At 42.6% G+C, this 144,179-nt stretch overlaps 2 protein-coding genes and 1 long non-coding RNA gene across 7 annotated transcripts in view; 2 read left to right on the forward strand and 1 right to left on the reverse strand.

The window, feature by feature from the left end:
* Nucleotides 1–5,174, forward strand: part of ZBTB2 (zinc finger and BTB domain containing 2) — a 22,176-nt gene extending 17,002 nt beyond the window's left edge. For both annotated transcript variants that reach the window (XM_032407658.1, XM_032407659.1), the window contains one exon: nt 3,758–5,174. In XM_032407658.1, coding sequence (XP_032263549.1) covers nt 3,758–5,129 — 1,372 coding nt within the window. In that variant the 3' untranslated portion in view covers nt 5,130–5,174. The remainder of the gene's footprint in view (nt 1–3,757) is intronic.
* Nucleotides 5,175–15,575: 10,401 nt separating this feature from the next.
* Nucleotides 15,576–108,876, reverse strand: AKAP12 (A-kinase anchoring protein 12). Of its 4 annotated transcripts, none has more exons than XM_032407655.1 (5): nt 108,784–108,876; nt 108,103–108,444; nt 56,131–56,245; nt 17,332–22,312; nt 15,576–16,658 (listed from the first exon to the last, which is right to left on the reverse strand). In XM_032407655.1, exons 2-4 carry the CDS (start codon nt 108,262–108,264, stop codon nt 17,340–17,342), a joined length of 5,250 nt encoding a protein of 1,749 aa, XP_032263546.1. In that variant the 5' UTR covers nt 108,265–108,444; nt 108,784–108,876; the 3' UTR covers nt 15,576–16,658; nt 17,332–17,339. The 4 variants fall into 4 exon arrangements, with proteins under 4 accessions (XP_032263546.1, XP_032263545.1, XP_032263547.1 ...); XM_032407654.1 differs by having other exon boundaries at nt 108,756–108,856; XM_032407656.1 differs by lacking the exons at nt 108,103–108,444; nt 108,784–108,876 and adding an exon at nt 81,801–82,150.
* LOC116634410 lies at nt 40,555–64,278 on the forward strand. Its single transcript, XR_004299964.1, has 3 exons — nt 40,555–40,605; nt 44,986–45,051; nt 63,894–64,278. It is a non-coding gene; the product is annotated as an uncharacterized LOC116634410 (long non-coding RNA).
* Nucleotides 108,877–144,179: the final 35,303 nt, after the last annotated feature.

Raw genomic sequence — 144,179 nt, forward strand, 5'->3', positions numbered from 1 at the left:
CCCCACAGTGATCCAAAGCCATCTCTTCCTCTCTCACATTTCACAGCAAGATCAGCACATTTTCCCTGTGTTGTTCTCGGTGGACTTATCTCCCCTCCTCATTTGTAAGTTTCCTGAGGGCAGAGACCGGGTTGGACCAAGCTTTGTGGACGCCCCAGTGTATAGGTCAGGTATTTGTACATAACTTAAGCCACTTGTTAAGTGTCTGGAGGAGCAGAATGGGTGAAGAAGAGGAATAATGGCAAGCAGAGGTTGCTTTGTCTTGCGACACTAAGGCTGTTCCCTTTTACCTCATTGTCAGAGACTGACTTAGAAGTTTCAACACAATGAGTTAACTTGTCTTGAAAGCGGGAAGATTTTCATTTTGAGGAGTAAAAGAATACAGTTTAATGAATTTTAAATAGATGCAAGAAACTTAAGTGGAGAGCAGTTAAATGCCTTTGTAAAAAGGAAATGTGGTTATCTGTGTAGATCGGAGTCCCAAGTGTTACTGGGCTGGAGGCAGCCCGCGCCATTTCTCTTTGAGACAAAGCAGATCCGGGGCAAAGGCCAGGGGCAGGCTTTTCAACCAGCGCCTTTTTTGCAAGGCACTGTGAACTGCCACCTGATGACCCAAAAGGTGGGCTGAGAATACAGTGTTTTCACACTTGGTTTGAGTGTTTTTTCTGTAGTACCCACTAGATGTCTCTGTCTCGTGTGCAGCGCACTAAGTGGTTAAGCTTTAAACCTTGTAGGGCTGCAAACACAGAGCTCCCCGAACTGCAGAGAGGCAGGTTTGGCTCAGCACAACCTTCTGAATGAGGTCGAACGTTGTTTAAAATTAATTATTTCCCCAGTTCTTTAAGCCACTCTTTGAGATTCTAGCGAAGGAAAGAGTAAAAATGCAAATTACTGCAAAAGTTTGTACGAAGGGCTTGTGGCAGTGCTGAAACCGTATTTTTCCTGTACAAGTGTTGTCTCAAGCAGACACCTACAAATCAAAGCATGCAGGTGTAATTTTCTTGTGGAGAGCTATGTCCTTCCAGAAGGACTTGGAAATGACCAAAGTCCGGCCCATAGTGAGCAGAGAGGTCTAGCTGCCTGGGAGGGAAAGCAGTCAAGGATGGAAATTGCTGGAATGTGACCTAAGGAACTTTTTTAAATAACTTTTTTTAAAGTGTTTCTATGTGTATATGGGTGCATGTGTTCTTCCGCTTTAAGAAAAAAAAAAAATTAAAATCAAGAAATCAAGATAATTGGTTTCTGGGAACCTCCCAGGGCCCTAGGCGCTGGCCTTAAATCCGAGAGACTCGCTGCCTCCCTTTCCCTGGTGGTTTCTCACCAGCCCCGTGGGTCCCTTCGGAATCCTCCTCCCTCCAGCCTGGCGGGGTCTCCCAGCCCCATGTATTCTTTGCCTTCGGAGATTGCACACAGTTCTTTAAAACCTGAGCTCTGTCTGCTCAGTCACCACCCATCACTGGCAGGGACAGAGGACAACCTGTACAATAACAAATGAGGGAAAATCATAAAACTTATGACAAAATTTTGATGGGAAGGGGCCCTGCTTGGTACTTACTGCTCACAGATGCTAAAAAACACAGCCCTCCTTGGGATTTTCGGCCCTTCTCTTCTCTTTCTGGGAGGCAGAGGGGGGCTCACTGTCCCTTCTGCCTAGAGGAACATTCCCTCCCAGCAGAACAAAGGCGCCCTGTGATCTCCTGGGAGTACTTCGTATCTCTGAAGGCCTATGGTTTCCCAGTTCTCTGATTTGGAGGTGATTGTTTACATGATTAAAGTATTCTTCACCACACATGATCCCTGAAGCTTTGTTTTGAATATTGAACTTCCCTAGAGCCCCTTAAATGCATTCTGGTGTACACAGAGTATTATTGGCACTCACCCTGTGCTTGAAGGGAAGACCACCTGTAATTGCATTCCTATTTAAAGGAATATAAAGAGAGGACTGTAAAAAGATTCCAAAGGAAGATGAGTGATCTGTCTTTTTAAAAAATAGAGTCACAGAAGCTCTGTTCTTTCTGCCATCAAAGTGCTGCTAGTTTTTATGCATAATCTTTATTCTTTGACTTCCATACTTCGTAGGCAGACATTTTTCACATGATTATTTGTATGCAGTCATCTTGAAATACACACACATTGATGGCAAGACAGGAATTAGTCAAATCTGTTCTGTCACAAATGCTATTAAAGTCACTCTTTTAAAAAATAGAATAAAATGTTAAATTTGGAAGAGCAAGGTATACTGTTACTTTTTTAGCATATCGGAAAATATTTATCGATAAGATAAACAGCAAAAGGAGACAAAAAGAGTTGTAATAGTAAGAAGTGGTATAATCAAAAATGATTATAAATTCTAAGAACCTAATTAAATAACTGATCCATTTTAAAAAATGATTATACATTCTAAAGGCATTCAAGGAAGCTGTCTTTGAAACTGCATTGTCTGTAGATATATTCACTCAGTGGACGATAGCACATAACTCATACTATATAGATACAGTCATTGCTTTCTAATGATGCATTAGAATTTCTGTCATTAGTGATGGTTTAGGAAGAATTCTTTGGGACTTCTTGATTAAAGCTGCTTGATCAGAATGATGTTTCTGGAATGAGGCAGACACTAGCGTCTAAAAGTTAGAAAATCAGCTGCTTTAGGTGCCTCAGATAAATCACTTGACTTTTGGGGATCTCAGTTTCCAGATCTGTCAAATGGGAACAATCCAGATCTGCCTTAACTACTACACAGGATCATTTTCATGCTCTAAACAATTTTGGCGTCATGGGTTTGGAATGAGAGCGAGATTTAAATCCCTCTTACGAATTCTGATACTCAGCAAGGCATGAATCTCTTTGAGCCTCAATCCCTCATCTGTAAAATGAGAATTAATGGCAATTTAATGAGGTCATGGCTGTAAAGGCCCGCTGTAGTTCTGTTGATGGTGGTGGTATTTACATTGTCCTGGAACCGCTTTTTAATGCAGTCTAGCAATACTGGGAAGGTGATCTGACCGCATTAGAGCTAGAATGTTCCTCCATACCTTCCTGCAGGAGATAGATCAGAGAGTTCAGAGCACCAACAGAATTAGGTTTTATTTTTCTCTCACTTTTGTCTTGTGGCTCTTAGCGCTTGTTCATACTAGTCCAGCCGCCCCCCCACCCTCCCACCCCTCCTACCCCCGTGTCATTTTACAAATGAAGAAGCTTTCTCATCAGGTAGATTGTTTGATTTGCCTTAAAAGATCTCCTGCTGAGCTCCGGATGGCATTGGATCAATAGAAAATCATAGACTTTTAGCCAAAGATCTGCCAGGTCAACGGTTCTTAACCATGACTGGGTCACAGGCCGCTTTCAGACTGATAAGCAATAGATTCTCTGCACAAAACACAAAATTTTTTTTATAGAACTCTTGCAGTTCTATCTAAAAATACAAGATGATAGAATTTCACGTAGACTATGAGGAGAAAAACTGCTTCAAGAGTCTAGGAGTTACGATGTCATATTTGCTTAATATGAACCTTTTCCTTCTCGGTCCTTGAAAATATATTTATTGTATCTCTCTGTTCTTAATACAGTTAACTTACATAGGTTCCAGTTATCTCCCCTGAGTATTCCATTTCACGAAACACAAACAGTAAGAAACAGGAAATGCTCTTGTTTCATTTGCCTTTAAAAAGTGGTCCATTTTTTTCTTCAGTGGTCATGTTCTCATCGGAGACATGGGTTGACGTTTACTTACAGATTGTTCACTTGTTTCTTCCAGTGAGTGTGTCCGTTTGAAACCAACTGACATACAGCCAGATATTTTCAGCTATCTCTTACATTTGATGTACACTGGCAAGATGGCACCTCAACTGATTGATCCCGTTCGATTAGAGCAGGGGATCAAGTTTCTGCACGCCTACCCACTGATCCAGGAAGCCAGCCTGGCCAGCCAAGGAGCTTTTTCTCATCCCGACCAAGTCTTCCCCCTGGCCTCTTCCCTGTATGGCATTCAGATTGCAGATCACCAGTTGAGACAAGCCACCAAGCTCGCCTCCGCCCCTGAGAAGCTCGGGCGGGAACCCCGGCCACAGCCGCCCAGGATGAGCCAGGAGCAGGTGCCTGAGGCCTCCCAGCTCTCGCAGCTGACTTCAAACCTGGCCCAGGTGACTCGGACGCACCTGACTCCCTCGGACCCCCTGCAGACCTCACTGTCTCCAGAACTCGTTTCCACTCCTGTGCCCCCCCCTCCCCCCGGGGAGGAGACCAATCTGGAAGCCTCCTCCTCGGACGAGCAGCCGGCACCCCTCACCATAGCCCACGTCAAGCCGAGCATCATGAAGAGGAACGGGAGCTTCCCGAAGTACTACGCCTGCCACCTGTGCGGCCGGCGCTTCACGCTGCGGAGCAGTTTGCGGGAACACCTCCAGATCCACACGGGGGTCCCGTTCACGGCCGGCCAGCCGGGAGAAAGCCGGGCGCCCCTGTCTCTTTGCAGCAACGCGGCCGACCTGGGGAAGGACGCCATGGAGGTGCCCGAGGCCGGGATGGTCAGTGACAGTGAGCTGCCGCACATCTCCGACTCCCCCATCATCGACGGGCAGCAGCACTCGGAGACGCCGCCGCCCTCCGACATCGCGGACATCGACAACCTGGAGCAGGCCGACCAAGAGCGCGAGGTCAAGCGGCGCAAGTACGAGTGCACCATCTGCGGCCGCAAGTTCATCCAGAAGAGCCACTGGCGGGAGCACATGTACATACACACCGGCAAGCCCTTCAAGTGCAGCACGTGTGACAAGAGCTTCTGCAGGGCCAACCAGGCTGCCCGGCACGTGTGCCTCAATCAGAGCATCGACACCTACACCATGGTGGACAAACAGACTCTGGAGCTCTGCACGTTTGAGGAGGGCAGTCAGATGGACAACATGTTGGTCCAGACCAACAAACCCTACAAATGCAACTTGTGTGACAAAACATTCTCGACTCCCAATGAGGTGGTTAAACATTCGTGCCAAAACCAGAACTCGGACGTTTTTGCCCTGGACGAGGGGCGGTCCATTCTCCTGGGCAGCGGGGACTCCGAAGTCACGGAACCTGACCACCCGGTGTTAGCTTCCATCAAAAAGGAACAGGAAACAGTGTTGTTAGACTGAATGTGACTTTCCTTTTTAAAAACTGTCATTTTTACAGAGACTGTCTCCTCTCTCTTTCTCCGCCCGCCCCCCCACCCCCCAATTCAGAACTGTAGTTCTCCATGGCATGATACAAACAGGTCCCCGGCCCCTCTGTCCTCCCCGCCCCCTCCCTGTCCCCAGCCCTTCCTCCGCAAAGGCTTTGTGCATTATAAACCTGGAACATATTTACTTCGAGTCAGGGGACATTGGAAAGATAATGGTCAGTAGTACTTATAAACTCAAATAGATTTTGAGACGTTTTAGATTATTTAAAAGCCTACTTGGAACTAATGAAGGGTATATAACAAAACAAAACAAAACAACTAGAATGCGATTTGGTAAGCTAAAATTATGACTTTCCCTGGGTAATAAGTCTTCCTTCTCAGAAAATGGCAGAAAATACAGCATGCTTCTTAGAGATACCGTTGGGCTCTGTACTATGCAAAATCTAGAAGGTGTGGGGAAACTTGAAACCCAAGCAAATGTTCTTAGTATTTATCCTCCAGGTCTTATTTCAGAATGCATCCTTTGAGATTATGTCCAGTCAAGAAAAATCATTCGTTAAGAAATCTACTTGAACAAAACACAAAAGAGAAAAAGTAATAATGTGATGGCAATCTTAATTTTTGGATAAAACATGACAAAGCTGTGAGTTTGTGTGTTTGTAAGAGAAAATGTGTGGATATTTGCGATAAACAGGTGTATTAACGCACATGCCTTATCAAATTGCTGGCTTCTTTCAAAGTTGAACAAGAACAAAATTCTCTGTTTTAGTTTCTGATAAATCTGTTGGTTGTTTTCAAAATCAGATTTGAAAGTACTATTCTATAGATTGTCTTTCTGAATAGAAAACGACATGCCATTCCAGCAGCTGCCGGTGTTAAATTTGTTTTAGCACCCGACTGGCTGCTTTAAATCAGTGTACGTATGCAGGAAAGTGCATCTCAGAGGGGAGGTTGTGAGCAGAGCATGTAGTAACTTTAATGACTTTAAACGTTAATGCTGATAGTTTACTGGCAACATTCATTGAAGCATCAAAAATGGCAGAGAAAAATCAGGACAAAAAAACCTAATTGCTGTTTGGGGAAAAAACTTGATTTTGATGTTTCATCTCCACCTTTTTTTTTTTTTTCTTTAAACACCTGAAATTTTCCTCCATTGGCCTGAAAGCAGTAAAACGTGTCCATTAATCTTTCCTTGGGCCAGTAACAGAATGGTCTGACAGGACAAAACAGGAGCCAGAAATAAGGACTGAAGGGAAAAGGGAAGAACAGTTCTTAGCTGTGCTGTACGTATATGTTTAAAACTGAATATCCCGTCATCCTGTTTCATGTATAGTTGAGTTCTCAGATTTGTAAGTTTTTATACATACTTTCATTGAATAAACATTTAATTAAATGGGTATTTTATTGTATCTGCATATTACTCTGTCTACCCAAAAAGATGCCAGGAGGGGGACGTGGCCTGAGGAGGCATCTCTTTGCTGTACCCCTCCTTCTGTCTGCAGAACTTGGGGCGGGCGGGTCCCCTCACTTGAGTCTCATTTTCCACATCTGTACAATGAAGACCGCGGTAACCGCTGGATCGTCAGATTGGGGGAATCAAATGAGGAATCTGTAGGAAGGTGCTATGGACAGTCCAAGCTTGGCCGGGAAGAGATCGGGAGGTCATCCTACCCAACTTTGTTTTACGAGGAAGAAAAGGTGTTTACCTAAAAATGACACAAAGTCGTGCTACATAAACCTAGACTCTTGAGTAGTGAGAGGTTTCCACCGATTTCATCTTTTTTGTAAAACTATATTCACTGAATCTCCCAATTTAAATGAGAGTCTTGTGCCAAATTAACTTCTCTGAGTATCTGGGGAAGGGAAATCCAGGCATGTCCCCGCTGCCCTCCACAGCACTCCCGGCAGCTATGAAGGGACCTGGGTCACGGCCAGAGGCTCTTAAAGAGCAGAAAGTCATGGGAATCACGAGGGATCTGGTGGGTGAGGAGAGAGGGTGAGGCTAAGATGCCAGCCACAATTTGGTGGAGGGGGGAGGGCGGGAAATTGTGTGGTCAGCTACTCATTATGGGTGGTCCAGGGGCTCTTACCGTTAGCTTGTGGTTACCTCCTCTGGTGACAGACCTGCCAGTCCTCCATACCCTAGGATGCTCGCTGGCTGTTTAATCACAAGAGGCTATAAATTTAACCATTCCTTCTTAATTTTTGATGGTCCCAATTTAAACAAGCTTTGGAAATTTCAGTTGATGGTGGGATCAGTCTGAACACCTAAGCTTCATCATTAATTGGCGTTGTCACTCTCCATGTTTTAGCCCTTATTAACACCACTGCTCCTACCACTTTTCCATTCATAGGGAAAACAATGAAAAGTGACTCATTTGTTCAACAGATACAGCTAAAAAAGTTTGTAAAATACTGTAGGATTTTACTTTACCATGGGAAATACGGCTGTAATGGGAAGAAAGCCTTGCCATCAAAAGGTATTTGTTAATTATTCCCCAATAAAACTGGAAAATATATACATGTATATATAAAGTTGCTTTGGATAGTGATATAAGAATGGAGAGTGGAGTGGACCCCAAACATCCTCCTTTTTAAAGTCACAGGGCGGCACCTGGCCGGCTCAGTCAGTGGAGCATGTGACCGCTGATCTCGGGGTTGTAAGTTCGAGCCCCATGTTGGGTGTAGAGATTACTTAAAAATAAAATCTTAAAAAAAAAAAAGTCACAGAAACCAGCCACTATTGTTATTTGTAATTTCCCTCCCAAGAAAGGGAAAGAGCTGAGGCATGCAGAATGAGCCCTTCAGTTCAAAATGTCAGGCCTTGGTCACGCATTTCAGGTAAAACACTGAATTGCTATGTTTAAAAAGATCGAGGGCGCCTGGGTGGCTCAGTTGGTTAAGCGACTGCCTTCGGCTCAGGTCATGATCCTGGAGTCCCGGTATCGAGTCCCGCATCGGGCTCCCTGCTCAGCGGGGAGTCTGCTTCTCCCTCTGACCCTCCCCCGTCTCATACTGTATCTTATTCTCTCTCTCAAATAAATAAATAAAATCTTTAAAAAAAAAAAAAAAGATCGAGGCACTTAGGAGGATGGTCGGGGAGGATGGTGTGGGGGTGGTGTGGGAGGAGTACTTTCTATGACTTGACTGGGAATTTTGGTGGGGGACGGGGAGCCCTCTTCACTCATTCACTAGTAAGGAATGTTGAGACAAACTTACTTGTATGGAGAGTAGTTTATTGGAACGGAATGGAACTTGTTCTTGAGGTTGACTGCATTTTTTAGGACAATTTTCAAAGTCCTCAAAATACTTAAATTGCATTTTGCTTTGCTTTAGTTCTCCATTTTAGTCTGGAACAAATTATTGCTATCCATCATTGGCAAGTAAGCAAGATTTAGGCTTAGAAATCTTTGGGTAAATAAAAAACTAATTATCTTAAGATATAGGTCAACTAATCTGCCTCTTCTAGAGCTAGCTCCTTAAACACAACTGGAAGAACATCAACTAAACCGTTAACAGCTCTCTAAATAAAAAAGTAGACTCAGAATCTTTAATGTGAAAAAAATGGACCAGGATGAAATGATATTCTGTGGTTTCATTCTCCTTAGACCAAAATAATTCTGAACATAAAACACGGTTATTCTTGACCCAAGTTTGTGCTATTCTCTGGGAAATACATAATCACCTGCCCTGCCTAATTTCCTGGCCCTTATGAACATCGCTCCCTGTGAGGAAGCCATTGTCAAGGGAAGGGCTGAGTGGGGGAACGTGAGATCCTCAACTGGGTGTCTGTGTGCTAGGTGCTTTCATTTACTCCCAATCATCCAGGCAGGCATGTGTCCATTTTTATAAATGAGGAAATTGAGGCCCAAAGAAATTAAATAACCTCTCTGAGGTTATCCAGCCAAATAGAGACAGCCAGGATTTAAAACCCCATGTGGCTCCCTCAAAAAGCAATGCTCTTTCTACTCCCCCGGGGATGTTCTACACCCAACAGGCACCTTTGACCAGCCCTTGGCAATCGACAAGTCCTGTATTGTTGTAATTGACAAGCCTTTGATTCAGCAAAAGCAAGAAGTACAAGGCATGGATGGCTTTCCTTGCTCATCTGACCTACTTTTTTGTATTTGGTTAGGTTTGTCCAAATTATATTAAGAGGGGGGAAAAAAGATATTTTCCCAAACGTGCAAACACTTCTAAGGGCTAGAAGCAATTGCTGGGGAGAGGTGCCAGGCACAGGGAAAGGAGAGTTTTTTCACCTGTTAACCTATTTGTTCTGCTATTGAGGCAATTAACTTAAATCCGTTCTAAAACCTTATATTACAGCAGTGGTCCTACAACAAGCACATCAGAATCTCCTGGAGGGCTTGATAAAACAGACTTTCAGCCCGGCAGAGTATGTGATTCAGTCCGTCTAGGGTCAGGCCCAAGAATTTGCATGTCTAATAGGTTCCCAGATGAGATGACGATGATGATGATGATACTGGGAGCCACATTTTTTTAAAAAAGATTTTTATTTGAGAGAGAGCACGAGCAGGGGGAGAGAAAGAAGTAGACTCCCCACTGAGCAGGGAGTCCGACGCTGGGCTCTATCCCACGACCCGGCATCGTGACCTGAGCCAAAGGCAGATGCTTAACCAACTGAGCCACCCAGATGCCCCCAGGAGCCACATTTTGAGAACCACAGCATTACTTTATCATTTCTGCTATATTACTGTCCTTTCCTGGTTCTCCTTGCGTCTCAGAATTGCAATAACCAGGGGAGCTAATAAGGGGCCAGACAGGGACCCGTGACGTTTCTAGCATTCTGCTTTCTTCGAAGCAAAGTGCTCCTTAATGAGATATATGCTCGTACACATTGGTACAGGAGCCCTTAGAAGAAACGGGCTTTATTCTAAACCTCCCTCTTCTCATTCTAAATGCCCCTGTAACCTGTGAGCACAGAAAAGAATGAAGGTGAAGTAATCAAATACCCTAAGTAGTTTTCAGGGAAGCCACCTAGTTTCCTCCTTGGTAAAAGTAGCAGGGATCTGTCTGAGGACACAAAATGGCATTAGGTGGTTGACGAAGGCCACACAACCCCTTAGAGGTAAGTACACAGCCCCCATTTCCTACGCCAGGGCCCTTCTGCTACCATCACACTACCTGGGAAACCCTTCCTAGCTGTGAGGCGTTTCAATGTATTTCTATAATTTTTTTTGTCAGCCAAAGAAAAGGAACTCAAGAATCTCATCTTTGCAGTTAGGTAGTGAGGCCCATAAGTAGACAAATGTGGGAGAGAACCGGGAGGCTGCATGTCACAGCGTCCAGAGGAACCTGGGACTGACCCAGGCCACTGCAGGCTTGGTCCCTCCCACAGGCCCACCACCCCACGTAGCGTGTCTCTCCTGTCAAGTCTCCCCGGGGAGAGGTGCAGCAGGCCACAGAAGCTGAACAGGCAACAGGGAGGAAAGAAAAGAAATGCAGATGACACAGAGTGGATGTTTCATGTCTAAAAAAGAGCGCGTCTGAATAAGGTGTATCTTCATAACGTTTTAGGAAGATCAGTGTCATTATTCTGAATCTACCAAAACCTTCAAGGAGAGGTGGTCACCAGCAGTCATGACGTTGGCTCCGGTGACAGTTTTATTTAAATTTCTCTTTCTGGGGCGCCTGGGTGGCTCAGTTGGTTGAGCGACTGCCTTCGGCTCAGGTCATGATCCTGGAGTCCCTGGATCGAGTCCCGCATCGGGCTCCCTGCTCGGCAGGGAGTCTGCTTCTCCCTCTGACCCTCCCCCCTCTCATGTGCTTGCTCTCTCGCATTCTGTCTCTCTCAAATAAATAAATAAAAAATCTTTAAAAAAAAAAAAATAAAAAAATAAATTTCTCTTTCTGTTCTAATTACTAATGTGAATGCATCGTGGTGCATTTTGCTTTCTAGTTCCTAAAGCACGTTCCCAACAGGAAAATCTTGTGAAGCACGTAGTTGTAAGTTCTGAAATGACACTGCTAAAGTGTAAGGAGCTAAAGCCTCCTCTCTCTCAGTCACCCGACCGAAGTTTGTGTGTGAGATTTCAAGACATATTGCCAAGATCCCTGTAGGTTATTTCCCCTCTCTGGGTCTCCCAGGACATAGAACAGAAGAGCCATTGCTGTTCCGTTGGTCTCAACTCTTTTGAGACCCACATATCCAGCTGCTGATCCTGCATTTGCCCTTGGAGAGCTCATGGGCCTCTCTAATTGAACATTCCCAAACTGATGATTATCCCCTGGCCCCACCCATGACAGGGCTCGGCTCCATATGCAGGCTGATAACCCAGAAACTTCCTTCTTCACCCCACATAGTTCCCATGGCAGATAATGAGGTGCCATGCCCTGTTGATTCTACCCTCCCTAAATCTCTAGATCTCATGCACAGCTCGCCAGCCAAACAGCCACTACTTTAATGTCGGCCATGATCAACTCCTGCCTGGATTATTATACTCACGTTTGCTGGTCCTCCTCCCAACCTCCAGTCTTCAAATCTCTAGAAGCTGGAAGCAATTCTCCAGATGCATTACATTTTTTTTTTTTTTTTTTTTTTTTTTGAAGATTTATTTGAGAGAGCGCGAGCGAGCACGAGTGGTGGGAGGGGTAGGTGGAGAAGCAGATTCCCCTGAGCAGGGAGCCTGACATGGTGTGAGGATCCATCCCAGGACCTCCAGATCATGGCCTGAGTCAAAGGCAGAAGCTTAACCAACTGAGCCACCCAGGCACCCCTGAGATGCATGACATTTTAGGTAGAAACTCCTTTCTTATGAAGGGCTGTCCTGGGCCTTGCAGGATGACAAAGCCCCAGGGCCTCAACACATTTAAATTCCAGGAACACCCTTCCTTACCACTGAAACCAAAACCACTACGAGGGAATAGAGTACAACAGCACCACAACCCCCTAACACCACAACTCCTAACACTTCCTTGGGAATCACTAACACACAAGGATATCGCTTCACTTCCCTGCTAAGTTATTTTAATGATTTATAGCAAATCTCACTCCCTAAAATGGCCCACTGGCCGACTCTGCAATATTATTTCTATAAAGTCTTTCAAAAGAACACAAGTTATGTTCAGGTTTCAAGTTCTAGAGGAAACCGCACCTGGTTTTCCAGGTATCAAGTGAGCTCCTGAAGCTAACAGGGATGAGTAGAATCAAGCACAATGTGGTTTTTTAAATTAACCTAATTTATAGTATTGCCTCTGTGCTAGTTAATTATACCAAGTTATTTGGAATTAGAATAAAAGGTTCAGTTAGAGGTAGGCTTTAGTACTCAATATCCTGTCATGGGAAAATAGCATGTTCAGTCCTATTTCCTTTGTTTAGGAAATGCTATTCTATCTCTGGTCTCCAAATATGAGTGTTATGGTGAAGCTGCTCTTTTTTAAGATTTATTCATTTGAGAGCGAGAGAGAGTGAGCAAGAGCAACGGGGTGGGGAGGGGTAAAAGGAGAGGGAAAAGCAGACTCCCCACTGAGCAGGGAGCCAGCCCAATGTGGGCTCGATCTCAGGACCCTGGGATCATGACCTGAGCCCAAGAGAGATGCTTAATGGAGTAAGCCACCTAGGAGCCGCTGAAGCTGCTCTTAAGAAGTTAATGTAAAACTTGTGTTAAAATTTTCAATGTCAACAAGCAATGGAAGAACATGCAAAGCTTTGAGATCACCTCACTCGTAACTGGAGGTAGGGCACTGGAACACTGTCTTACTTATAGAGATCTAAAAAGTAGGGTTGATTTCTAAGCTGTGACAGCATTAAAAAAAAGTCATGACTATCTTCACCACCATGCCATCCCCAAGTCCTGGTCACCTCAACCAAAACCTTCAAATTTAAAAACAAAACAAAAACCCTCAAGTGACTTAAAAGCTGGTGGGTTTTTGTTTTTGTTCTTTTCTTTTTAAAAGATTTTATTTATTTGACAGAGGGGGAGAAAGAGCACAAGCAGCGGATGCGGCAGGGAGAGGGAGAAGCAGGCTCCCTGTTGAGCAGAGAGCCTGAAATGGGGCTTGATCCCAGGACCCTGGGACCATGACCCGAGCCCAAGGCAGACACCCAAACAACTGAGCCACCCAGGTGCCCCATTAAAAGCTGGTGGTTTAAATCTCAGTTTTCTCATACATAAAACTAGAACCCAGATCCCCAGAGCATTTCCAGTGACACAGGTGGAGATGGTAAGGAATTTGGTGGGGGGGAGAAATCTGCATTTACACAAGAATTATGCCAGGATGTCCAGCAGCAGATCCATTTCCAGAATCACATTAGAAATGAACAGTCACATAGACTTGAAGTTACAGGACTCTGGTTGTGTGTTCAGCTTCCATCCTATCACCATCTGGGACTCCTGGGGCTGGGTCCATTTCCTTCCTTATAGAGCTGGGTGAAGGGTTTCTAACTCTGGTTCTAGTTACTGGTTGGGATTTCAGAGGAGATCTGTGTGACTATCCAAAAACTGCATTTTGGGGAGTTTGAGGTCAGCCAGAGGCTTAATGAGATTCTAATTAAAGGGCTCTTGGCCTCCAAAAGGTTAAGAATCACTGATAGTTTTTTGTGCATTGTACACTGTCCCAGGTACATTCCAAATTCCCATGATGCTCCATGGAAAATGTTGCAAAGGATGGGTAAGTAATTAAAAGAAGAAGTTAAATGTGTGATGACTATCACACCAGTAGAGAAAAGCAATCAAAACCGAATTAAGGTGAAATTACAGAAAGAAAATCCATGGCATTTAATTAGGTTGCATTTTATTTAGATAAATGAAAATTTGCCCCCAAACAGAACTAGTAATCAAATATTGTCTCAGGTTAAAAGGAAACTGCTATGTTTGAAGCTTACACTGAAAGCTAACATTTCCAGCCCTTGACTATTTGTAGCTCCAAACACCAAAGGAAAATACTGGAACACAGGATTCGTGACAGAGAGAGGCAACTCATGTGTACCATTAGCAAAATAACCTGAGGGGGAACATTTTATATTCCTCCATTACAAGAAGTGGTGAGAGTTTACAAGTCTTGCATCGCGTTCTAGTGTACATGGTTCCACAGTAATGCCAGAAATAGCAAAATATAGGCACTTGCTCCAAATTCTGCAGTTTACATTTGGTTATTATGTACTTCATAAATTAACAGCAGCTTCAGAATTATAATACAGAATTCTATCTCATGCTACTGTTAATAGTATTTCCTCCGGTTAATGAAAGTGTTGCTTGACAGACAGGTACAGAGCTCGTACAGAGGTAATCCGGGGCACATCCGGAGAGGAGTATGGAAAGCACAGTCATTGCTGGAAAACCACTTGCCAGGGCCAGAATGGCTTGGCCACAGGTGGTCCGAGAACAGCAAACACAAACAGAACGGAGTGGGGGGGGACGGGATTTAAAAAAAAAAAAAATCGTTTACCACTTGACTACATGAATCTTTAATCGGTTCAAAGCGAAGCTTCCTCTTGCCACAGAGACGAAGTTAGTGTTTGGACCTATCAGGAGCCCCTTACAAGTTGCCCTCATTTACAGGGCCTCTTGGCCGATCTTTAAAAATTGACACCAGCACTTGGATTTTTTTTTTTTTTTTTTTTTTTGAGTCTCAAGTTGGCAAAAGATATTTAGATCAGAGGGCTTTTTTTTTTTTAATTTGGGGATTTTGAAGTTTAATAATCATGAAGCTCGGATGACTATTATATAGGAGACTAACTCCTAGAAGGATGTTAAACATTTACCAACTATGAGGCCATACACTGTTATCTGAGCTGTCTCTCTAATATGGCCCTTTTTTTGGTCATCAGGTTTGTTGATCTAGGATCAACTACTTTCTGATTCTAACAGCCTGTTTTCCGTCTGCTAAACTAGTCTTTCTAGAACATCTAGAATGCTTTAAAATCATTAACTAGCAGTCGTAATTTCAGTTTGCAAACTGAAGTTCGGAGTTTGAGTGCAATTTAAGATGCCTCTGTGGCCAAGCTATTTCTATGTGCGAAAAAGTGGGACACTACGTAGGTAATCGTGGCCAAAGTCTGACAAAGTCTTTTACATACTGGCATAAATCAGAAATCATTTTGACATTTAAAAAAAATTCCCAAATCACCTGATGGACAAGGCATCTTTACTATTAAGCCTTCTTAAAAATTTCTTTCTAGATATTTCTCGTTGTTTAAAACCAAAAACAATAAAAGAAAATTGACCTTTTCAAGAAAACACCACCAGATGGTAGCACTCTATCAGTCCTGTCAGTCTGCAAAGCTCCTGGGTCATCTTCGCTCATGCCTCTCTGCTGGGAGCTCCTCGGAACAGTACCTCAAGCCGATATCCACAGGTGACACTAGGTAGTGACCACACTGGAAACTTCTACCTCATCTGCTTTTAGGACTCAGGAAACATGCCCCAGGCTTCCTAGTATCTAATAAAACCAGCAAATCTAAGTGAAGCAAATATTTTATTTAAATCAGTTGTCAAATCACAGTTTATCCAAATGAACATAATGCAACACTGTCCTTCAAAGAGTGGGCATAAATATGGCACAGACGCAATCCAGGACCTATCCAGATACCATTTGTCAAGAACCTGACTTTACTTCATGCTGCGTGTGAATGTCGTCCAGCACAGAAGAGTAGAATCAAAACCTTGAAACAGCCGATTGTTTTCTTGGTAAGATGAAAAACATTTCTCACTACTTTGCCTCGGGCTTTAAGCACATTCATCTCTCCAAACAGCCTCAACAATTCAAAGAAAAGGCTTAAAGTTAATCTGCTACTGAAAAAAAACTCCCTTCCAACCCCCACTGGGCTAGAAAGAAAAATTTCACAGTAACAATGGAACATTCTGTATGTCCCCCCCCCACCCAAAAAAAAGCTTTTTATTTTTAGCACACCGTGCATAATGGGAAAGTGCCCAATTTTAGAGTGGTAGGAAACACGGACCCTACTCCTTAGTGGATTTTAAAGTACAAACTATAGCTTCTGATCAGGAATGTTGTCTCTAGGAGGCTGTTTTCACAGGTTACAGCTGAGGCTTAGAGCTTCCCAAGGCTTGACCACGGCTGCACACCCCACCACGTCCTGTGCAATACAAAAGGAATGTACCATACTGCACATTTCCTTAATCGTTAAGAAAAAAAAATATACAATAGATACGGAAGGAGGGTTACTTAAAACATACATATAAATACATAAAGGAGGATACTCCAGTTTGAGAAGCAGAACTAGGTTTGGCCAACTCCAGTTCCGGGTTAAGAATTTAGGACCTTAAGTCAGAAACATTGTAATATGGTATCAAGGGAAAGTGAGGGGGTGGCCCTGCGAAGAGGAAGTGTTAAATGGTTCTAGTTCCCGATGCAGCCTCAGGATTGTCAGGGTGCTCCAGAAAGGAGGTCAGTCAAGGGGCCTGTTCTTCGGTTCTGAGTCTGAAAAACACTGGGCTCGAGTCTCGTCAGCAGCGTCCGTCCATCTCCTCCTACTGCTGCTCGTCTTCACATTCTGGTCTTGCAAACCCGTGCGCTGGACCTGTAGGAGGAAGGAAGGACCGAAAGTCAATCAAGTGTCTCCTCCTCCCTCGTTCAGTGCAGGAGCAGTGGAAGCCCTCAGAGCAGAATGCCGCCCCTGAGAAAGCGAGGGGGTCAGGGCCCACGGCAGCTCAGGCTGGGCCACCCCACAACTCGGGGCCTGGGGCTCCGCAGCACCAACATTTGGGCCCATCACACGCACTGGGAGATTTTTAAATGCCTATCACTACTGATGGGGGCTGGGATTTTTTTTCCTAGAAAGCTATCAACTAAAATTTCAAGCTGTAGGAGGATATCAACTTACTATGGACTTCTTGTTATTAAGAAAAATTCAGTAAACTGGCTAGTATGGTGCTGGGAGTACAACATGTTTCTTATGCCTTCAAGCCAAACACACACATGCACCCTTGTGCCCATGCACATGCCCCTTCATTTGCTCTGAAAGCGGGCACATAGGGGTAAAATGAGCTCATTGTTTTCATGACACCAGTTAAGACTGAATGACAGGTCAGTGAGGGAAAAAAAGGAACCTAGATCTTGATTATTCTTTCCGCAACTAAACGTTCTGCATAAAGTCATAATGATTCAAATTCCTGCTTCCCTAATGACAAATTTGCCATCACATGGCAAGAAAGAGGAAAAGATTGTTTTAGGAGAAAAGGAAGCTTGCTTACGTGATGTTTTAGGATCCTGTGGGTTCTGATTTTGCCGGTTCTCCCTCCTGTTTCTGAGTGTCGTCCTGTGTTTGGGTTTTGATCTCTTCTTCTGACTCGCTGTGGACTTTTCCTTCCTGAAATTCTACTTCCTGGCCACCTTCCTTCTCTTTCGGTGTTGGTCCATCTGTGTCCGGGGACTCTTTGCCTAAGCCTCCTGGGGCCCCAGCATCTTCCAGGGCTGAGTGCTGGTTCTCAGGCTCATCAACAGCATCACCTTTTTCATCTTCTTGGGATTCAGGGAGGGACTCCTCTATCCTTTCTTCTAACCCGGCACGATCACCATCTTCTAAAACAGACTCGGTCCCGGTTGTTTGTTCCTTTTCCTCAGATGGGAGAACTGCCTCTTCAAGCTGCTGGTCATCTACGCTGGAACGTTCTACCTCAACACTTGTGACCTTTGCTGAAGCTTCACTCACAGCTTCGGCAATGTCAGAATGGGTCTGTTCCACGGTGGTTAGTGTGGATTCTTCTTTGGCTCGTGTTCCATCTTGAGCCTGAAGCTCTTCTTCAGTCTCGGTGTGCGCTCTCACCTCCTGGGTGTCCGAGATCATTGGCTGAGCCTGTGTCTGGAAATCAGCGGCTGCTTCTTCCGTGCTTACTAACTGGCCAACAACTGTCTGGATCACATTCTGTACAAGTTTACTGCTCTCAGTCTCAAGTTTCGAAATCTCATTTTCAGGCTCTAGATCTTCCTTTCTTGTTTCGCTCCCTTGGACTTCCTGACACGTGGCCGGCCCGTCCTCTTCATGTGAGGACAGGCTCTGGAGGGTGGTTTCATCTTCCAGATCAGCACTGACGCCTCCATCAGGAGCAGCCGCTACGGTCACCGGGATGGACTCTGGCTGAGCCTCAGTCTCTGTGGGCACCTCGACGTCCCCTGGCCGGGCAGTCAAGGCTTCTTCATCTTTTTCAGAGGATTCTTCTTCTGGAATGGACTGTGCATCTGCAGATTCCAGAGTTTCAGTGGTTTCTAAAATCTCGACAGTTTGTCCTAAGACCTTCTCCTCCACTGCTGCAGCCGTTAGAGTAAAGGGCGCCTCCGAGCTCTGGACGTGAACTTCCGTGCACACTGCTTCCTCCTGCACTAGCTGGGGAGAACTTTCTTCCCAAGCGGTAACCTCCTTTTCCCCGCCGATGACGGCCACACTCTCTGTCTGCACCAGCTGCTTACTAAGCTCATCAGATGTGGTCACAGCTGGTTTTTGCTCAAGTTCCTCTTCGGTGGCTTGAGTTGGCTTTGCTTCCATTTCCTCCCTCTCTCCTTGAGCTTCCATCTCTCTCTCCACTGGCTCGGGAGATGGTGTAGGGCTCTGGACTTCAATACCGTCATCCTTTTGAAATTCAGGTTCTCTAGTAGCTTCCTCTTTCAGGGCAACTTCACTTGTCGCTTCCTGACTGCTGGTTGTTTCGGGGTCTGCAGACACATCGGGGCCTTCGAGAAGCGGTTTCTCTTGGCTCTCCCTGTCGGTGAATTGGTCTTCCTCTTGAATCGCGTCCGTCTTTGAAAGAATGGGTACAGTTTCCACTGGTATCTCTTTGTCCGGATGTTCTAGAACCTCTTCCATTTCTGAATGTCCTTTATTTTCTTCTTGGGATGGAAAACTAGCAGGTGCTGGAGGCACCTGTTCGGGTGCAGGAACTGCCTCTGCTTCTGGGACCTGGGACGGTGTACCTGAAGCAACCTCAGTATCTTCGTGCCTCTCCGGGATCTGCTCTTGCTGTGTTACATGGAGAGCTTCAAGATCTGCTACTGGGGTGCTTCCGTTGGTCTCACTGTCTGTAAGGGTTTCAGCTGAGTCAGGAGCAATAGCCTGTCCCAGGATCAATTCTGATTTTACCCCAACCAAGGTTTCAGCTTGACAAGTGGTTCTAAGCTCACTGGACTCTACACTGTCTGTGACTGGAGGAACCTTCTCAAAGCTTTCTGGGGTGGCCTGCAGGACTACTTCCCCTTGTGTCAAAGTCTCAGCTTTAGCTTCTTGTGCACGTACTTCCAACACTCCATCTGTCTCTTTCTTCAGGTCTAGCCCTTGAGAATCCTCTTCCGCTTCTTCCACCTTCTCTGGTATTTTGGCTTCTACTTCCCGCACTGTCTGAATTGTGTCTTCTGGCAGCAGTGATTCTTCTCGAACTTTTTCCGCAACTGCCTGCAGGACCTCTTGAGTCCGCCTCTCTTGGTCTTCCAGGTCTGGTACACCGCCTTCCACCTCCTGAACGGGTGTTGCTTCCTCTGTGGTGTCTGCTGGAGAGTCAGTGAGCTGAGAAACAGCTGAAACCATGTCGGCGGTCTCTTCAGCACCAGATGCTTCTGCTGCTTCTTCAGCACAAAATGCCTCTGCACCTTCTGCAGCTGTCACGGCTTCCCAAGTTAATTCCGCCTCACTCACGACTGTGTCATCAATGGCCTCTTGACCCTCTGGCAGAGTTTTGGTAACAGTGGAGGTTTCCTCTGCAAGGACTTCTTCAAATACCTCCCCAGTTAGGGGTTTGGCTTCATCTTCTGTTTCCTCAAGAGGTTCTGTCACCGAAGCAGATATCCAAGATGGCGACCTCTCTTCAACACTGGAAACAGCCCTTGCCCCGTCAAGGACAGTCGCCGTCACCCCATGAACAAGATTCGTACTGAGCTCCTCTGACACAGAAACAGCTACCTCCTGCTCAGCCTTCTCCTCACTTTTTTGGGCTTGCTGTGCTTCGGTTTTCTCCCGTTCCACTGCATCATACTCGGACAGAGGTACCACGGCCGGGACATCAGAATCATCTTCGTTGACCTCTGCTGGCCCTGCATCTTCAACAGTGGCTTGTTCTGCTTTCCCATCTGACCTTTTCTTCCTTCGTCCGGGAATGAATTTCTTAATGGAGACCCAAGACTCCTCTTTTCCAGGCTCAACATCTGACGCTGAATGTTCTGTACCAGACCCAGGTACAGAGTCTTCACTTTTCTCTTCCAGTTTGGACTTGGATTTTTTTCTTGGAGTGACTAATCTTTTAAAGGACTCCCAGGTGGAAACTCCCTCCCCTTCGGTGGGGCTTCCAGCTTGCTCAGGTGAGGAGCTTCCTGGCCCTTGATCATGTTCCTGGGAACTGGCAAGGGCACTGTCTGGTCCTGTGTCTTTGTCTCTTCCTGCATCATCTGGTTTCTGGCTGTCTCCTCCCATTGTTTTCAGTTCCCCTTCATCATCAGATGATGATGCTTTTCTTGCTCTTTTCTTGGATGACCCCACACAAATTAAAGCTTCCCAAGATACTGAAGTATCAACTTTGCGCTTGGGTTCTTCTGGCTTCTGCTCTTCTCCATTTCCTTTGGCTTCCTCCTGCATCTCAGAGGCCGCACTCTCCGTGGAAGACAAGGTGGCACTCTTGACTTTATCCAATTCATCTTCTTTATCACTTTCAGAAAGCCTTCTGACCCGTTTCTTGGGCGTCACCATCTTTTTGAAAGATGCCCAGGGAGTAACACCTTCTCTCTTCTTCTCCCCATCAGAAATAGTTCCTTCCTCGGCTTCCCCCTCCTGGTGTGCGTCCGCGATGCCCTTCTCTAGACACGTAATCTCCTCTGGTTCCTCAGGGGACGAAGCCGAGCTCTCGCCCTTCTGTTCGTCTGTGCTGTCTGGAGACTCCGCCGCAGCTTGATGGTGCTCCCCCAGCTCTTCATCCCCTCCTTCCCTTTTCCCTTTCTGTTTCTTTCCAGAAAGCTTTTTTAAGCCAGTGCTAGTAAAAAGTTTCTTTAAAGGGCTTCCTTGCACTTTCATTCTCTCTTGTGAGGACAGCACGTCCACCTCACTCACGGCGCCCTCGGGGTGTGCAGAGGGCGCTTTGTCCTCGGGGCTCAGGTCGGTTGGCTGGGCGTGGTCCCCTCCCGGGGCGCACACTTCTTTCATCTTCCCCAGCTCCTCAGCAGGTTCGGCTTTCTCGAGCTCGGCCTGCGTCTCCACCCCCTTTTCATCCGGCAAGGGCTCTACTGTTTCTTCTCCCTCCGCCTTCTCCTCTTCTGTCTTGGTCTCTGGCATGCTAACGTGGACATCGGCAACAATCTCTACTTTATCATCAAACACTTCTGTTGCTAAGGGGGCAGGTTTCTCTTTGGGGGGTGCCAGCGCTTGGTCTTCAGAGGGCAGCTCGACTTTTTCATATTCCACTGACAGTCTGGCAGCGTTAACACTCTCGGTGATCTCCTGTGGGTGCGCTTGCTCAGGAGCATCCACTTTCTCAGAGGCGGCGTCTGTCTTTTCCTGTTCTTGCGTGTCTACTTTTTCTGGCTCTGGGTCCTTTTTCTTCTCTGAAGCCTCCAGCTTCTCCTCCTTAGGCTTCCTGAAACTGGTCTTTTTTCTCCAGCCAGCCCACCCTTGAGTGAAGAATTTTTTGAAGGGTGATGCTGTTTCACTGGCCACCGGACTAGTTGGAGAGTCTGGAGATTTGGTAGGTTCTTTCTGTTTTTCTTCCCCTTCCTCTTGGTGTTCCTCTGCTGCTTGACCAGACTCAGCCTGAAGAGCAATCTCTGTGTTGCTTTGCTCACGCGTAAGGGTTTCTTGGGGTTTCTCTGTGGATTGTTTTAGTTCACTTTCTTTGGCTGTTGCTTCTCCGGTCTCCTGGCTGGGCTCCTGGTGGTCACCAGCCCCGTCTGCTGCTCCCGCTCCTTCACCTTCATCTTTTTTGACAGTGAGTAGCTGCACAGTGTCAGACTTCTCGGTCTTATCCTTTTTTACAGTGAATTTAAAGCCAACAAACTTAAACACCTTCTTAAATCCAACATCATTAGCCTGGGACTCAGTAGGTTGTATCAGCTCTTCTAAATTGCTTTCTGAAGAAGGAATCTGGTCGATGATTTCAGGCATTTCCTCCTGCCCATCCTTTGCCATGTCTTGAACAACCACGGAGCCAGCAGCCGTCGCTTTATCTGAGGCTCTTTCACTCACATCTTCAGACTCTCTCTGTCCAACTATTAACAGAAAAAGGAGAGCGGTGGAGAAGAATAAAATTATTACAGTTCAGAAAAATTACATATGTAAAAACCATAACCAAGTAATACTTTCTTTAATGTCAGGCAATTTCATGATAGGGTAACAGTCTTCTCAGGATTTGTAAATCTCAGTCCATGAGGCAGTGTCTACTTCTTTCAAATGACCTTTAAAAATTCAGGTTTAAAGATACTACTCTGCTCCTTCTGTTCCCTGTGAAGGAAAAGTTAATACGCTCAAGTACCAGCATACTAGTTACATGTAAGTAGCTGCAACATCACTAAACTGGGGCAAGCAGATGGTGTAGGTTCTGCTGCAACGGAAAATGGAATCAATCATCACACCTGTGATCCAGAATCCAACCCGTTTTAGAGAAATAAGCTAACTAACAACAAAAGAATCTAGACAAATCTAAAGGAGGGGCATTCCACGTGACAACTAGCTGGCAGTCTCTTTAACAAGTCCCAAAAAACGGACCGGAGCTGCATGGGGAAATTCCGGACCGGGGTAGGGAAAGTACAAGGAACAATTCATCCTGACAGATAGGAGGTGCTCAGAAGTGTAACACAGAATCTTGAAGAATTGTTATGTTGTACAACTGAAACTAATGTAATGTTGTAGGTGAACTATACTCAAATAAAAAATACAAAATAAAAAAAAAGGTGGTGCTCAAAAGCTGAGAGAGGAGTATCAGAGGGAGACAGGAGGTCAGCTTGAAGCGGCCTCCTGCTGGACAAACACTGAAGCATAAGAAGAATGACGACAAGGATGGGGTTACAAAACACTGAACAAAAAAAGAATCCATGGATCAAGAGTGATACTAAGAAAGTAACCAGGGAACAGGGAATACTTCTTCATAAAAAGTGCCAATCAATAAATTTAGATATAATTTCCACTTTGATCTATAGTCACTCATTAGAATTTCAAAATTCTACTGCATCAAGATTCACATCATTCAGGACAAGAGTTAACAAAAATGTTTCTTTTATAGCCGCTTACATATACACTCCTCCCAGACCATGGTAAACAGCTGTTCAGCTGTGAAAATGTGGAACATTATGGTCTTTGAAGATGTATTTTTGTCATTCATCAAGTACGATCCACTTACATGAAATAACTTAAGTGGATTTTCTTTTATAGTTATTTGGGGAAGAGAAAGCCATGTTTTAGTTCAGTTCGTCAGTAGGATCAATTGAACTGGACTTTTTCAATTGCTTAGAAAAGTAAAAAATCATTTCTCATTATGTTCAACATAAAATAATATACAACACTGTTTCATGGCAAGTGTGGTTATGAGAAGTTTTACTGTTTTGAATGTGGCTGTGACTGAATAAATGTGGAACTAGTCATATCACCATTAAAACCAGCCATTCAGAACCAAACCAAACAAAAAAAGACAGGAGTTAGGGGAGAAGTTTTTATATAGAAAGGACTGGAACGCAGAGCAAGGAAGTTGTCTGATTTGCGATAACTTAAATGGTCATCTTATTTGAAAAAACTTAGTTGTCTGTTTGTCATCAGATTAAGAAAACTGCTCTTTACCAGTATCTTTGTAGTAACTCATTCAGTCAAAAATCCAGAAATGCTAAAACCATTGGGTGAAAAGTTCTCAGGAAACCTACCGTTTTAGAGTATGGACACACAGATCAAAAGGAAAACCTTCCTTTACAGTGGAGAAATCTGGCACGTACTGCCTTAAACATCCCCAATAATAGAATAAAACTATCATTGTGCTTTCTGATGTGAGGCACTGAGAAGGCCAATAAATCACTTATAGTACTCCTGCCAAAAGTGCTTAACTAACTGTGAGGAAACAATCAGGTAAATCAATGAAGGATATTCAGTACAGCAACTAGCTTGGCTGGATATGTCAATGTCATAATGGACAAAAATCAAACAAAAACCCAAGTAGACTGTCTGCAAGTAACTTTCAAATAGTTTAAGGAGAGAGACTGAGGGTAGGGGTGGGCAGGAGAGAGACTGTGCTAGAATCTCAATAACTGGTGAATTAGGTCAAGGGTATATGACTGTATTTGTCTATAGTTTTGAAATTTAAAAAATCATTGAGGGTTTAAACAAGCAAATCAATGAGATTTAACAAAGGGAGGGAGATACTGTGCTAAATTAATAAATTTAAGAAGCATAACAATAAGACATACTGGGCATATGCGGTCCCAGATTTGGTTATTAGTTAGGGCAAACTAGTCAAAGGACACTTTCCGCTTTTTTTGGGAAAATGTGAGTGATTATGATTTAGGATTAGATGAGATGAACTCTTCCTAAGAGAAAAGAGTTGAAATTTGACTTAAAGAAAAGAAGGTTACCAAACAGTATATACAGTATGATTCCATTTTGGTTTACCCCCCCCCCCACCCTTCCCCACCCCCTGGCACAAACACACCCCTCACATGATCTCTGGGGGATAGACTGTGATTTTTTTTTTAAATATTTTTAAAGATTTATTTATTTCAGAGAGAGAGTAAGTGAGCACAAGTGGGCAGAAGGGGAGAGGGAGAGGGAATGATCTCAAGCAGACTCCCCACAGAGCATGGAGCCCAATGCAAGGCTCAATCCCACCACCCCGAGACCAGGACCTGAGCCAAAATCAAGAGTTGGATGCCCAACCAACTGAGCCACCCAGACGCCCCTGTGATATTTTAGTCTTGCTTCTATAAATTTTCTAATTTTCTCTAAGTCAATTAAAATGATCACAGAAAAGGTCTTAATACAATTATAATTATATACTTAATACCCACAGCATAAAATGAAGCTTAATAATTATAAATAGTATCCATACCAATACTTAGAATGTATCCATAAATATATGAAATACAGATATATCTGGAAATACATATACAACGTGATCCTCATGGACTCTCGCAGTCAGCTTGAGATTCTCGCTCCCTCTCCCTTTGCCCCTCCCCCGGCTCAATCGCGCGCTCTCTCTCTCCCCAATAAATAATTTGAAATATTTTTGTTAATTTCCCCAATCATAAAAGTACATTCATGAAAAAAACTTTCCCCAAACCTTTTTAATGTAACACAAGAGATGTGACTTTTTTAAAAAGATTTTTATTTATTTGATGGAGCAGGGGCGGAGAGAGAGCACAAGCAGGGGGAGCGGCAGGGAGAGGGAGAAACAGGCTCCCAGCTGAGCAGAGAGACCAACGTGGGCCTCCATCCCAGGACCCTGGGATCATGACCTGAACCCAAGGCAGACACTTAACCGACTGAGCCACCCAGGCGCCCAGAGACGTGACTTTTTTTTAAAAGGTGTACAATACCATTGAAACTAACTAGAGAAAAAAGTCAAACCCCAATAATAAACTCCATGCTAGTACAATTTTACTAAAAATGTACACAAATATTGTGGCGCCTGGGTGGCTCAGTTGGTTTAGCAGCTGCCTTCGCCTGTGTGCTCTCTCTCTGTGTTAAATAAATAAATAAAATCTTCTTTAAAAAATGTACACAAATATAAATTAAATTTCCTGCTGGCAAGCATGAGAGAAAAACAAACACTCATTAACTAACCTTTCTAAAATTCACTGCAAAATGCAGAGACATTTTGCTAACATAGTGGGAGAAAACAGGTGTCAAACACATCATTTTCCTCCCCCTTTTCCCTCCATGCTCCCAAATCTGTTTCAATCTGAAACACTTTTTCTTAAATTCCAGGATGACTGGAGGAATGTTTACAGTCACAACGAGAGAGACAAAAACAAACAGCCGCCAACTGGCCGAACAAAACGGCTACTGACAGCTCCAGCTAGCCTTCCAAAACTGAGACCGTCTCTTTAGTACAGCACGGTATATGGGCTGAACACATTTCCGTAAAGAGGGACATAGGATCACAAGAAAAAACAGGTTAAATCCTAACTGGTCAACCCACCGGTCTGCAGTCTCTATTGCCCTAAGTAATCCTAGGAGCCAGAGTGGCCCTCCAAGCCCACCCGCCCGCCGCGTCCCCCCGCGGACCGCCGCTGGGGGGCGCGCTACTCACAGCAAAGGTTACTCCACCAGGGCATCACGCGCCGCCAGCCGGCAGAGAAGCGCTACAGGGGCCGGGGAGCCCCAAGCTGCTTCTCCCAGCTGCCCCATCGCGGAATGGGCACTGGTGCCGCGGACGAGGGTGCCCCCTGGGGGCCACCGCGTGCGTCACAGAGGGCACAGCCTCCTCGTGGCCCAGGGGCCCAGTGCTCTGGCCTCACAAGTCTGCAAGGAAAGCGCCCCGGGGGTCCTGTGCATCGCGCCAATGGGTCTCTTCAAACGTAAGCACACCCAATGTCTGAAAATCATCATGGCTAAATGACTGCCAAACCGCTAGACCTCAATACTGTTGGATTCCTGAGCTGCGTCTCTGATCTACGCTATTCGGTGGTAAACTCCAAAATCGCAATGCATAGCGATGGCCCAAGGGATAGCGGGATCCTGCACATGGCGTGGTTTGCTTGGTTGTAAGAACTTTAATTTCTTGAGTTTATGAACAAGAACTGTGTACCTCGTGCACGTTCCCATTACAGCGCTCACTTAAGAGTCACAATGCCTTAGGGCTTGAAGGAAGAATTCACCTTGTCCTTCCAACTGGGGAATAAACGGACTTCAGATACGGTTATGTGGTTATTGCAAAATGGTACAACCACTTTCGAAGACAGTTTGGCAGTTTTTCCACAAAACTAAACATTTTCTTACCATGATACAGCAACCCTGCTCCTTGGTACTTAACCCAAATGAGCTGAAAACATGTCTACACAAAAACCTGCATATGGATATTTAGAGCTATGTTTATAGCTTTAGTCATATTGCACACACTTGGAAGCAACCAAGATGTTCATTATATGAATGGATGAATGAATAAACTATGGTACATCCAGAAAATATAACATTATTCAGCGCTAAAAAGAAACGAGCTAGCAAAGCCATGAAAAGATATGTAAGAACCTTAAATGCATTATCACTGAGTGAAAGAAGCCTGTCTGAAAAAGTTACACACTGTATGATTCCAACAATATGACATTCTGGAAAATGCAAAACTAGAGACAATTAAAAAAAAAAAAAATCAGTACTGCCAAGGGTTGGGGGAGTAAAGAATGAACAGACCACCTAAGATTTTATGGCAGCAAAACTACAGTTATCCCTCGAACAACATGGGTTTGAACCATGTGGGGCTCCTTATACATGGATTTTTTTCAGTAAATACAGCACAATACTGTAAATGTATTTTCTCTTATGATTTCGTTAATAGCATTTTCTTTTTCTAGCTTACTTTATTATAAGAACAGAGTGGATCATATATATAACATGTAAAATGTTAATCAACTATTTATATTCTCAGTAAACCTTCTAGTCAACAGCAGGCTAATAGTAGGTAAGTTTTGCGGGAGTCAAACCTTGTATTTGGATTTTCAACTAGTAGGCCCCTAACTCCATGATGTTCAAGGGTCAACTATACATTATGATACTCTAAGGGTAGAGACATATGATTATTATATCATTTTTTCAAAATCCACAGAATGTACAACACCAAGAGTGAACCCCAATATCAACTATGGACTTCAGGTGATGGTATGTCCATGTAGCTTCATCAGTTATGACAAATGTACCACTCTGGTGTGAGATTTGATAGTAGGAGACACTATGCATGTGTGTGTGTGGGGGGGGGACAGGGCGCATATAGGAACTCTGTACTTTCCACTCATTTTTGCTATGAACCTAAACTGCTCTAAAAAACAGTCTATTCGATGGACTCTGAAAAACAAACTGAGGGTTCTAGAGGGGAGGGGGGTGGGAGGATGGGTTAGCCTGGTGATGGGTATTAAAGAGGGCACGTTCTGCATGGAGCACTGGGTGTTATGCACAATGAATCATGGAACACTACATTTAAAACTAATGATGTAATGTTGGTGTAATGTATGGTGATTAACATAACAATAAAAAATAGTCTATTTTCCTAAAATGGTCACAAGACTTGGCCAGTGTCATAGTAGGGGTGTGGCATCTCTGGTGGGCCAAAGGCTGGAGGGGGAGCATTAAACAGGAACAAAACAAAGTTTGTCTTTTTAAAAGAAAAATTAATTCCATATACTTTCAAAGTGCTAAAATTAAAATGCTTTATTTTCCATAAATTACATTTTATAATTTGTAATTGCCATTTATGACAAGAAAAAGTATTGAGACATGTCAACTCCTATTCTTAGATGGAAAAACTGCTATTATGTCTGATGTAAACAGCACTTTAAATTCTATTTCAGTATAAAAAAGCTGTTTTTGATGGTTATAGTCATGCTCTTAAAAAAAAAGAAAGAACAGGTATATCCTACTCACCCACTCACAGATGGTCAAAAGATCGCTCGACCATTACTTTGCAACCATTACAGTAAAAACTGGATAAGGCAAGAATCTATGGGTGCTAAGTGGGGGGATGGGAGAGAGAGTGGGCAGGATATTTACATGCTTACTAGTTGTAAGGGTGGGGAAACCAGGCAAAAACTTAACATCAACCTCCATTAGGGCCAGATGCACACTGTGTGTAAAACTTTCACAAGGATACAGCAGCATCTGTGGCTACGAATGCATAACCTACAGTGAAAAAGGAAGAAATAAACACAAAGGAATGCAGTGGAAATGGGGAGAGGAGAGCTAAATGCTTCAAACATGTCAGTGTCTTAAGAGACAAAGACTACAGAAATGTTCCAGATTAAAGAAGCTAAAGAATGTAACACATAATACCTGATCCACGGATGTATCTCACAATGCCAGGTAAGAAATGCTAAAATGGACATTGTTAAATTAGCTGACAAAATTGGAATAAGGATGACAGATTCTATACAATTATTGTAATGATTAAATATAGGACACTGATACTGTATTATGGTTATAAAAGAGAATATATCTCTTCTTAGGACAGACACGCTTAACTATTTATGAATAAATGATGTGGATAACTTATCCTCAAAAGCTTCAGACAAATTTCTATCTCCTGCCTATGTAAGAGATAACAAGAACCTGTATGCTGGTTTGTTTTGTTTTCCAACAAATAATGAAACAAATGAAGTACAAGGCTAACAATACATGAATCTAGATAAATGGTATATAGCTGTTTCTTATACGTTTTTTATTTTTGCAACTTTCTCTAAGTTCAAAGTTACTGTTTTAAAAAAAATCACCCAGGGATGTGCGAAATAGATAAAGGTGATTAAGAGGTACAAAATTCCAGTTATACAATAATCATGGAGATTAAAAGTACATCACAGGGAATCTATGGTGATAGATGGTGACTACACCATCATGGTGAGCAGTAAGTAATGTACAGAGTTGTTGAATCACTATGTTGTACGCCTGCAACTAATATAACATCGTAGTTATACTTCAATTAAAAAACACTCAGAAGAATAAACAGGTGCAAATAACTAATAAAAATACAGAAAACAATGAAAGTGGAGAGGGTAGTGGTTGTAGAAGACACTGGATCTTAACCTCACATCATAGACCATAATATGTATTATCAATGTATTGTTTTTTTAGATTTTTATTTATTTATTTATTTATTTATTTGACAGGGAGACAGCGAGAGAGGGAACACAAGCAGGGGGGAGTGGGAGAGGGAGAAGCAGGCTTCCTGCTGAGCAGGGAGCCCGATGCGGGGCTCGATCTCAGGACCCTGGGATCATGACCTGAGCCGAAGGCAGACGCTTAACGACTGAGCCACCCAGGCGCCCCTGTTTTATCAATGTATTAATAGAAAAACTACTCTCTCCCAAATTCAGGGAGGGGGGAAATTAAAAGAACAGAAGTTCTGGAGACAGATTTTGTTTAAATTTCAGCTGCACCACATCTAGCACTGGGCCCTCCGGCCAATTTCCTGAGGTTTCTGTTCTTAGTGTCTTCGCCTAAAACATAGGTCACCTTTAGGACTTCCTGCTAAGGCTTGTCAGGAGGAAGTATCACTTGGTTGTAAGATAAAACAAAAACTCTATAATGGTTTTTTTCTTCATTGTCTTCTTCAGAATGGAACTACTTATATTTTAATTAATTTTTTTACCAATTCCAAAATGATCTATATAAATTGCAGGAGATTTTCAAATTCGGAAAATTGGGAATGACATGCATACAGTGTCCAGAGATTAGTAACTGAGAATGTTTTCTTCTGGCTAAGTTATTCAATAGTTTTTGAAATTGTGATATAATGGCCACAAAATTTATTTTTACGTCCTCCTATTGGTAAATAATTTCTTGGTCCAATTTTTCATCATTACGCTCTACAATAAACATTCAGGCATATAAATCACTGCCCAAACCCCTGAGCAAGTGTTTGAACAGAAGAGGGCAGTATTGAACAGTTTTCAACTCCGCCAGGCTGGGAAGCCTTGCAAATTTCCTAGACCTGGGCCAGAAAACAACGCAAAAACCTACCAATCCATAAAGCTTAGGTGCCTTTTCAAATTCTCCATAGTTGAATGCCATATTCTACCTATGTGTACCTCTTTGACTCCCAACATAGATACTAAGGAAAAAAACGGGGCACAGACATCTTGAGTTGGCTCCCTCCCTCCCCTGTTCTTTATTTGCACTCCGTGAGGATCTAGACCCTTTACCCCATTTTGGACCAAGTGTGGGTCAAACAGGACTGCAGCCCTTCTTTTTGTGTTGCACTCCGTCCCCTGCTTTTCCAGGCCAGCAGTATGCAGTACGTTTCCCAGGTGCTTGGCAGAAAGGGGAGATCTCCAGAAAAGACCACCCTCATTCCCGTCCGTGTTCTAGTTTGTGGTTAGCAGAAACCTTTTTCCAGGCATTTTTAGGTGCTGTCTGCATGCTGGTTCTGAATGAGTTAAAGATCATAGCCTGATGAGCAAACCTGCTGGCCCGGTTTGGCAGGGTTGCTGCTGCGAGTGGAGCAGCAGGTAAGAGACACAGGAGGCTGGTGATAATAATACCTTCCAGGAAAGGCCCGGTGTTCACCTCCCCAGATTCGCACAGGAGAATCCATTCACAACCAGACTCAGAAAAGTTTCATTAATAAATTTACCTCCTCGGGGCGCCTGGGTGGCTCAGTTGGTTAAGCGACTGCCTTCGGCTCAGGTCATGATCCTGGAGTCCCAGGATCGAGTCCCGCATCGGGCTCCCTGCTCAGTGGGGAGTCTGCTTCTCCCTCTCCCGCTCCCCCCTCTTGTGCTCTCTCTCTCTCTCTCTCTCTCTCTCAAATAAATAAATAAAATCTAAAAAAAATAAAAATAAAAATAAATAAATAAATAAATTTACCTCCTCTGCTATAGTTTTCAACACAACAGCTCCCTCTAGTATTATCTGCCTTAGATTTGTCGGATTGAATAGGAAGAGGACAATCAAAAGGCTTGATCATCTAAGCATCACTGATTCGGGGATAAACTTTCTTGGTACCCAGAAAGTCCTTCCCCAGAAACAACTGATTTTAGAGTAGGCCTTTCTGACACAACATGTAAGTATCACTCATGGGGGATTTAGAATGATCCAAATTATCCACTTTGAAGAACACTGCTATCAATCCAGCAAGATTCCCAAATGCCCATAAAGTCCAAACACAGTGCTCATTTACCCACTGCTGTGGTGACTGGGCTAGACACTCCACATTCTCGCCCGGAGTCAAAGACAACAGAAGGCTTGGGAAGGGAGCCGGTCTGCTTTATCAACAGGAAAAGCCTCTAGGAGATAGAGTTGGCAGATGCTGGTCCCCTCCACACCCCAAAGCCATTTAAAAGACTACAGTCCTTACCTTGGTCCACACACTCATGAGCCCCACACTTCCCACCATGTTGCCTGGGACATGGTTTTGCTGACATATTTTCCCACCTCACCATCAGTGTAAACAACATCATAGAATTCTTGCTTCTCAAATAAACAGTATTACAGAAACCATGCGTTTCTATTTCCCTTTTCTGGGAGAAGACTCTAATCATATGCCTGTGTGAGAATATATGAAAAGTATTTTTAATGATGTCTCAAGACCAAAACTTGAAAATGGTATAGAAATCCCACTTTGGTAGAGAATCATTAAAGCTTTTAGGTGTTACTTTCTAGTAAACTCTGTTTAATCTCCGGATAAATGTCCAGTTACTCAATCCCAATTTATGAAATCAATCACGAGATCTCTAAGGTGCATGGGCAAATTTACATTTTCCTTATGAAACTGTCATCATCCGCCTACTTCCCAAGTTTCAAAAGGCGCATGATCCCCACCCCACCCCCAAAGTCCAAGTACCCTCACGGAAGCTGTGCTCCTCACAGACACCCCACCTCCAAACTCCACAAATGCAGTAAACAGTTGCAGGTCCAAAACCTACAGGGTCTGTTCTCACTCTTCCAAATACTTAAGAGATTAAGACATAAAAAGTACAACTTGTTTCTTCTACTGTGAGATGTTTAAAAGAAAAAAAGACAAGAAATATGTCATATTATATACTGCGAAATTTTAATGCTTTTATCCAAATGTAGCTCTCAAAGTCCGTGGCACGACGACAGTCGTTTTTGTCAAAGAAAAAGTGCAATATTGCAAAAGCTACAACATTACTTTTTTAAGTTTAATGTAACCAGCACGCTCTGTTCTGCAGGCACATCAGGCCTGCTTGCTGCTGACATCTGGATCTGGTTAACTTTCTCCTATGATCTGCAGCATTGTCCTGGATTTTGTCCAGAAATTCTCTACATTCTAAGTCCATCCCTTATATCCTACCCACCCAATGCCCCATGTTGTCATGCTCATTAACCACAAAACCTCGAAGGGGAGATGTTAAACCAGGATTAAAACTCAGAGAAGCAGAAGCCGTGTAGGAGGGGTACAGGTGACGGTCCCCGTTTGTCCCGGCCTCAGCAGGGATGCTGAATGGTCCCTTGTACATCTGGCAGGCGTACAAAAACGGGGGCACCACCAGGGCCATAGTAAGACCCTTTACAAGGTACTCTACAGCTGTGCTTCTTAGTGGCTGAGAAAGATGACAACTCAAGGGACGCCTGGCTGGCTCAGTCATTAAGCGTCTGCCTTCGGCTCAGGTCATGATCCCAGGCTTCTGGGATCAAGCCCCACATCGGGCTCCCTGCTCAGCGGGAAGCCTGCTTCTCCCTCTGCCTCTGCCTCTCTCTCTCTCTCTCTCTCTCTCTGACTCTCATGAATAAATAAATAAAACATTTAAAAAAAAAAATAAAAATAAATAAATAAAAGGGGTTAAAAATAATAAAATAAAATAAATAAAAGGGCGTTAAACACCCACTTTGTGCAGGATTATTGTACGGAATAATGAGAATGGGCACTCAGTAGGTGGTAGTTATTACTCTAGCAGGTGTGAGGGTACTCATTTCAATGTCTCACAAGTCTCTACAACTAACCAGCCTCCTTGGCAGACAGAAGCAGCCACGCGGAGGATATATATATATATTTTTTTTTATCTTGTCAAAAGACCTGCATAGAGAAAGGCAATATAAATCATCTAGAACTTGCATGACCGTTAGAGGACTCTTACAAAGAGTAATTCCCCATGATACTCCACAGTTAGTCTCAGTAATGTGAATTAGAAAAAACAGGGTACATATTTTCAAAGTGTCTTTCAAAATCCAATAGGCATTTTTTTCTGGCATACCATTAACAGGTTGGTGGGGGAGACGACACCTCCATCATCCTATGTGATCACTTATGTTCTAGTTTTTTTTTGTTTTCGTTTTTAATTTATTTAAGTAATCTCCACACCCAGCATGGGGCTCGAACTCAGGACCCGGAGATCAAGAGTTGCATGCTATTCCGACTGAGACAGCCAAGTGCTCGTGCCTTTTTTTTTTTTTTTTTAAGATTTATTTATTTATTTGTCAGAGAGAGAGATCATGTAGCAGGGGGTGCAGCAGAGGGAGAGGGAGAAGCAGGCTCCCTGCCCACCAGGGAGCCCGAATCGGGGCTCAATCCCAGGACCGTGGGATCATGACCTGAGCCAAAGGCTGATGCTCAACCAACTGAGCCCCCCAAGGTGCCTCCTATTTTCCAGTTTGTAAGCTAAGTATTACTCATGTGATGTGAGATTAAGATGTCAAGAAAGACCAAGTGTGTATGAGAATATGCCATCATTTCATAATTCAAGTTCTGCTGCCTTCATTTCACTGGTCGGGGGGGAGTGGGGTGGGGTGTAACAGTCCTGTAAGTGACAGCATTTCCTTACTTTCAGAAAAGGAAACTCGTTCTGAAGTACAAAAATATTATCAGTCTCATCCCTTCCTGTTCACTGTGAAATTTAAATGCTCCAAGCATAACGTAACACCGAAGAGGACTAGAGTAACTCTCTTCCACATTATTTAGATGAGTAATCTGATATTTAATTAATATTTAATGCCATTTTAAAAAGCCTGTGTTGCTTTTCAAGATTCTGACCAACTAAAGACTGGTCATTGTAAATCTTCCTTATCAGGATAACTTACAGAGGGGGAAAAAATGACAGTTCAAACTCCCTTGGTCCACGACAAAATGGTTATTTGCTGTTAAAAAGAATTTCTGTGCACCTACTTATTACTAGGGAAAAGTACCAAATTTTGTCCATCCTCCATACCAGCATTGTAATGGAAGAGAAACTCAGAAAGCAACAGATCTAGTTAACTTGAAATTGCCTGAAAAATGAGACCATCCTTCCAACTGTTGCCATTCGTCAGTCCGTTGGGATGATCTGAATCAATTTTTGAAAGCCCTCCAAATACCCCAAGTTTATTAACTCTTAATTACTTCGAAAAAGAAACACCTTTCTTTCCCATAAGAAACTCAGCATGTGATAAAGCAATCAGGGAATGAATATAAGAAAGATCACGCTATACACAAAAAGCACCCAGAAGAAAGTTATAATCATAGAAGACCCACCCCTAGCCGTGACACCCCACAAACCACACTCTCAGGCTGCCCCTCCCAGGGTTTGGCATGGCTATGTTTCATTCAGAGAAAAGGTAATGATCTGGAAAAAATGAAACATTTTGGTTTTATTTTATTTTGTACGATCTATTTAATAAGAGATTCTAGGTATCTCGTAAACATTCCTGCTATACAAATGGTAGAAAGGCTTATGGCATTAATGTGAGGAAGGAAATCTCAAAGTAAACAAGCTAATCTATAGGAAGTGAGAGATATTTTTAGTTTTGCTAAACTTTCACATTCATTTAAAATTCCACAGAAGAACCAGGCTTTGCAGAAGCCATTTTATTGAGAAAAATGTGAAGTCTAGAAATTCTACACAGCATTTTTAAGAAAGACGTAGATCTGATGAGCAGTGATCTCAAACAATTAGAAAAGAGCAGGTCTTGGAAATCTAAATTAGCCAATGGGCGTTTATGCTTGAGTGGTACAGGGAGAGAGGAGAAAACAGGCAGGCAAGTTCCTAGGGATTCAGACTACAGCAAAATTGCATAAACGATCAAATATCAAGTTAGAAGAGCTGTCGGGGCTTTCTACAACTCATTTGCTAGATGTGCGAATTAAATATTACAATTCATACTTACAGCCAGATTTCTAGCGTGTTTTAAAAACATACATTTTTACTATTAGTGCCTAAATGTGGTTACCTGCTAGCCATCAATTTTACACCAGGTATTCGTTAAAACCACCATTTAAACCAGAGCTAACATCTTAGTCCCCTAAATCATCATGCGCACCTTCACTGAAAGTTTCTAATAAGCAGGTCAAAATGCCAAATATCCTAATTTTGCAAAAACAGGAATTTACTTTTTTAGGACTACAACCAGTGATTAGGCTTTCACAACCTATTTGCAAATTCATCCCAATCTAACACGTTTCTGCCCCCCTCCCCAAGCGCCCCAAATACATTCAAGGTCTCCCCTAAGTACAGTCTCAGGAAGATTCCTGCGTAGGCAGAAGGAAAACGCTGGGCGTGTTGGGTTCTTACTGAGCCAAAGAGAATGCTCTTCTGATTGGAAAGTCAGCAAACACAGAAATGAATGCCAATCAGTGTGTTCAGCCACGGACTTCGAAGCTCTCTCCACCCAAATGCAGGTTCCAGGGAAGGAAGCATTTGTTTCACCTGCCACGGAGGGGGAACACAACAGCCTGGCTCCTGCCTTACCTGTGATTGTGATGATCCCCAGCATATTTAATAGCACACCTCCAGATGACAAGAGCAGCTGGTCCTCGCCCTCCTTCGGCGGTTGGCTGACGCAGCACGGGATCTTGCCAACCCCGTGCAGTCTGGCTGCGATCAGAAAGAAGTGCGCGCCAAGCCACCCCCAGAGGATTAGGGAGAATTAAAAGTGCCTTCGGAGCCGCCGCAAAAAGAGGCAGAACGAGACCGAGGATGCATTTCCCCGGCTAATTATAGGAGAACCCACCCCCCACCCCCGCCCCCTGCGCGCCCGGACCTGGCACCGCGCGCGAGTCATGTGTTTCATTTTAAAGAAGAGGAGCCCTCCCTGGAGCTGGTCTCCGCTAATGGTCAGTGAGGCTCTGCAGAGACCCAGGGAGGGTTTCAGAGTTGCTGGGATGAATAACCCAGAGTCAGCAACATTTTATCTCAACTGTTACTTCATTCCTGGCACGGATGTACTCTTGCGTCTCAGCTTCTAGCTTTACTTAAAGCAAATATCGGCACAGATACATCCTACGACCATTGTTTTTATACCGCGCTCTGTATCCTTGTTTGTGTAAAGGCTGATGAGGTGCAAAACACGGTTCGCTTTTTAGCACCTACAGGATTTTACATTTTCACCACCTGTTGGACACACACGGGCTGCACTGAGCTGAGGGATGGCAGCTGATCTCCGTTGTCCCATTATTTCAAGTCCTTGAGAAGGGTGTTACAAGGCAAACTTTGTGTCTTCAACGCTGAATTAAGGCAACTTGTAAAAAGCCCAAATAGTGGAGCAGTAGGTTTGGGGTTTTTTTGTTTGTTTTGTTTTTTGTTTGTTTAATGGTACAAGTTAACTAAATTTTTAGATCAAACTAGGCCATATTCCAAAATCTAGACACTATCGAATCTCTAATATTCAAGCACACGGCATGGAAATCAGTCAGGACCCATATCAAACACTCACAAAATTTCAGACAGCATTGAATTCTCAAATTCTTTCTTCGTGAAACTTTAGAATGTTCCATATAAAGACACAAGGTAGGTAGGTGATAAACAAGTCTTACAATTTTGGCATGCTTTTGTATGTCAATGTTCTGTGAGGGTAAGTCCACTGAGGCCCCCTGGCTTCCTCCCCCTTTCATCCTCCTCCCTATTTATCACTTCATGCCTTGCCTGCCTCACCTCATTACCACGGGCTCTTCCCCTAAGCAAACAAAAGAAAGGTTTTACCACTGCTCTTCCCTTCAGACGGAGAAGCTCAGATCTTATTCATTACTGCTTAGGGGGGCAGAGAGCCCTGGGGTGGACCAGAGTGGGCGCAGTAAAGAGACGGGTGGGAGAGAAGTATCAAGAAACAGCTGAGCACGGGGATGCTGGCTGGCACCTAGTTGCTCCTTCTGGCCACCAGGAGGCGCAACGCACCAGGGTCAGGCAAAAATGAGCAAAGTTAAGGAGGCAGCGTAGCTAGTAATCAGACCGGGTTACAAAAACCAGCTTCAGCCTCTCTGTTGACCCGGCTTCCCTCTTCTATTCCAGAGAACACCCAGCCAGGTGGTAGATGCCCCAGGGAACGGAGTGATGAGCTCCCTGTCCTGACACCTGTGATCTGATTCCCAGGGCAAACCACATCCTAACCTTTCATCTTCCCTAGAGGACTCTTAACTGGGGTTCACAAATTGCCTCAATTATACTGAGAGGCTGGCGTGTGTGAAATACTGCTGGTGGAATGGTCCCTCTGTAGTCCACACAGCTAAGTGGTCTGCATTTCTCCCCTCCCCCCACATACGCCCCAGCCCCGGGCCTGGGGAGTCCTCGCTATACACATCATGGATAAAAGAGCCTCTGGAGGCCACACAGGTGGGCCACATTACATGACTGGTCTACAGCCTTCCCAAGCACGTCTATCAGCCCAGTGTGTCCCCAGGTTCAGCCCACACCCGTTCCCTGAACTGTCCCAGGAGCCCCCAGCTACCTCAGGGATCTGGGGTCTCAGTTGTGCCTCATTTCTCGGCACCAGCTGTTGGGGACAATACATGGCCATCATCTGGTGCCACCTCTGAAATACCCCTGTTCCACTTATGGGCACGTTTGTCAGTTCTGACCTTGCTTAACTGTGCTACCAGGTCCTTTCCTTCCTATAAGCCTAAGATCTAACAAAACCACAAGCAACAGCTGCTCCACTGGGCTGGACTGGGAGAAACGTCACTAGTTACCAATTTAAGGCCCCAAGTAAACATTTACAAAGATAAACGTATTGCTGTGTGATTCTGTTTAAACTTTTTTTCTTTTTAGGACATGGTAAAGACACCGACACATCTAATCTGGCATTCCTAAAGAAGGAGTTAAAACCACAAGGCAGAGCAAGAGATCATCTGGTGGCAAGTAGCTGACTCTCTCAGCAGATAGTTCTCCTTGGATGTCCACCTCTGAGAGTAAGCAAGGACAGGGCTGCCGCCTCTGTGTGTCTGCATTTACGAAGAGAAGTCATCCACGAGTGAGTTCTGTCTAGCTACAAGCTCAGAGTACAGAGCAAGAGACCAGGAGAAGGGAAGGGAAGGGAAGGACAGGGATGATAACTGAAATGAGAACGAGAACTACTATATTTGAGGCTTATGAATATGAATGACAGCTTAATGGCTTTGTAACAAATAACTCCATTAAAAATTGGGCAAAAGATCTAAGTAGACATTTCTCTAAAGTACATACACATGGGGCACCTGGGTGGCTCAGTTGGTTGAGCGACTGCCTTCAGCTCAGGTCATGATCCTAGAGTCCCGTGATCGAGTCCCACATCGGGCTCTCTGCTCAGCAGGGAGTCTGCTTTCCCTCTGACCCTCCCCCCTCTCATGTGCTCTCTCTCTCATTCCCTCTCTCAAAAAAATAAATAAAATCTTTAAAAAAAAAAAATAAAGTACATACACAAATGGCCGATGAACACATGAAAAGACACTCAACATCATTAGCCATCAGGAAAATGCAAATCAAAACCACAGTGAGATACCATTTCACACCCGCTAGGATGGCGATAATCAAAAAGATGGACAGTAACAGGGAATCGAGAAATCAGAACCTTCTTTAGTGGAGATGTAAAACGGTGCAGCTGCTTTGGAAAACAGTCTGGCAATTCCTCAAAATGTTAAACATAGAGCTACCATATGACTCAGCAATTCTACCCCTAGATATATAGCCAAGAGAAATGAAAACCCGCATCCATGCAAAAATCTGTACAGGAATGCTGATAACAGTATTCATTATTCATAGTAGCCCAAAACTAGAAACAACCTGAATATCCATCAACTGATGCATAGAAAACAAAATTAGGTATATCTGCAAAGGAGAAAGTTATTCAGTAATAAAAAAGAATTAGGGGCACCTGGGTGGCTCAGTCGTTAAGCGTCTGCCTTCGGGCTCAGGTCATGATCCCAGGGTCCTAGGATCGAGCCCCGCATCGGGCTCCCTGCTCGGCGAGAAGCCTGCTTCTCCCTCTCCCACTCCCCCTGCTTGTGTTCCCTCTCCCACTGTGTCTCTGTCAAATAAATAAATAAAATCTTAAAAAAAAAAAAAAAGAATTAAGTATACATGCCATAACATGGATGAGCAACTAAAACATTGCTAAGCGAAAGAAACTCGTCACCCAAGAGCACATATTGAAATTTTTTTCTAAGATTTATTATTTTGAGAGAGAGAGAGAGAGAGAAAAGGAGCAGGAAGGACAGGGAGAAGAAGAGAGAATCTCAAGCAGACTTGGGGCTCGATCTCACAACCAGGAGATCAGGACCTGAGCTAAAACCAAGAGTCAGACGCTTAACCGACTGCACCACCCTGGTGCTCCTTGAAATATTTAATTCCACTTATAGGAAATGTCCACAAAAATTGGACTAGTGGTTGCCTAGAACCAGAGGTGGGGAGAGGTAGAGATTTTGAGAGGTGGGGAGAGAGGGACTGACTGCTAACAGGTTTGGGGGTTAAGAGAGGATCAAAATGTTCTAAAATTCATTGGGGTGATGGTGGTACAATTTTGTGAATATACTACAAACCACTGCAAGGTATACTTTCAATGGGCCAATTGAAATATATGAATTATATCTCATTAAAGCTTTTTTTTTTTTTTTAAAGGAATTTTACATTAATTCTGAAGACTCCAGGGGCCCATTGGAGGCTTTGGAGCAGAGCTGACACGTAATTTGAACTGTGATATTAAAAAGGTAACGGAGGGGCACCTGGGTGGCTCAGTTGATTAAGCGACTGCCTTCGGCTCAGGTCATGATCCTGGAGTCCCGGGATCGAGTCCCGCGTCGGGCTCCCTGCTCAGCAGGGAGTCTGCTTCTCCCTCTGACCCTCCCCCCTCTCATGTGCTCTCTCTCATTCTCTCTCTCTCAAATAAATAAATAAAATCTTTAAAAAAATAAAAAATAAAAAAAATTAAAAAAAAATAAAAAGGTAACAGGGCAGTAATGCCAAGGAGGAGGATACATGGCAAGGTAGGACGGGCAAGGCGTCAAAAGTCATGCGCTGATGGGAAGATGTCCGAGGCCAGGGGGAAGACAGCTGTAGTTGTGCAAATCTATGAGATCATCCGAAGGGAATGATGGATGCAAAATAAGAAAGGTCTGGAACCCGGAGGAAGAGGAAATTTGAAAAAGGATGGGATACGGACAGAGACTAGAGGCAATCAGGAGGAAGTGGCATCAGAAGTCAAAGGTGGAGAGGATTAAAGGTGGAAAAGGTGGTCAGCAGTTTGGTGCATCACACAAAGCAGGGACACAGGAACTCGAAGAGGCCTCGGTCTGGAGGGTGGGAGAACCCGCAGACAAATAACCACCATAAAGATGAGTGCTTTACTCTCTTTCCTGAGAGGGAGGCGACAGGGGCCCGTAAACCAGTTCCCTAACTGCCTGCCTCCAAGGGGGCTTGAGTATTAAACCCAGATATGAGAACTGGGGAAATGCGGAAATGGACACCAAACCCAGGCCTCCGCACCGTTTCACTGCCTTTCCAAGGTGGCATCAACTTGGAGGAAAAGCAACCAAAAATCCGCGAGGTCTCTTCCTCTGGCAAGAAGAGAGCAGGTGAAATCTAAGGGAGCGTCTTCACCACTGTGACTCCTTTACAAGGCTTCAAGGGACGCCTGGGTGGCTCTGTCGGTTAAATGTCTGCCTTCGGCTCAGGTCATGATCCCAGGGTCCTGGGATGGAGTCCTGGAGTCCCACATTGGGCTCCCTGCTCAGCAGGGAGTCTGCTTCTTCCTCTCCCTCTGCCCCTGTCCCGCTCGTGTGCACTTTCTCTCTCTCTCTCTCAAATGAAATCTTTAAAAAAATATATATTTAAAAGAATAAAAAGCTTCAAGATAATCTAAGGGTGAGCTCAAAGCTGCCCAAAGAGATGAACACAGACACTGTCTCAATGACATGGGCAAGTCATGTACAGAATGGGTAGGTTCTCCTGGGCTCTGCCCCCATGACAAATACCAGCTCATCGAATTTTATGGTCCCGTTGAGTTGGACATGTTTATATAGACATGGTTATTCTAACTCAAAGTCCTCAAGACAAATAATGTGAATAGTTCCTCAAAGGGACTGTCGTAATAACAGAAAAGCTAAAAGGGGATTTAAAAATCACTTCACAATACAGTTTAAAACAAAGCAAGGGGAAAATATTTAAAAACTCAATACAAACAATAAAAATGACATAATTTAAGTATTATTTCTCCCCTTATTGAGTCCATATTGTTACATTCTTTGATTTGGCAATTCTGTTTCTGTGAAATATACCAAATGAGAGGCAGAGATTTATGTATGAGAATATTTATTTCTTGGGGTGTACAATATTTGAAGAGCCTAAGTGTTCCACTAGTAGGAAAATGGTGTCTCTAACCCCTTCAGTGGAATATTTGGCAAAAACAACATCTTTGAAGCAGTTAATGACAAGGAAAATGGTTACATGGATATAGAAGTCCACCTTTGTTCAGGGTAAAAAGCATGATACAAACTATATATTGAATCTAATCCCAATTCTGCTTTTTAAAATGCATATATGTACATTAGGCTGAGGAAGAAGGCCCAGAAAAAAAAATAACAAAAGCCAAACATAGTGGAATTATGGGCAATCTCTATCTCAATATTGTCCTTTTATTTTTTTTAAGGTAGGCTCCACACGGGACTTGAACTCACAACCCTGAGGTCAAGACCTGAGCTGAGATCAAGAGTCTGATGTTTTACCAACTGAGCCACCCAGGTGCCCCAATATTTTCCTACATTTTACAAATCTTTCACAGCATTGTTACTTTTATGGTTAGAATGCAAGCACATTGGACACCTGGCTTTGGGTTGGACAGGGTGGGGTCCAGCACTACCAGACCTTGAACCCCAGAGCAATGCCTCTGATATTCTATAAAACTGCACAGTGGTCCAAAATCTCATGATCTTCAACTCTCTAATCACTGGAACATAGAAATTAGCAAACTGAAAGGAGATTAAAGTTTAAGTGTAATCTTTTAAAAATTATGAAATAAGAAAAACTTCCAAATCTGGTCAGGTACATGAATAAATAGGAATCAATTCTTTCCTGAGTGCCTTGTGTTCAAATCCTCCATTCATCTTAAGTCTGAACACCCCTGTCTTTGATATTGTCAAGAGGATACCAAAGTCTGAAAAGCTAGCTTCTAGTTCTGACTCTGTTGGCTATATGGCGAGGGCAAAATATTGAAGTTTCTGATGGGAGAATAAATATATCACCCACAGGAATGTTATTCTGAGGTGCAAATGAAAGTTAACACTAGCACTACTGAGTATATTCTAGAAGCAGAATAAATGTTAGCTATTAGCTCACTTTAAACCATGCACTTCTCAACAGGGGTGATAAAGAAAACTGGTTTCATGATGGGGAGGCTATGTTGTGTATGAAGCATAGATAGACAGATAGATAGATAGATAGACAGATAGATAGATAGATAGATAGATGATAGATAAACTGATATACATCTGTGTTATTCAAATGTTATGGGGGGGTGCTAGGAAAATATCGAAGAAGATTCCTTACTGGGGCGATAATGGAAAAAAAGGTTGAGAAATACTACTTTCAATATAGATAAGCCTCATTTTGAAGAATCCTTTGAAAAATATTTCTGGAAAGACAAGAATGCCCCTTTGTCATCAATTTTTCAGAAATGCATCCTAAGAAGAGAAGTATCCTCTTGTGTAATCACTATGATCATCTTTTCCTCACTTTACCAGAAGAGAAAGAAAGGATCTTAATTTGCCTGAATTCTTAACGAAAAGGAGTCAGGGAGTTGGGGTGGGGTGGGAGAAGAAGCCAAAGGTAGACTCAAACAATGGCGGCGATCGGCCCAGCGCCTTCCACATCTGTCTTCCTGAATCATGGTGTGAACCCCCAAGCAAGCCACATACACAACTTCAAGTATTAGAGTAGCCACATGAATATGAGTAAAAAAAAAATTGAGGTTAATTTTATTATGCTTTATTTAACCCAATATTAACATAATGTTAGGGCAACATGGACTCAGTATAAAAAATGATTAATGAAAATATTTTATTATATGTAATATATTATTACAATCTTTTTGTTGCACTAAGTCTTTGAAACCCAGGATGTATCTTATTCACAAAGCACACCTCAAATAGGATTAGCAGAATTTCAAGTGCTAAATAGTGACATGTGGCCAGAGAACAGCTCTGAAACTTCAAACCTAACTGAACGTTCCCCCTCCTTTTTGTCTTTTTCTTTCTTTTTTTTAAAGTAGGCTCCATGCCCAACATGGGGCTTGAACTCACGACCCTGAGATCATGACTCGCAAGCTCTACTCTGAGCCAGCCAGATGCCCGGAATGTTCCCCTCTTTCTGCCACTTCGCAAATGACAATCCTATCCCTGCTTTAATTTCCTAGCCTTCTAGATAGAAATTACCAAGATACCCAATCACAGAATCGCCCACACTACCTCAGTGTCCAGTTTAGAGTTGACCCTTCCACTCTCCTAGAATTCTCCAGCATAAGCCCAAATCCTATAATAAGGTCCTCCCACCTCCCCATTACGGGGGCTCCCATGCAGGAATCCTCCATCGGTTTAGCACCTAAATAAACCTAACTTAGTTGGACTACAGATGAGTTCTTGGTGGCCTCTACATGGCAAGGAATAAAATTCCCATTGACTGATTTAATTGGTACACCTGTCTTTTCCATTGTCTCTTAATTTGTTAATATATTTGAATTAATATGTTTAAATATATTATTTTTTCCACCAACTTTTATAGTACTCATATACAACAATAAAGTGCTTTAAATGATTTTTACTTAAAAGGTCATCCTATGAGTATATTTAGATCGGCTTGAAAAATAATTACAAAGCAAAAGTCGACACTTGCAGAAGAAATATATTTAAGCTATAGTCACATGAATTACAATTTACTTGCAAACATGAATTACAATTTACTTGCAAAGATGACTTTTTCTACAAATCTAGAGGGTGATAGTTAAAAGCATATAATTTTTTAAAAGTCAATGTAAAATTTACTGTCGAGATAAAGAGTAAATTCTGCATGACAGCATATTTATCTTTTACTCCCTCCAGAAGACATACTCATGGATCATCAAGACTGAATGGATAACACTCCACGGTCAGAGAAAAACAGAAAAGGTAAGAAATTTTCAGTGGCAACTGGTTCGAGCACCTCAACAAACCTGCATCCTAGACTAACAGTGGAGAAAGTGACTCCATTTATGCTATAGAAATCTCCAAAAGCCTCAGTGGACCTAAAGCAAGTAGATTTAGGTTAAAAGACCCAAGACATGGATGAATGGATGAACAAAATGTTATATATACAAACAATGGATTACTCCTCGGCCTAACAATGGATAGAAATCCTGTCACATTATTACAACTCAGCCAAACCCTCAAGACATGAAACAATGAAATAAGCCATTCACAGAAGGGTAGATCCCTCCTATATGAGGTAGGAGATGACAGGAGTGAAACTGGTCTCCAGGCCAGGGAAGTGGGAGGTGGGGGGAGCAGAGATTCAAAGACACCAAGCGCACCATCATGAAAAACAAGAGGAGTTTATGCACCCCACTCCCAGACTCTCTCCCTCACTAGGCTCCAGAAATGAGCCCAAACACTCCCAGGAAACAAGAGTGTTCTTGGGGGAATCTGACCAGCCCAAGAAAAGACATGTTAAGATCGATCAGATCACCATCCAGGAATGGCCACGTTGCCCCAGTAACACAAATCCCAACCAACTTTTATTTATTATTATTATTTATTTATTTTAGAGAGTGGGAAAGGAGAGAGAGAGAGCAAACACGAGCAGGGGAGTGGAGCAGAGGGAAAGGGAAACAGAGAATCTTAAGCAGCCTGTATGCCCAGAGTGAAGTCTGATTCGGGGCTTGATCTCATGACCCTGAGATCGTGACCTGAGCCAAAATCCAGAGCCAGACGCTTAACTGACTGAACCACCCAGGTGCGCGCCCCCCCCCAATTTTTAAATATGACAAACCAGCTCCCAAATCAGATATGTAACGAAAACACCTATTAGGAAAGACAAAAAAGCAATTTGGAAGAGACAGAGGCAATGCAGAGAAAGAAAACTTCAAATCAATCCTCAGAAAGATAATGCAGCCAAGGGAAAAAACAGGATACTTCAACAGTGAATGTTTAGAAAAAAAACTCAGTTCTTAGAAATTAAAAATAAGATAACAAAACGAAATCTAGTCTTTAGGATATTTTCCCAGAAAATAGAGCCAAATACAAAAAGATAAATAATAGAGAAAAAAAGTTTTAAAGAGGGCCCTTCTCAAAGGTCTAAAATCTGAGTAATAGTAATTCCAAAAAGAGAACAAAGAAAAAGAGGGGAATGGATGAAATAATTTCCCAGAAGTGAAGGGTTTCTCGACTTAAAGAACCCAGCGTGTGATAAATGGAATCACAAGGAGATCCATCACTAAGATTTTCAGAACATTTTTAGGACAGAAAGGACACTATTAAGCCATCCGAGGGATTAAAAGGCAGGTCAGCATCAGATTCTGACAGTGATACGTGTCTCAAGACGACACAGAAAATCCTAATGCATTTGAGTAATGAATGGAAAAATTAACACAACTGGTAGGTGTTTAAGGCCAAAATTTGACACACACGAGGAAAATGTTGCTCTTTTGTAAAAAGTTCATTCACTGAGCTTAGAAAATGCGGCCACTGACTGAGGGCTCGGCAGGAAGCTACTAATGTGGAAACTAAAGCATCCTCCATTTATTTGTGACAGGCAATTATCTGCAAAGTGGAGATTATCCTACTCTGATCTTTAACTACTGGATCCCATTATGTAGGCTGTGTGCCGAGGATCCTGATGAGTGAATACCAAGAGAGCGACTGTAATTCCAACATAAGAAATAACGTATCAAAGTATATTGACATTTTCTTCACGCTACTTGGCTTTGGCTCATTTAGCAACATCCTTGATAAGGAGACACTCCTTTATATGCTTCTCCATCAATGTACTTATCTCCTCTCTAAGCCATTCCTTCAGTACATAATACTTGGTGGAAAGCCAACTACGTTCTCACGTGCTATAAAGAGTTGGAGAAATTAAACAATTCGTAAAAGGCGGGAATATTGAAATTGAAACCCAGTTATGCTTGGCAGGCTTCCAGCAAGCACATTCATACTCAAAATATATAATAAGCCCCGGGCATTTCTCTTTAAATGGGAGACGGCTTATTTTCTCTGGCAATGTTTTGCCTAGAGAAGAAAAGATTAAAGGAAAAGACAGGATAAATGTTTCCAAATACTTAAAGGGCCACCATGTGGAAAAGGGAGGTGAGTTTGTTCTATACGGTTCCAGAAGGCAGCACAGCTGGGGGGAGGCATGTTCTCCCTGAGGTGGAGTAACGGGTTTCCTGTTATGGAGAAACTCCCTAAATCTGTGTTTGAGCAGAAGAGCCTCCAGAATGGGGGCCAGAGCCGGGTCTAGACCACCTCTAAGTCCCCTTCCACCGAAGCCACTAAACCGGACTTTGCAGTTCTGTCAATCATGCAGACAGGTGTTCCGGGCTGAACTGTGGCCTCTCCAAATTCAGATGTTGAAGGCCCTAACCCCCAGCACATCAGAGTGTGCTTGTATTCAGAGGGGATCAAGTTAAAGAGACCGTTATGGTGGGTTGGGTCAAATCCAACCTGACAGGTATCTTTATTTTCTTTTTCTTTCTTTCTTTTTAAGATTCTATTTATTTATTTATTTGACAGAGAGAGAGAGTACAAGCAGGGGGAGCAGCAAAGGGAGAAGGAGAAGCAGGCTCCCCACCGAGCAGGGAGCCTGACTCAGGGCTCAATCCCAGGACCCCGGGATCATGACCTGAGCCAAAGGCAGACACCCAGATATCTGAGCCACCCAGGCGCCCCCCCCTTCTTTTAAATGACAGGTATCCTTAAAAGAGGAGATTGAGACACACAGATGCCAGTGGTATGCACATATACGGGAATGACCGGACACAGTCAACAGGTGGCCATCCCAAGCCAAGGAGAGGCCTCAGAGAAAGTACACCTGCTGACACGTTGAACTTGGGACTCTGCAGCCTCCAGAATTGGGAAGAAATAAATATCTATTGTATAAGCCACCTGTTCTGTGGTATTTTATTATGGCAGCTCTAGCAAACTAATACAGCAGGGTGACCGCCCTGTGCTTTGTTTGTCATTCTAAACACTGCAGGCTCAGACATGTGAAAGTAACCAGTCCATTCAATTAATCACATCTTGCCTATAACTAGTCACACTGTCCTGACACGTCAACTACAAAAGCAGTTCGTAAAAATTCAAACTGTGGAAAAGCTACATTCAAAAAAAAATAAAAATAAAAAAATAATCAGCTGAGATACTTTGAAACTAATGATTTTGGGGGAAATATACCTTTTATGAAGACTTATACTACTCTAAATAAATGACGAGTGAGGAAAAAGAAGAGAAAAAAAGAAAAAAATTCAACGTGTGGTACTCAGGAAAAAGACTCAACTGATAGGCTAAAAATATGGCAGAATTTAAACCCAGAGACTACATCCTCTGTAAGTTACCTAAGCACCATTATTTATATAACATAGGGACCTTGTGCTCTAGAACATACCATTGCTGGAACCATTTGGGGGTTGCTACATTAGGTGAAACTAGATTTTTTTTAAAAATTTATTATCTTACCCAACCTGGGGCTCAAACTCATGACCCTGAAATCAAGAGTCCCATGCTCCTCCAATTGAGCCAGCCAGGTGAACCTAAATTGGAACTGTTTTAAGGATGAGTCAGTCTAAGATCTAAAGGACTGTCAAATAAATGCAATAGCTAAAAAAATTTAATGTTTCCATTATGGCTTAGTCACAATTAAAGAACCAGTAACCTTAGACCACTTCAGTCCCTCCAAGGAAAGGGTCTGAAGCTTGGTACATAACGCAGACCAGCCTATAGACCATCTCACCCACGTGCCTTCTCACGTGGGCCAGAACACTCACCCTGCTCAGTGGACTGGGAAAGCCTCGAAACTATAGCTACTTATAGGTGAGTCTTCGAAGTAACTCAAGGTTGAATGACAGTCTTCAGGGCAAAAAGAAATGTCAGATGCTTTTACCAATAGCTGTCACTAAATGGGACCCATAACCAATCTTATTACATAATTTCAATCTCCCATACAGGGGGAGAGCTATGTTACCTTGTAGCCACATTTATGAAACTACTTAGCTTTCTTTCTTACCTAAATGATATCTACTGAGACATTCTTGAATAAATTTTCCCTCTTGAACTTTTCATTAAATTAAAACTTCAAATCTAGAAGATGATTTTTTCTAAAGACTTTTTTATTTTTAAGTAATCTCTACACCAAACACGGGACTCACACTTACAACCCCGAGATCAAGAGTCGCATGCTCCACCCACTGAGGCAGCCAGGCACCCCAAATCTAGAAGATGACTTCTGAGATCAGACTAGAAAGAAAAAGTGTTTTCACAAAAAGGCATAATGAAATTACCATGTAGATTCTCACCTGCCCAAGGTCACTGGGGTGTCTTCAACAGCTAACCCATCATTAGCATCATAGTGCTAACCCACTAGCAATACTGATGTTACTCAGTCCCAGAATTTCAGAGATGACTGAGGATGCTCATTGTACAAATGAAAACTGATGGTCAGCGAGATAAAGGGATAGATTCAATTCAAGGGCACACAAAGAAATAGTGACTAGAGCAGCCTTACCCGTGGTTTTGTCCCTTAGAATGAACTAAAAGGGACGGAGGACCAGAAGTCCTTGTTTCCTCATACCCCCACCATTTATCAAGTTAGAAGGAAAAATAAAGGTTCTTTGGACTGCCAGACTTGAATATAGTTCGAGGGAGAAATTCTTCTCTGTATAGGTTAGCTGTTAATTACTCAAAAATAAATCTGTTTCTTTAAAGATGAAAGCAGTAGTTATTTGTTACCAGAAATTTGTCAATGACATAAGTAATTTCAGAGAGGAATGCTACAAACATTCCCGCTGGAGGAATGAATAAAAACCGGTTCCCAGAAACTGCGAAGTACGGTACTCCTGCCGATGTTCAAGGGTTATTTTGTGAGTGTTTCCCCTAGTTTTCAAAACATTACAAAACAGGATACAGCTTGAGAACATGTCATGCAATAATATTGTATTCGAAAAACCAAAGCGGGGGTGGGGGGGGCTCTTTGTGGTTTGAGCACTCACACTGGATAGCATTCCTGAGCAGGCAGGGTCTGACCTCACCTTTCCGGGCAACACCTGCATAACGTACCGTAAGCACCTGTGACAGCACAGCATGGTGTGCGGAGAAGGATCCAGCTTTCAGAGCGCTAATGCACCAAAGGAAAGGGGGCGGGGGGGGCGGGTAAAATCTACAAAGCTGTGGTATTTATGCGCAGCAAATGATACAAAGGTGAAAAGCCAACAGATGCCCTTCTCCTATGAGCAGAAAGGTCATATTGTTAACTCCAGCTCTTCATTTATGTAAGTATTTCTTAAGCACTTACTAGGTGTCGGACACAAGGTTTAGCCTCGGGGGACTCAGCATGGAAGCATCTGACAGACCTCCCACGTCAGCCCAAGAAATCTCTGCCCTCGTGGTTCCTATATTTTAGCAGAGCTGGAGATAAGAGACAGACATGAATGACGCCGCGTGTTGACAAACGATGTGGGAAAAAAATAAAGGAGGAATGGAGGGTAGTCATCTGGGCAACAGGCATGTATGTTTTCATGAGAATAAAATAACAAGGTACCAATTATGTCACCAATTAAAATAGAGAAGCGATTGAATCGTGGATTTCTTCACAGCTGAAGAGAGCAGCCTCTCACAGAAGAACATGGATTGGGGGCGGGGGGAGGTCATCTTCTAACAGAGACATGGAAAGGATCTTAAGTACTCACTGTCCAGATAAAGGTATTAGATGATCAAAAAGCGACAAACTACTAGTCACTCCAGAATGGATTTTCTGTAAGGTAACAAGGTCCACAGGGAGTGTTGCGATCATTTGGCAGTAAATAACCTTTTGGTCTTTCCATATCCCAAAGGCACTAAACACCAGAATCTGGTAGGTTTCAAACAGCAAATTTAATAAAAGCTAAGACAGTGACATTAAGCACAATGAGGAAAATGAAATTCTCCCATAATGTTGCAAATGAAGCTTCTAGATAGCTGAGCAAGGCATACTCCATTTTTGTTACTGTATCTGGGGGATAGTATCCAGATGTAGAAAAAGTAGAATCCTGCAGAATGTAAGAAACACATTCTCTAAAAGACTTCTGTTTTAAGTGACAACATTTGGGGGTTTTCCTGTTTTTAAATTTTTCTTGGGATCTGAGAGGGTTTTTCCCAGGATTGCCTCCCATTTGCAGTAGTGACCCTCCTCACCATTTTTTAAAAAGATTTATTTATTTTTTTGTTTTTTTTAAGAGAGAGAGAGAAAGAGAGAGTGGGGGTGGGGCAAAGGGAGAGGGAGAGAGAGAATCTCAAGCAGACTTCCTGCTGGGAACGGGGAGTCCCATGTAAGGCTTGATCTCAGGACCCTGAGAACATGACCTGAGCCAAAATCAAAAGTTGGACGCTTAACGGACAGAGCCACCCAGGCGCCCTCCTCCTCACCATTCTGATCAGCATAACAAAGCCTATCTGCCTGGTTAGCTGACTGCTACCTTTATTTTTATTTTTTTTTATTTTTTTTAAGATTTTATTTATTTATTTGAGAGAGAGAGTGAGAGAGAGAAAGAGCACAAGAGGGGGGAGTGGGAGAGGGAGAAGCAGACTCCCCGCTGAGCAGGGAGCCCGATGCGGGACTCGATCCAGGGACTCCAGGATCATGACCCGAGCCGAAGGCAGTCGCTTAACCAACTGAGCCACCCAGGCGCCCCTGACTGCTACCTTTAATGCAGTTGGCCCCAGAGTGGCAAATGCCAAGGGTAGAGCACCACAACCACTCCATTGCTGCTGCGGTAAATGTCCTCACACTCTGGGTATGCAAATTATATAAAGCACATGCGAACAAAAATTTAAAAACCAAGGAAATGACTCTTGTTTGTTCATACAAACAGTATGACCTAGGGAGATCAGGAATCATGGTGTTCACCTGCTTTATAACGTCTGCTGTATCTACTCTGCAGAAAGGCAAATCTCAAAAAGAAACAAACTGCCTTGTAAATGATAAATTCAAATTATTAAGATCGGAGACAATCACTTGTGTATTTGCATTGCACATGGCAGAGTTGAGTAGGCACTTTAATAAAAAAATATATTATCCAGGGGCGCCTGGGTGGCTCAGTCGGTTAAGCGTCTGCCTTCAGCTCAGGTCATGATCTCAGGGTCCTGGGATCCAGCTCCCACCAGGCTCCCTGCTCAGCGGGGAGTCTGCTTCTCCCTCTCCCACTCCCCCTGCTTGTATGCGCTCTATCTCTCTCTGTCTGTCGAATAAATAAATAAATAAATAAAACCTTTAAAAATATATAGTATCCAAATAAAGAAGGTCTTAAATTTTTTTATTTGGTAATATTGAATTTTCCCATCTGTTTGGGGGAAAAATGCATACAACAGATACTAAAGTTAAATTTTTTTATTAATCTGAGTTTTTAATTTGCAAAAGTTTTAAATATAAAATTGGAACTGGATCCACATGTAATGTTTTAAAAATCATTTGTGTTGAGGCATTTAACTCATAGAAAATCCAGGGGCCACAGACTGTAGAAAAATGACAGGATCGAGGGGGCTTTTTTTAAGCCTTTCAACAAAAGCAGACTTTCCACAAAACTAATGGCACTTGCATGACCCCTGTGAATGCTGAAAATAGCATGGCATGAAAGAACTTTCGAGTTGGGAAAAGGCTGCTGTTGGACAGAAGCAGTTTTAATAAACGGTAAATCACCTTTAAAAATTCAGAAGGACAAAATCTCCGAGGCTAAAGTAATTTACTGTGAATTTTTTTCATTTTTTCATTTTTTTAAAAAGATTTCATTATTTGTCAGAGAGAGAGAGGGAGCAGCAGACAGAAGGAGAAGCAGGCTCCTTGCTGAGCAAGGAGCCGGATGTGGGACTCGATCCCAGGACCCTGAGATCATGACCTGAGCCGAAGGCAGACACTTAACCAACTGAGCCACCCAGGGGTCCCTTTTTTTTTTCCAATAATTATTTGTTCTCAACCCTGATGGTGTACCTTCTAAAAGATGGCCCATGGAATTATATAATCTTCAAGTCCTCTCCAAAATTGCCATATACATTTCTAACCCTGATGCACAGATTAGAAGATGTTTATTTAGGAGGCAGTTCCTATCTTCTGTCATTTGAGGAAAGTTTACAAGGAAACAGGATTCCATTTTCATTATAGGAAGAGGATTGGTTCTGAATTACCAGTATGTCTGGTTTCAGAAAGAAAGCAAACAAGTCAAGGTCGGAAAATATTTTCATACTGGCTTTGTCTAAATATAGTCAGCCACTTTAAATTAAAAACCCTCCAGCAGGAATGCCCCTCGTTCATAGTTTTCTCGCATGAACTGATCCACGTATGGCAGGACCAAATCCCACAGTTGGTCAATCCTCCTAGGCAAGAAGATGGGTCAGATCTATTCTTACTGATGTGGACAGTAGTAGAAACCCAGGTCCCCGCAATCCTACGATTAAGTGTTACATACTAAATTATGCCTTTGTTTATACATCCTAGTAAGCTTCTGTGTAGAAGGAAATTCTGGAAATAACCATAAAATCTAACCATAGGCTATTACTGTAGTCAAAAGAAAAGCATGAAAAGGGGCGCCTGGGTGGCTCAGTTGGTTGAGCGTCCAACTCTTGGTTTCACCTCAGGTCATGACCTCAGGGTCATGGGACTGAGCCTCTGTGTCGGGCTCCACACTCAGCGGGAGTCAGCTTGGATATTCTCTCCCTCTGCCCCTTCCCCCACTCTCTCTTTCTCTCAAATAAATAAATTAATTAAAAAAAAAAAAAGGGGCATGAAAAAGTATCCGTGTTTACAATGCCAGGCAGGCAAAAAAAAAGGCAGAAGAAAAAACAAGTGTACCAAGCTTATTACAGATGCTAATAAGCCAATGGATTAATAGTTCTGCCTAAAAGCTCATCCTAAAGGCAGGGCCTGGGGTGGAGACCTCTGCAGCCTAGGACACCCACCAGTCTTTTCCTAGGTGACAAGGCCTTTTCAGGATCTTTTGAAGGACAAGGTATATTAACTACCACTCTTTTTGCAAGAAATCTTTGCTATTTGCTCAGAGCCCCAAGGCCACGATCAGAAGCCTGGGTCAGCTCAGGGAGACCATGGAATAATCATCTGCTAAGGCCTGTCCTTTCTCCTGCTCTACCTTCTCTTCTCAATCACATACATCAGCATCACAGAGGAAGCCTGCCTGACCCAGGGGCTCCCTCGATGGCATACGTCAGTGATCCCACATTGCTACCAAATACTTGCTTTCACAGCCCTGTTACCGAGCACACTTGCCTCTCTGGGTGTTCATTCTACTCTTCGCTCAGATGACGCTGTGCCAGGAGAGAAGCCCGTGGACATGGCCAGCATGGTGAAGGCATAGCAGTTAAGAGCCTGTGCTAGGTAACCTGCTGACCTGGGTTTGAAATCTTGACACCAATATTACCTACCTCATTAAAGACCATAATGCACAAAAGGCAGAGTTCCACGACCCACAGTAAAAACTTGCAAGGTGTTGGCTGTTATTACTCTCCTCACTTTGGCCCCCGTCCCTTGTCAACAAATCTAACCCTTTATCTCCCCCAGTCCCAGATCTCCCCCACTCCCCAGATCTTACCCACGCTCTGACCTCAAATGGTTGCACCACCAGAACTCAGAGCAGCTCTCATTTCTTGCAAATTCATTTGATACCCACCATGTTACCCTGTCTTAACCTTTCCCTTTATCTTGTGTATCCTTCTAGAGACCCGCTTCCTCTCCCCTGCAATGGGTAAGCGGTGGGCTGGTTGTCAGTCTGTTCATCTTCCCTGCAGCACTGAGCACAGTGGCTTGGCCAGAGAAGGCTCCAGACCTGCTGTGGCTTGACTGGATTCAGAAGTTGCCATGGGAAGGACAAAGCATGGGACTTTGGAATTTGAGTTGGGGCCATTCCAGTTCTTTTGGTGGAGATGATTTGAAACTTTCACACTAGGTCATGCAAATCCTCCCTTCTGTGAGGCTGTATGTATTTCTAACTTTATATTGTGCCTGTGGTGTTATATATAAAGATCAGTCTTCCCACCAACTTCAAAAGCAGCTCGCGGCTTGAAGCAGCTCCATGGGGGCATTGAACAAGAAGAGAAACAGGTTCCACATGTTAGGAGTCTCATTTAACCAAGGCAATGGCCAGTCTCCTCTCCTGGGACTTTCCCCTTCATTTGTCTTAATTCACATTGCTTGGAAGACTCACTTCACTCCATGCCAAATCATCATTTTTATGCATCCTCGATAGTGGTTGTTAAATTACTCCCCTGTTTATGATTGAATGGAATGATGAAACAAGAACTCGAGAGCAGAGGACGTTTCTTCTTCAGCCCGGGGCGCTTCGATTGAGGCCTACCAGCCAAGGTGCCTGCTTCTGACCCGAAGGTGTGGTCCCTGCGACCTCACGTGGGCTGACTCGAACTAGTGACAATGTGGTGATTCACTTTCCAATAACCACCCCCACGGGGCCTCTAGGCTCAAGAGTTAGAAAACATGCAGCAAATCAAACTTTGGGCAAAGAGCGGCATGCACCCTGAAAAATACACTTCTAGAAAAATCTGTGCAAGGGGAGCAGGCCTCTCGCCAGAGTGAGAGACACTGACTCTTAAAGCAACCACGACTCTGGGGTTTCCAACAAGAATTCACATCAATACCAGACAACTAATTGCGACCAGGCAACAATTAAAACAGAACAAAACAAAACAGAACAAAACAAAACAAAACACCACCAATCTAAGTTCCAGACAAAAACATCTAAGAAAGACGAAACATGACTACATTTCCTATACCCAAATATTGGCAGAACTTCCTATACCTGAGTGTCGAGGCCACCCAAAAGGTCTGATATATACTTCCTTTTGCAACCAATGGATTGCTTTTGTTGTCAACCTCATCCACCCCCAGGCAGGACACTGTATGGTCCAACCAGGCTGGTTTTTATTGTTTCAGCAGATTCATAGCAGGTGTTGTCAGCCCTAGAGTCCCTACTTCTTCTGCCCAGAGACCGAAAAGGCGCTTACCATCTGTGACAATGGCTTCTTCCTCCTGGCCATTCAGGGCTCCCTCCTGGGGACTGAACTCTTCTTCCTCAGCTAAGCCATTGGCACTAGACAGCTGACCATTCTTCTGTAGGAGCTACGGTGAGAAAACAAAACCATGTAAACTTACTTTCAATGATAATGAAGATTTAAGTCATTAGTCTGGATGATCCAGCTACCTTATAGAAGGTACCCCAGGAGCTCTTATCAAGCAGACAGGGCTCTGTATCTGGGTAAATGAGCACACCCTTCCACTTATCCAAACACCAGACATGACCTACACACCCACCATTCCAGGCCTATTTGAGATACAACAATGAGTAAGTCAGGTGTGGCCCCAGCCCCTTTGAGCTTACAGACTACTTGAAAAATAGACTTTTAAAAATTGTTTTTTTCAGGGCACCTGGCTGACTCAGTCGCTTAAGCAACTGACTCTTGGTGATCTCAGCTCAGGTCTTTATCTCAGGGTTGTGAGTTCAAGCCCAGGGATGGGCTCCATGCTGGGTACGGAGCTACCATATGCTGTTTTCTTTAAAACAATGTTTCCTTGTGATTGGATGCAAGATATGCATATTTGACCAAAGTATACCTAAGTGACAATGTGTCCTTCTCAGGAAAAAGGACAGACATGTAACGAAACAATTAGGGCAATGGTCATGATGGAAGAATACAGAGAGCCAGTCACAAACAGAGGAGGAAGTACAGATAAAGCTACATCTCAGTTCCCACACGATGGGCATGTGACAAAGGATACAGGGGAAGCAGAGAAGGGAGGTGAATTAGGAACCCCATGGTTCAAAGACCAGTGTACCCAGGGACAACACAAAGAGATGGGTCACTCGTGCTTTTGTGAGTCGTTGATTTTTCCTCAAAATATTACTAAAATGATCAGTTGTCCTCTACCCCAGAGGATAGCCTGTGCAATTGATGTTTTCCATTGCAAAAACAGTAGACATATAGATATGCCCGTCCATTATTTTGTAAATCCTGAGAATATAGGTAAAAAGTTTTGAGGCTATGGCAAAAAATAGTATAATAACCATTAGGAACGCCAGGATTTCAACAAAGCTTTACAGTTCATATAAGTTCATATACATTTCTCGTTTTATCAAAACCAACTTAGGCGGGTGGTAGTATTTCCATTGTACAGAAGAGGACACTGGACCTCAGTGTGATCACAGAGGCTGGGGTTGGCTGGCCACGGGCCCCACAGCCTAGAAGGGAGGCACCAGGGCCTGAAGGCCAGCACTCCTCAATAACGACTTCCAGGGTTTTCCCACGGCATTAGAGATTATGGAAGGACCTGTTGCTCTACATAATGATACAATGCCATTAAGAGTATTCCATAGTACCCAGACCTGCCTACTCCAAAGAAATCTCTAAACCACGGCACTCTACTTGGCAGGATTCAATGATGCTTCCAGGCGAACGGAGCACTGGTGTGGTCCCTGCGACCTCACGTCAAACCACTGACTTTGATTGGAGCCTTGAAGGGACAGCAGGTTCAAGACAGTCAACCCAGAAGACCTGAACCGAGCTAAATTGATTTCACCTGGCTGTTCCCGGCTCCCAGCAAAGCTGCCCTTCAACGGCATGAGCTGCTTCCTGAAATAATAACCACTGTACTTTAATACTTACTCTCCAGAAGGAATAGTTGGCTTCAAAATACCCATGCTGAGTCTATTTATTAGACAGAATACTCAGATTACATTTCCACTTTAAGTCTTCTCTTACCAAAATACGAAAGACAGGAGTCTTAAGTGAAACCTAAAGACAAAAGCAGGGGGAGGGGAAGGTCTTCACAATGCCCATTAGCAAAAATGTCAGCGTTGAAGAGTATTTGGACTAAAAATCACTAGTTATGTGAACACGTCAGGCTCAGATTTGATTAATAACGTGAAGAAGAGCTATGAGGACGAAAGCAGAGAACACATATTACTATGGGATCCATGGAAACACAATGAATCTAACCTAAAAAAACGCTGACGTATGCACCATGATACGGCAAACTAAATGGGGCTCATGGGAAAGCAGGTTTAATGCCTCCATTTTTCAATGCAGTAAACTGTGCCTCTTGTTTAGTAACCAGAAGTCTGAAGTTTTACAGAGTTTAGAGTCCTAGAGAATTTCTATAATTCTTGAAAGACGTCTCATAATTCTTTATGAATTGTCAAACTCAAGATACCTTAACCGGGATCCAAACTGTCTTTGTCTTTAAACGTGAAATACCTATAGGATTCAGACACAAACCTTCCTCTACCCTTACATATAACAAAGCACATTAAATGACATCAAATGAGTCTTAAAACTGGAGATCGCTGCTAGCCCTCCTTATACACAAAGTGTGATAATTATGGATTACTTATTCCCAGGGACCACAGGGCAACTGTCTCTACTTCCAAAAGGCACTTGATGTATTAACTTTGGTAGCAGACAACTGATGACAGGGACCATTATTAAAACTGAGTTTTGAGTCAATGTTATTATATTCATAGCTTGGGTCTCAATGCAAGGGGACCACCCAAGCTCAATCTCCAGTGAGCATTCAAAGCCCATGACAGACCAACCCTCCACAACAAAAATGGGGCTTCATCCCTAACCATATTCGGATTATTTCCACCATTCTGTGTTTCATTTAGAGATGCTATTTACAAAATCTCATGTGTCCTTGTAGATGGATAATTTTTTTTTTTGTGACAAAAAGAGTGTTTGTTTGCTTTTTTTCCCCATCCCCAACCATTTATATAATTTATACTATTGTTAAAGATTCAGGTGCTTCTGAGAGTTACCAGTAAGTTAAAGTCACCTCAAGTGGTAAGAAACCGAACCCACTGTTCCTTAACATTAAAGTCCTATCTTTATGTGTACGTATATATTCATAAGCATTTGTAAAAGGGGGAGAATACATGCTTTTAAGCTTTATTTATTGGGGGGGAGGGGCACAGGGAGAGAATATCCAAGCAGACTCCCTGCTGAGCACGGAGCCCAACTGAGGGCTCCGTCTCATGACCCTGAGATCATGACCTGAGCAGAAAACCAAGACTCAGGCGCTTAACCAACTGAGCCACAGTGTCCCAAGAATTACATGCTTTTTAATACATATCTGGCTTGTCCTCAGTCATTCTCTCTTTTGTCTATAATTCAAATGTCCACAGAAGAGAAGGATTTATTTATCAGTTATGCCGAGGTAAACACAGAGAGGCAAGGACACAACTTAAGTGACAGGGAATGGGAATACTGGAGCCAGATGAGGTATGAGGGCCATCTAATTCAGGGAAGAAAGCAGTTATCAGGATTCAAGTTTCCAAACAAGAAAGAAAGAGGAAATGTCTACTCCATTCTTTCACACAGCTTTTTCCATTCCTTTTGAACTTACTTTTACACTTGTACAAATACAGTTATAGAACCCTGACTCCTGAGATAGACATTAGACTTGAAAGACATGCTCTCTGCACTTAACACAGTGAGCACCAGAAAACTTCTATTCCCACTGGATTTGTGCTTCAAAAAGCGTAAACGCCTCTTTTGAGCAAATCAAAACCCTTAATGTTTTCAAGCTTATATCCTTTGAGTGGGTCAGCCAGAGTTTATTCCTGTAAAGTATTACCACATTACAACTCAACAAGCTTTAAAAAAAAAATCTCAGTGCTTCCTGCAACAGTGTTTTCCTCTCATTCCTCTAAGAACAGAGAATATCCAAAATGGCAGCCAAAGCATTGCAAAAAAAACCACCAGACTTCTCCATTCCTCTTCCTCCTCCACAGGACTGCCCACCATTTGCTCTGAGCTCCTTTGCAGAGTAAGGAGTAGGAGTATCAAGCTTTTTTGTTTTGTTTTTTAAAGTAGGCCCCATACCCAGGGCGGGGCCCAACATGGGGCTGGAACTCACAAACCAGCGATCTAGACCTGAGCTGAGATCAAGAGTTGGATGCTTAACTGACTGAGCCATCAAAGCACCCTTCTTTTTTAAGAATTTTATCTTTAGGGGCACCTGGGTGGCTCAGTCGGTTGAGTGTCTGCCTTCGGCTCGGGTCATGATCCCAGGTCCTGGAATCAAGCCCCGCATTGGGCTCCCTGCTCAGCGGGAAGCCTGCTTTTCCCTCTCCCACTCCCCCTGCTTGTGTTCCCTCTCTCGCTGTGTCTCTCTCTGTCAAATAAATAAAATCTTTAAAAAAAAAAAAAAGAAAAAGAATTTTATCTTTAAGTCATCTCTTCACCCAACAGGGGGCTCAAACTCACAACCCCGAGAATAAGTTGTCATACTCTCTACTGACTGAGCTAGCCAGGTGCCCCAGGATTATCAAGCTCTTTATTGAATGAGTCAAACAATGTTCAAACAGGTGAGTTCTTGACACTCTCAGGGTGTTGGGGGTAGAGATGAGCCTGCTGAAGTATCTTCTTCCACCACAGAAGTGATGCTCTCTGTCTGCATCCTCATTGGATGACCACCAGAGGTGGGACTGGCCCCACAGTCCTGCCGCGAATGTAGTAAATGAGGCTCTGACCAGTGCAATTCTGGCAAAACCCAAGAAGCAGAACTGTTAAGCAGATATAAGCAGGAACAACCAGAAGTCAATATGACAAAGACCCACAAACAAATGATCAGAATAAAAAAGATTATCTGGGGGGAATTTTTAGTCAGTTTTTAAAATTTTTATTTAAGTAATATTTAAGTAATAAATACACCTAATGTGGGACTCGAACTCATGACCCCAAGATCAAGAGTCACATGCCCTTCTGACTGAGCCACCATACACCCCCATCTGGGGGGTATTTTAAACCCCTAATAAAACTTGTAAAGAAAACACTTCAATGTCTTTTTCTTCATTCTAATAGGTAGCATTTTGAAGGTAAGCCTTTAAAAGTGTCAAACAGAAAAAAAATAGAAATCAGAGTATAAATCAGTAAACAATGTCTTTGGAGAGCAATTTGTAAATAGCTATAAATAATTTAAATGTGCATACCCACTCCAACACACTATTCCTTTTTTTTTTTTTTTAAGAGGTAGAGAGAGAGAGCACACATGTTCAAGCAATCGAGAAGGGGAGGCAGAGGGAGAGGGAGAGAGAGAATCTTCAAGCAGACACGGAACACGGAGCCGGCACAGGGCTCTTATCTCATGACCCTGAGATCATGACCTGAGCTGAAACCAAGAGTCAGATGCTTAGCTGTCTGAGCCACCCAGGCGCCCCATCCAGCACGCTATTCTAATGCATACGGCTTTACATACTTGAGGCATAGGGAGAGTGATGTACAACACACAATCCATATAACAGCATCGAAGGGAAGGCAGTAAATCTAGAGACACTGATGTGGGTAGATGTCTCCAGTTTAAGTGGGAAAAGCAAGTTACAGAGAATGTTTGATTCCTTTATGTGTTTAAAATAAGACAAAAATAACCCACTAACAGGAGGGCAGGAAGGGAAGAAGGGAATGAGAGGTCTCTGTCCGATCTCTGTCTAAGCACTTAACAAAAAGAACAAAACTCTAGTAACACTACACAAAATCTTTAACAAATGTTGCCTTTGTAGACTTCTTTGTTTTGCACTGGTGTTGGGGGAAGAGACAGTTTTCTTTTTTTATTGAGAGGCATAACTGATATATATCATATGAAGGCCTGGTTTCCTTTTTATTCATTTTATCATTGCAAAGGTGAAAATACTTGGAGAACCCTAAAATCTGTAGATTCTGGGGCTATAAGCATGCTAATCACCTGGCTTCCCATGATTCACAAATCTTTTCAGATCATCTGAGCAATGATGGACCAAACTGCTCTCATGAAGCTTCCACCCCTCTGTTCGTATGATCTCCAAATGTGATTACCATATTAATAATGTCCTCGGCCACACCATTAATCAAAAACAGAATTGGGGCGCCTGGGAGGCTCAGTTGGTTAAGCAGCCCCCTCTTGATTTCGTCTCAGGTCATGATCTGAGGGTGGGGAGATTGAGCCCCAGGTCAGGTTCCACACTCAGCTCGGTGGCTCAAGGATTCTCTCCCTTCCTCTCCCTCTGCCACTCCCCCTGCTTGCTCACTCGCTCTCTCTGAAATAAATAAATCTTTAAAAAATATATATTGACCAAGACCCAGTCAGGAACATCACAGCTCTCCTGCAGGCTACCAGAGGCTCCCGATATATTGATATGTATATTTTTCTTAAAGATTTTATTTATTTATTTGAGAGAGACAGAATGAGAGAGAGCACATGAGAGGGGGGAGGGCCAGAGGGAGAAGCAGACTCCCCGCCAAGCAGGGAGCCCGACGCGGGACTCGATCCAGGGACTCCAGGATCATGACCTGAGCTGAAGGCAGTCGCTTAACCAACTGGGCCACCCAGGCGCCCCTGGGCGTGGAGTTTCTTAAGCGCAGAATTCCTCACTTGGGAAACTCGTCTCACAAACATGGCACAGGCTGTAAGAACACAAGTCATCGTGATAGTATCAGCCAGCCTGGGTTATGCTTAAGCGAAAAGTCTTCCCTCTGATTTAGAGGTCCTTTACAGAACACCAACAGAATTATGGGTTTCAAAAGCTTTGCTTTTCTTTTATAAAATAACCATTTTTATTTCAAACTAATTTAAGCAGAAAGCTTTGTAAAACCTAATCTAAGCAGAAACTTTATAAAATCCAAGTCTCAACACGGTATAAACCTTTAGGACAGAGAGTGAAGAAAAGAAGCGGATGCTTTACTAAATCATAGTAAACTATACTATCCTGAACTATGGGATCGAATTCCTATAGTTAAGGTCATTACAAAAGAGTAAGAGGAAAAAAGATTTTTCAAAATTAACTTCAAATGAGAAACAATTCTAAATATCCAAAATTTGGGGAATGGTTATAGCCTATCTTGTAGGCATTAAAAATGGTACCTACAAAGTGTATAATAGTATGGAGATGTATTTTATGTTGTAATAGTCAATTTAAAAGGCAAACTAAACAGTGTTCATAAAATAATGATAAATACATAGGAGAATATACTGTAAAATAGCAACATTACCAAACTGTTAATATCGTAATGTATCAAAGTCACTGGGGAAGGAACTATGAATATTTGATATCCTTTATTTTTCTATTTTTGTGTTCTGTTCTTTACCTAAATAACACCATTACTTTTACAACTGGGTGGTGGGAGAGCTTTTCCTTTGCAAGTTATTTTGTTTCAGTTTATTTTTAGTATGGGTGAAAGGCAGCTAAGAAAATTTTGCTTTACAGTGAAGCATTGTAATTCTAATTTCTACCAGTCACATGAATTTTCATGGGAAAACAGAACTGCTTTAAGAAAGAAACTCAGCAGTGAAATCGTATTTCAGGAGTTTGTTCATGCAAACTAATCCATATTCCCTCCTGGCGGGAAGATAACACAGTGGGCTCAGAAGGAGTGGAGGGCTGGGTACTGTGGAGCAAGATTAAGTACTTCAATTCGGCATTTTGTAATTGTCCCTTCATTGTCTTAGCCTGAAACGTGGTGGCCCCAGGCCAGCAACGGGGAGGCGGCCAGGAAAGCAGGGTCTGATCTGCGGCCTTGTGCATTATTTAGCCTCTTATTATTAATGTATTATTGTGCATTATTTAGCCTCTTATTATTAATCTGTGCATTATTTAGCCTCTCCTACCTCCCTTTCTCTGTAAAATGAATAAGAATTCATTTTATCTACCTCACAGAATATTTGGAACATCCCCTAACCCATGTTATAAGTTTGTAATAAGTCAACTGTTAACTAAGTTTTACTTGTTTTTATTATACAGGTAATTTGCTGTCAACAGCTATGCTCCAAAGGGAAGTACCTGTCCCGGGCCCGTTTCCCCTTCTAAAATGAAAGCTGCAAGAAATTTTGCCTGATGGGGCCACCCTCTGCACTCAACAACATCTAACATGAAGACTTCTAATCCTCTAATCTTCTAATAGTCTGGGTAGGAGAAGGGCAAGGCAGTTTACATAAAGGTCTAAATGGAGGAGAGACACCAGAGTTGGTTTTTTGTTTTTGTTTTTTTTTAACCACAGAAAGTATGCGGGAAACAGCAGAGACCACGACACAGTTCCCATTAGCTGTGGAACCTTTGCTCTGAGCTCATTCTCCCAATTATAAATGGGGACTAAGACCATCTCAGTTTTTAGATTGTGTGAGATTCAAATGGAGTAATATCTGGGAAGGTTCTCGTTCTTAATTGAAAAGCTCTCAGAGAAGCCATTGTGTGAGCCTCAGTCCACTTGCACAAACCAAGGTATGTATTCTACTCCAATATTTTTATATCATATTAAGGCCACCTTTTAAAAATTCCCATTCTTGCAGTGAGGAGGGTGTTGAAGGAGTCAGCATTAGATTTCAAATGACAAGGGGATTCAACAATATTAGACACAGCTGTGTACATGGAATGCGTCTTGCTATACCCGATCCTGCACACAAATGGGGTTGCAGCTCAAGACACAGGGCACCACTAGAATAAGATGGCCAGAGCCGGGGGGCGCCTGGGTGGCTCAGTCATTAAGTGTCTGCCTTCAGCTCAGGTCATGATCCCAGGGTCCTGGGATCGAGCCCCGCATCGGGTTCCCTGCTCGGCGGGAAGCCTGCTTCTCCCTCTCCCACTCCCCCTGCTTGTGTTCCCTCTCTCACTGTCTCTCTCTCTCTGTCAAATAAATAAAATCTTAAAAAAAAAAAAAAGATGGCCAGAGCCTGGGCACAGACTTAGACATAAGGAAACAATGACTCAAGAGATGCAGGCTCTCCTGCCTGGGGATCCTAGTTGGTTTGACCCTCAGGTAGCAAAGGCAAGTTATCCTGCTTGAAAGAGACTGTAAGGACCCCACCGCCACATGTACACAGAGCTGCAAGATATTAATAAGCCCATCTATCAAGAACGCTTAAAAAGTTGACCATCTGGGGGTGCCTGGCTGGCTCAGTTGGTAGAACATACAACTCTTGATTTCAGGGTTGTTGAGTTCAAGCCTCATTTTGGGTGGAGATCTAACATAAAAGTAAAAAAAAAAAAAAAAAAAGTTAACCATTTTTATGACTGAGAGTTATTTTATAAGTCAACAGCCATAGCTCCAAACAGTATATTCAATCTAGAACCAAACTGCTCAAACAGTGCACAACTGAATATGGTGAAACTATTTCAGCCCTCCCTTTTATTTAAACACAAGCACAGAGAATTCCCAAACTATTTTTAAATTTCTAGAAATAAGCAGAAGGCTAAATGCAGAAGCTGATGACTCCATCACTAATGCATATTTATAAAAATTTTAGATGAGCCACAGCCCTAATTTCTGTGAGCTAACTGGATTGAATTCCTGAATCCCTCTATGCTTTCCCCTACACAGCCATGTTTTCTAACAAGTTAGCCTTAAGATGCTCTGTCTCCATATGAAACCATTCCACCCCAAGGGCAGTCCATCTCTGAGATGCAGAAATAAAACTTATGAAAACAAGAGTTGTAAAATAATTTTTAAAGGTTTTCTTAAGATTCCAAAAAGTTGTCAATTCTGTAATGTCTGACAATAATAATGTGGTCATGTTATTTTGTAAAGCCTTCAACTATTAGGTGTATAAGGACTGATCTGCAGACAACATATCTTGTATTTGTTTTAAGATAAGCAAATAAAATATAAAAATTAAAATTTGACAAAATAAGATTGGGGCGCCTGGGTGGCTCAGTCAGTTAAGCATCTGCCATTAGCTCAGGTCATGATCTCAGGGGTCCAGGGGTCGAGCCCAGGGGTGGGCTCCTTGCTCAGCAGGGAGTCTGCTTCTCCCTCTTCCACTGCCCCTCCTCCTGCTCATACTCTCTCTAATAAATAAAATCTTTTTAAAAACTATGTATGTATTTGTCAAAATAAGATTAGTAAAATGTTGATCACAGCTGAAACTGGGTGATAGGTACATGGGTGTTTATTATACTATTCTATATTCCATGAATTTAGAAAGGATGCAAGGTAATCCACAAAAAAAAGGAGCCCTTTAAACTTGGAAGGCTTTTTAAAGAGAGAAAATGACCTGCTTCTCAAGTTTCAGAGATACTGTCAAAACGTTGCACCAAAAGCTCTTCAAACCACATGAAATTGAGAAGACTATATCCCTGGGACAGGAGTGATTCTAGTGACCTCTAAAAATAAGATGTTTTCAGGGCGTCTGGGTGACTCAGTTGGTTAAGCGCTGACTTTTGATTTCAGCTCAGGTCGTGATCTCAGGTTTATGACATCAGGGGCTCCCCGCTCAGCGAAGGGTCTGCCTGAGAATCTCTCTCTCCCTCTGCTCCTCACCCCTCCCATCCCACTTGCACGCAAGCTTTCTCTCTTTCTCAAAATAATAATAATTAATAAGATGTCCTTATCTCTGAGAAATGACGTTTGGAGATCTCTTTCTGATCCCGATTTTCTTCCTAAAGAGGCCCTCCTATAAGGCAGCAATTTCATCTCTTAAAATACTGATGCCCCGAAGCATCTGATCTTTAAATAAAACCTCTGCTTGCTTTTAATTTCATGCTATGTCTTCCCACTCATCTATTCAGCAAAACAAAACCAACAAACAAAAAAAATATCTCCTTACTGGTTATTGACATTAAACAAGACTGAGTTCATCTGAAGACCCAGAAAAGGGGGTGGGCGTCTCATCACCGTCATCTAGAGTCAATGTGGCTCTCTTCCCTCCAGCCCCAAGTAAAGAAAACACACACTCTGACTAATCATGCTTTTGAAATTTCAATGCTGACTATCTAAGTAATGTTTCTGGAATATGATCTGCACAGCACATGAGCTTGTGGGTCCTTAAATGCCACTTAGTGAAGGGTATTTAATACCAAATAGAGTCTCTGGCCACTGTCTACAAATCTCTGATTTCCCTCTTTTTTTTTTTTTTTAAGCAGTATTCACCTTTATGATTTCCCTATTTCTTGTAATTTTCAGGAAAATTCATTAAAATCCTTAATGTAGTTTCAGGAGGAATAGCCCAGAGTCACCCCTAGACATGAGAAAGAATGAAAGTTGGGGCACCTGGGTGGCTCAGTCGTTAAGCTCTGCCTTCGGCTCAGGTCATGATCCCGGGGTCCTGGGATCGAGCCCCGCATCGGGCTCCTTGCTCGGTGGGAAGCCTGCTTCTCCCTCTCCCACTCCCCCCGCTTGTCATTCCTGCTCTCGCTGTCTCTCTCTCTGTCAAATATTTGACACCCAGGTGCCCCACCTTTTGTTCGCTTAACGACTGAGCCCCCCAGGTGCCCCAATAAATAAAATCTTAAAAAAAAAAAAAAGAGAAAGAATGAAAGTGAAGAGAGACCCATGAAAATCACTAGTTAATGCTTTTAGCATGCAAAATTAATTTAATTCAACTGAATGCTAGTAATCAAGAAGTTAAAAATAGAAAATAATAGATCTCATATTTTTATGTAAATCCCAAGGCCTTGGCCACTGCAGGTGAACTCTATTCGTAATGTTAAGTACAAACTAGGCCTTTAAATCTCGATGATCAGCATTTTTCAAACTGGTATCCAAGAATATTAATACTCTAGGTCTATCAATAGCAGTGTGCCAGGCATTACCTCAGTAGTATTCTGGGCTCAAATCATCTGGGAAAAACTCTGATCTAGTGCAGTCCTCAGTGTGCGCTCTGAATCTCTAAGGGGGAAATCATTTTAACATTTTAAGATTTTATTTTTAAGTAATCTCTACACCCAGTGTGGGGCTCGAACTCACAACCCTTAGATCAAGAGTCACATGCTCTACCGACTAAGCCAGCCAAGTGCCCCCACTGTAGCATTTTCTAAAACGGACTTGCCCACTGAACCCTTGAGTCCCATCTATTAACAGCCCTTGTAACTAAAGACACCAGGGTAAATGCAATATGTTTTTTCAGCCAGATATTCCCGTACTTTAAAAAGTTACAGTTGTTTTAAAAAATATTAAAGATCTTCAGTTCTCTGGGAAAGTATGTGAAAGAAAACAGAGCTCTAAATCTGGTGAGGTGGGAGATCCACCATGCTGATTTCAGACAAAGGGAATTTATAAGATCTCTGCTTGAGATGAGGGAAATAAAAAGTACCACCTACCAACTACAGCAATTCACTGTGTGAAGAGGGTCTACCAGAATCCCAGTACATGAAAGGCCTACCTGGCAATGTTTGGAGCTCCCGCCACATTTAGGTCTGTATCGTACTGAGGACAGAGATGCTCCATAAAACAACAAAAAGAAACATGTGAATCCTAGACACCACCAGCATCCTCCTGTGTGCAAACTACACGCTGGAAATGCAGGACATGAGGCATTCCAGGTGTTCTCCACCCCAAAATGTGCCTCATCTAGGTGGTGGTCCTAACACCCCTGGCTAAGAACCACAACTCAGCCTCGTAGAATCAGAACAGAACTCTTAAGGGTTCAACTTTAACTGTGTTCTTCCCCACCAGCCCCCCACCCCGACTTCCCTTTAACCAAGAAAAAATGATCCTACTTACGTCGGATCACTGATACAACCTTCCTGATACAGATACTCAAGTGAACCATGGTTGAACCGGTGTGTCCACTTGGGGAAACAAACTAAGCAACCCAACAATTCAAAGTTGTGAATTAACCACTTTCAGGTTAATTACTTTCTTGTTAAGCTTCCAAGCAATGCTGAACTTGCATGTTTAACTGTAGTAGGTACTTCACATCTATTGGTTACTTATTTGACTGTGGACTCTCCAGATCTGGCCAAGTTAGACACCTCAGGATATGGTTCCCTAAAGCATTATTTTCTAGTGTAATGACACATATTATGAATGTCTAAGACAGGTTATTTTCCCCCCTCTGAGTTGTTGCACCTGCAAGATATACAAGGTAAATCAAATGCTTGCCATATGGACGACATAGGCCCCTGCAGATCCCAAAGGCAAAATAATCAAAGTATTACTATGAAGAGAACAATGAACATGAGTAGCTTAAAAGCACAAGATTGGGGGCGCCTGGGTGGCTCAGTCGGTTAAGCGTCTGCCTTCGGCTCAGGTCATGATCCCAGGGTCCTGGGATGGAGCCCCACGTCGGGCTCCCTGCTTGGTGGGAAGCCTGCTTTTCCCTCTCCCACTCCCCCTGCTTGTGTTCCCTCTCTCGCTGTCTGTCAAAAAATAAATAAAATCTTTAAAACAAAGTGTTCTGAAACATTTCTGACTATTTTCATGCCTTGTTCCTTTTGAGTCCCTGTACCAGAGTTCATACTCGTTTGGTTTGTGGTAGATGCAGAAGTCAAGATCCCAATTCCCACTTCATCCTATACACCATGTCACATTCAAGTCATTACTGTGGTTAAGATCCTCTCAAGGGGATCTGTTCTTAGGTAGCAAAATATTCTATCACATCCTTGCTTAGGAATTCAATAATCCAAAAAAATTCTGAAATCCACTGCATGCCTTAGAAAGGCTAACTAGCTGGGCGCCTGGGTGGCTCAGTCGTTAAGCCTCTGCCTTCGGCTCAGGTCATGGTCCCAGGGTCCTGGGATCCAGCCCCGCATCGGACTCCCTGCCCGGCGGGAAGCCTGCTTCTCCCTCTCCCACTCCCTCTGCTTGTGTTCCCTCTCTCGCTGTCTGTCAAATAAATAAATAAAATCTTAAAAAAAAAAAAAAAAAAGGCTAACTCGTTTCTTAGCCTGACAGATCAACAGTTTTGACAAAGGAGAAAACCAGCATTATCTCCAGTAAAGTTTAGATTTTAAGCTTCAAAACACCTTTAGGTGCTAATATTATTTCTAATCAAAGATGTATCCCTATGACATGAGCTTCAGTAACTTCAGAGAGGGAGTAAGTTATGAAAAATTTGCAGCACCAAATTTTGCACAATCAACTCCAATATCCAAAATAATATACACATCTGGGATTGAGTGAGTGTCTAGTGGTAGCAGCCCATCACCTATATATACGTAGGAGGGAAGGCAGAGATGGAAAAGTGGGAGACACACGAGGGGGTCTTACAAGAAGCTCTTCTCCCATCCTGATGAAATTGTTCAATTGCTTGTTCTAAGCAGCTCAAGGCAGCACAAATTCCCACCTCTTGCAGGTTCCACCCCAGTGTATGGAAGTGAGAGTAAGTTTACTGCAAGCTTTGCCCAACCTAAGTAATACTTAATTAGAAGCATAACTGAGGTCAAAGTTAAATAACATACATTATCAGTATGCAAATCTAGTGGCTGTACTAGTAGCCTTTGAACTACATTGTTTAAAATAACCGATGACTAAAATCCAGGTGGAGCGAATTTATTGATCACTGTTGCCACTTCAGTTCTAAGTCTGTGCTCCCTTTGACTGAAAGAAAATGAACACACAAAATTGCCTGTCGAATGAACTTAATTTCTAAAGATGGCCCATCTAAGATAATGTGATTTACCAAAGAACCGACAACCGCTATCCCACAATGTTCAACTCCAAATTATTTTTAGCATGCAATCCCCGAAAAAGATCCTGACAGAGACTAGAAAAGCAACACACTGCTATTCCAGAGCGCGCCGGGCTGTGTTTGCCACAGAGCGCATCTATGGCCTCCCAGGCTGAATTTTCAACTGCTTTTCAATTGATTAAACGTCTGCCCCACATCCGCTGCTTTCTGAAGCCTGCCAGGCAGGGGGTCCCACTGCCAGAGCCTCTCTGGCCCGGAGCTTTTAGGCTGGAAGGCAAAGCCCCTCAGCAAGGAAGCACGCGAGCGGGCCGGGGAGCACTATGTTAAGCCATCCGAGGGCTGTCCAGAAATGCCTCCTTCAATGGAAAAAAAAAAAAAAGCTAAAGAAAGTTTCCTATACACCGTGGCATGGATTTTTTCATAAAGTTATTAAACATCTAGCTCTGATAATGGACTTGAAGACGCCATTTTGGAGAATCCATTTAGGGTTGGGGGATGGTTAATAGCAGAATTAAAATGATAAACTGAAATGGGTTTCTCTGACGTGTGGGCTTTGCTCGGTACTCCCCGGAGTTCAGCCGGCTGGCTGCGGACCAAAATACAAGTGATGTGAACGCAGTCCCGCCGGGCCTGAGCACAGCCGGTGTTTAACAGGAAAGTCTGCTCGCAGTCAAACAAAGACAGCCGCGGCCCACAGATTCAGAAAAGGCAGGTGATGGCAAGACCACTCCCTTAACTGGTGAAAATGCTCTAGCACCCAGCAGGATGGCGTAATGCAGTAAATGGAAGGGCATGGGCATCCCAGCAAGCCTCCTTTATCAGCCGTGAGACATCTGAGCACATTTCTCATCCTGAGCCTACAAAGTGGGGATGACACCCCATCCCGATGAAATCAGCATCTGGGGGAATGGTACCCAGGTATTCGAAGTTTCCAAAGCTGCTCAGGTGATTCCCAAGGGCAACCACGGTCCCAGCGTCAGGACACTGACCACAGCAGACTGACCGCTGGTGAACAGGGACACTGGCTTCGGTCATTTGCCGCAACTGGAAAACAGCCCTCAAAGGGAAAACACATCAGAATGCAGGTGAGTTTGTGGGACGTAAGTTTACAGGCACAGGGACTCGGTTTCCCTGCAGGTAAGTTTACGGGGGGGGGGGGGGGGGGGGAGGGGGAAGAGGTAAAAACAAGAAACTGATGAAGGTGGGGAGGGAAGCGGAAAGGGAAAGTGGCATTTCATAAAGACAGTGAGGCGGCCTCACTGCCTTAGCGCCAGGGATCAATCAGCTTGGCTTGAACTTTTCCTCTGCTATGGATTTAAGAGTGGAGGCGGGGTAGAGGTGAGGTGGGGGGGGCGGGTGCAAGAGAAGAGAGGACAGCAGGCACTGCTTTTCACGTCCGGCCGGCCAGCCAGCCCGACACTTGGCTCATCACGGTGTCCAGCTGGCGCAGCCGTGGTATGCTGGAAGGATCAGTCACCCAGCCCCCTTACCGGGGGCTCAGCACAGACAGCATCTCGGCCTCCCAGACACTGCCCGGTAATCCTGTCACCCAAATGGCCTTGATCAAGCTACCGGGACTCACGGAGAAGGAACACCATGATTCTAGGTCCCATAAGCATGCAAAGACACTAAAATATTTTTTTTTTCCATAAAGAAATAGTGACTATTCTAAGCACAGGTTTATATTGGTTGATGTGTTTCTTCTGTCAACAGTAAGCATCCAAGTAATCTTGTTCAGATGCCTCTTCCCAAGCCCTGCCTTCTGGACGAAGGAAAAGATATTAAAACAAAAACAAAACTGCCTCAAGCCCTAAACATACTAGTCATCGTTGTTATCCAAGGAATAGAGTCACAATCCAGGTGACACAACACACGTCTCTGCAAGTTAGGCATCTCTCGGTCTTTGTTCTGCATGAGCTGAGACAAGCCTATTAATAAAACCTGGAGAAGGAAGCGACATCTGGGATGCCCCTCTGCCCTCCCATTACAAAATCAAGCCCCCACAGTATCTATACTCAAGAGCCATCATGCTTCTTTTCTCTAGGTAAATCAACTGGCTTAGACTGCATTAATAAAGACATTCTAACAAAGACAACACCTAGATAGAAATATGGCAGCTCTGCAATCTTTTCTTTCCTATGAAGATTTATTTTAGAGAGAGAAAAATAGAGAATGTGTGTGTAAGTGGGGGGGAGGAGCAGAAGGAGAGAGAAAGGGAGAGAGAGAGAATCTCAAGCAGACTCCCTGCTGTGCGCAGAGCCCCATGCAGGGCTCGATCTCACGACCCTGAGATCATGAGCCACCCAGGCACCCCTCCTGCTTATTTTCCTGGTTTTTAAAAATTTCTCAAAGTTCTTAAATAAGTTACACTGCACATACACCGACTTTCTTCTCAGGATCTACCTAACTCTACTGGAAGGTGTTTCTAAAAAGTAGACATCGTGAAAAGCTTTATCACTGGCAAAGCCCTATGAAAAGCACACCAACTACACGTTTCTGTTGTTTGCTTGCTTGCTTGCTTGATTTTGCTACCCAATTTATTCCCTCATACTTCTGCTTCTGATACATACAGAGTGGTCAGAATATTCACTAATATATAAGCAAGCACTCTAAAACGCATTACCTAATTACACTCAGTCTGGCTAAGCAGTGAATTTGCAGAGAGACAAATCTGTATCACCATCTCCTCAGCAGGGGGTGGAGAGTATTAGCTTGCATCTCTTCATCTGCACTCATCGCTGGTAGTTAATTATTACTTGAATATAAGTGATCATATACAAGTGCATTTTCCAGTAAAAAGGGAATCCATTAACCTAATTTATAAATCATAAGTTAAACCTGTCAAAATAGCTTTTAGAGCTGCCAGCGATCATGGAGAACATGTAGTAATGCTCTTAATACCTTGATTTTTAGCTTTACAGGGGGACACAGAGCAGTGCTCATCCCCCACATAAACACACGCAAGGAGTCTTCCTGATTTAGGAGGCCGAAGCATTCATTTGGGAGGAAGTCACTCTGTCAAATGCAGACGTTGTTACCTCTGAATGGGTGTGATTAGGGTGGGGGGCAGTGAGACACAAGACAGAATTATCCCAAATCCAACAAAGATATGAATTAAATATTTCAGATCTTGGCAATCGTGAATTCTAACTACCAACTTTACAATAGCACTTAATTAATGTTAGCACCTATTGTTTGAAAAGTCAGTTTACACAGCGTGCTCGTGATTCTTTAATAAATTTGCACCCATCTCAGCTGGCTCCACCAGGCCAACAACTAGGGGATCTTGGTCAGGTCCACATTGACAGCTCTGGTTCTTGTTTGTTTTATTCTATTAAGTATAAACCCAGAACTCTGAGCTCTAACCTTCTAATCTCAGTCAGGACAAGCAAATGATCGGCTTTGACACCTGGACAGACAGAGTAGACTAGCTTGTTTTGTCCACAAATGCTTCAATAAATAACTAGCATCTAAACAGAGATGTCCAGGGCACCTGGGTGGCTCAATTAAGTGTCTGCTTTTGGCTCAGTTCATGATCCCGGGATCTTGGGATCGAGACCTGCGTCGGGCTCCCTGCTCAGCAGATTTCCTGCTTCTCCCTCTGCTTCTGCAGCTCCCCTTGCTTGTGCTCTCTCACTCTCTCTCTCTCTTAAATAAATAAATAAAATCTTTTAAATATAAAAAAAAAAGAAAGAGATGGCCAATTCCTTACCCACATGTCAAAAACCTCATAAGCAAAGTAAATGATTTCCAGAGGAAAATATTTTTTAAAGATAATAAAACATAATTTTATTTTTGCGATATACACCAGAGTGAAAGAACTGTAAGATTTTATTTATTTGAGGGGTGCCTGGGTGGCTCAGTCGTTAAGCATCTGCCTTTGGCTCAGGTCATGATCCCAGGGTCCTGGGATCGAGCCCCATGGCGGGTTCACTGCTCAGCAGGGAGCCTGCTTCTTCCTCTCCCTCTGCTGCTCCCCCTGCTTGTGTGCGCACTCTCTCAAATAAATATATTTGATTTTATTTATTTGAGAGAGTGCGCACACTAGCAGGGGGAGGGGCAGATGGAGGGGGTGAGGCAGAGAATCTCTGACTCACACTGAACATGGAGCCCGGTGCGGGGCTCAAAATCAGGGCCCTGAGATCATGACCTGAGCCAAAACCAAGAGTCAGACATTTAACCAAGTGAGCCACCCAGGCACCCCGAAAGAACTACATTAAAACGACATCATTCCAAAGGTATCACAACACTGAAAAGTATTATGAGGATGTCTCTCTCTCTCTGACCCTCATGAATAAAACAAACAAACAAACAAAAAAAAAACATTATAAAAAAAAGAAAAGTATTATGAGGATGAAAAGTAGATTTCAAACTTCATTTTCTCCAAAGTAACAGAGGCATCTATGCAAGATAGAGCTTAGGTTATTGTAAATGCCTTCTTTCCATCATTACACACATTCTCTAGTTCAAATGTCTTGTCTAAGCACAAAGAGTTTAGGGTCCTTTGAAAGGTGTTATTTTCCAATTTTATCTAACTTTAATCTACCCCCCCCCCCGTTTTGGTATAAAACAGATTTTTCTAAACCAGAGTAGATTACCAGACTAGTTACTGCAAAAAAAAAAGAACTTCCATTGTTTTAATATTCATTTGTCTCAAGTGTGTGTTTTATTCTTCTAAAAAAGCATCCTTTCCCTCTTTTTTTTTTTTTTAAAGATTTTATTTATTTATTTGACAGAGACAGACACAGCGAGAGAGGGAACACAAGCAGGGGGAGCGGGAGAAGCAGGACCCTGGGATCACGACCTCAGCCGAAGGCAGACGCTTAATGACTGAGCCACCCAGGTGCCCCAAGCATCCTTTTCCTCTTTTCCATAAACTCTCCATTGAGGATTAGAAGCTCTCTGGTAATCAGTAGTTTGAAAAAGATACACAGAAAATGAAATGCAGTTCTAATACGTACGATTACCTTCTGGCAAGGAAAAAATAGTTCAGTGGCAAACTCAATAAAGTGAATTACTGCCGAGACAGGAAAATATTACTTGGTATCCAATCATATAATAATGGCTGAAAAACAAATTAGCGAATGTCTTATAAAACTGTCCCCAGTGACTGCCTATGGGGAGATGGGGACAACATTCTGCTTTAATGGTTAAGTTTGTATGATGGAATTAGAATTAGTCTTACTTGACCCCAATACACTCCCCACTCTGTTGCTTCATAAATGACATTCTTCACACTATTTTTTTAAAGACTCTTTAAAAAAATTTGAGAGAGAGAGAGCACGTGGGGGGGAATGGGGCAGAGGGAGAGGCAGAGAATCTTAAGCAGACTCCACGTTGAGTGTGGAGCCCCACATGGGGCTCGATCCCACGACCCTGAGACCATGGCCTGAGCCAAAATCAAGGGTCAGACACTTAACTGACTGAGCCACCCAGGCTCCCATTCTTCCCACTATTCTTAAAGTAAGTTCATGGAATCTGGAAACCTAGACCACTACACACTCATACAGCTTTCTTGCATTCTGCTGTCCTTACTGACCTTCTAAGTTCAGTTTCCAAAGTCTCTGTATTAGTCAGCTTGAGCTGCTATAACAAAATACCACAGCCTGGGTGCTTGAACCAACAGAAATTTCTCACAGGTCTGGAGGCTGGGGAGTCCAATATCAAGGTGCAAGTCAATTTGATTTCTGATGAGAGCCTGCTTCTTAGCTTGTAAATGGCCACCTCCTTACTGTGCATTCACATGGCAAAGGAAGGAGAGAAAGAGAAAGACACACACACGCAATGAGTAGGAGCACTCTCTGGTGTCTCTTCTTATAAGGATACAAATCTGCTCAATCAGGTCCCACTCTATGACTGCATTTGACCTTGATTACCTCCTTATAGGGCCTATCTTCAAATACAGTCACATTGGAGGTTAGGGCTTCAACATATGAATTTTGAAGGGGATAGAATTCTTCTAGAGCAAAGAGTAATCACTGGAAGAAGCCACAAGGGAGGTTTCTAGGGCGCTGGGAATGTTCTACAAACTGACCTGGGAGCTCTTTACACACATTCATTTTCTTCTCTTTTTTTGTTTTAAAGATTTTATTTATTTATTTGACAGAGAGAGACAAGCAGGGGGAGTGGGAGAGAGAGAAGCAGGCTTCCCATTGAGCAGGGAGCCCGATGTGGGGCTGGATCCCAGGACCCTGGGATCATGACCTGAGCCGAAGGCAGACGCTTAACGACTGAGCCACCCAGGTGCCCCAACACATGTTCATTTTCTAAGAATCTGTCAAAGCTATACACTTGAGATTTGTCATGCTTTACTGGATGTCAGTTGACATAAGCAAACTTAAAAACCGCCCAAACCATCAGTCTGGCTGCAAAGTGGACAATGAAATGAAAGAAGCCAAGAATGGAGGCAGGGAGACTGGAAACAGGGAGGAGACCCTGGGAACGGCAATACCTAATCTGTCATAGATTTGAGTGAAGCCCACAGGACCTGACACTGGAAAATGGACTGCCGAATTGGAGGCTTGATTGTAAGTAAGAGTTTGAGTTCAGAAAAAACTCATCCTGTTCGTGGTTTCTAAACCTGGGCTTTGTCTTTATTCTCATTCTCTCCCACCTCCCCAGTTCTGTGGGGTTCCTTAATCTCTCGATGCCTGTTTTGGCCATTGATAGAAAGAAGCTTTACATGTTTGTATATGTTAAATGCTTAAGAAAGCACCTGACACATAGTAAGCATCCAGTTAATTTCAGCTATTAACATTACAAAGAACAAATCACTGCTTTTCTTGCCCTTTCCTTCCATTTGGCCCCAACAATTGGGCCATCTTTTCTTGATACTACTCCCTCCCAGGAAAGGAAGAACATCCTACGTGCAAGAACCTAGACACTTGGGGATCATCTTGGGCTTTTCTGCCCCTTGTTCATCCCCACACTGATGCACCATCAAGTCCCACCATTTTTCATGTTTTCAGTGCTGTCTGCATCCACTGGTTTCCGCTCTAGCTCAGGCATTAACACTGCACGTCTGATTTACTGCAGCCTGCAGCGTCCTGAGAGCTGACCCCCTGGTTTCCTTCTCGAGTTTTCCATCTGCCATGTGTCTCCCTTACTTCCTAAACCCTAACTCCTCACCATCTGTAGCAGCAGACGAAGCCCTCCTTTTAGAAGAGCCTCCACTTTCCATTTGCTCCCATTACTCTCCTTCCTAAAGGCTCAGTCTTGGGCTAATCAGGAAGAAATCCTCAATTTTGCCAGTCACCTCTGCACTTTTATGCAACATGAATGCGGCTATGCTGTGGGAAGCTAGCGACGGCTAAGCCAATAAGAAAACTCTATCAACTCATGAGGTTGGGGAGCCAGCACCTTACCCATAATACACACTTAAGTAAATTACTGAATTCACGTTTGACTAGCCCGAACGTCGAGAGTAATAACATAAAGTGGAGGAAGACAGCACCGATTGGATCAAGTCTACACGCAAGAGGGGAAAGGCAATTGCTTCAAAGAATCCCTATGAGCGATAACACCATTAGACTCAGGCCAAAGAAAGCCTCCTTTAGAGAGTCTCATTCTGGCCCTCCGCAGGCCCTCTCCTCCCTACAGGAACCAAGAGGAGAAATCTACCTGAAATCAATGTCTCACCTGCCCCGGGACCCAAGCTCACTGTGTCCCCAGGGCCTAGAAGCCAGCCAACGGGCATTTGTTATGATGGAGGTTGGGGGGGGGGCGGGCAGGCACAAAGCTGGACAATCACATGCATGTGCTGGAGGCCCCTCAAGGTGTAGGGTCAGCCAGGAGTGAGAAGACAGGCTGGAAGCGGATGCTGCCTGCATCACCACCTTCTGGCCTAGAAGGTCTAAGGCTCAGATTTGGCCTTCTTGGTCATTATGAAGGTTTAATTGTCAGGAAAGGAAATACAACATCTCATCTAACAGCTTATTAGCTTAATAGATTTATAATATTTTGACATGTGGTATGCGGATCCTCATTTATATTCTTGCCCTGGGCCCTGCAAATGTTAGGGGTGAGCTTATAGGAGAGCCAAATCCGGGTTATGACCAGTCCATGCCCTAAAGGGAAAAACACAGCCTGCTCCGTCAGACTAACCCCAGGGAGGTAAACCCGGGCATCTCTGAAGCCTGATCTCCAAGATGTCAACCCAGGGCTCCGCTTACTGAAGCTGTGTGACCTGAGGCAAGCCACCTCAGCGTTCAGAGTGTGCCTCAGTTTCCCCCATGAGGTTGTTGAGAGGATTACACAAGTTGGTATTTGTGAAGTGTCTGAAACAAGCCCTGCAACAGACTAAGCCCTACGTGTTTGTTGAATAAACAGCGTGTGTGGACAAAAGAAAGCAGCCACAAGAAACTGGGTCCCAACCTCATGTAGAATGCTTTACCCACCCAAACCCAAGATTCTGTGTTATCATCAGGACACGACAGGTTTAAGTCGGGACTGGGACCTTTGCCCGGAAACCCAAGCGAACACACTGTCGGCAAGAAAAAAAAAAAAAACTGGAAAATGCAGACAGCTGAGGGACTGCCTGCAAACGCAAAAATAGAAACCATGAGTTTTTAAGCAATAAGACCTTAATAGATAAAGTGGGCAATAAATGCCATTCATAACGTGAAATTAAACCAATAAATCAACAAACAGAAATACATCATCGGCTCTAATAAACTCAAGGAACGCAAAGAGCAAACTTAAGATACCATCCTTCGCCTGTCCAAGTAAACTCTACAGTATCAGTGATGTGGCAGTGAAATCTCAACACTTACCCGTTCCCAGGGGCATCGAAATTAGCATAACGTATAAAAGCATGCCCTTAACAGCCTTCTAGCCAATTCGAAGACTTACAAGTTAAGCCACTTATGTACTGGGGATTCAAATTCCTGTCTTGACTACAAAGCACAAGCTCTTCCCTATTCTGTCATGAAGCCTGGAAGCTCACCTTATAGAAATACACAGGAGGAGGGCCCAGAAACAAAGCCACTCCCTACAGAATGGAAATAGGCTGTCAGTGTGTTCACTGGCAACTAAAAAGAATGGCTTAGTCAACTGTCATATATGTAAATGACATGAAAACATAAGGAATTCTATAAATGAAAGCAAAATAGGAGTGTGTTAAGCTAACTGTAACCCAATAAAAATTCCTTTGCTTATAAATTCAATAAATTATATAACATGCATTGACATAAATATATATAAATTTAAAATTCATATGGCAAAATTGGGAGGGGGATGTTCTGAATATTTCATAAAGTATCTAATATTATAATATTTTTTAAAAAGAAGACAGTAAAATTATGGGACATCAGAGCGTGAAGGGTTCCTCTTCAAGATCTAGAATAGTTCCTCCACTACACTACTGAGAACCAAGATCTGAAGGAATGTAACTAGTCAAAGGTCACAGACCTTGTTCAGAATACAAATCACCCTAAAAAAAAAATCCCAGCTTCCAGGCCACTGTTCCCGTCTCCTTCTCTACCTCTACTTGAAAGAAAGAAAGAAAGAAAGAGAGAGAGAGAGAAAGAGAGAGAGAGAGAGAGAGAAAGAAAGAGAAAGAAAGAAAGAGAAAGAAAGGAGAGAAAGAAAGAAAGAAAGAAAGAAAGAAAGAAAGAAAGAAAGAAAGAAAAAGAAAGAAAAGAAAAAAGAAAACATGTTAATAAGATAATACTAGGGAATACAATCTTTTTAAGATTTATTTTACTCACTTTAGAGAGGGAGTGACAGAGTGTGTAGTGAGGGGCAGAGGGAGAGAATCTTCAAACTCCTGGCCCAGCGCGCAGAGCCTCACATGGGGCTCAATCCCACGACCTACGAGAGCATGACTTGAGCTGAAACCAAGAGTCAGACGCTTAACCAACTGAGCCACCCAGGGAACACAATCTTTTAAGACATTAGAATAACAAGAATCTTCCCAAGAGTTGGAATAGGGTTCTGGGTGTGGGCACTCTAGGCCGTTGAAGTAGTACAGACTGTAACGACACTCAAGGTCTGTTGTTCTTTTCAAATCCACTATATTTAAAAACTTACTGGAGGGTTTTAGAAAAGAAGCATGAGGTTTTGATAGAAAAACACTCCTAAACTCATTGTCCTAAGCTAAGTCATGAACTAGACATTATCATCTCATGACTCCAGCATCAGTAATATTGCAGAGAGAACGAGATCTCCAGCACATCTCTATTCAAAGAATGGACCCTTCCAAAAGCAAAATCCAACCGGATTGATGGTGCATCTTTAATAACGATAAACAGCACCTGGATTCTCCTTCCTTGTGAGTCTATCCACAGTCATACATCATAGACCCAATGATTATCTTCAACGTAGAAATTAGTATGAGGTTAATTTATGACATTTTCAATTATTGGACATGATACATTTTCATTATTGTAGATTTTAAATAAAATGTAAATGGGAAGGTGAACTTCTATCATCCCCCTTCCACAGTAGTACAAGAAACGTTTCTTCCCTACTAAATGCATACACGCATGCACACACACACTTGCACAGCTATTAGCTATTCCCTAAAGATCTGAAGAGAAAAGGCTTACCATGTCATGTAGCTCAGTGATGAAAGCTTTTTTTAATATTAGGAGACGCACCACTATCTGGCAAACCAATACAGTTGGAGAATAAATTCTTACAAAATCCACACATTACTCCTAAAATCTGTTCCTATGTATATTCTTATTAGCATTTAAAATGTCTTTTATGTTTGTTCAAAAAGAACAGAAGGGAAAAGCTAAAAAAGATGAGGATTTATAGCCCTGCTAAAATATAGTAAACCAAAGAAAATGGTTCAATAGGAGGAATAGTCTATTTGCAGTTTTAAGCCTTCTCATTTTAAGAACTAAGTGTGAAATTCATTTAATAAGTATCTATTGAGCGACTATTATCTAAGTATCAAATTTTGAGTTAAAGGCATTGAACAGGTATTGTTGCATATTATCTCAGTTCTATAAAGTTCTCCCTTGGTAACATCTAGACCTTTAGAGACAATATGCCAGAGACCTTGTTCCATCCATTCTGCATTTTAAAAACTCTTAAAGGGAAGATCCAGAAAGTGAGTTTTATCTCTATGGGTGTGGTTACCATAGGAATATTCCACCCCAAAAAGATAAAATCCAGGCTTTTTTTTTTTTGAAATTAAGAGCACACATATTGCTTAGTAAAGCATTCCAGTCTCCATGACATTTATAACTGTCAAACATTTATCGCAGCCCCATCGGTTAATAACCATGTCCAGACATTTGTTCAACATCTCCATCTGCTCTGATGGAAATCTGGAGCCCCAGAGCACAGAACCCACCTTTAAACAGCTGCAGAAGTAATTACCCCTAGGAAAGGACGGATTCATTTTCTTCTGTATCTTCAAGATTTTCTAAGTTGTTGTACTTGTTTTTAGGTTTTCTTGTTAACTAAATGACCGTGAACAAGATCTGTTTTAAATGGCTTCAACTGTGTATGTGCCTGTGGACATGAACACCCGAAGAATTCCACCTCAAAAGTACTAAGAAAAAGCCAATCCTTCCACATCAATCCATAAAGGATAGTCTTTTAAAGCATAGGTTTCCTCGTACTCTCCTTTTAAACAGATACATCAATAAAAAGGGACAGAGAAATCAATGCATTCTCTCTTTCCTAAAGGCATGTGACTGTGATAAAACACAATCAGTGACTTCCTAGGGGGAAAAAGGTAAAAATAAATGATAAATAAGTAATAAGTTGCTCCAAATCCTGGCTCTGCAGGTGTATTGTGTGCTCCTCCAGCCACTCCCAGTCCCGCTGGCTTCCCTTTGTGTGAGGCTCGGGGAGGCTCCGTCCACGGGGAAATGCGCTGCACTGACTGCAGAGTGGGTGTGAACCGTATCCCTTCCCCCGCCAGGACTGCTGACAAAGCTAACTCGGTGTCATTAGCCATCCTTCTCCATTCCACTAAAGCCCTGAGCTAAAACAGAAAGACGCAATCGAATGTATTGGCACCTATAAAAATGTCTTAATCACTTGCAAACATGAAGCAAACCCTTGCAGGAAGATGTGTACGTTTTCACCTCTTTCCTGGCTCTCCTAACGAGCCTTGGCAAAAATGACTCCCACCAGAACACCAAGCCATGAAAATCAGCTTTTACGGTTTTAGCTTTGCTACATTTACATTTTGTTCAAGATTTAAAAGGTCTCGGGGAACCTGGAAGGGAATAAAATACAAAATGTATTGTTTAACTCTGCCAATTGTATTTCACGGTCTGTTTAGGCTCAACACTACCATAATTCTGTTTATACACAAAATTTCGTCTGATCAGTTTGTTCATGGTCAGTGGTATCATCTATTAATAATTATGTTCAATCTAATTTTTATTATTTACTAGCTATTTTCTTCCTGCAAAGATGAATGTTAACCAATTAAACAAAAGCAGTCTAGATGTCTAGATAATTAAGAGTTTTCCAAGTCAGTGAGGTATCCTAATGGTTTAAAACAGCCTTTCTGCAATCCCACACTAGAGTAGAAAATATAAATGTACAACTTGGCAGGTAAAAAAAGGGTATGTAGGTGGTCCTGTTGAGACAGATGGCAGGAAAATAATTCTATAAAATCTTACTTCTTCCAGGGATAGTATAAAAAAATTTTAATGTTCAAATTACTAAATCAATATAAAATGTGTAAAGTATTCTGATAAAAAAAAAACCTGTTAATGATTCATTCAAAGGACTTCTACAGCAAAATGTGAACTTTAGCAATGTGATATCTCCTATGAGTGAATTTTTAAGGAAAGATCCCAGTCAAGCTGTTTTTTTAATAACACCTTCTTGGAGGGTAGGTTCCTTTTTCCAAAATCTATTCAACAGTTTTGTTCCCTTTTCTTGATGTAAAATGGACATGCATTCTTTTTTTTTAAGATTTTATTTGAGAGAGAGAGAGAGGGCACAAGCCAGGGGGAGGAGCAGAGGGAAAGAGAGAAACAGACTCCCCACTGAGCAGGGAGCCTGTCGCGGGGCTCAATCCCAGGACCCTGATTATGACCTGAGCCGAAGGCAGAGATGATTAACCGATTAACGGATTAACCAGCTGAGCCACCCAGGAGCCCCTGGACATGCTCTGAGGGCTCAAACACTGGAAACCTCAAACATGAGGGGCACTGTCCAGCTCTGGATCCTCTCATTTGCAAAATCTCTGGCCTTCCAAATGTCTTCCAGACGCAGCAGGTGAAGAGCTAGAAAAAAGACCTACCTCCACTTATCCTTGTTGTGAACACAAAATGGTGGTTAGTATAACACAATCAGCATATGGGTCAAACAGGTCTGTGAGAACTGGCTTAGAAATATTACCTCCATTTTTATACCATGTTGCTATGAAGCAGAGTTTGTTTTTTAATGTGTTTGAAGCTAAACATTATAAAAGTGTGAAATGATCTTTCATTCTCTAAGTACATACAAAAGAGATAATGGCTGTGTTAAGTTTGAACCTCTACTTTTTTTTTCCTGCTACTTTTTAATCTTTTTACAATTTCTAGTTTCCATATTTTACAATGATTAAAGACCCTTACCTGGTCAGGTACAGAACTTCTAACTCACAACTTCTTTTAGGAAAAAAAAAGAACATTTCTGACCAAAAAAAATTTCCAGGATGCCTGGGCGGCTCAGTCGGTTAAGCATCTGCCTTCAGCTCAGGTCATGATCTCAGGGTCCTGGGATCAAGTCCCGCATGGGGCTCCCCTGCTCAGCAGGGAGCCTGCTTCTCCCTCTGCATGCCGCTCCCCCTGCTTGTGCTTTCTCTCTCTCTGGCAAATAAATAAAATCTTAAAAAGAAAGAAAGAAAGAAAGAAACATAACTGAATGAAATTTGACAACCTTGAGGAGACCCTGGATCCAGTTTTTCAAATGCAGTATAAAACCCATTTAAAGAATAACAGGTGAAGTCTGAATATGGACTCTATGTTAGATGATATCATTACATTAGTGTTAAATCTCTCAAGTGTGATAACGGTACTGTGGTCAAGAATGAGGAATTTAGGGCGCCGGGGTGGCTCAGTTGGTTAAGCGACTGCCTTCGGCTCAGGTCATGATCCTGGAGTCCCGGGATCGAGTCCCACATCGGGCTCCCTGCTCAGCAGAGAGTCTGCTTCTCCCTCTGACCCTCCTCCCTCTCATGCTCTCTGTCTCTCATTCTCTCTCTCGCAAATAAATAAAATCTTAAAAAAATAAATAAATAAATAAATAATAATAAAAAAAAGAATGAGGAATTTATTCTTACAAGTCAGTGCTAACCTCTTTCCAAGTGAAGCATTCTGATGTCTAAGAGTTCAACAACAAAAGGATACAGAGAAGGAAAACAGATCTGGCAAAATGTTCATTCTGGTCAATCTTAAATTGCTTCTGTATATTTGGTGAGAAACATATTTAACCAACAGAAATTCTCACACCATTACCCGCTTCCCACCATGAAAATATTTTATTATTTAAGCAACTCCCCCATCTACACAGAGAACTTCTTCATAGATAAGAGCTTAACAGTCAGGGCTGTAAGGACCATTTTTCAGAAGCCAGGGGTGCACTACACACAAGGTTCACGTGGATTCATCATGGTGTTTGTACACACATTCATTCAGAAGGCATCTTTAATTTTTAGCTTTGCATGAGTGAATTAGAATACTGGAAATTTAGTTCCCTAAAAACAAAACAGAACCCTCTTACATGGCTGGTGGGAAAGGAAAATGGCACAGCGGCTTTGGAAAACAGTGTGTTAGTGCCTCAGAGAGTTACACAAAGAGTTAACACATAACCCTGCAATTCTACTCCCAGAGAAAAGACGTATCCACACAAAAACTTGGACACTAATGTTCATTCCAGTATTATTCATAATAGCCAACAAGTAGATGCTCTTGCTCTCTCTCTCAATCTCTCTCTTTGGGATAAATAAATAAAATCTTTTTGTAAAGATTTTATTTATTTGAGAGAGTGTGAGAAAGCGAGTGAGAGAGAGAGAGAGTGAGCAAGGTGAGTAGCAGAGGGAGACGCAGGCTGACGTGGGGCTCGATCCCGGGACTCCGGGATCACGACCTGAGCCGAAGGCAGCCGCTTAACCGACTGAGCCACCCAGGCGCCCCTGGAATAAAGAAATAAAATCTTAAAAAAAAAACAAAAACAGGAACAATTAATACTCTTTCAGCAATTGAGACTAGTAAATACCTCTAAAGTTACCCATAGATATTTTCCGGGATAAATTTATCTGCTCCAGGGTATTCATTTCTGATTAATCACAAACAAGATCTACAATGTTTCTTGAGCAAGAGTAAAATGTCATGACAGTCAGATTTGAGTGGTGTTGATTCCTGAAGGAAAGCAAATACATTCTTTAATTATGAAAGCCTCCTCCAGATGTCTTGGCAAGTTCTGATGATAGACATAAGCTTCTTTTCCACTAAATTTGGAGGGGAAGAGGGAATAAGATAAAAAGTCAAAAGTGCTATTGAAAGAAATTCAGCACCAGATTAAAATTTAGGAAGGATATAAAAAAAAATTTTTCAAGATTCAGGCGACACCTGGGGCTTACCATTCACCCTACTGAGAGGCTATAGCTATCTCCCAAACGGCTAAACCTAGAAAAGCCATAGTAGTGTCTATATTCAAATGCCTACAGAAATCTTGTACAAAGATTTCACCTAAGACTGAACATCTTTCATCTTGACCATGAAATTCAGTCATCTGACATTAAATGTTTCCCACACCCAGTATTGGGAACAACTTCCTTCCAACATTCGTGACATGGTAATTCATATTCTACTCAACCTAGATATGACCCAAGTTTTAATTTTCTTTCTTGAATATTAAAACAAGGGTTTGAAAGTTGATCAAATATCCTGTAAATGATAAACACAACTCTATTCCAAAACTGAAGCATTGCACAGAACGGAAAGTTTCCATATATAATACAGGTAATTTGGTTAGATATCAGGCATTCCCCTGTAAGCAAGAGGATTGCTATTTACAGATCCACACTAAACTTAGTTTGATATACACAGCTGCCAAAGTTTTACTTGTTTTAAAAACTCATATTTGAGAATATATACCATTGTTTTAATAATGATCACTTGCTCAGTCCCATGAGGGTCTGAGTCCGTGAAGTTAGCTTAGTAGGAACTGAAAAGACAAAATGGGGTCTTGGGGAAATGGCATCTGTCAAGCAAGAAAGTGACAACCAATGAGTGTGTGCAGGATTCAGAACTAGGGAGGGCTTAAGGATCACTGGGCTCTTCCCACCAGCAACCCTAAAGAGAAGGGTTCAAAGGGCCTGAAGAAAGGATGTTCCCTGTTGACAAAGGAAAAAACTGGTAGCCTGAAGACCTTGCCTTTGAATTATCTCAGCTGCCACTAAAAAGAAACCGCATCCTACACCTTCCATGGAACCTTTCACACTCGAAGTTCCTGTGATCACTTTTCCCTATGAAAGCCTCCCTAATTAACAGTGATACTTTCCCAACCTCTGAGAATAACTACGGTGTCTTTCTACACCCGCATTCTAGAAATTTAACAGGCCATATTAACAGAGATCAAAAATCGTATACACCGGCTATAGACGTAAAATCTTGTCCTTAGTTCTTTAAATCTATAACTGACCTTGTAAAATTTGCATAGGAAATGGGCTGACCCTTTGAAGACCACCCTCTTCCAAATAACCCTCCTCAAACTCCACATTCTGTCACCAGAGTTTGGCATTTTATGGACTCTCATGTGGCAACTGTTTCTCAAGGACCTGAAAACTACATTTCTGACTTTAATGCAGCAATATCTGGTATTCAAATGTGGCTCTGTCCTAAGGACAATAGGACACATGGACCAGTGCAAACCACAGTGTAGCATTTATGAATACAGCATAAGGGTATATTTGAATTGCTGTGTATTAGCCACCCTCCCTCACTTTATACTATTGTCAACATAAACTTGATGAAAACCCCCAGCTTTTTACTTCCCTCCTGCTTATCATTTAGATCCTTTCATCCTCAATTCCCTCCCGTGTTGATCTGCTAGGTTCTCAACAATCTTAAAAAGGAAAAACACTAAAGAAATTATCTAAAACACTGTAATTCTGGGGCGCCTGGGTGGCACAGTCGTTAAGCGTCTGCCTTCAGCTCAGGTCATGATCTCAGGGTCCTGGGATCGAGTCCCGCGTCGGGCTCCCCGCTCAGCGGGAAGCCTGCTTCTCCCTCTCCCACTCCCCCTGCTTGTGTTCCCTCTCTCGCTGTGTCTCTCTCTGTCAAATAAATAAATAAAATCTTAAAAAAATAATAAAAAATAAAACACTGTAATTCCAACACTTCTTCATTTTCAAGAACTTTTAGCCACATACATAGACTGGAGAGAGAGAGAATCGCTGTTATGGAGCGCAGCTCTGCAAATCTCCCCCATTCTGAAACCATACATTTGCCCGGGACGCTACACACTCCGCTCACGTGTCCTTGACTGACAAGGATCTGGTATACGCATCACACACAATTCACCTCGCTGATCTTTCAGTATCTGAAACAAGGCAGTGATACTGTAATAAACATCACATGGCAGTTTTCCTTGCTTATATTATTTATTTGTAGAATTTCCAGAATTTGAAGCGCTGGAACAAAGGATGTGAACACTTCATACGATCCAATGCATCGCCAAATTGCCTTATAATTTGATTTTTCGAATGCACAAGAACCAATGCATTTCAGGGTGTTTTTCTTCTGTTCTATCAGACGCACTTCTCTTTCCCCGTCCCTACGCAGACCCAGTACCTCCCTCTGTCCTGTGTGCTTCCCGTCCGTCTGTTCCGGTACAGACAGCTGTACTGGCCTTCCTCTTCAGCCCAACACTGTCACCATGCCGACACTTACAGAATTAATACAGCATCAGCTTTGTATTCAGCTTTTTCATCATTTGTCAACGAGACATCTGCCTTCACCTCTTATGCAAGTTGATAAACTAACTCTGGCAAGGCCGAGGAGAGTTCTGTAGCCGGCAGCTCTTACTAGGATGACCCGTCCATTATGTTCATTCAACTGTACGTTTGACCAGCCTACATTTAAGGAGAGTTGCTGTATCATTCAATTTTGTCAAATTCTGGGAAATCCAGAAACACTATCGGTTCATTCTCAAAAATTCTATAGTACAGGAACCTGAACAACAACAAAAGACCAAGAAAGGAAGGAAGAACAAAACAAAAAATTAAATAAATTTGGTTATTGGGTTTATTTTCAGTGAACCCAACCTGACTCCTAGTGATCACTAATTTTTTTTTCATATCTGCTAAGTAATCCATTCTAGCCCAAGAGGATATTATAACCACTGTTAACTGTAGTTCTTTCTGATGAGGGAGAATGATGAGGGGATGGAAGGGTAAGGAAAAAGATTTGGTTTTTATATACCTTTGCATGCACTGTTTGATTTTTATTATTTTTTTATTTTTTATTAGATTTTTATTTATTTGACAGAGAGAGACACAGCGAGAGCAGGAACACAAGCAGGGGGAGTGGGAGAGGGAGAAGCAGGCTTCCTGCCAAGCAGGGAGCCCAATGTGGGGCTCGATCCCAGGACCCCGGGATCATGACCCGAGCCGAAGGCAGACACCCAACGACTGAGCCACTCAGGCGCCCCCTGTTTGATTTTTAATAAGCAGTATTATCCTTTCTCCTTAATAGATTCAAGTTTATTTTCTTCAGCTATATTTTTCAAGTTCATTTTCTTCTGTTGTATTTTAAATCTACTGGGTGGAAGTTAATCTAGCTAAGTGATTTAATGGAAACCCCTACAGAGACTAAAGCTCAAATAGCAATAGGAGTTCCCTTCTTAGAATTTTAATTTTTCAAAAAATTTAGAAGGGGCCAGCTGGATTTCAGTGAAGGAAAAGATTTAAGCAGACACGAGCACCTATAGCAGATCAGTTAACAAGTATCACCTGCCTCCAGTTGTTCAATGATAATTTTTCAATTAAGATTTTTTTAATTACTGAAAGCCACTGAACTGCATACTTTAAATGGGTGAGCTGCATGTTGTGTGAATTTTTATCTTAATTAAAGCTTTTGCAAGAAGAATCCTTTAATTTACATCTACAAATTTTGTCCCTAAAACCTAAGTTTTAGACAAATTCTATTTCCCAGATTTAAGCTTCAGTATGTCATTTTCTGTAAATGAGATTTTTTAAGCTAAATTCATTTTTTTTGAAAGATGTATTTGAGAGAGAGAAAGAGAGAACACGTGTTTGGGGGGGAGGGGAGACAGAGGGAGAGGGAGACAGAGAATCCCAAGCAGATTCTCCGCTGAGCAAGGAGCCTGATCTAATGACCCCCAGATCATGACCTGAGCCGAAATCAAGAGATTGCTGCTTAACTGACTGAGCCAGCCAGACACCCCCGCTAAATTCATTTTTTAACCAGAAATATTACATACACATTTATAGTATCTAAAAATATACCTTTAGGGGCGCCTGGGTGGCTCAGTCATTAAGCAGCTGCCTTCAGCTCAGGTCATGATCCCAGGGTCCTGGGATTGAGCCCCGTGTCGGGCTCCCTGCTCAGCGGGAAGCCTGCTTCTCCCTCTCCCACTCCCCCTGCTTGTGTTCCCTCTCTTGCTGTCTCTCTCTCTGTCAAATAAATAAAATCTTAAAAAATGAAAAAATAAAAAATAAAAATATATCTTTAACATGCACTTGTATATACTATCTTGATATAGAATTTACTGACAAATGAACGACCATCTATGATTTTGCATTAAATACAGATCCTATTCTCTTACCAAGCAAAGCTAATAAACTGCTTGAAACATACAACATTTCCGAGCTAACAGGCTTTGCCTCTGGTCCTCAAGGAGGACCTGTCAGCCCGTGATTCAAAAGGACTACGTCCTGCTCCTGCTTTCTGTCTTGGTGTAAGGATGTTCTCCCTCCCTTTCCTCTCTTTCATTCCATCCCTTCTACATCCCACTAGCTTTCCTCACAGAAGTCTCTTCTCCACCTACCCCAACCTGAAAACTGCCATCAACAGGGAAGAGAATAGTAGGTAGAGATTTGAGGTGGGTGGGCTCAGCCTGAAGAGACAAAAGACAATGGAACAGAGGTGTCCCAGATGGAGATGGACAGTTTGAGAATTCAACAGCACACAGATGTAATGGAAGCCAAGCCAGTGAACACCAGATCTCAGGAGAGCCTGGGGAGTAGCAATGGCTGAAAATATACCAACAGAAGGAATTTAGTATCTTTTTGAATGGATGCCTCAAAGACCAGTTCGCAAGGCTCTAGCCATACGAGTTCTGAGTTAGAAAAAGTCCGAAGCTACTAGTTTAGGAAGTGGTACTTCAGCCTTTAGATTACCAGACTCTCAGAGAATCAGCGTTGAGTCAAGAGAATTTTTAAGTTTAAGAGAAGAAAGCACTTTGGAAGTCAAATCAACACTTTTTTCATATAAGAAATAAATCTAAAGGCTGAGAACTTTGGGTAGTAAACTGTCTTTGGTTTGCAGGCAAAGAAAATGGGCTTCAACTCTGACGTATAAGGAAACCGAGACCCAGAAAACTTGTCAAAACCTTAGACTTGGCAGGCATTCATTGTGGAATGTCTCTTCAGCTTTAGAAAGAGGGACTGAGCATGCCCTATGAGACAGTACCCACCTGTGAAACAGACCTGATACACAATGGCTTCACTAAGGTCCCTCCCATCCTAAGCCTACTGTTTGTAATAAAAATCATAGAGGCTTTAAGGGATTTTCTTACTGGAGGTGGGGAGAAGGAAAACAAAGACTTTCTAAACTTTCATTAATTCATACCAGACACGATTTGTTGAAAATTAAAATACCAATAAATCAAATGTTTGAACCTTTAAGTCAACTGGCCCTATTTCTGCTTCAAACAGAATTTCCAAAATAAACGCCAGCCCAATAATGAAATAAATTTATAGCCCAAACTACAATTGTGTTTCCATACAAATGTGATCAAGATTCCATAGTCTGCATTTAGGATGCCCAAGGTGGTGGAAAATTAACTTCAGTCATGTAGACATGCTACCGTACTACACAGGCAAGTGCTTAAAATTCAATATGCAATGAAGAGAACTTCCCCTTATTACCACATTCATGGACTGAAAGGAAGAAAAATGTATAGAAGATCAAAAGAAAACATTTAATAAACCACTGGTTTTTGTCTTCTCTCTCAATGCTCAAGACACAACTTGGGAATGAAGAATGAGGGAATCATAGGTGTGTGGCTGGAAGCAAAGAAAAGTCTGGAGGGCTTTATACACCTGCAAGCAGAGGGCCTTTCCAATTACAGGGGTCCAGGGTATGTCCACTTTATAACCGTCTCCATCTATAAAGCAATTGTATATAGAGAAAAACGGCTACAGGCAGGACGACTAGCGGATTTTTTTCAACTTTTAGGAATGATTTTCCATCAACCTTATTTCCACTTTGTTTGCCTTTGCAGAACACAGTGGTTATTCCTACCCACTCACTAACCTGAGCGGTGGGAGCTGCAGATCAGTAGGAAGACTAGTTTACATGAATGCTGCATATATTGCATAGGATAATTAAAACTGGGGAATAAAGAAAAGATCCGAGGAAGCAGAAATAGAACCAAAAGAACTTCACAGCAGCCAGGACATGGATAAATGACAGGAAGAACAAGAGTAAGCCAGGGATACCATTCTCCAAGACAGTGAAGATACCAAGAGACTCCCCCTTTATGGGAAGAGGCGGGCAAAAGGGACAGCAGGAATGCTACTCTTAAGGTCAATTTGTCTAATAATACACAGATGTGTACGTGAAACTGAAACTGGGACATAATTTAGTGTTAAAACCCTGGGAGAAGACAAACTCCTAAAGACAACGCCTTGATCACAGAGGGCAAGTCAGCTGGGGGATGGTCCTAAGGGAAGAAATGTGCTTAACATGGAATGGAGTTCAACGGGGTACAGTAGGATGGATGATGAACTGGGATGTCAGGAGGGCAGAGCAAAACAGGAAGGGAAAAGAGGGTGATTACATGGGCCTGGCATTCAGGTACACCCAAATTAAAAAGAAAAATAAGTGGTATCGATTCTTATTTAAGGTTTGTATGACTTGCCTCCAAACCCAAATTGCTCATACAGCCTGGCATCAGCTATTTCCAGGCCGTGATGGGGTAGGAAGAGTGAGGTCAGTAGAAATAAGAGGTTGGCGGGGCGCCTGGGTGGCTCAGTCGTTAAGCGTCTGCCTTCAGCTCAGGTCATGATCCCGGGGTCCTGGGATCAAGCCCCACATCGGGCTCCCTGCTCGCCAGGAAGTCTGCTTCTCCCTCTCCCACTCCCCCTGTTTGTGTTCCTGCTCTCGCTGTCTCTCTCTCTGTCAAATAAATAAAATCTTTAAAAAAAAAAAAAAAGAAAGAAGAGGTTGGCTAATAAAAATGAATCGTTTGCCATTTACAGATATAGGCATATATTCTAAAATACCTAGAAAAACAGAGGGCTTTGGTATCGTAGGAGCTGTCTGGTATCCCAAAAGTTAATAATAAGAGATATCAAAAAATAATAAGGACATCTCTTTGGCATGATAGCCAAGACCCACTTCACGTTGCAGTGGTCCCTACCCACCAGCCCCAAAACTGGGAGCTGAGCACACCACAGGGGGACCTCTAGTGCTGAACTCAAGAGCTAGTGAACCAAAAGCTCCACTTCCTAGTTAAATTTTCACTTTGCAGGCTCATTTTTTAAATAGGGATGATACCATTTACCACACTGAAGCTATGAGCTATTGGTAAAACAAGAAAAGTATGTAGAAGTGCCCCCAAAAACCGCCTGGTGCCTAATGGATACTCAAAAACAACCAACATTCGAGAGTTGACAGTCATTGAGAGGAGGAACTTTTTTAGATTTCTGTATGTACTTGACCCTTACGGTTTATGCATAGCTTTACTTCATTCTCTATACAGGTTTCAACCTTGAAGTCAACACAGAAACACCGTGCACAAGTGTGTCAGGAGACCTCTGATGTGGGGAGAGCGCACTAAACTGTCACGTCCAGGCCCATTTCTTCCACCCACATTGTTAAGGCTTAGTGGGAGAATAAGCACAAAAGTTACACTAAAGAAAAGGGTCAGGAAAGGGGCATATTCAATCAATACACTATGTATACACGAACTTAAAATAACAGACACAGTAGGGCATGCCTGGGTGGCTCAGTCGGTTAAGCTCTCCCTCTTGACTTCGGCTCAGGTCATGTCATGATCTCAGGGTCATGAGGCTCAGGTCATGATCTCAGGGTCATGAGATCAAGCCCCACATTAGGCTCCATGCTGGGTGTGGAGCCTGCTTGGGATCCTCTTGCCCTCTCCCTCTGCCCCGCCCCCTCATGTATTCTCTCGCTCTAAATAAATAAATAAAAATAAAAATAAACACAGTAATATCAAACATTAAGAAGCAAGAATCAGTGCCTTATGCCTTGATTAAATTGCTCCTGCTTATTATGGCCTAAAACAAGTCTACATTGACTTTTAGGTTTTAAAAGAAGCAACTTTCTTTAAAATTTAGCTTAGTTACAACCCCAAATACAGTTATTTGCTTTGATTTGCTTTCATCAGACTCAAGAAAAAAATAAATCAGTATCTTTCTCAACTTCTCATCCAAAGCCCAAATAAGCCAGCTGATCAACTCATAGCAAAGGAATCATAAGCTCTGAGGATTTTTCCTTCTTCATGACCATAAAAAGCAACAAATGGGTGACATTTCTCTTTACTCTTATTTGCCAGAGGAAGAATTTGCAATTCCATTCAAGAAGGCTCTATTTTGACCTTCCCCTGATCTTCGTTCAAGTTCACATACAGTTACAATACCTCCAGTATTCATTACAGGAGCTGGAAAGGGTTTGAGGAACACAATAATTGACAGCATTTAACTCCACAGTAGCCCAATTGTCTTTGGCTCCAGAAAATATGGTTAAAGGAAAGTATGAAGGCATAACATGGCTTGTGCTAGCTAGGATGTTTAGCTCTACGTGCAATTAAGTGCTATAAATATTGAGTCTATAAACAGTTATTAGACTCACGAGAAACTGAATATAATCTCAATCTGATGCAATTATCTGGCTTATCTAACAATGAAATTAATCCAAACTGTCCTCAACCCCCCAAATTTTAATGATCCTTATTGTTGCCTCAACTTTCTACTTCTCTGCCCTCCCCCACCAAAATATATTAGCAAATCTAGACGTCATTAAATAAGGATATGAAAACTTGAACTATTTCATCTCAGGATAATCTGAGGCATTTCCTAAATAACGTACATTTAAAAGCTGGGACATATTCCATATTTTCCCATTTTAACCAGAGAAGGAATCTCTCTACATGTGGTTAATTTAAAAATTACATATAAAAAATACAATCGTTTTTATATGAATGAAATGAAAACCCATCCTTCCCGTGCCCCCACCAAAAAAGAACATATTTCCCTAGTATTTTAGAATTATTCTCTCAGTCTCAGATTAGGAACAAAGTTATTTTCAGTCCCCGCCTACATGCTAACAGATGTAGATTTGGATCCCAATTAATTATTGGCTTCACATTGCCAATCACAATACATGCAGAATGCAGGAGTCACACCTCGAATTCAACATTCTCCACAGCAGAGCCACAAGCTACCTCTCCAGACTCCTCAACCACTCTTCCAGCTCCGCTCACCTCTCCAGCCCTGCATTTGTCAACTGCATTTGGCTAAAGATGCCACATATTAAAGATTCTGCAAAGTCCTGCAGTTAAGAAAGAATGGGTCGCCCAGCTTTTCCTAGACCGTTTTTCTCTTGGTATTTCTCCCCATATGACAAGGTTCCCTCATGCCTCGTTTTATCACTTTTAAATTTTTATTATTTATTTTTTTTTTAAAGATTTTATTTATTTATTTGAGAGAGAGAGAGAGCGCAAGAGGGGGTAGGGTTAGAGGGAGAAGCAGACTCCCCGCCGAGCAGGGAGCCCGATGCGGGACTCGATCCCGGGACTCCGGGATCATGACCTGAGCCGAAGGCAGTCGCTTAACCAACTGAGCCACCCAGGCGCCCTTAAATTTTTATTATTATTTCACTATTTTTCCATTCTCTTGCCTCCTCTCAAGCACCTCCATTTTTCAACAATTCACCAGACATTCCATTTCCTCTACCTTAGTTTGGGCTATGACAAATTAGCACAGCTTAGACAACAAACATGTATTTCTCACAGTTCTGGAGGCTGGGGAGTCCACGATGAAGGTGTAGGCCGAGCTCTCTTCCACCTTTGCAGAGTGCTGTCTTCTCACATGGTAGGGAGAAAGCAAGCTGTCTGTCTCTTCTTAGAAGGTAGCTAACCCTATAATGACCCATCACCTCCCAAGGCCCCATCTCCTAATACCATCACATTTGGTATTAGAGTTTCAGCATACGAATTTTCGGGGGATACTCTCCGTAGCATCCTCTAGGTCACCTTCCCTGGTGTCGGAGTACGCACTCTCTCTCTTGCCTTCAGGACCTGTCATGTTCGTGACTCTTGTCCAATACTCAGCTACAATTCAGGGCAAAATACGGGTTCTACGAGCTTAAGTCCACAGCAAACTGTGGGCACTGTGGTCACAAGTAGTTACGGGAAACTCAGCTGGTCCCCTGCAGTGCTTATCACTGGCAGCCAAGAAAGACCCCCAGTTCGGGGCACCTGGGTGGCTCAGTCGGTTAAGCGTCTGCCTTCGGCTCAGGTCATGATCCCAGGATCTTGGGACTGAGTCCCACATTGGGCTCCCTGCTCAGTGGGGAGCCTGCTTCTCTCTCTCCTTCTCTCTCCCTTACAAATAAATAAAATCTGAAAGAAGAAAGAAAGAAAGAAAGAAAGAAAGAAAGAAAGAAAGAAAGAAAGAAAGAAAGAAAGAAAGAAAGAAAGAAAGGAAGGAAGAAAGAAAAAGACAGACAGACACCCGGTTCACTTAAAAGGAACGCTCTGATTTCCCTCTTCTTTCTAAATATATTTACAGTCTATTATCACTTGCCTACATACTCTTAAAGTAATTTTTAGTCTGAGATCATGCAATTAAAAAAAAAAACCCACAAAAAACCACATGCCATCTCTGATTTTTCCGGTCACTAACCTAGAGCTTTAACGTTGTCTTTTTGGTGGTGCAAGTGCAGGGGAGTGGCAGATCTGCTACTTCTAGCCCAGCCCTCCTAGAGGCTGAGAAGTGAATTCAGTCACCTAATTTGCCGAAGACTAAAGCACCCTGGGTAAGGAATAAGTGGGGATCCAAGGATCCTAGGGCCTGCTTGAGAAACTTTCTCTGACAAATGTAATACTTTAAACCATGACCTAGTTCCCTGAATACTTAAGCATTCTTTGCATTCTTCCCTGTCCTGGAGGACTGTTTATCAGGCACAGTTCCAGAACTGACTTGAAATCTTTCTTTCTAGATAACATTGTAGGTCCTCTTCGGTCACCACAGACTCTGCATGGAGGACAAAAACCTTTTGAGCGTTCCAAAGACCTTAGTATGTCTTTAATTAGTATCAAAAGAATAATCAACCTTCGTTTTAATCAAAGCAAAACAACTTTCTATATTGTAAACAAGAGCCAGATCTAAAACTACCATCAAACTGAGTTTAAAGTTAACTTAAACTCTTGAAGGTTTTACAAAGAAAAACATCAGATAGAAAACCAAACCAACTGGGGTTTTGCCCCCATTACTTGTCAACTCCTTTTTGTTTAAGTTTTATACACTAACTTCTGTCAGGATTGGAGAAAAGATGGTAATAATCAAGACTGATTTAGTAAACATTAGTGGTGACATTTTCCACTACTTTTCAATAACTTTCTTCATATAAAACAGAGCCAAAGAACAAAAATTTCCATTTAAATATTTAGATTAACATTACAGGAGTCAGACACTCATGTCTAAGTGTTGAATCACTAAACTGTACACCTGAAACTAATATTACACTGTATTTTCACTTAACTGGAATTTAAATAAAAACTAAAAACAAAACAAAACTTATGTCTAAGTACTGGTTAAATGTGTCATTTCTCTAAGAAAAATTCATCATAGAGAGACTGGCTAACTCTTAGCAATGGCCTATAGATAACAAGCCTATCTCCACCCCTCCCTTGTACTGTGTGTACGCGGACTGTAAATTCAAAGCAGACAGACCACTTCTAAGGTTGAACTTTACATAGCCTCTTTGTTATGGGTATGGAGTAAGACGGTTTTACATAAATACCCAAATGAAGGATAACTTCAAACCAAAGTTTCTTAAGAGGCATTCTACAGTTTGCTAACTTAGTGAAAAATTATCACCCAGCACTGAAAATGTAAACAAAGATTAGAAACCATAAAATACATCAACAATCTTGTTCTGTGCACCACAACAATATGTATTGTATAGAGTAAGGAAAACTACCAAGGGTGCAATGAAACAGGTCTTAAAAGAACCAAAAACAGGTCTTAAATAAAAATGGTCAATATCAGGGAGTGACGACAGACAACTGCTCCTTGTGCCAGCAAGCTCAGAGCCTGTAATGGCTCAATTCAGTAAGAAGTCATATGCTCCGACGTGAAAAATAGCAAACCGTAACTCGTCCTCCGAACAACAAACCAGAGGGCAGGCAGTGGAGATGGAAAAAAATGACAAAGAAATGTCTTCTTTGAAAGTAAACAGTCCCCATGTTACCTAGACTCCTTGCCTGCAAATGGAAGGAATCCAAGTCAACCATCAGGCGCTTTCATTGCAGGAGGACCTGCCATGCTGGGGTGAGAGTCACCGATGTATGATGACTCAGTGGGTCCAACAGCCGTTCAATCCAGTGGCGTCTCTTCTACCTAGTTTTCTATTAATACTCACTTTCATTTCCACCTTCTCCACGGCCAGTACCCTAAGTTCCTTCCACAGTATCACCTCTTACTTATCCTATGGTATGTGACCTGTCCCTACGCCTCCCACACCCACCACCCCACGAGCCTGTATTGCCGTCCATGCGGGCGGTCTCTGCTCAGACAGGAACCCCTGATAGAGGAATGGTATGGCTCTCATGAGAGCCCTCTGTCATTTCCTGTCAAGTCGGCTGCAAACTCCTCTCTCAGAAGTCCCAAGTTGTTACTACCAGGTCACGTTCTCCCTTCCCAAGATACTCTCTGAAGCATCTGTCATTGTTTGGCATGGCTCAGTGACCCAGCAATTCACAATGAATGGCAACCTACACCATGAGGGGAATGCTCTTGCCTGCTGGAAGTACTCTGTATTTGAAGTCTTGACATTCCGGGTTTCTGACTGCCTTCCTGTCAGGCCTGTACCCCGCACCCAATCCCACTGCGCCCACAGACACCTGATACGTCATCAGATCATGATGTTTGCTGGCCCGACCTCCCCCCTTAACCCTTTCTGGTCTTGTCCCCCTCCCCCACGCTCCCAGATCATCCACTCATGTGGCAACTGCATCTTTGCTGTGTTCTTCATGAGCAGGCTTCACCAGCTCTCTGCCGCCTGGGCAGCTCTCCCGATGCCCAGCTGCAGGCCCGTGCACCATGCCCTTCCCACCGCTCCCTTACAAACATGCCTCCTTCATCTGCTGGCCCAGCCAATGGCCTCATGTGCCGGCAACACTTCAAAATGTCCTTACCTTTCCACGGCAGCTACCTAGACAATTCACTGTGAAGACAAGTACCAAGCAATGGTGATTCTTCTATGTCTATCCAGTTTATTTGAATTATCCTTATTTCCTAGAGGGATTCTATCACCTCACCTGGATTATGTGAGGCACTCGGGGATAATGCTGCGTGTTCTTTTCTCTTCATCTCTCCAAGCAACTAGACCAATGCCTTTCACGTGTGTTTATGGAATACTTCACTATTTTTTTAAAAGATTTTATTTATTTGAGGGGCGCCTGCGTGGCTCAGTAGGTTAAGTGTCTGCCTTCGGCTCAGGTCATGATCCCGGGGTCCTGCTGACCCCGCATCAGGCTCCCTGCTCAATGGGCAGCCTGCTTCTCCCTCTCCACTGCTTGTGCTCTCAAATAACTAAAATCTTTAGATTTTATTTGAGAGAGAGAGAGAGAGCATGAGCCAGGCAGACGGGCAGAGGGAGAGGGAGAAGCAGACTCCTTGCTGAGCAGGGAGGCCAATGTGGGGCTTGATCCCAGGACCCCGGGATCATGACCTGAGCCGACGCAGACACTTAACCGACTGAACCACCCAGGCGCTCCTGGAACACTTGACCAATTTTAATGGATGTTAATACATACCAAGAAAAATTAAGTTTAGAAGATAACATCTGCTTCCCACTTACTTTTTTGTATTTACGGATGTATAAACTTACCATAGCCACGGCAGACCAGGGTAAGGTGGTGTCTCGGGTGTCTCGATCGGATGGGGGCCCCCAAATGTGGGGTGACGATCAGGTGGAAGCCAGTGGATCGGGCTTCACGCAGGGCAGAACAAAGGAGATAGATGTTTACTGAATACACTGCAAGGGGGCAGTGAGCAGGAGAGCAGAGGAGGGGCTGTCTGCCAAGAGGCAGTGGGTGGGGGCCATATTTAAAGCGGGAAGGTGAGAAGGCTCGGGGAAGTGTGGACTCTTCCCTTTTATGGTAACTGTGCCTGCGTCTAAGTAGCCCACGGGTCAGTGAGGGCCTACAGCTAGTCTGAGGTGGGTCCCCTGATGGGCCCATCTGTATTCAGCCAGGTGGTCGCCCTGGGCTCTTTGGCCTCAAGTTTCCACTGCTCAAACCTGTTGCCTAAAAGAGGCCTCTGTAGGTTAACACCTGAGATGTAGAACAGAAAAGTATTTTAAACCACAGGCTTGCTCGGGCACCTGGGTGGCTCAGTCATTAAGCGTCTGCTTTCGGCTCAGGTCATGACCCCAGGGTCCTGGGATCGAGCCCTGCATCGGGCTCCCTGCTCAGCGGAGAGCCTGCTTCTCCCTCTCCCTCTGCCTGCCTCTCTGCCTACTTGTGCTCTCTGTCAAAAAAAACAAAACAAAACAAAACAAAAACCCAGGCTTGCTATTATAACTGATAACATTTTAGCCACTCCCTTAATGCTTTTAATTTACTATACAAATAAACAGAGCAGGGAATTTTTAAAAGTAAAATGAAAAATCAATAAAGATTTATGCATATGTGCAGAAACGAGTTTTAAACAGGGGGACTTACTGAATCAATACTACTGGAAACAGTAGGTAACCAGTATAGAAAATGAATTTGGATCTCTCCCTCCAGACATAAAACAATTCATTTAGAGCAGATTCAGGAGCTAACTATGTGGGAAGGAAAGCATGTGACTTTCTTAGTCCTGAGCTCTTGGAGTTCACTCTTTGTAGCCCCAGATCCTGGCACAGTGCCTGCAGTAGATCAGGGCGCCTGGGTGGCTCAGTCGGTTAAGCGTCTGCCTTCAGTTCAGGTCGTGATCCCAGGGTCCTGGGATCGAGTCCCGCATCGGGCTCCCTGCTGAGCAGGGAGTCTGCGTCTCCCTCTGCCCTCCCCCCACTCGTGCTTGCTTGCTCTTCTCTCTCTCACAAAAATAAATTTAAAAAATCTTAAAAAAAAAAAAAAAAAGGAGAGAGAGAGAGAGAAGCCTAACATGGTCTGGGAAAGATCTTGTCATTTCTGTGCTTTGAGCACCTACTTTTTTCTGGGAAAGCACATTTATTCCAGCTAACAGAACCAGGCTGTAGTTTGTCATGAGAATGAGAATAGAACCTAAGGGAGGGCCTTTAGCCTATTGTTCTCCCAAGAGTAGAATTCTGCTGCCCCCAGCCCCAGTCCCAGGTTCCAATGTTTCATGGATCAGAAGTATGAAGAAATTTCTGGCAACTGGATGATTTTAGATTGTTGCCAGAGGAGAAACTTTAAAATTGATTGCTAAAGAAGTAGGTCATTGTCCAGGCAAATAAAATTAAGACCGTTTATGAATTTGAGAAGGAAATACGAACAGTACCTGAGCAACCTTTTTACTCTTAAACTTGCTTTTTCCCTATTATGAATAACTTTGGAGGGGGGGGGTCTTTAAAAATTAACAATAAAATAAACCATAGCCTTTAATGCTCTGGAAGCCAGTCCAGTTCACGATCGGGTGGTACATGGAAGCAGAGCATATGGCCAATATACATAATTAAAAATGCACTGAGGAAACTGAATTGCCAACTTGGGTGCAGAATGGCAAGTATTAGAAAATCTGCTCTGCACTGAGGCAAATCATCCAAAAACTAGTGCTGATCTCCGGAGTGGGGACCTAAAATGACACAGAATCTCTCTGGAAAGCAAATTTATCAAGGGCTATCAAAATTTTAAATGCAAGGGCACCTGGGTGGCTCAAATGGTTATGCATCTGCCTTCGGCTCAAGTCATGATCTCGGGGTCCTGGGATCCAGCCTCACTTCATCGGGCTCCCTGCTCAGTGGGGAGTCTGCCCCTCTCTCTCTCTCCCTCTGCCTCTCTGCAACCCCCGCTCTGCCGGTCAGGCTCTCTCTCAAATGAATAAAATCTTTAAAAAAAAATTTTTTTTAATTTAAATGCATATATATAAATGCTCTGAGCAAGCAATTCCACTTGCAGAAATCTATCCCAGAGATACATTTGCACACATACAAAGATATCTGGGCTCGGATATTCCCTGTGTTAATTTAATACAGCAAAAGACCAGGAAAATGTCAATGTAAACACAGGGGATTGGTTAAGCTTTTATTGCACTTCAACCCATAAAGGGAAAATGTATGTAGCCATTAATAAGAATGGAGGTAAGTCTTTATGTCCTGATATGAAAAGATATTCCAAACCTAAAGTAGCAGAACATATGTGATATGATTTTATTTGTAAAAAGAAAAACATGGGGCGTGGCACCTGGCTGGCTCTGTAGAGCATGCCACTCTTGATCTCGAGGCCTTGAGTTCGAGCCCCACATTGTATAGATTACTTTAAAAAAAATGGTGCTATTATTTATATACTTGTACATGCATCAAGTTTTGAAAGAACATGCAAGAGACCACCAACACTGGCTTCAAACTATCCACAGTGAACGCCTGGGGCAAGAAGAGGTAATAGAAGACTTACTTTTTACCATACTCTACAAATCAAAGTTCTCAACCATTAACATTTTTAGAAAAATAAAATATTAAGGGCACCCAGCTGGCTCAGTCCAGAGAGCATGTGACTCTCTTGATCTTAGGCTTGTGAGTTTGAGCCCCATGTTGGATATAGAGATTACTTAAAAAAAAAAAAAAAAAAATCTTAAAAAAAATTAAAATAAACATTAAATAAATCCTGTTATGCAATGCTTTTAAACAAAAATTTCAACAATGAACAAGGACTTTTGATCTTATGAAGACTTTATGATTCAAGAAAGTCAGATTATAGTCAGTTTTAAATAACTTAATTATTCAAGATAAGAAATACGAATTATGTATTACTGAAATTACAGATTATTAACCTCTTCTCCTAAATCCTTTTATTAGATATACTAATGAGTAAGGAAACAAGAGGATGATCATACAAAAACCAACCCTTAGAATCTCTACTAAGGTGCTAATTTGCAAGAAAATCGTCCAAAATCTAAATAGACAAGTCAATTATAATTATAGATTTTGAAATTTTATTTATTTTTTTAAGATTTTATTTATTTGAGAGAGAAAGAGAGAGCACACGCTGCGGAAGAGGGAGAGGGAGAAGCAGGCTCCCCGCCCAGCAGGGAGCCCGATGCAGGACTCGATCCCAGGACCCTGGGATCATGACCCAAGCTGAAGGCAGACGCTCAACCGAGTCACCCAGGCGCCCCTTGAAAATTTAAAGAAGTTCACATTTATAATATATAGTGCTTCTCTCTTACAAACACAGCTTTTTTTGTGTTTTTCCATTATTTTATTTTTTAAAGATTTTATTTATTTAGTTAGTTATTTATTTGACAGAGAGAGACACAGCGAGAGACGGAAAACGCAAGCAGGGGGGAGTGGGAGAGGGAGAAGCAGGCTTCCCGAGGAGCAGGGAGCCCGATGCGGGGCTTGATCCCAGGACCCTGGGATCATGACCTGAGCTGAAGGCAGCCGCTTAACGACTGAGCCACCCAGGCGCCCCTCCATTATTTTAAAATGAAACATTCTATGTTATAGTTTTTTCAGGTTATAAGAGAACAAGAACTGGATTCAAGGATATTTAGTTTGGCTTTTTTTTATGAGATAAAAGTACTGATATCTTTTTCTCAGTGCTTTGAATTCTAACTTCTCACTTCATGAATAGACTATAGCACATAGAAGTATAGAGGCCAAGGATGAGAGCACCATTTAGCTTGATTTTCTTTTCAGTGGTATTCTCTAATACTGAATGTGTTACAGCTGATGGAAAAAAAGAACTTCATGCCGTTTTAAAGCAAAACATGTTATTTCTGTTTTATTAATTATCCTATAAAATACCAAATTAGAATGATCCTTATTCTAATTGCTTTCAAGTGATCAAGGCAGAGATTAGCCGACCTGAAGTGTATCCAAAAGGATGCGTGTTTAAGGCCTGTTCATCACAGAAGTATTTATTTCAAGGGGATATCGACTGATCTCACACATCCACTAACCTACACGGATAACCCGAAACGGATTAAAGGGATGGCAATGTAATCCCCACACGCTAAATGATCGTCCTCACCACACCCACATCTCCAATGTCTCTGGACTGCGTTCTACTCAGAAAGTAGCACCTCTTGTAATCTGGGAGGAATCCATAGGAATACAGGTAGCCACACACACAATAGGCCACTGTTAACAAACATATAATTCTCCGAATCCTAAATTCTGGCCCTTATTATAAAACTGGGGCATAACCACAGTAAGGTCATCTTTGTCCTCCCTTCCTGCTTTGTAAACAGAAGGCAAGGGGGAGAAAGCATCCTATACCTCAGGCTGGGAAGGATTCTGAAATGCAGCTGCCTAACTCAGTTGTCTATTTCAGTGCACAAAGGGCAAAGACATCCTTTAATCTACAATCAGATGATGGATTCTTCTATTTGAGTACACGGTTACGTTTTGGTGTTTCGTAGCTCTTGTAACCAAATGGAACCATAACCAGAAGGACAGAAAAGAGTCCCCATCTTCCCACCTGCCAGGGACACTGGCCTCAAGGTTACAACTGACCACTGCTCCATTTTCAGCTCTGAAGTCGTTGATTGAGCAGAAAATACAAAAAAGGATAATTCAGAGAATTATGCAAGAGAGCCAAGTTCCAAGTTACTTGGAACTTGGCTCAAGAAATCAAGATTTGCCAGACTCTAAGGAAATTTGTCATTGGTCATCTCACCCTCTACTGACACCTGAGTGAAAATACTCTTTCAAAGACAAACTTTTTTTTTAAAGATTTTATTTATTTTTCAACAGAGAGAGAGAGAGAGACAGCGAGAGAGGGAACACAAGCAGGGGGAGTGGGAGAGGGAGAAGCAGACTTCCTGCTGAGCAGGGAGCCCGATGCAGGGCTGGATCCCAGGACCCTGGATCATGACCTGAGCTGAAGGCAGACGCTTAACGACTGAGCCACCCAGGCGCCCTCAAAGACAAACTTTTAAAAACAGGTGATTGGGGAATAGGAGGCTTTATTTACTACTTGCATTTGCATGGTCTAACATTCCTGCCCCTGCAGTGGCCAAAATGGCCAAGTCTCAAAATTAAGCCTAAATTGATTCCATTGTCCCCCAGAATTTACATGTATAAGATTGTAAAAGATTGACTGGAAGATAAGATTCCTTCCATTTTACTGAAATACACCAGATAAACCCAGGACTTAGGGACTTGTGCCTCAGTGCCCCTAAATGTTAGGCTTCAGTAATCAAGTTTTTTTACACTCCATATGATCTGATAGAAGTGATATTCAATTAGTGTAATGTTTTCTGAAGGCTGAGTACTTACTCCGTAAATGACTGGTAACATAATTAGCAAAAAAAAAAAAAAAAAGAGAGAGAAAGTAAACTGAATTACTAAAGAGTCAGCAGGCATCTGATATAAACATCATTTAGATGGAAAAAATCTGTTAATAGCCTTTATTAGTGATCAGCATTCTACCAGTGAAGGGGGGGTGTATTAGCATAACCCCCAAATGTCCACACACCCAGTCAAGAAAGCTCAAGATGCAATTCCTAACTAAGTCGATGTATAAAGTGGTCTCATTTGAGCCACCTACATTTTATACTATTTTGTCTATTTGAGATTAAAGACAATTTGAAATTGCAATGCCAACAAGCCACTTTATTTCTGGAGAACCTCTACATCAGAGTTTTTTGCCAAAATACTCACTTGGTCTACTAATAACCAGACCTATTTGGTTTAGTCACTATCTGATACACGAGGCAGAGAGCACAATAATGACATGGTCAAAGGTTAAACTGTAGAAAAAGTAGATGGCCCAAGGTATTCCCCAACTTGACAGGGTCCAATCAAAACCAGGGAGCCAGTATGGTCCTACAGGCCAGGGAGCATGCCACCCATGGGGGATGGGGGAACACTTGAGCAAACACAGATATGGTCCCTGCCCTCGTGGAGCATCCAGAACCAGGACAACAGTCAAGTCACTAACCTCACAAATGTGCAGCAAACTGCTGAGAAGGGTCTGTGGGGTTACAGGAGACTAGAAAGGCGGATGGGATTACTCAGAGGTCAGCAACTGGAGTTTCACAGGGCGAAGAGGGGAGGCAAGAGCTATGTGCTGAGTCATTCTTAATTAGGGAGTTCTTTTCAAAAGGACTTTTGAAAACCTGTGTAATAAATTTTGCTAGCTGAAAATGAAAAACGACACCATTTTCCAAGGATACATGTAAGTGTATTGATTTGTCTCCAAATTGATAACTGGGCAGTATGCCAAAAAGCTCAATGATATTCTAGATGTTATTTAAGTCTTTTTTTTTTAAGGAGGTTGCTTGGCTGCTTCAAGATGGTGGCGACTAGGAAGGGAGGATAAGGTTATGGAAGAAGGACAAAAAGAGAATGGAAAGAATATTTTTAAATGAACAAATTCAAGTCTACCAGGAAGGGATTAAGTATCCTATTTCAGCACGAACTCTTAAGAAGACCTGAAGTAGTAAAAACCAAGAAAAAATGTCCCCAGTTGCAAGCTTTTAACAATTACACCTTAAAACCACTTTCACTACTGGATGCTAAATACTGGTTATGTGGCCATTTTGGCAGTAATCAGCATCAAAAGGTGATACATACTTAAATATTAAAATGTGACTTAGACCTCAACAGGATTGCACCTTACATGTGCCCAAAGCTTAGGCACTGTCTTGGAAAATTAGATATTCTAGCAGTTTGTTCTTGGTAGTATCTACAGCCCCAGGGCCATGGGTTTTACAAGTAGCTATAAGTTAAAGACTAGAAGTAATCTAATTAAGTGCAGTCTCTCAGCCCAAACTAGACTAGGACAGCTAAAGAGGTCAGGGCAATGAGGTCACAGTTCTGTGAAATTTACCCAGATTTTTGGGGGGGGGGAGTGTTTTTCACACCGTAAACATCTAAAGTTCCTCACATTTTGTATCCTCAGATAAAACACGGGTTGTGAACCCATGTAAAACCTGGGGCTTTTAAAAAAATATTAAGTATGATAAGTTATCCACCATCTTCCCAACCCATGAAACACATGGGGTTTTTGAAAACAAAAAAATGAAGTATGATAAGTTATCCACCATCTTCCTATAAGGATATCGCAAAACAGATTAGGTGACGCCTTGCTAATGAACACACGTCCTGGAAAAATAGATCTAAAATACAACGATCAAACAAGTCACAGTCTTGGCGGCTAGAGCGGCCAGGAGTAAATATTTCAGCCTTGAAGACTTAAGACTATAAAATACAAAATCTCTAGGAGGTTCAGCACTGTCTCCATAGACATAAGGGTAAGAAATCCTTGCTTACGTCTCTGACCGCATCGTTTGGGAACTTCTAACTACTACTCCCCCAGTATGTTTATCCCTTGAGTCCACAGGCAATGAACTGAGCGAAAAGGAGGACGCTGCCTTGTTTACGAAACCTGTCATTCCTTTTGGAAGTGCAGCGTCTACCCAGGTTTTCTTTGGCTCAGAGCGAGCTACACCCCAGGCTTTCTCTGCATCAGGAAGGCGGTGTCGGCTCGAGCCGCAGCCGCAGCAGGGCTGGGTACCAAACCCGGGTCTCTCCGGGCACAGCCGCTGCCAAAGACCATACGCGGCGCGGAACCCACGGGTGGCGGCTTCGCCACGCTGCCACACGGGGCCTGGCCCAACAGCTGACTTTCTGAATCCGGGAGAAAGAGGGACCCTCGGCGGGTGGGTCACTTCCCACCCCACCCCCCTCGGGCTCCCCCGAGCAGCTCGGGCGTCGCGGGCTGGGTCGCTCCCACCGGAAGAGTGCGGAGAAAGGCTGTTAGCGGTGGGCGGGGGGCGGATTTTATTACTGCGGATGGCGCAGTCGCCTCCCCCGGAGACCCACGACAAAGATGCAAACCCGCCGCGCTCGCTGCTGCTCTGGTCCCGCCCCGGCGCATGAGACCCTGGAAAGCTAGAAAGAGGGGTGCGTGCTCCCGAGTTTGCAGATGGGCTGGACGGGCCGGGAAGTTCTGGCAGGCGGAAAAAAGAGGGACCACCCCCCACCCCCACCCCCGTCCCCGGGGCAGGTGGCCCGGCGCGCCCGTACCTTGGTGGCGGGGTCCGCGGTAGCGATGGCCGGGTCCCCGGGCGCGCTGGGCGCCGCCTCCGCCGCAAGGCCGCCGCCGCTGGGCTCGGGCTCGACCGGCGTCGCGCTCCCCGCCTCCGGCTGCTCCGGGCTCCGCTGCTCCGTGGAGCTCCCGGCACCCATGGCTCTTCTGCGGTTCTCCCACGCCCAGCTGCCCGGTTACACCTTCCCCCAAATCGCAGGAACGTGGAGAAGAGCGAGAAGCCGTGCGCCCGCGAGGTCCCAGGAACGCCTTCCTCTCCCGCCGTCCTCCTCCGAACGCGCCCAGACTGCGAATGAACGAGACGCGCTCGCGGCAAACTCCTTAAAAGAAAAAAAAAAAAAAAAGCCACCTCTTTGCCTCCTCCTCCCCCTTGTTTTTCCCTCGCTTCATCACATGAGCACAGCCCCAGACACGCCTTGCAGCAGCATCTCCCCCCAGGCTGTAGGACCTGAGGCGCAGCCCGAGCCTCGAGCCAGGGTCCAGGCGGGCAGCCCACCCCGACCCCGGGCGCTTCCCATTCCTAAATGGGGACGCGAGCTGGGGGACGACCCAGGGTTGCAGAAGGGGAGGGGGGGGCAGAAGGCCCCTGGGGGAGATTGGATTTGCTGAGGTTTATTAAATGATTGATAACCCAAGGCAGAGCTTCTGCTGCAGCGCACTTTTCCATTCGCCCAGCAAGCGAACCCAAATCCCCAGCTGCTTTCCTTCGGACTGTGTTATCCTCTGAATGTTGGTTCCTGCCTCCTCCCCACTAGCAGGAGAAAGGCAAGCGCTCCTTGGCTTCTCCGGAGCCTGACCATATTAGGACACCTCACGTGGCAGGAGCTGGGAACCGAGAGGGTAGCGCAGTCAGGCCATGGATGAGGTGGGCCCGGCGGCTCCAAGCTCGCCTATCATCCGAAACTAGTGATGTCAGGCGATGCCATCAGCGACACTGGCTGGCCTCCTTCCTTGGGGAGTTCGGGGAAGTGAGGCTGTGACTGCAAATGTGCCTGTCCTTCTTTGAGGGCGTGATGCCGGAGGTCCAGGCCACTTCTCCCTCGCGCCATGCTGAGACATGACGACACAGATCTCTTCTTCATGGGCCGTCAGTAGTTCTCCATAGATGAAGGCTTTGAATAGTATCAGCCGAAGTGGCTTGCATTCCTAGCCTTCATACTCTTGAATACTTGTTACATGAATAGAGAAGGCAGCCAACAAATACTTGAACGAAATCAAATTTTTAGGTGGATTATTGGGTACATAAGCCTGAAGGTGCTGGGGTTGAAAGAAAAATCATCCCCAGTTTTAAGTGGCAACAAAGTGCCTCAGTGTTCACAAATAGTTGGAAGAATGAAGAAACTCGGAATATCGACACTAGATACCAGATAAATATCCCATACTCGGATTTTGTACAAGTTAGTGGAGAATTGATGTAAGCGGTTAATTCAGGAGTGGAATATTTTGTGCCTAACCGTGGCGTGTAGTATAATGGCATATGGTTATCCAGCATAAAATTTTTCCACATTTATCATTTTTTTGAAGAAGTACATAAAGGCCACTTTCTCTGGAATATATCGCTTCTTAAGCAATATTAAGCAAAATGGTTGGTTTTCATAATTTTTAAGCATTTCATCCATTTCAACTTGAATTTTTTGCTACTTAGGAAACATTCCAGTACTTACCATGTGCCACTGTTCAAAGCACTTTGCATATCTAATCATATTTAATCCTTACAACAACTCTGTGAGGTAGATCCTATTATTCTCATTTTACCAGTGGAGTGGAGGAAGGAGACCCAGAGAAATTAGATCAGGTGCTCAAGATTTCACAGCTGGTAGGCAAAAAAGAGCAAGGATTCTTCCCACACTGAGCCTCTGTACAACACTTCACTCTCCTTCCGTAGGAAGCTTCTCTGTTCTCGGGGATATCTGTGAAAAGTGGCATTTTGTGTGTGTTCTCTGTTCTCGGGGATATCTGTGAAAAGTGGCATTTTGGCCTCACCTAAGATGTTAAGGGCTAAAAATGCTATTAAAGCCTATCTGAGAATGATTAACGTCAGCACATATGAAAATGTATCAGTAAGTAGTACAAACACTATCAAAATGTTCCATTCTGTCCATTCTGTGAGATTATACTTATTCAGTTCTTGGGAAATTCTTAAAAAAGCTTTTCACATCTAGCTTTCCAATTTTCGGAGAAATATTACAAGGTCAAAGATTTCAAGCCAACGGTGTACAACCCACATGCCGAGGAAGACATCACCAGTGTCTGCCTAGACTAGCAACTGCTTGCTTTGTGTTTATTTTTCAGGCCATGAAAATGCTCATATTCTGATTTTTTTAAAGCAAAATCTTACTTTTTTTAAGATTTTCTTTTTATTTATTTACTTATTTTCAAAAGATTTTATTTATTTATTTGACAGAGAGATAGAGAGCACAAGCAGGGGGAGCGGCAGGCAGAGGAAGAAGCAGGCTCCCCACTGAGCAGGGAGTCAGACGTGGGGCTCAATCCCAGGACCCTGGGATCATGACCTGAGCCCAAGGCAGCCAGTTAACTGACTGAGCCACCCAGGTGCCCTTAAGATTTTATTCTTAAGTAATCGCCGCACCCAATGTGGGGCTCGAACTCACAACCCTGAGATCAAAGAATCACATGCTCCACCAACTGAGCCAGCCAGGCGCCCCAGCAAAATCTTATTTTAAGGCTCTTAAAAAAAAAAAAAAAAGGAATAACAGGCTCTTTTGTAGATTCACACAAGCACCTTTGGTTTCTGGACTGCCCAAAGAATCCTTTTCCATCTTACTTGTAAACTGGGGAGTTACTCTCTGTTATTTTTGTTAAGAAGAGTAGTTGTACTATTTATTATCCCTAACAATGACATTTCCCAACCTTTTGGATATACTATTTAGAACATTCAATATAATAGAACATATGCTATTCAGAACACTACATTCATTTCTTTCATTCATCCATGTTTTTCCCTAAGATTTTATTGTCTGATTGTGTTTTTTTAAGATTGTATTTATTTATTTGACAGAGGGAGACACAGCGAGGGAGGGAACACAAGCAGGGGGAGTGGGAGAGGGAGAAGCAGGCTTCCTGTGGAGCAGGGAGCCCGATGTGGGGCTCGATCCCAGGACCCTGGGATCATGCCCTGAGCCGAAGGCAGATGTTTCACGACTGAGCCACCCAGGCGCCCCTAAGATTTTACTGTTTTAAGCAATCTCTACACCCAACGTGGGACTCAAACACAACCCCGAGATCAAGAGTCACATGCTCTACCCACTGAGCCAACTAGTTGCCTGATTCCTTTATTTTTCAACATACATTTACCAAGTAAGTACCTATTTGGTGCCAAGCACAGAGTTACTGTGCTTCCCACTCAAGGCTCTAAATCAAGTCACGAAGGTTTTCTTTTCTAGCGTTTTGGAGATACTTTTAGAATTGCTTGGATTAGGGGTGCCTGGGTGGCTCAGTCGTTAAGCATCTGCCTTCCGCTCAGGTCATGATCCCAGGGTCCTGGGATCGGGCCCCGCATTGGGCTCCCTGCTCACCGGGAAGCCTGCTTCTCCCTCTCCCACTCCCCCTGCTTGTGTTCCCTCTCTCGCTGTGTCTCTCTCTCTGTCAAATGAATAAATTTTAAAAAAAAATCTTAAAAAAAAAAAAGAATTGCTTGGATTAGTGTCAGCTATAGAGAGGAAGGCAACTGTTCTCGATTTTCCACTTCTCAGTCCAAGGCTGTCGGTTACCCCGCTTTCTAGCCCGCGGCCCTTTCTCCCCCGAACAGCAGGACACAGGTGTCCCCCACATCCTCTCCCATGGGGCAGCTGGTGGTAGAGTGGTTCCCCTGCGAGAGCTGATACTCTCACAAAAACAGCTTGAGATTTCGCAAAAACAAATATACGTTGCCGGCACAGCAGGCTGAACTTGTAGGCTTCATGCTTAACTTCTCCGGAAAGACGGGCCACGCGAGATTTACCAGTCAGAGTTAAAGTCAGAGCTAGGCATCTTGGCACACACCAAAACCTCTTCAAATATGTTTTAAATGAATTCACAAATGTGAAACATGTTATATCTGAGTTACTACAACCCCTTGAAAAGGCAATCATAATTAAAATTATTAAAACAACTTAAAACCAACACTTAACTCTACCCCCACAGATTCATTCTCTAGCTACAAAGCCTTCAGGCAATTTCACTTCAAACATGGAAACTCTTCAATCTTCAAACTACCACATATAACTTCATTGTATTCACTAAATAAGAAGCCTACTTTTTTCTGAGCTAATTACTTACATCAAGATACCTAAATCACCTAAGAACCCAATTCCTCCTCTCCTCTCCTCCATTTGCTAATTGTAAACTGGAAAACTATAAGAATTGACAATTTTATTTTATTCATGACTAACTAATAATCCAACATTCATGTAGAAGCTACAGAAAAAGTTCAATATACAGATGAAGTTCAAAGGTCAACCACCTGTAGACATACATCATAAATACAGGCAAATGCTAAATTTCTAAATTTCAAGAAACCTATTGCTTTGGGTTAACTATAAAGCCAGCTTTCTGTCTTATCAGTTTCATTTACTAAGATTTAAGATTGGCTCCTGACCCAAATCTAAGATTACAAGATTACACTAAAGTAACAAAAAAGGTGGCAGGGTGGAGAAGTTAATATATATATATACACACACACACACACACATATATGCATATATATATTTGTATTTATATTTTTATATATAATATATATAGAAAATTTTTTTAATTTTTTTTTTCAGGGGCGCCTGGGTGGCTCAGTCGGTTAAGCATCTGCCTTCAGCTCAGGTCATGATCCCAGAGTCCTGGGATCGAGCCCCGCGTCGGGCTTCCTGCTCAGTGGGGAGTCTGCTTCTCCCTCTCCCTGTCTCTTCTCCTTGCTCTTACTCTCTCTCTCTCTCTCTCAAATAAATAAATAAATAATTTAAAAAATAAATAAATAAAAATTTTTTTTCATTTATGTATTGGCTCAGTCAGAGGAGCATGTGACTCTTGATCTCGGGGTTCAAGACCCATGTTGGGTGTAGAGATTACTTAAATAAAACTTAAAAAAAAAAAAGCAAATTTCACAGAGAACAAGTTTGATGTAGCTGCCATAGCTAAACTTTGTTCAAGATGTGTCTAAAATATAAGCAAACGAATGAATGCAATTGAAATGCAGTGAACAATAAGCCAGGATAACTTTGACTCCTCATTTTTCTAGAGTTAGGATGCTCTCCACACACTTATGACTGGAACCACAATATAGTGAATTATTTGCCCAATATGGAGAGAGATTTCTCCGGGTATCTTTGGGTATTTTTGGAGGGTATCCGAAGGTATCCGGAAGGTTCCTACTCCCCAGGGCAGACCAAGTTACCTTAATCCTCATAACTTCAAATCACTTCACAAATTCTACAGAGGTCCTGTAAGTATCCAATATTTAAAAATATATATATATTTTAACATATTAATTCATCAGACTTTTATTGAGTTAAGTACCAGGCAAAATGCTTGGGACTTTTCAGGGCTGAAAACTTGGGTTTCATAAGTCGACATTTGCTGACTTGTAAAAGACATTAGAAACACACACTGTAAATTATTGAGAGATTTTTATGTTCCTCTATGAACTTGAATCCCTTTGTGAATTTTTTTTAAAGATTTTATTTATTTTTAAGTAAACTCTATACCCAACCTGGGGCTCAAACTTATGACCCTGAGATCAAGACCAACAGAGCCAGCCAGGCGACCCCCCCTTATGAATTTTTAATCTCAGACCTACAATATTTTTGCTGTCTTTGACATCAAAAAATACTTCGTTATTGTTTGCATGTGATTAGCAATGAAAAGACCAATGGTTGACCTGAAGAATTACCAAAATCAAGTACACAGGAGAGGTTAGCTATTTCATCCCATTTGCTAGAACTCCCATCTAAATTTCATTTGATGGGTGGTGAGATTCTGTATTCCTGGGGATTGATCTCAATTCTATTGGCTGCTTTTTTTTTTCTTTTCCTTTCTAATGACTTCTTGTCGCTCCTACAAATGCAGTATCTATAAGCAGGTAGCTGTGATAAATCAGAATAAAAGATAGAAAATCAATAGTGAAACTAGATACACTTTTCCTCCCCCTCCTCCCCCCAACATGTGACTTCATTACAACTTCATTGGGAGCATAATTAATTACATAAACAAGATTCCAAAATCTGCAGCTGCTTATGCTACTAAATCAGTGAAAACTTTGAAAAATGAAATAATCATTTGGATATGTTGTTTTGAATGTTATTGTGCTCTTGAGAATTCTTTGGAAGAAATTATGAGTAAAATATTTGAATTTTACTTTTTTTTTTTAAAGATTTTATTTATTTATTTGACAGAGAGAGACAGCAAGAGAGGGAACACAAGCAGGGGGAGTGGGAGAGGGAAAAGCAGGCTTCCCGCCGAGCAGGGAGCCCGATGCGGCACTCAATGCGGGACTCGATCCCACGACCTGAGCCGAAGGCAGATGCTTAACCAAATGAGCCACCCAGGCGCCCCTGAATTTTACTTTCTATGAGAGAATTTAAAACACTGATTATTTCAGAGTGCAAAATTACGGGGTGTTTTCTTCAGTAAAAATGATGGGTTAGTGATACTAATATCCAGTGAGTGATTGCAATATTCAGTATTTAAAGTAAAATTGTATGGAACAAATCCTCTGATTGAAAGTTGTCAAGAGTCCCTTAGAATATTTTTTTGACAGTTTTATTCAGGTATAATTGGTGTAGAAAGAACTGCACACATTTAAAGTGTACAATTTGATGAGTTTTGATAAATGCATACACCCTTGGAATCTTCATCATAGTCAAGATAATGAGCACAATCATTTACCCAAAAATCTCTCCATGTGCCCTTGTAATTCCTCTCTCTAGCCCCTCTGGCCCCACCCTACCTTCTCAGGCAGTCACTGATCTGCTTTCTGTCACTACAAATGGGTTTGCATTTTCCAGAATTTTATAGAAATTTACAGACATGTAATCATCTAGGGGCCCCTGGGTGGCTCAGTTAAACGTCTGCCTTCAGCTTGGATCATGATCCCAGGGTCCTGGGATCCAGCACCCCAAGGGGCTCCCTGCTCAGTGGGGAGTCTGCTTCTCCCTCTACCCCTCTCCCCTTGCACGCATGCACTCTCTCTCACACTCTCTCAGACAAATTAAAAAAAAAAAAAAAGAAATGGAATCATCTGCTGTATATATAGTTTTCTTCATCTGACTTTTTTTACTCAGCATAATTATATTGAGATGCATCCATAATTATATTGAATTATTTAACATTTAACAATATTTATAGATGACTTTTATTTTAAAAAATGTTTTTTGCTTATATGACTTCCCTAAATATTCAGTAATGAATATGTATGAGATTTTTTTTGCCTGTAATGAAAACACTGAGGCACATGTGCATGATATATGCATGCATATCCCATTGAAATCCAGAGATAATAAATCAACTGGCATTTGAGTCTGAATTAGAGCTGAAGGCAAATCCATTCTATATTTAATAAGTCTGTATTCACTTTATGTGCTTTTCCTGCTTCATATCATTATTCTAATCTGAGTATTGAAAGATTTGGGGGGGGAAATGATAACTTAATTATCTTTACATAATAGTTATTAGTTTGGCTGGGAATCATGCATTTTTGGCCATAATTCTAAATTTACATAATGAAAGTGGAGGTATCAGTAGTAATTTGTCAATTTAGGGGGAAAACATTCTGGAAAGTATAGTCACATACCTTAAATGTTGTTTTATAGCAATGTAAAATGACTTTTAATTTTATTTATTTTATTTTTTAAAGATTTTACTTATTTGTCAGAAAGAGAGAGAGAGAGCACAAGCCGGGGAGCTGCAGGCAGAGGGAGAAGCAGGCTCCCCACTGAGCAAGGAGCCCGATGCAGGACTGGACCCCAGGACCCTGCGATCATGACCTGAGCTGAAAGCAGACGCTTAGCCCATTGAGCCACCCAGGGGTCCCTAAAATGACTTTTTAAAAAGTGTATCTTAGGGGCGCCTGGGTGGCTCAGTTGTTAAGCGTTTGCCTTCGGCTCAGGTCATGATCCCGGGGTCCTGGGATCCAGCCCCGCGTCAGGTTCTCTGCTCAGCGGGAAGCCTGCTTCTCCCTCTCCCACTCCCCCTGCTTATGTTCCCTCTCTCGCTGTGTCTCTGTCAAATAAATAAATAAAATCTTTAAAAAAATAAGAAAAATAGAAAGTGTATCTTAACTGCTAAGATCCATAACCCAGATCAAGGTGTGTAAAGTTGTAAAAATTATGACATTTTAAACAATTTTGACCATTGCAAAATTTGACAAAAATTATGACAATTATGATCATATCGCAAACCAATATTAATTTCACACTTTCTGTTATTGGTACTGATTTTTGCATTTATTTATCAGATATCTAAAATAACTTAAGGGACGCCTGAGTGGCTCAGTCGGTTAAGCGTCTGCCTTCAGCTCAGGTCATGATCCCAGGGTCCTGGGATTGAGTCCCACATCGGGCTCCTTGCTCAGCAAGGAGCCTGCTTCTCCCTCTGCCTGCCTCTGTCTCTCTCTCTGATAAATAAATAAAATCTTAAAATAAAATAAAATAACTTAAAAAACTATATTTACAATATCATCTCAACTTGATAGGATAAAAGCTGAAAACATATATATACACATATATATTTTTTTCTAATATATGTATATATGCCTTGAAAAAAGACAAGAATGTTACTTCTTTGTACAAATGTACATATGAGAATGTTAATTCTTTCTGGACGATAGCATTTAAAATGATTTTTTTCCCTTCATTATGCTTGCTTGTTTTTTCCCTAATTTTCTACATTGAACATGTGTTACTCTTGCCAACAGAATAAAAAGCATGTTAGAGATTTTTTAATTATCCAAGGAACACTAGAACCTGAAGGATAGAAGTTCATGTAGTATATCATGACAACCCAGTAAACTATTCCCAAAATTGAGTGATAAATTATGCTAATATTAAGTTTCATAAAGAAGTAGACAAGAGTAGTTCTCAAACTTAGCTGCATACTGGAATAACCCAGGAATTTTAACAAATACTGATGCCTGCATCCCACATTAGTTGGTTTAGGGTGCAGCTTGGGTATTGGGGTTGTAAAAATCTCCCTCAGTGATGCTACCATGCAGCCGAGGTCTAGTATGACTACTCTAGCTTTGAGATTGAACTGACTCTCTGGGTATTGCCTGGCTTCTTGATGGGCATTAACAGTCAGCTAAGCAAGGCTATAGGAGAAAAGCAATTTCCTTTTAGCACAGTTTTTTTTTTTTTTTAAGACTTTTTATTTATTTATTTGACACAGAGAGAGAGATAGTGAGAGAGAGCACAAGCAGGGGGAACGGCAGGCAGAGGGAGAGGGAGAAGTAGGCTCCCCACTGAGCAGGGAGCCCACTGCGGGGCTCTATCCCAGGACACTGGGATCATGACCTGAGCTGAAGGCAGACGCTCAACTGACTGAGCCACCCAGGTGCCCTAGCACAGTTTTTTTAATGATATTAGGAGAACGGAAGTCTATGCTCTGGAATCATCATAATTACATATATTCAATCTGGTCCTTTCAAGGAAATCAATCCACCTAGGAGGGGTCCAGCATTGGGCCTCATGGCATAATGAATTTTGTGTGATATTGGGAATACCTTATAGTAAGACTGTACTTTTTTGTTTGTTTGTTTTTTTAATTTTTTTTTTTTAAGATTTTATTTATTTGTGAGAGAGACAATGAGAGACAGAGAGCATGAGAAGGAGGAGGGTCAGAGGGAGAAGCAGACTCCCTGCTGAGCAGGGAGCCTGATGTGGGACAAGACTGTACTTTTTAAAACCACGCCAAAGAAGATGGTTATTCCAGTACAGAGCTGCCGATAAGTATAAAGTTACCTATATGCAATTATATACTGCTTATCATATTTCTAGGCAGAAAACCATTAGGTTATGAAATACTGAATATTTGCTCCAAAGTATAGAATTTAATCACTATAGAAAATATTTGGTCAGCCAAAACCCACATGCCTTTAGTTATGAAAATAATGAGAGTGTGAACTGATAAATATCTTAACTAGGAATAAATTGAAGAGAGGCAGATTATGTTGATCTAACATTTCTTTTGCATTCCTTTAAGTTGACTTGCTAAATGCTTTTAAAACAAATGTAAAATAATTTTATAACAATTTCAATATATCCATACCAATAGGCACAACTGGTTTTTTCACAGTTTGCAAAAGCAAGTCAATGGAGGGAAGACAGCCTTTTCAATAAATGGTGCTGGAACATTGGGACATCCATTGGCAGAAAAAAAAGTTAACCTTGACCTAAATCTCACACCTTTAAAAAAATTAACTCAAAATGGATCATGGACTTAAATGTAAAACATAAAACTATAACACTTTCTTAAAAATAAGAGAAAATCTTAGGGTATAGAGCTCAGCAAAGAGTTCTCAGACTTGACACAAAAACATAAGAGGAAAAATGTTTAGATTGAGAGTTCATCAAAATTTAAGATTTCTGCTCTGCATAAGACCCAGTTATGAGAATGAAAAGACAAGCTACAGACTGGGAGAAAATATGTGCAAACCACAAATCCAATAAGGACTAGTATCTAGTTATACAAGGAATTCTCAAAACCAATAGTAAAAAAACAAACAATCCAATTAAAAAATGGGCAAAAGATTTGAAGACATTCCGTTCAACAATAAAAAGAAACAAACTACAGATGTATACAATAATCTGGATGAATCTCCAGAGAATAAGCTGAAAGAAAACCGCTGATCGCCAAAAGTTACATACTTTTTGATTCAAATTTATAAAACATACTTAAAATGACAAAATTATAGAAATGGAGAGTTTAGGGACAGCCAAGGGTTAAAGAAAGGTGGGGGAGGAGGGAGTGGGTCTGGCTATGGCAACAAGAGGGATCCTTGGATGAGAATGGTCTGTACCTCCATGGTATCAATGTCAATATCCTGATTGTAACATGTGCTATAGTTTTGCAAGATGTTACCATGAGGGAAACTGGGTGAAGGGTATATGGGACCTCCACATTATTTCTTACAACTGCATGTGAATCTACAATTAACTGGGGGAAAAAACGGTTTAATTAAAAAAAAAAAAGAACAATATATTAGGTATTCTCAGATGGGCTAAAATTAAGATCCTAGATATCTGTTTTTACTTAATTTCCAGTCTCTTTAACTTTCAAACGAGCTTGAAATATCTTTTAAAATGAAAACTAAACCAAATTAGATGTCAACACAGTGTTAAGAGGTTGGTATTTTGTTTTGCTTCTAGGCTTTTTAACTCTGAAACAATCAGACTTGATAAAATACAGAAACAATAGATTTCCTGACTCTGCCCTGCTGTGTAAATACACCCTTTTAACTCCTTGGTTTCATTTTGCCAATAAAGAAGGAGTGGACCCACCTGTAATCATCTTGGCCAGTATCATTTCCAAGTTCTCCTGCTTTTGAAGGGCCTTAAAGGAAACAGATCAAACAAGAAATGAAGCTAGAGGTGCAGTCACAGTGAGATCAGCTAAGAGGAACATCCTACACTTAAGAACAGTTTCTGCAAAGGTCCCTGCCTTTTCTGCTTCCCTCATCACTAATGTTTAGCAAAATACAAACTGGAATCTAGCAATATCATATCAGATATCAGATAAAGAAAGAGAAGAGAAAGCAGATAAAGAATGGGAGGGGGCGCTTCCATGTTTTAAAATGTTAATTTTCCAGGGGCACCTGGGTGGTGCAGTCGGTTGAGTGTCAGACTCCTGATTTGGGCTCAGGTCATGATCTCAGGGTCGTTGAGATCCAGCCTGGAGCCTGCTTAAGATTCTCTCTCCCTTTCCCTCTGTACCTCCCTTCCCTCCCCCACCCAGCATGCATGCACACTTTCTCTCTCTCAAATAAAATAAGACTTTAAAATGTTAATTTCCCAGGGTAAATTTAACTTCAAGAAAATTGACCAGGGTTTATATTTTCTAGCTTAAAAAAAAATCCATATCCTTCTTTGGCCTATATTTAATAACAACTGTTAGATAGTTACTTGTCTATAAATATTTGCAACATTCAAGTCAATGCAGCAAGGTATTCTCCAAGATTAACAAATCAATAATGCTTTATAATCGTATTTTTTAAAAAGCTTCAGTAATGATAAAGCTCTCAGCTAGCACCTACTGGCCACCACTATTGGGGAAGCTGATTTTTTTAAGGGCACCTGGCTGGCTCAGTCGGAAGAACATGCAACTCTTGATCTTGGGGTCATGAGTTCAAGCCCCACATTGGGCGTAGAGATAACTTAAATAAATAAAAACTAAAAAAAAAAAAAGATTAATGGGGCGTCTGGGTGGCTCAGTCAGTTAAGCATCTGCCTTTGGCTCAGGTCATGATCCCAGGCTCCCTGCTCAGTGGGGAGTCTGCTTCTCCCTCTGACCCTCCTCCCTCTCAGGGCTCTCTCTCTCACTCTCTCTCAAAGAAAAAAAAGAAAAAAATGGCTAAGAAGCTGATTTTTGAGCAGCAGTGGAGGTAGACTTATCCCCAAAATGTCCACATGAGATGAGCTTTTAGTTCCCACATTTCATTGTATTCAGATAAAATGGTTTCTAGACACTCTGGAGATATGCAGAGAAAAGAAAATCCATCTTAGCCTCTCTTCAAAATAATAGTATGCCTAATTTTGGTGACTGAGAAAGGGGGTAAGAAGATTTTTAGAGATTTGAACAGTTTAAAATAGCTTTTTTGCCAGTCTGGGGAGGAAAACACTGACCTGTCTCTATTCCTGAAAAAAAGGGCTGAAGGCACTAATTCCCTGTTTGACTCCTGCTACAGTGTTTCTTGGATGTCCATGAGATGGCTTGGTGTGAAGGAACTAGCAATTAAGTTGAAGAATGATTGCCTTTATTGTTGAATAATTTCCCCTTTACCGACACAATTTTTTTCAGCACAAGTTGCAAAAGCAACTTCTTTCAGTGAGGTATCCCCAAACTCAAAACCACATAGATAATTAAATGGGAGTCTCTTCTCTCCCACCCAAGCCACAGCTGGGATTCAGGAAAGTGTTTGGAACCAGTAAAAAAAAGAAAAAAGACCTTGGCTTTCATTTTCATTTGCCTTCTTCGTTCCTAAAGCTGCAAACCTCCAGCAGCACGCAGGGCTCCATGTCAGGGTTGAGAGTTCGAGCCCCACATGGGGTGCAGAGATTACTTAAATAAATAAAACTTTTTAAAAAATGTTGGAGAATTATAAATGGAGAGTAAACTGGATTGTGAGGGGGGTTGAGAGGATGGAGAGAAGCTGTTCCTATGAGTTTGCCTGGAGTTGAGTTTTTGTGGGCCACTTGGCAGCTCCGTGACTTCGGGCGAGGTATTTAATCTCTCTATGCTTTGGTTTGCTCAGCCTCACAGTGAGAATAATACTAATTACAAGGACATGAAGAGTAACTGTGAGGATACATATAAAAGGCTGAGAACAGTGCCTGGCACCTAGGAAATATTTCCAAAGCAGGTTTTTTTTCTCTCCAGAATAGTAGTCTCCAGCCTTTTTGACTATATACTCTCATCAATTAAAAAAAAAAAAAAATCATTCAGCTTTAATATATGTATACACTATTTATTTAAATATTCTTTCTTTTTTTAAGATTTTATTTATTTATTTGACAGAGAGAGCAGCAGAAGGAGAGGGAGAAACAGACTCCCTGCTGAGTAGGATCCGAGGACCCTGGGATCATGACCTGAGCTGAAGGCAGACACTTAACCGACTGAGCCACCCAGGTGCCCCTAAATATTATTTATAATATATTCTTTCTATTAATCCACACCTTTGAGCATTGATACTACAAAGCAAAATGCTATGTGTTATTTTACCGGGATTGGACTGCATGCCTGATAGACTCTGGAGATCAGGTTATAAGAAGACCTCAGCTTCCGTCTTGGATGGACACCCTCTCTCCCTCTCTCTCCTCTCCTCTCTTACTCTGAGAAAAGCAGGCTGCCATCTTGTGAGCAGCCCAGTGGGAAGGCCCCTGTCGTGGGGGACTGAAGTCTTCTGCCAAGAGCCAGCTAGGAACTGATGCTTACCAACCACATGAAAGTGGGCTGAGAAGTGGATTCTTGGGCTCCCAATGAGCCTAGAGCTTTCGCCAACCCTGACTGACAGCTTGAAAGCAACCTTGCCAGAGACTCAGCCAGAACCACTCAGCTGAGCCATTTCCGGGTTCCTGATCTTCAGAAACTGTGTGAAATAATAAATGCGTGTTGTTTTAAGGTGTTTAAAAATGCTCTGTGTTTGTGTTTAAAGGACAAAGAAACCACATTGGAATCTGCAAGCCCAAGAATTTTCAGATGTTTATAAAAGAAGGTGGCAGATTCTTAGGACTTTCAGCAAATGCATATTCCCAGTGGTCACTAGACCTGAGCTGAGACCTTGGTGTTTGTCTTGTCCGTTTGGCGACAGCTGTGCCCCACAAGGCTACTGCACTGTTTTGTTTCTGACATGATCTGGATGGAGGCTTCAGAGGCAGACGTATGACGAGGAAATGAGCTCACTGAATGGCAGGCAGAACCGCAAAACAGTTTCACAACAGAAACGTTGCTGCAAAGAGGACCTGACCACAGAGGCGGGATCAGCTGTGATAATTCCATGTGCAAATAAAAACTCAGGAGGTGCTCAATACGAACCAATTTAAATAGGACTGGAGGTACAGTCGCCTTTTTCTTGTATTCAGGGGGTGTTTGAGAGGCTCCCGAAATTTATAAGATGACGCTAAAACAATACCTATTTTCAGACCTAGGAGTGGAGTTGCAAATATATGTAAATTGAAATAATGAATTTTAATGTGGAAGTGTCTTAGGATCTGGAGGCGTTTCCCTGGAGGTGCTGGAGGCATTTGGAACAGCAACCAGGGAAGGTAAACCACGGAAGGGGCGACGTCACAGGGGGCCAAGCATAAGTCAACAGTTTATTCCGTACAAACGGAAGTGCAAAGCATTATAGTTGCAGTAACTAAAATCAATATTTGTAATAGCCACAATAGGCTGGCTTGAAGACGAGATGAGCAGGCCTCTTGCGTCCACATGGAAATGTGCAAACTACTAAGAATTTGAGGAGCTGAATTTTTAGGACCTTTGGGGTCTCATCATTTTACCGAAAGAAGTGCCTTCCAACATGTCTGGCTTTCAAATATGAGATGAAGACTCAGGATAAGACTTTTTTTGGTACTATGTTCTTTAATAAAAGGTGGCCCCTTTATTTGTTTGTTTGTTTGTTTGTTGGCTCCACTCCCAGGATGGAGCCCAATGCCGGGCGGGGCTTGAACTCACGACCCTGAGATCAAGACCTGAGCTGAGATCAAGAGTCCAACGCTTAACTGCCTGAGCCACCCAGGCGGCCCCCCTCCCCCTTTTTATTGTCAGGGCAAAATGAAAGAGGAGCTCTCTTATGTTAAACTGTTATTTTTACTTTTTTAAACTGTTGTTTTTAAATTGTAAACGATGGGCCTTGTATTTTTGTCTCATGTTTCATTATTGTGTCCTCCGCAGTAGGTGTCTGTGAAGAGGCTGTCGTCCTTGTCATCCTCTGGGCACTGCAGGTGGACGGCACTGGTCCCCCATCCCCTGGAGGAGGCTTGTGGCTGTGTGTGTGTCGGGGGGGGGCATCTCCCCTCCCACGTGGGGACTGTTAATACACTCCGAAAGAATCTGGCAACTCCTTTGTCTTTATTCCACTCTCCTAGCATGAGGAGATGACCGAGGCCTCTATTTGAACACTGGGCTAGTGTCCCTCCCTGGCCTCCACAGATAGTACCCCACCCCCTCACTCCTTAATTCTCTTCTTCTGTTGACTTTTTTTTCCATAAAAATGTTTAAATCTATTTTTTTAAAGATTTTATTTATATATTTGAGAGAGAGAACAGCGTGGGGGAGGGAGAGGGACAAGCAGACTCCACACTGAGCATGGAGCCGGGCTCGGGGCTCGATCTCATGACCTTGAGCTCATGACCTGAGCTGAAATCAAGAGTCCGATGCTTAACTGACTGAGCCACCCAGGCACCACCAAATCTCTATGAACAACGTGAGGCTTGAACTCAAGACCCTGAGATCAAGAGTCGCATGTTCTACCAACTGAGCCAGACTGGTGTCCCTAAATCTATTTTAGATGGAAAAATAAACAACTAGTAAATGCCCTTAGAGCTCAGTGCCCTTAGAGACTGCTTTTCTTTCGCAGTCACGTTTCTTGGGAGAACAGTCTCTACAGCTCATTGGTCTTCGCCTTGCCCTCCATCATTCCTGCACACACGGCCGCTCCTCTGGTTACCACCAGCAGAGAACACATGACGGGGCCCTCTGTCTTCGTGCCCATCCTGCAGTTTGATGCAGGGGACCAGTCCCCTTAGAAACTCTCTTCTTCTGAGGCTCCTCCGTTGTAACTTTGTCTCCGGCCACTGTCCTTTGGTGCCTTTGGTGTCAGCTGTACTTCTGACCTTCCTTCAGTGCAGTGTGGCTCCTCAAGGCCCGGTCCCAGCCACTCTCCCGCCCGACCTCACATGCTGTCTCCTTCCCAGGGGAGCTCAGCCCCACCACAGCTGTGGCGGCCACTCCTGTGTGGAGGATGTCCCAGCGCGTCCCTCAGCCCAGTCTCTTTCTGGGATCCAGAACGGACAATCCGCCGGCCTCTTTGTGCGTCTCCCACCCCCCCTTGAAGAGTGAACTCCCAATGCCTCACGTGGTACATGGGCTTTTCCAGATCTGGCCCTGCCTTCTTTTTCCTTCTCTTCCCCACCCTCACTCGTGACCCCATCTTGCCAAACTCTGACCCCAGCATACGAGCCCTTGAACCTGCCCTTGTCTTTCCCATCTTCATACTTCTGCACATATGCCTTTTATTCTGCCCCCAGAGCTCTTCCTCCCCCTACATTCTGGCTTTTACTTCAGGGAACACAGCCTGATCAGGAGCACCAAATTTTGGCCTAGAAGCATCTGCGCCTGGAATTTTACCTTTTTTCACGGTATTTTCAGCAGCTATGACATCATTCCATTTGCATGGAGAGAAGGATGAAGTAGACATGATAGGGAGAAACAGAGACTATTTAGCCTTGGAGAGAGAGAGACCCCGGGGGTTCCTGGGTCTGGTCCTGTTCCCTGGCTCCCTTTCCTTCTGAGAAGCAATGCAGCGACCTATCCTTGGGATCTGGGAGTGAGTTTGCAAGTTCCTTTGTAGCTGGTTGAGTCTTGACCAGGCTACCAGGGCTGCAGATCGACCTCGTGGGGATTCATTCTGCTGGCGAGGGCTCTGTGTCCGCCCAGAGTTGGCTGCCTGGGGCAGCCTGATCTTTCTGCTTTGGGAAGAACTGGTTTAGCAGTCTGACATTTTAAAGTCTAATTTGGTAATTTTACTTTCAATTTTGTTGAAATTGAATTGATCAATTGATCATCAAGACAGGATTTTAAAAGCTGAAATAGATCGTTAATCATTTCTTTAAGAGGAGCGCGTGTAACCTCAAAAGGAAAGAAAAGAAGAAAAGGCACCTAAAATAAGAACTGAGAGTGCAGGGATTTTTTGCCAGGGACACGTTAACTTGGAACCGCACACAAAAGGTAACATTCGGATGGCATCTCCTTAGGCAAGTTCTGGAAAAGCATTCTCTTCTAAATTCTTCATTTGCTCTAACCTGAGGCTCTTCTTGGGACTTTGGCTAAAACTGGAAATGTGAGTAAGTGACCCTTTGGGGTTTTAATTTAATAACAGCAGAAAGATCCAGAATAGAATCTTGAAGTCAATGCCAAGATTCTTATAGGGCTTGTGTTTGTGGCTGATTTCCAGTGAGAAACCAAGGAACTTTCGCTATAAAGCCGCACAGGAGAACGAGAGGTGTCTTATCTGATGAACATCTATCTCCCAGCTGTGCTGAGCTGGCGCATCCTTACCAGATCTTCTGGAAACACTACCTGTGGCCTGCAAGCCGCCCAGACTTGCCAACCACACAGACAGGCACAGAGCAGAAGGCTCCTGTCTGGCGATCCTGTGATCGGACTGCAAGGGTGGCAGGGCTCCTCGGGAGGGGAGGGTGGGGTGGGTCCCAGGCTGAGGGAAAAGCTCATTGAGAACAAGGGCAGGATGCAGGCAAGGAGCAAAAAATAAACCTGAACTCAGTCTCAATTACAGTTAAGTGTCGGCCACTGGGAAGCAACTTAAGACTGAAGGCAACCACCTCACCCACCAACGCCTGCAGGCTCTTATGACCAAGCCCCGCTGCGTGGCTATTCTTAGTCTCAGTTTTTTCCCAGCCCAATCCGTAGTAGAAGTTAAAAGATTCTTCTACCTATAATGAAGGGCCATCCCTTCCCCCTGTGTTTCGGATTTTTTTTTACCTTTTGCTCGGCTGCCTCTGTTAGGGTATGTTCTGGACATAACAAAATATGGCTAATTCAAGCAAGCAAACGCTTGTGGTGAGTTGGCAAGTGTTGCAATTAATACGAAGACTAGCAGAGGTTAAATAGAGGTCAAACGGGCTTTTTTTTTTTTTGCTTTAGAAAGTCCTAACTCCTTTCCTTTTTTTTTTTTTAACTGATTCTCCAGTTTGCCGTAAGGGTTTTTTGTTTTGTTTTTGTTTTGTTTTTGTTTTTAAGCCTCTCCAATTCAAACTGGATGAAGCTTTATTTCTTTCAAATGTATACAATAACTGGGGCTCGCATCTGCCACTATGTTCAAGGCTCGCTGTGTGGTTGCAATGACTATAAATACTTCCTTTAAATTGGTGTAATTTCTAAATCAAAATGTTCTGAAACCAACGGGAATGTTTATCCTTAGATAAATTAACTATGGTTCCAACAGCCTTGTTTGTGCTTTGATTTGGGGAAGGAACTCTTTCTTCGTCAGTAACACTGGCTGGGTTTTGTTGTCCTAAAACTGGTGATGTGAATTCATGAGATGTTCTGGGGTCCTCCTTGTCAGATTTGGGCAAGTCTTGCTAAGACTGGTTGGGGGGCAAAGAGAGGAACAGCGAGTGAGAGAGGGGGGTGCCTGAAGCCCAGGGTCGGCGTGTGCCTACAATGGTGTAAACTTTGTGGGTGGAGTGATAAGGAGGATCACGCTGTGGCCAAGAGCTTGAACTTTGCTGTGGGACAGACCCAGCATTCCCACCATGTGACCTTGAAGGAATTGCTTAACGTCTCTTTGTTAGGAGTAAGTTGGACAGTTTGGTAGTCAGGGCCGGGGTCCCCAACAAGAAGATATGGAGTCAGGACAGCTGAGATAAAACAGCACTGACATCCGGTTTTGCAGCTTAGACAGGAGCGCACTAGCATTCTGCTTTGCAGCCTTTGCAGAAGTGACTTCTGTAAAAATAAGACAATTAAACACAAGGCATTTGTCCCTATCCCGGGCAAGGGGCAGTTAAGACATAAACCCCCAGATGTCAGCAAAAAAAGACCATCAGCCCGTAGACATTAACCTAATAGGTAGACAGATAACGTAACCAGAGCGCTGATGGGCACGACTCAGCACACCGTGATTGCTTAAGGTAGTTCCGCAAAAGAACTCGTAAAACCCCCTCAACTTAGAAGCTCAGGGGGCAACCCTCTCGGGCCTCCCTCTCTCCCCGGAGCTTTATACTCTTGCTCAATAAACTTTGCTTTGCTGCCCACCACTCTTCGTCTGGTCCTACCTCTTCGTTCTTTGAAGCGGCGTGATCAAGAACCGCAGGTGCTAAAGGCAGAGAATTCCTGCAACATCTTGGCCTTTGTTTTCTGTTTTACCGAATGCACACAACATTAACAGGCTTCCATGAGATAAAAGAGCAATGCCCAATAGATAATCATTAGCTCCTGTTACCGTGGCAACACTGGCCGAAGTGCTTACTGACTCTGGGAGGATGGGTAAGGCCGCCGAAACCTGGCTCCCCATCCGTAAAATGGGGCTGTTAGTATCTACTCTACACCAAATGGGTGTGAGAATGAAGGGACAGAAGGATGTTCGAGAGGAGTGCTGGAAACACAGCGTGTGGCCAATCTTAGTGCCTCCTTCCCACCCCTTCGTGAATTCAGAAGGAGATGGAAGCCTGCCTGCTAACGGTTTAGATTGATCTTGCACAAGTAGCCATTGTATTTGGAGCCCCCTAGAAGGACTGGCCAAGGGATCACTTAAAACACCATTTCGCATTCCCTTCTAATGTGTTTTGGTCCTGTTTATGGGGTGAGAACATCCTTTATGCATTCACTCTTCAAACTGCAAGTCTACCCCCCAGCCCTGTGTGACGCCCCGAAGGTAGAGAGATGCGCCCCAGCTTCTGAGCGTGCAATCTGCGGGCAGACACCAGGTGAGCGCAGGATTACGACACAGAGAGAGGGAGATAGGGCAGGGATCCAGTGGCTCTTCTGAGCAGGGGCCTCACGTGGAGACCAGGGGAGGGTGGCTCAGGGAAGCCGGGCCTGAGCAGGTTACAGGCTGAATCCAGAATGGTGACAGAGTAAAGGCTGAGGAACCGATGGGTCACAAAGACATCAGGGAGCGTTAAGATGGTGAGAGCCGTCCGCAGAGAGAAGAGCATGTGCCAAGGCACCAGGGAGGGAGAGAGAGCATGGGGCATCTGAGGAGCTTTGTCCTGCTCAGCAGGACTGGAGCAGTGTGGGTTCTGGGGGTGTCTGTGCTGAAGGCTAAGTACAATGTGACAGGGGTGCACCCCCAGGCAAACTTGGGTCAGATGGTAACAGATCTTCAAAAGCACTAGGACATTTGGGGATGGCCTCTAGGGAGTCATTGAAGGGGTATTTTTTGGTTTGGTTTGGGATTTTTAAGATTTTAATTTTTTTAAATAATCTCTACCCCCAACGTGGGGCTCAGTCTCACAACCCCGAGATCAAGAGTCACACGCACTACCCACTGAGCCAGCCAGGCGCCCCTGGTTTGGGTTTTTGTTTGTTTTGCATCAGTAAGATTTATAAATAGAATAAATTCTATTAATTAAATTTAGAAACAGGATTTTCACTGTATTTTTTAAAATTTTAATTTCTAAATTATCATATCCCAAACTGACCTTTTGGGGGACAAATAGTGCTATGACTTTCAACACATGGACAGTTTTGTGTAGCTATCAGGGTACAGAACAGTTCTGTATCACACACACACACCCCCAAAATCCATTCTGCTGTCCCTTTGTGGTCACACCTTGCCCCCACCCGAACCGGTGGCAACTACTGATCTGTTTACATCATTGTAGTTTTTTTTTTTTTGAGAAGTAATAAAAATTGATATATATATATATATATATACATATATATATATGTGTATATATATATATATATATAAATATTTTATTTGAGAGAGAGAGAGCAGGGGGAGAGGCAGAGGGAGAGAGAGAATCTCAAGCAGACTCCACACCATGTGCGGAGCCTGATCTCACCACCCCGAGATCATGACAAAATCAAGAATTGAACACTTAACTGACTGAGCTACCCAGGCGCCCCTAAATGGAATCATATATTACATAAGCTTTTGAGACTGGCTTCTTTTATTGAGCTCAATGCCTTTGAGGTTTCTCCAAGTTTTGTTTGTATCAGTACTTTTTCCTATTTATTACTGGGTAGTGTTGCATCATATGGACATACCACAGTTTCTTTACCCACCCCGTTGAAGGACATTTTATTGAAGGATTTTTTTTAGCTGTCAGAAGAAGAGATGGGAAGAGAGCTGACTGAGGAGAAGGAGACCAGTCAGACATCTATTTCAGGAAACTAAGATAGTGGTCATGAGGCCAGAATAAAAAGGGACAGGTAGGGAAATTTCCAGGAGGGACAATGGGCAAGATATGAATGCCTAATCAGATACGAGCTGGAAGGAGAAAGAAGAGTCTAGGATGAAGCTCAGGTTTCTGGTTTGGAAGACTAGCGGGACTACAAAATAGAGAACTCGGGAAGACGGGTATGATGCCAGTCATGTGAGTGACCCAGATCTGACCTCACTGTGAAAAGCCTTGATGGAGGATGCAAATTTGTGAAGCACCTGGTACATAGCAGATGCTCAATAAAGGACAGCTGCTTGGGAACATTACCACAGGCACAAAGACGAAAGACACAGTTACTGGCCCCGAAGAGTCAGCTCTGTAAGCAGGTCATCTTAACGTAACTACGAGAAGTGCTAAACTGAAAGGGTAGGGGTGGCATTTCCAAAGTACGCAGGAAGGACTCTTAGCTTAGCCTACCTATCAGGGACGGCTTCCTGGAGGAGGAGGTACTTTGATGTAAAATCTTTCCTTTGAGGAAAATGTGGTCCTCCAGATGGAACCACTTACAACGTGAATATTAACCAGGAGGATAAGCCGTTTAACTCTTTGGCATCAGTAGACGCTACTCTACCTTAGAAAACCAGTTCATTTGAAGCTAAGATTGGGGCTAGAAAAGTTTGAGTGGAGGACAGACAGCATGAAAATCTACCATGTGGGAGTAGGGGCTGCTGAGTTATCTAACTCGGGAAAGCTGACTAAGCAATTAGAATCATCTGGGAGCTTTTTAAAAATTCAGGTAACGGAGCCTTACCACAGACCTAAAACCACAGACTCTCTGAGTGTGATCTATGAAAAAACTAAATAAAATAGAAAAGCACTCCCGGATGATTCTAATGTGAAGTCAGATAATACCCCCGAGTATCAGGATAGTTTGGCAGCTGAGCCCAGGGACACTGAAAGTTACCTACCTCGATTTTTGCCACAGACATAGTGTAAATCCTCATCCTCAGAAACGCCAGCCGTTGGTCAAAGGGAAATCAAGCGTGTGAGTGAATGACTCAGTCTCCCTTATCCTTGTTCTGGAAAAAACAACTCCAAACACAGGCCCCACTCACGAGGTGTTAGTTGTCCTTTGTAGCCAAATAACCCTACCATGTCCAATAAAACCTATAAATGCCTGAGTTTTATAAAACAGCAATCATAGCTATACTTTTTTAGAGTTCTCACTATGTCCCGATTTTGCATATGCATAAAAACGTTTCATCTTCTGACAACCGAGGGAGGTAATTGTGAAATAAGCTCATTGTTCCTTGTCCAAGGTTGTACATCTCCCAGTGGCTGACCAGTCAGATTCCAAATTTCATTCTTTCCATTATATCAAATAAACAACCTTGAAAGATCTGTAATGAGGACAAGAGTGACCGTTTAGCAAAAGGCCAAGGGAACCCGCAAGAAGAAGGAATATGACAATTAAATGTGTGTAATAAATCGGGTAGGGGAGATAATGAAAAATAAACAAAAGAAGGAAGACCAAATGAATAGAATTTAGGGCAAGCATCTATTAGCAAAAGAGACTGAGGGAATCTTTTGTGAAAAATAATGAAATAGGCCCAGCGTTTCCTGACCCGTGTTTTATGTGTGTTCAAGCCTGGTGTTTATAGTTATTCCTGAACACTCTTTACCCTACCCTACTTCCCGAGTTTTTTTACCTCAGGAAAACAGGCCCAAAGAGATGGTTTCAGTCATCTCCTGCTGTCCATCAAATCCAGTCTTTGTTTCTCCGGCAGCCTGTCTGTCTGTGGGTGCGGCTTCTACTCTGTCTCGAATTGTTTTAGAGGCTGAGGGCTGACAGCTGAATCCAAGCCCCAGAGACACAGACCTTGACCTTAATAGCACACTGACCTACAAAATACACCAATTAATACACATAGGAAGAGATGGAAGAAAGAGACGCACAAAAGAGGGCAAAGGATCGCCAGAGGAGGACTGGAGGGACTGAGCTGAGGAGGCTGACCAGAGAAGTCTGGATTAATGGTAACTTTGCAACAGGCTGGGAAGGGTCGTCGTAACAAAGTTCACAGCCACTTTTTTTTTTCCCCAACTAGGGCCAAAACAAAGGAGTTGAATATAATCTGGAATTTAGTTTAGATATAAAAACTTTCAGGGAAATTAAATTTAAATGGAAAAAAACAATAAAAAGAACTTTCAGGGAGTAAGGTGTGTTTAATAAAGGAAAGGATTATAAACAAGGCTATACAAGTCGCCCTTCCTGGATAATGTTGAGGCATGATTATTATTCTCAAGCACCAACTACATGCACAGCATATAGGTGTAATTATTGTAATTATTGTCAAGCACCAACTAAATGGATGGCAGTATACAAGGCACTTCAAATACATTCCCTGCTCCATTCAATTGTTTTAGGAATGTCCAAGGTGAATATTATTACTCACATTTTACAGAAAAGTAAACGGAGGCTCGGTGATGTTTAGGGACTTTCCGGGGACACATGGAATGAATGGATGGCTGGGTTTAGACCAAGTTATCTTTGACCCTAAAATACACCTGCCACCGTATCAGTAGGACCCATGATCTTGAATTGGTTTAGACTAGGGGATGACCAAATCAGCTCATGAGGACCCCACCCTGCCTTATCTTAGGGACCGGGGGGAGGAGAGGAGAAAGAAGGAAAGAGGGACGAAGAGTGACCTCATGGGGAGCAAGTCTCCAGGTACTGCCCCAGCACCAAGCTAAGGGAAACCTTCACCTTCTTCCTTCAGGGTAAATCCTTTTATTTATTTTTATTTATTTTTTTTTTTGGAAAGAGAGAGCGAGTGTACGCGGGGAGGTGGGGGGTGGCAGAAGAATCTTAAGCACGCGCCACGCCCAGCACTGAGCCCTTCATTTTGGGGCTCAATCTCAAGACCCTGAGACCACGATCTGAGCCAAAAGCAAGAGTCAGATGCTTAACTGACTGAGCCACCCAGGCGCCCCAGGGTAAATCCTTTTAGATTTGAATAAATGACGTTAGCGCTGTGCTTAATGCTTTACAAGCAGTCAGCAGCACTGTTTTCTGTATTTGCATCCTTACTCCGAGAAAGAAAAGGGTGAGGCTCAGAGAAGGAGGCCAGGGGGCCTTGTTCGAGGCCAGGAGGACTACACTGAGCAGCGGGAACAAAGCCCCCACCCAGGTTCCAAATGCAAGGAAAAAAAACGATATAAGCCAAAATGGCAAATGCGAATTCTTCCCTCCATAAAAATAGCGAAAGGGTGCCTGGGTGGCTCAGTTGGTTAAGCGACTGCCTTCGGCTCAGGTCATGATCCTGGAGTCCCGGGATCGAGTCCCGCATCAGGCTCCCTGCTCAGCAGGGAGTCTGCTTCTCCCTCTGACCCTCCCCCCTCTCATGTGCTCTCTCTCTCTCATTCTCTCTCTCAAATAAATAAATAAAATCTTTAAAAAAAAAAATAGCGAAAAACTGGCCTGTGTTCTAGGGTACCATTTCAATGCCCTCGGGTAATTCTAGAGGGAGTCCTTTAAGAAATCCTTGAACCCACCTGGGGAAATAAAGGGCACTGGTAAGTAGAAAAAGCAGTATAACTTTATTTTTTCTTTGTAATACTTTTTTTCTCCTATCTGACTTAAAGGAGAACTAAACAGCAATAATCGTAAACCTTTGTTTATGGGCACACAACATATAAAAGTGTAATTTTTTGAGCACATACACAGGTTTTACTTCTCTTAATATGGAAACAAAATACAACAAAATGACAATAAAAATGATGCACTTCATCATTCTTGAATGCCTACTCTGTGCCCTTGTTGTTGCATGCATTAATTTAAATGCTTTTATTATTATCCCCAATTTATGAATAATAAAATGAGACTCAGATATGTGAATTAAAGTTCCTCAAGATAACACAGCCTTATTTTTTCTTCACTTAGGATTCAAAGATCAATTTGGTTTCCAAGAATGTTCATTTATTAAATAACACTACACAACACAGTAGAAAATTATTTCCAACAAAGAATGTGAAAGAGTAAACTATACCAAGAATAAAATACCAGAGTATCTCTATTAACCTAACAAAATAAAATATATATATATTGGAAATAGCATAATTTGCAAGCTAATTTGATCATGTGGTGTAGTCTGGGAACAAAAGAGATATCACCTAAGGACATACCTGCCCACACATGGTGCTAAAGTAGTAAGAGTCAACCATTTAGCTGTCTCTACCTCGAGCTGTAGCCCCAATTCATTCTCATGGGTATATCATTCATTCGCGGTATTGTCACCACTGTACTTTTTTTTAAGTTTTTATTTAAATTCCATTTAGTTACCATAAACTGTAATAGTAGTTTTAGGTGTACAATATAGTGATTCAACACTTCCATACAACACTTGGTGCTCATCACAGGTGCCCTGCTTAATGCCCATCATCTATTTTACCCATCTCCGCACTTGCCTCCCCTCCGGTAATCATCAGTTTGTTCTCTGTTGTTAAGTGTCTCTTTCTTGGTTTGCCCCCCTCTCTCGCTTTTCCCTTTGCTCATTTGTTTTGTTTCTTAAATTCCATGTATGAGTAAAATCGTATGGTATTTGTCTTTCGCTGGCTTATTTCGCTTAGCATAATACTCTCTAGCTCCATCCATGTGGTTGCAAATGGCAAGACTTCATTCTTTTTTATGGCTGAGGAGTATTCCATTGTATATATTGTATATATATACATACACCATATCTTCTTTATCCATTCATCAGTCGATGGATACTTAGGCTGTTTCCATAAATTGGTTATTGTAGATAATGCTGCTATAAACATTGGGGTACATGTATCCTTTTGAATTAGTGTTTTTGTCTTTTTTGGGTAAATACCTAGTAGCACAATTGCTAGATCATAGAGTAGTTCTATTTTTAACTTTTTGAGGAATCTCCATACTGTTTTCCAGAGTGAAAATGTAACTTGTATGATATAACAGCACAAAGAAGGGAGAGGGAATGGATATATAGGAGCAGTGTTTTTATATAGGATTGAAATTAAGTTGGTGTTAATCTAAATTAGGTTGTTATATATTAGGATGTTAATTTTAATCCCTGGGGCAGCCACTAGAAGATAGCTAAAAAAATCAATAAAAACATAAACATACATAACATAAAAACAAAAACCATAAAAAACAGTAAAAGAAACAGCTAGGGAATTGATGACACACTAGAAAATAATACACAAGAAGGTAGCAGTAGAGGAATAGAGGAACAAAAAGACATAAGACATAGAAAACAAATAACAAAATTGCAGCCAAAAATCCTACTTTATCAGTAAGTACATTAAATATAAATGGACTAATCACTCAAGTCAAAAAGTAAATATTGACAGAATGGATAAAAACAAGCTCATATTCCAACTACTTGCTGCCTACAGGCAACACAGTTCCGATTCAAAGACACAGGTGGGGGGCACCTGGGTGGCTCAGTCCTTAAGCATCTGCCTTCGGCTCAGGTCATGATCCCAGGGTCCTGAGATCGAGCCCTGCATCAGGCTCCCTGCTCCGCAGGAAGCCTGCTTCTCCCTCTCCCACTCCCCCTGCTTGTGTTCCCTCTCTCGCTGTGTCTCTCTCTGTCAAATAAATAAATAAAATCTTAAAAAAAAAAAAAAAGACACAGGTGGATTGAAAGTAGAAGCAAACAGTAACCAAAAAAGAAGTGGAATAACTATGCTAATATCAGACAAAAATAAACTTTAAGACAAAAAAATGTTAATAAAGACAAAGAAAGACATCCATCGAGAAGATACAACAATTATAAACTGTTATGGACTGAATTGTGCCCCGCCCCCAAATTTACATATTAAAGTGTTTTTTTTTTAAGGTCTTTATTTATTTGTCAGAGAAGGAGGGAGAACAAGCAGGAGGGGAGCAGCAGGCAAGGGGAGAAGCAGGTTCCCCGCTGAGCAGGGACCCCGATATGGAACTCAATCCCAGGACTCCGGGATCATGACCTGAGCTGAAGTCAGACACTTAACCAACGGAGCCACCCAGGCATCCCTACATATTGAAGTTCAAACTCCCAGTGTTGCAGGATTTCCTTCTCCTTTAATGCCCGTGGTTCTTGGTCGCGCTGCTTTGAAGGATGAAGAGGTAGACCAGACAGAGTGGTGAGAAACAAAGCAAAGTTTATGAGTGATAGTACAAAGCTCCTGAAGAGGGAGGGGACCCAAGAGGGTTGCCACCTGAGTTTCTAAGTCTAGGGGTTTTTATGGGCTTGTTGGCGGGCTGTTTTAAAAAATCTGATTAACCCTCATGCACACGTCACCCAATCAGGTTTTTGTCATCTATCTATCACCTGGGGAAGGGTGGAGGGCTCCTTCCAGGGCAGGTGCAAAATCCTTAAGGGTGGTTTCCTCTTGGGGGTGGTGCGGAGCCTTGTCCCTGCCTACCTTTCTTCCAGCTATCCTTCATCACCAGCATCTCAGAATGTGACTGTACTTGGAGATAGGGCCTTTAAAAAAGCGATTAACTTAACATAAGACCTGTAGGGTATCTCCTAATCCTATCTGACTGCTGTCCTTATGAAAAAAGAAGGTTAGGACACATGGAGAGACGCCAGGGGTGACAGAGGGACAATCATATAAAGAAGCAGCAAGAGGAGGGCCATCTGCAATCAAGGACAAAAGTCTCAATAAAAACCCAGCCCTGCTGACAGCTTACTCTTCGACATCCAACCTCCAGAACCATGAGAAAATAAATTTCTATTGTTTAAGCCACCCACTCTGTGGTATTTGGCAGCCCTAGCAAACCAAGACATAAACATATATGCAATGAACAGAGTTGCAAAATACAGGAAACAAAAACCAACAGAAATGAAGGAATAGACAATTCAACAATAGTAGTTGGAGACTTCCATACCCTACTTTCAATACTGGGTAGAGCAACTAGACAAAAGATCAACAAGGAAAGAGAATACACAACACTATAAACCATTTAGAACTAATGCACAGAGATGTTAGGACACTCCACCCAATAGCAGCAGAATATACCTTTTCCTCAGGTATACATGGAATGCTCTCCAGGATAGGCCATAATGTCAGGCCATAAAATGAGTCTTAAAACATTTAAAAGGAACGAAAGTCGTACAAAATATATATTCCCTGACTGCAGTGGAATGGAATTAGAAGTCAGTAACAGAAAGGAATTTGGGGCATCCACAAATCTGTGGAAATTAAACAATACACTCCTAAAAAAACAACGAATAAAAGAAAAAATAGCAGTGGATGTTAGAAAATACTTTGAGATAAATGAAAATGAAAACACAACATACCAAAATTTATGGGATGTAGCTAAAGCACTGATCAGAGGGAAATTCATAGTTTAAATGGCTAGACTAACAAAGAAAAAAGATCTCAAATCAGTAATCTAAACTTCCACCTTAAGACACAGGATAAAGAAGAGCAAACTAACCCCAAAGCAAATAGAAGGAAGGATATCATAAAGATTGTAATGGAAATAAATGAAATACAGAATAGGAAAACAATAGAGAAAATCAACAAAACCAAAGTTTATCTTTGAAAAGATCAACAAAATTGACAAAATTTTAGCTAGACTGACCAAGAGAAAAGGGGGAAGTTTCAAATTATTAAAATCAGGCATGAAAGAAGAAACATTATGCCAGAACTTAAAGAAATAAACAGTATTATTTTTTTTAAAGATTTTATTTATTTATTTATTTGAGAGATAGAGAGCCAGAGAGAGAGAGAGAGAGAAAGAGAGAGAGAGAGCATGAGCAAGGGGAGGGGGAGGGGCAGAGGGAGAAGCAGACTCCCCTCTGAGCAGGGAGCCTGATGCAGGGCTCCATCCCAGGACCCTGGGATCATGACCTGAGCCCAAAACAGACGCTTAACCGACTGAGCCACCCAGGTGCTCCAATAAACGGCATTATAAAGGACTATTTTGAACAACTGCATACTAGCAAATCAGATAATCTATATGAAATGGAAAAAATTTTAGAAAGATACAAACTACCTAAACTGGTTCAAAAAGAAATAGAAAATTGGAATAGAAATATAACAAAGGCAAAAAAAAAAAAAAAAAAAGTAAAAAGAAAAGAAATATAACAAAGGAAAAAAAAAAGAAATATAACAAAGAGATTGAGTTAGTAGTAAAAAAAAGCAAACAAGACACCCCCCCAAGTATATGAAAAGATGCTCAAAACAATAAAAGCCCCCAAAACAATAAAAGCCCCAAGCAAAGCAAAATAAACTTCCCACAAAGAAAACCCCAGGACCAGATGCAAGAAAAGAAAGGAGTAATAGACTCATAATAGACTGAAGGAAGGAAAAGGAGGTAGAATTCCAAACCCTCACTTACCCCAGCCTTCCTTTTCTTTTTAAATTGTGATTTAAAAAACCACATAAGACTAAATTTAACATCTTAACCATTTGTAAGTATGCAATTCAGTAGTGTTAACTATATCCACATTGTTGTAAAACAGATTTCCACAGATTTTTCATCTTGCAAATCTGGAACTCCATATACATCAAATAACAACCCTCTTTTTCCCCCTCCCCCCAGACCTTGGCAACCACTGTTCTACTTTCTGTTTCTAGGAATTTGACTACTTTACACACCACACAAGTGGAATCATACAGTATTGGTAGTTTTGGTGACTGGTTTATTTCATTTAACATAATAGCCTCAAAGTTCATCCACGTCATAGCATGTGATAGGATTTCCTACATTTTTAAGGCTGAATAATATTCCATCGTCTTTATATACCACATTTTGCTTATCCATATCTCTATTACCAATAAATACTTGGTTGCTCCCACTTTGGCTATTGTGCACATTGCTGCTATGAACATGAGTGCGAAAATATCTCTTTGAGATTCTGCTTTTAATTCTTTTGAATACATACCCAGAAGTGGGATTGCTGGATCCTATGGTGCTTCTATTTTTAATTTTTTGAGAAACTTCCATACTGTTCTGCCATACAGGTTGTACCATTTTTTTTTAAAGATTTTATTTATTTATTTGACAGAGACAGAGATAGGGAGAGCAGGAACACAAGCAGCGGGAGTGGGAGAGGGAGAAGCAGGCTTCCCCCCGAGGAGGAAGCCCGATGTGGGGCTCGATCCCAGGACCCTGGGATCACTACCTGAGCCGAAGGCAGACGCTTAACGACTGAGCCACCCAGGCGCCCCCAGGTTGTACCATTTTATAACCCCACCAATAGTGTACAAGTGTTCCAATTTCTGTACATCCTCACCCACACTGATTTTGTGTTTTTTCTTTCTCTTAGATTTATTTATTTATTTTTGAGAGAGAGAGAGAGAGGGAGTGAGAGAAAGGGGCAGAGGGAAAGGGAAAAGCAGACTCCCCGCATAGCAGGGAGTGCAACATGGGCTACAGCCCAGGACTCTGGGATCATGACCTGAGCCAAGGGCAAAAGCTTAACCCACTGAGCCACCCAGGCTCCCCTTTTTCTCTTGATAGTACCTATCCTAATGGGTGTGAGACTATATCTTATTGTGATTTTGATTTGCATTTCTCTGATAATTACTAATGTTGAGCATCTTTTCATATACTTGTTGGTCATTTATACACCATCTTTGGAGAAGTATCTATTCAAGTCCTTTGCCCATTTTTTATTTTTTATTTTATTATTTTTAAAATTTTTATTTATTTTTGAGTAATCTCTACACCCAACTTGGGCTTGAACCGAGATCAAGAGTCTCACGCTCCTCCCACTGAGCCAGTCAGGCGTCCCTGCCCACTTTTTAATTAGGTTATTTGATTTTTTTTGTTTTTGAGTGATAGGAATCCTCTTTTATTTTTTAGAGTGGGAGGTGGGGGGGAGGGGCAGAGGGAGAGGGAGAGAGGGCATCCCAAGCAGGCTCCATGCCCAGTGCAGAGCCCATGCGGGGCTCCCTCTCAGAACGCTGAGTCCATGACCTGAGCCAAAATCAAGAGTCAGGCGTTTAACTGATTGAGCCACCCAGGCGCCCCAAGAATCCTTTTTTAATTATTATTATTTTTTTGTAGTAAGCTCTATGCCCAATGTGGGGCTTGAACTCACCACCCTAAAATTAAGAGTTGCGTGCGCTAACGACTGAGCCAGCCAGGTGCCCCATAGGAATCCTTTATACATTCTGGATATTAACCCCTGAGATATATGATTTGCAAATACAGTTGACCCTTGAAAAACACCAGGGGTTAGGAGTACCACCCTCCCCCTGCAGTTCAAAAACCGTGTATAATTTTGGATTCCCCCGAAACTTAACTAATAGGGAGAACCACAAGAGATCACTCTTCACTGTTTTTTGTTTTTTTTTAAAAAAGATTTTATTTATTTATTTGACAGAGAGACACAGCGAGAGAGGGAACACAAGCAGGGGGAGTGGGAGAGGGAGAAGCAGGCTTCCTGCAGAGCAGGGAGCCCGATGCAGGGCTTGATCCCAGGACCCCGGGATCATGAACTGAGCTGAAGGCAGACGCTTAACGACTGAGCCACCCAGGCGTCCTGCACTCTTCACTGTTATATGCAGTTTACTGGAGAGACAAACTGCTCACAGGGAGATGATTAGCATCACACGCATTTTAAGCAGGTACTTGCAACTGATACTTGCAACTCTTGAGCTCACCATAATAGCAACACGGGGTAGCTGTAAAATTATTACAATAGGACAGAATGTACTACAGTTAATTTATGCAATTATGATTTAATACTGCAACTTTGTTTGTTTACATTTTTCTTAACTGCTGAATGTACAGTCCGTAAATGCTTGTGTGCATGAACCCTGAAAAATTTTAACTTTTCGTAAAAGATTTGTATATATTTTATGATAATAAATGATAAAATCTACATATATTTTATGTATTTATAACATACCTAACTTCTAATTTTTTGTTAATTTTTTTCAATATTTCTAGGCTACATGGTTTGTCTTTGAGTTTTTTTCAAAATGTCACAAATCTCCAAAGTTTTTCCAATATATTTATTGAAAAAAAAAATTCACATATAAGTGGACCCGTGCAGTTCCTCCTCATTTTAGGGTCAACTGTGTCTTCTCCCATCTTGGAGCTTGCCTTTTTACTTTGTTGAATGCGTCCTTGGATGCACAAATTTCTAACTTTGATGTAGTCCCATTTTTCCAATCTTACTTTTAAAGCTGATGTCCCACCTCATAGACATCCCATGTCATATGCCCTCATTCAGTGACTCTCAAACGTGAATATGCACCAGGATCTCCTGGAGGCTTATTACACGATAGATTGCTGAGTCCCACCACAGAGATTTTGGTTCAGAAGATCTGGGATGGGGTGCCATGAGCGACCTATCTAGCAAGTTCTCAGGGAATGCAGATGCCGATGGTCTGGAAACCACACTCTGAGAACTGCTGCTCTAGTCACTCAATCTCTCTATGTTTTTAAAAATTATTAAAATGCCTCCATGCCTTTGCTCTCACTGTTTTTGCTCTGCCTGGAATGCCCTTTATCTACACACCTCCTCTGTGAACTTTCACTGAACCCTCAAGCTGGAATGAATCTTTCTCCTTCTGAGTTTCTATGTCACTTTATATTTACTTGGTCCCTTTCCACCTTCTACTTCCAGTTATTCTCATTTATGTACCAGTCAGATCCTCTACTAGGATAATAAACTTTTTGGTATCAGTACTTCAGCTTAATTTCTCTTCATACGGCCCCACAGTGCCCAGCCCAGTACACCTGTACTAGGCATAGAATGGGTATCTGCTAAATGAATGAAAAATTAAGGAAATGCCCATTGAATGGAAAGACAACAGCATTAGGGAAAGAAAAACCAAATGAAAGCTATAGGAAAAGAGAGAAGATACATGGAGCGGAGTGGGTTGGGGGGGGGGAGAATTCTTTCCGAAAGGGAATTTTGTTTTCCACCTAAATGGAAAGCAAAAATAGATCAGGTTTTCCCAGCTGTTCTGTTTGCTGCTTTTTGTTTTTTGTTTTTTGCAGCTGTGCTGGAATTTTTTCTTTTCTTTTTTTTTTAGGCTAAAATTGCTAATCACCATGCCAGTAGGGCCCTTATGATTAAAAGAAAGAAAGAAAGAAAAAGATTAATGACTTTAATTTCCAAACATTTAGGGAATGAAAGTGTGGAGGGGGGCAATGTTCTGGCATATTGACTGCAAATCTATGCTGCTGTGCTTTTCATCTCATGAAAGATCAAGACACCTTTCCCCAGGGAGAATTAGACAGGTGCCATATACTGTAAAATATACGTATTAAAGAAACCATAATGAACCCATAATGAATTAGCTCTCTATGAGCAAAATTTTAAACCAATGTTTATAAAATGACCCTGACATATCATTCTTCCTTTTTTTTAAAGATTTTATTTTTAAATAATCTTTATACCCCACGTGGGACTCCCCGAACTCACAACCCTGAGATCAAGAGTCGCATGCTCTTCCTACTGAGTCAGCCAGGTGCCCCGTGACATATCATTCTTTATTACATTCATGGTTCTACGTCTCTGGCAGGTTGGACTGGGCATGATTTCTAACTTTTGCTTCTTTGTTTATTAGGATAGCCTTCCTTTAAAACAAACAATACGTAGTAAGGTATTTTCTCTGCTGTACTTGGTCCTATGAACTTGGGAATGCAGTCCCCCTGCAAGCATCACAAGCCAAGGAAAGAAACAAACCACAAAGAGCCCTGGGGTTTCTGCTGGAACACATGTCCTGAGCACCCATTGGAAGTTTCTGTGATTTTTGTCCCTACGGCAGCATTTTACTTTGGGTCAGGGCTGCTACCCTGGGATCATTCTACACAGCTGTTAGCCATTTTCAGTTATGTTTACTTGTTGTTTGGACACTTAGGCAGATCCTATTGTGTTATGCAGTCATTTCTGTCCACAGGTGCATTACCAGAACATTCTAACCACAGGACATGTGTCGCTCTTTAATAGTACATAGGAAATTAAGGGAACCTTGAGAGCCACCTGAAAAATTTATTAAGCTCTCACCAAATCTTCGTCTTTTAAAATCATTTCTCCATGGTGTGGTTGTGCCTGGAAGAACTGGAAATCAACCACTCAATTATGACCCTAAGATTCTATGAAATTCAACATGCCCAGAAATAAATCATTCTTTCTCGCCTCTTCTGTGAATGAGATCTCAGCAGTCAAATTATCTCCTCCAGCTACCAGGGGATATTCAAGAGTAGGAATTTGGAAGCTCTTTCTAAAGGACTTTACACAAGAGCTTAAAACAGATTCATTACATTTTTTTTTTTAAGATTTTATTTATTTATTTGAGAGAATGAGATAGAGAGAGCATGAGAGGGGGAAGGGTCAGAGGGAGAAGCAGACTCCCCGCTGAGCAGGGAGCCCTACCTTGCAGGGCTCGATCCCAGGACCCTGGGATCATGACCTGAGCTGAAGGCAGACGCTTAACTGACTGAACCACCCAGGCGCCCCGCAACATTTTTTTTCCTTTTGGAAGTTATTATGTTTTAACATTTGGAAAAGAAAAGCCGTAACTACACATTTGGTAGACATGCATTTTTTGATGTGCCCAGGAGCAGCTTCTCCTTCTGAGAACTGCTCTTGAGTCAGTTCTCTTGGGAGCAGCCGTGCTCTTCTGTTACCTGGCCCCCTGCCTATGTTCCATTGAACAGCAGGTCATACCAGTGACTCCCTTCTCTGGGTTATTTGAACCAGATTCCGGGGATGATGGTCAGAATCCATGACCAGGGCATAGGGCGAAACATCAGCCTTGATTGAGAACAGAAAAAAAAAAAAAATCTGTTGTTTATTTATCTAGTGGTGTTTTGTTACGGCAGCCAGAGCAGACGAAGACACCGTGGTATTAAGAAGGCCTGGCTTTGCAGTGAGACAGCCCAAAACGTACTTTAGGACTTCCTACATGATTTTGAGCCAGTCACATTGCCCCTTTAAGCCAGTGCTTATATCGCTACACTGGAAATAATAATTCCTCTGTGGTGGTTGTGAGGAACACACACACATATATATACTAAAATATATATAGTGCCTGAAACGTAAGGGGCATTCGATAAAGGATAACTGTTAACTGTCCTAGCAATGAGAGAATGCTATGCGAGCATTCAAACGATGCCCTCGAGAACTGTGTAGCAGCATGTCTTGTTATATATTATATTAAATATGGCACTTTTATGGATTATTATTAATATGCATTTCAGATGTTAATGTATTAAATATTAAAATTAGTAATATGCTGTTTTAAAAGAAAGCAAAATAAAAATTATATAAAATGCTGCTAGTTACAATTCTAAGAAA

This window comes from Phoca vitulina, unplaced genomic scaffold (assembly GCF_004348235.1).
Source record: "Phoca vitulina isolate PV1807 unplaced genomic scaffold, GSC_HSeal_1.0 scaffold9, whole genome shotgun sequence".
NCBI classification, from domain to species: domain Eukaryota; kingdom Metazoa; phylum Chordata; class Mammalia; order Carnivora; family Phocidae; genus Phoca; species Phoca vitulina.

Bases quoted from the DNA above. Each gene is read 5' to 3' on its own strand.
- AKAP12 (XM_032407655.1), bottom strand. From the start codon at position 108,264: ATGGGTGCCGGGAGCTCCACGGAGCAGCGGAGCCCGGAGCAGCCGGAG. The intron at 56,246-108,102 runs GTACGGGCGCGC...TTCTCACCGTAG, and splicing joins CCGCGGACCCCGCCACCAAG to CTCCTACAGAAGAATGGTCA. The intron at 22,313-56,130 runs GTAAGCGCCTTT...TTCTGTTAATAG, and splicing joins AGAAGCCATTGTCACAGATG to TTGGACAGAGAGAGTCTGAA.